Source organism: Ammospiza caudacuta, chromosome 10, assembly GCF_027887145.1.
Source record: "Ammospiza caudacuta isolate bAmmCau1 chromosome 10, bAmmCau1.pri, whole genome shotgun sequence".
Classification (NCBI taxonomy): Eukaryota; Metazoa; Chordata; class Aves; order Passeriformes; family Passerellidae; genus Ammospiza; species Ammospiza caudacuta.
Window position 1 is genome coordinate 20,090,070 of NC_080602.1, and position 143,605 is coordinate 20,233,674.

The following is a 143,605-nucleotide window of genomic DNA, read 5'->3' on the forward strand; positions in this document are numbered from 1 at the left end:
CCTAATCCATTTGTTTCTCTCAGACTCCTTTACATTTGCCTCTTGCCTTGATGAAAGGGGATGCACTGAGTGCATCACAGCAGTGATAAGAAAAGCAGCTTCAGCCCCCTTATCAAAACACACAGGGAATGAAGGATGGTCCTGCTCAGACAGATGTTCCTCCTCAAGCTCATCTAAACTTCTCATATCCCAGGTATTGCTTTGCATTTTCTGGGCATTATCTCCTAAAGGACGAATCAATGATCCCAACAGCCCAGGGTGGAAGCCAGCACTGCAAGGATGGGCTGGACCACGCTGGGCAATCCCTGCAGCTCTCCCACCACAGCACAAACACAAACTGGGCACCAAAGGTGTTGGGGAAGATGAAACAGGAAAGCCTTATAAATATGAATGTCTGGCAAAAGATTGTGAGAATATGGAAACTATAAGTGAGATTGAAATGAAAGCAAGCTTTGAGATACCTCAGTTTCTGAACAACGGGAAAACAATGGTGTGGCTGGCTAAAGGTAATCCCCTTTTGATGGAACAACACCCTCTGCTTGCAGACAGCTCCAAGGGTCAGAGCAGACCCTAAAGCTTGGCAGAAGGCGCCCAAAGAGGAGTTTTTAGGGTTTAAAATGTAACAAGTATGGTAATGTAGTGATTCTTATAGGCCATATGGAAATGCTATAGGATTTGTATCTTGTACTAGATTGGTTAGTGAGAATCAGAATATTCAGCACGGAAGAAGATTTATTGTATTGTAACAGGAAGCTCACTCTCTGATCCTCTTTACCATGATCTTGCCTTCTCTCTCTTTACCCCTCTCTCCCTCTTTGGGGCCTGCTCTGAGCTGTGGCTGGCAGCTCCCAGCAGGGCCCTGCACCCAGGCCCTGTGCAATAAACCCCAAATCCCAGCAGGGCCCTGCACCCAGGCCCTGTGCAATAAACCCCAAATTCCACAACCTGTCTGCAGAGATCTCTGGTCTCTGTCCATCCCTATCACTCCTGTCCCCATCACTCCTACCCAAAGGAATGTCCCTGCAGCTCTCACAGCAGCCCCAGAGCTCCCTTCCCCAGGGATCAGTGCCAGGGAGGGGAGGCACGATCCCTGGCCTGGGGTCTGAGGGAGCACTGGATTTTCTTTCTCCTCCTGCTCCCCTGTGGGTCACAAAGCAACTGATACAGAGACAACATCACCACATCCTCCTGCATTGCCTGCCCTTGGTAATGGCACTTGAATCCTATCACCTCCCACTCTTGTGTCAATCCAGAGAACCATAGAGAGCATCACTGATCCTATCCCTCTTTTTCACCTCTGAATGACCACTTCCAGCCTCTGAGAAAGATTCCCAGATGTTCTTACCTCAGCAAAGTTTAATCAAGGATTTCTCACAATAGTTGAGCTTTGCGAGGCTGAAACACTTTTTACTCCAGATCCCAGCTGTCCTTCAGTTCACTCAATAGTTCTGAACAGTGACTTGTTCCCAAGCACAGCCCTCTATTTTTTAATCTTTTGTTAATGAGCAATTCCACAAGCTCCAAATGATTATTTGATTTAGGATGCCCTCAAATTATAAGCAGCCCACAGTTATTTTAAGTGTATGCTGCATCTTTTTCTCAATGAAGATTAATGTTATACTGGCCCTGGGGCTATGTAGGAAGGAAACATTTGTGCAACAGCAACTTTTAAAACTTTCCCCAGATTGATTTATGTGTTTATTTGTTTTCAACTTTTGGGCTCTTGCAAATGATGTCTTTAGTCTTCTGATGGAATACTGGCATCCAGTGATTTACAGCTGGCTAAAAGCAAGAGTGTGGAGAGAAGATTATTTGTCTCTTGATCCTCACTGAGGGCTAAATTGAATAAAGGAGTTTGTATAAACTAAGCTAAGCATAAAGATTTAAAGTCATTATGTAGAGCAAGAAATAAAATAGTCCAACAACCAAAACAAAATGCCAAACAGTGAGCTAAAACAAAGATTAAACCTGCCTTCAGCTACACAGGAAAAATCATGCTCATAGGAAGGCAGAGTTCCTGAAATGAAGTATTGATTTTCTGCTGAAAGAATTGTAAGTATAAAAGGACAATTAATTTTTGGACTAAGCTAACAGTCACATTATTGCTCTCTGGGTGAAGCAAGAAGCTCATCTGTCTGTATCTATCCACAGCATTTGACTCCTGTGCTCAGAGGCAGTGAGCTTTTAATCAAAACTAGATTGTTAAGAATATTAGAGTATGATCAAGTGTCCAGGCTATTCCTGTAGAGGTTTGAGCTTCAAATTGAAGGTGACTTTGTTTGACAAACACACACCATACCCCTCTGGAGCAGCATCTCACCTTCCCTCCTGGCCACTCACCTCCAGTCCCTGCCTGAGCACCCCTGTCCTGCTGAGTCCCCTCTCAAAGGTTTGGGGCTCATCTTTTGCCTTGTTCTCCTCAGCCTTCCCATCCTACACCTTGGAACTCCTGTCCACAACCATGTGCAAAAAGCCAGGTGTGTCACCCAGCAAGCATTGCTGGCTGAAACTATTTTGTGTGCCAAAAAAAGGACATTATCCCAAACCAGACAGTCCAAAAAAAAAGGCAAATAATTAACAGCCTTTAAGTCTTGCTGTATCAGTTCAGATAAATCAGGCAGTTTTCTTTAAAGAAACCATACAAGCCCTAAATAAATATGCAGACTCCCGAGCAGGATCAATTCAAACCTGGCTGATCTTTCACTATGATTTAAAAATAAGATTTTCTGCTTGTTTAAGAAGAAATATTGATATGACCTCAGGCTTGAGCATGGCTTTTCCTCTCACAAACGTTCTTGCAGGGAATGTGTGACAGTGAATCCACGCTGGGCACGAGTGGCTCTGGAGCTGCTCCCAAGCTCTGACCGAGTGTGTCCCGCCCCATCCCGTGAGGAGCAATTGTCAATTATTCTTTTTTTTGCAGAGCACCCCGGTGAGAGCAGCTTCTGCTTCCAGGTCTGGCTGGAGGTGAAGCCGAGCAGAGCCCGGACGCCGCTCAAGCGCCACCGACCGAGGAAACTTTTGAAATATGACTGCAGGGAGGATTTCATCTGCACAATGCTGCTCTGCTGGGATGTGACAGGCTTCCTACCCGGGTCTGGAAGGTATGGATCTGCTTCATACATGAAATCTCATGAAATTCGCTTCATACATGAAATCATTTCTCTTCCCTCCCTTTGCCTCTGCTGTTTTGGGAAAGGAGTATAGAAAGAAAAAAACCAAAAACCCCCCAGAGAAACAACAAACCAGAACCAGACAGGGTTTTGTAATAAATCCTTAGGGTTGAGATGAGTTGAAACATGATTAACCAGCTCTCTGCAATGTATGTGGTTCATTATTAGTTTATATTTAAAGTGACAGTGCCATGAATGTCAGCTCAGGAAAAAAAAAAAACAAAACCAAAAACATGTATTTTAAAGTATCTTGCATAGGTAGGGCTGATTGCAAAACTCAAGCACACTGATGAGCACAAATGTTACAGAGAGCCTGTAACAGAGCTGGAACACTAAGGAGGGCGCCAGCACCCTGCATTAGGTCATAAAAATTAAATATAATCTCTCTTCTATGGGAATCCCTCATGAAAAGAGCACTGGGAAACAAAACAACCAGCAAAGACCAAATGCTCAGGATGGAGTCCTCAGTGAGGTAAAGGGTTCCTGATCCCTGACCCAGCTCCAGGGACTGTCAGAACAGAGACAGAAAAAGCCTGGGAGCAGGGCACCAAACCTTGAGGATGCCAACCGCTCTGAAGGGACACAGCTGCTGCCTGCTGGTGGGCACAGAGCCACTCTTGGTGCTGAATTCCTCACCCAGCACAGCTCCATCCCTGGCTGAGCCTGCCTGGGGCACACACCAGCTCCCAGGTGTGTCACAGGGGAGAGACTGCACTGAAACACCCAGGGGTTTGCAGGAAGACAGATTCAGGATGGCTAAATTGCCAAATTGGAACCAGGGATTGTTTCTTGGTTTAGACCTAATCACATTTTCAACAAATCTGAAGAATATTAAAAAACCACAATTCTACAGCTTATTGCTGTCAAGCTGGGGAAAAAATGTAATTTTCTACAATTCAGCTATTCAGAGAAAATTTGATCAATCAAGTGTGAAACTTTATAATTGTTTCTGCTGGTATTTTCCCCCCAACACACACACAATACTGTCAACATTAACCCTGCTAGCAAACAAGAGCCAAACATCCAGCCAAGCAGTCTGCAGCTGGAGAGAGAGCTGATTTCAACAGCACTGATGGATTTCACACACCAGACCAAGGAAAACCAACTGCAAAACCCCTCTGCTCACCTGCACAGCACATCCCAGGGCTGGGATGGAGGGCAGGGGGTGCAGGCAGAGCATCCAGCATGGAATTAATTTGTTTCCTCCTGGGATTCACTTCCACAGCCTCTCCAGAGCTGGATGTGCTGCTGGGCACCAGGGGAGTGAGGGAGAGCAGTGCAGGCCCTGGCCAAGGAAATGGGAATTAAACAGGAAAAGTTGTGCAGCTGTTACAGTGATGGAGGAGCACAAGGAGATGGCAGACAGCAGGACACAGCAAGTCCATGGAATATTTGGGAGCTGGACTTCCCCAAGAGGAAACAGTCCTGGTGAACACATTATTTTGAATTTGGGGATTATTTTGCATTTTTTGCAAAATTGGTGAACACATCTACTTTGGCATTTGTGGACTGTCTCTTGCCTGATGTAGAACAGCAGTGAGTTCCAGCCACAATAAATTAATCTGTCCCAGGCACAGCCCCATTCCAGCACCAAGGGCTCCTGCCCTGCCAGGCCTGCAGGAGTGCAGGAACAGCATGAACAGCACCAAAGCCTGCTGGCACCAACCTCCCACAGCTCACATGAGCCCTTTGATGAGCCAGAGCTGCAAAGGAGTCTCCACTCTGACACAGGCAGGTGAGCAGCCAAAGCCAGCCCCAAGCAACACACTGGTCGTCAGTGACTGCATGCACAACAGTGCTCAGCATCAAAACATTACTGAGTTTGTGGGGGAACCAAAAGGAGAGACCAAAACCATGATTTATACACCTCAAGAATTCAGCTTTCTTGGAAAAAAATATTTCTAGTCCTACTGAAAACGTCTACTTTTGTCAAAACAGATCAATATAAACCTGAAATCATTAGGTTCAAGCTGTCACTGTAATTTACTGTGCAAGCCAGAGCTCAGGTGCCACAGCCTTTCACTCTGCTCTCTGGGTAAAACCTGCTAAAGCCTGGCTATCCTTCCCAAAATGTGCTTTTCCCTTCCAGCAGAAAAGAAACATCCTCCAGGCACAGTCCTGAAGCAGAGGGATGCAGCACTTAAACCAGACTTATATGAGATTGAGCGATGCCATTTCGAAGAGAAAAATCTCCAAGGGAATAGATCTCTACTTGAAACCTCTGATCATTTTCTGACAAAATTATTCATCTTTCCAAAGGGAAAATGAAGTTTTCCCCCCAAGATCAGTACTGATGGAAATTACCAGGTAGTTCTGCTATTCTGCAGGAGGTCACTTAGGGTGAAATGATCCCACATGGTACAACAGCCAGAATGTCAGGAGGGGAAAAAAAAAAAATTAAAACTCACTCCCATCCTTGTTGGACCTTCACAAGAGCACTGCAGGGAAAGACTGGGATACATTTGCAGTTTTGATAGCATATTTTTTTTCTTTTGTATTCATAAAGTATTCACACTTAATACTCAGCTTTGCTGACAAACCTTTTTTTCATCAAATGAAGTTATAAACTGCAATGTAAGATCTCTTGGCTGGGGAAATAGAGTGGTAGCAGAGTCTCTGGGGAATATTAGACCCCTGACCAGGCAAGGTGAGCATTACAAGCCTGACCTCACTCCTCAGAGATTTCTTCATGAGCTCCTAAGGATGTGACTGGTAAATACATGAGATCATGAGATGTTTGCTTGGTTTCATTCACTTTGTGTCATCAGCTTCGTTTCATTTCCCTGGCTGTCACAGTAATTTCTGTGCTTTCAGGAAATTAAAAAAAAACTGACATCCTTGTGCTTAAAATAGACTCAAGAGCCCAGCTGATTTGTACTTGCCTTGTGGGATCTAGGAGGTTGTGAGGCTGGAAAACCACCTGAAAAGGAGCTAATTATGAGACAGGGAAGAAACTGTGAGCTTGTAAAATAAAAGGTCTTCAGTTGACCCTGAGGAAGATTGGCAGGGCTCAGGAGATCATGAGTGCCTGGGACACCCAGGGCAGCTGCAGGAGCAGAACTGCAGCCAGATGTGAGGCACCACTGCAGCAGCCCTGCCAGCAGCAGCAGCTCACTGCAAGCACAACCAGGCAAACCTGGCTGTGGAATAAAGCTGGGATTTCCTCGCTGTGTTAATGTAGTAACAGAAAGCAGCTGGGCTGTTTGATACCCCAAATCCTCTCAATATCTTCTTGTTCCCATCTCTCCTCTCCAGTAAAGCAGGGGCTGCTCTTAGGTTGATTATTGTATTTGATGTGAATGACTTTGTTGTTTTGTTTGCTGTAAGAGGCATTCCACATTCCTGATCCTCTACACTGTAATCCCCAGCACTTGTCCCTCCCACCTTGGCCAAACATGGATGTCAGGAGAAGTTTCCCCATCCCTGGGCAGTGACTCAGTTCTGTGTAAGGTCAGCTCCTCTCCTTCAGCACAACTGTGCAAAGCAGTCTGTGTTATCAGCTGGTGAGCTGTCCAGAATCAAACTTTCAGAGGGATTCCATCCCTGCTGAAGTAATTTTGGTTTTGGATCAGGAGAGGAGGCCAGAGAGACCTTCAGCTATGCAGACATCTGCAGTGAATAAGATAATTCTTGTTCTAATCACATAATCACCTGTATCTCTCTGGTTGATAAAACATCCACTTAAAAATTATATTGCTCTTAAAAAAAATCTTCTACTGCCTGGAGAACCTTGAGTAGCAGAGATTAAAAGATTATGGAAAATAAGTATGCATAATTTTCACTTTGCTTTGTGCCAGTGAGAGACAGAGAATGTTTGGACAGAGAGGAAAATTGGAATAGAAACAGTCTGCTCTGCCATTTGTCTGATCTTTCACACTAGCAGAGGAATGGAAATATTTTTATGATTAGGAAATGCTGAGACAAGAACAGTGCCTGTGCCTCTTTTAGGAGATGACATTTCAAGCAAATAGTGCTCATTCACTGTTGCCTCTCTTTTTTTTGCTAACATCTCTTTTTAGTGTCTAATATTTCAGCAAGAAGTATTTGTGGGCCAAATTAAGGTGGAGATGAGGTTTCTTCTTCTTTCAGCTCTCATTCAGCTGAGCTACAACATTTCCACTGGGTTTAATTCCCTGCAAGAATTTAGTAGACCTGTAACAAGTACCTGTGTCTGGTACTGTCAGAACCCAGGACATTGCTCTGACTGCCCTCGAGGACTCAGGACCCTGGCAGGGGGCTCAGAGACCTTGGCATGAAGTCAAAGACACCCATGCCTTTGATTTTGACCCATAGAAACAATTACCAGCTTTGTGTGAGGAGTTACAAGCCACAAGAGTTTGAATAGAATGATGGTGAATTTATCACAGGGTGAAAAAGTAGAATTTTGGGGTTTTAGAATGGGGGTTCAAGAGCAAGATGGAGGAATCTGGGCATGTCCTGTCCTTCTCTTTCTTCTTCTCAGCCTGCATTTTCTGCTGTGATGGCGGCACTTTTGGATTGGTTTAGAGTAGAGACGAACTGTCTAACGTAGGTGATAGGTACTGGAAAATTGTCAATAAAGTACACGTAGCTTTTAGTATAAAAAGATAACACTGCCCTGAGGGCGGTCAGTGTGCCACGAACCAACGTGCTGGAGAGATCTCAGCAGGTCAGAGAAAGAATTATAGATAAAAAATAATAAATGTTACTAATTAATATTATAGATAAAAAATAATAAACAAGCTTGAGAACCAAAGCCAAGGAATTCTGTCTTCTTCAGTCTTGGGGCTAGGAAAAAGAGACTTTCCAACACCTCGGCATCACCTCGACACCAGATACCCCACCATGGTACAGCCCCTGATTTTCCCCAGCAGTCCCTCGTGCCTGACACCCTGTTTGTTTTGCAGGAGCTCGATGATGTTAGGAGCAAACTCCAGCTGGGCTGAGGAGCGGCCCCAGCCATGGAGGTGCCCACCCCAGAGCCCGTGTACGTCGACGTGGACAAGGGGCTGACGCTGGCCTGCTTCGTGTTCCTCTGCCTCTTCCTGATTGTCATGATCATCCGCTGTGCCAAGGTCATCATGGACCCCTACAGCGCCATCCCCACGTCCACGTGGGAGGAGCAGCACCTCGATGACTGACGGGGCTCCCGGGCAGAGCCAGGGGTGCTCTGCTCCTTGTGCCACCCACGGCCATCCCCAGATGTGCAGGGCAAAGGCAATGTCTCCAAGAGCACATCGTGTGAAGTTATTTCTGCTCAGCGGGTCAAGGTATCAGCAAGCCATTCTGGCAGCGGAGTTTACTACTATGCAGCAATTCTTATTTTACAGTTGTCTCTTATTTTACATTTTAACTCAAGTAGCACAAGATTCTCCAGATTTTCCCAATATAACTCTTGGTCTAGCACAGTTTGTCCCACCCTCAATATCACCCACAAACCCAGGGTAATGCCATAAAAAAAGCAACAAGAGTATTCTGTCTTTCCTGGAAACTGATTGTTTCAAATATTGATCGCTTCCTCAGTCACTATGGGTGCATTTTAGGAAAGGCCCAGGTTTCATACACCAGAGCATCACTAAGTAGAAGTGCTGCAGTACCTCTGGCTAAAGAGAATTATACAAGCAGGTTTATTCTTGCCTCTGATCCTGCACTTGCACTCCCCATCCCTCTGCAGCCATAATTCCAGTGACCAGGATACTGAGGCACTCAGATTTGGGGGTCCTGGGCTGCTGTAGACCCCTCAGCACCACCTTGCTCTGCCCTAGTCATGCAAAAACAGCCATTTCCTCTGTCACGGGCCCTTGGATTAGTCAGGCCACTGATTTTGAGCTTGGTAGGCACCAAAAATCCCTGGAGCAGAGCCTGGACACTGCTGGTGTGAACTACATAAAATCTGCTGTGGTTTTCAAAGAGTGATTCCACATGCAATTTCGCCCTTCTTTTGCGCCAGGTGTACTTCAGTGGGATGAGACAGGACTAGAATGACAAGGACAATGAGCAGAGAGACTTTTCCCCCAGCTTTGTCATTCAGACTCCTCAGCATAACATTTACAGGCACACACAATAATAAGCATTCTACCTCGGAGAAATTCAGCTTCTTCAAAGGAAGATTTTTTTTCCCCACAAATTTGTAAGGTACATTTCCTTCTCTCAACTCATTACAACAGTCATTATGCAAGAAAGCAGGACATGAGAGCTCTAAAAATTTATTTTCTAACTTTGAAGAGTGGGACTGCAGCATTCCAAAGTTCTCAATTCCTCAAATTCTAAGGTTTGATCATGCCTGTCTTTCCTTTCATGACTACATGTTCAACTTATGGGATTGAAGGGAAACAATTCAGAGCAGGTGCTGCCAGCACCATGAGCAAAAAAGGCTTGAAAGCACAAAACTTCAAGAAAGGCATTTCTCCATTTCCCCTCCTCACCCCCAGGTTTGTGCCGTGAGACCCCTCACAGTGGGTGGGAAAGGTGGAAGCAAAGGCTGTGGCAAGAAAATTGGGACACAGACTTTGTAAGGCACTGTTCTAGCTCTGACAGATTTGTTTGATAATCACACAAGTCAACTTTTATGTGCCTCAGTCTACTCATCAGTGAAATGGGTGTAACAACTTCATCTTGTCACACCTCATTTTGTCTGTCTAACAATACCAGAAAGCACCTGGAGAGGCTCAGATAGAGACACAGAAATTAGGTTCTTACTCGCAGCTCCTCCTGCTAAAACCAACAGGGAAGGTCTGGGTCTTGTTACCCAGGCAGAGCACTTGTCCAGACCCCCATTTGCTCTCTCATTACAGAATTTTGGGCCAAGCCAAATGGCACCTGGCTTTTTTACATAGCCCACTGGTTTCTGAGGATGTAAGGTGCTCAACACTGCAAATCCAGAGATCCCAAAACAGCAGGCTATCAGGCATATGGAGACCTCTGCATGGATCTTTTGAACCACACAATTTCTGCTGATCTCCGTTGTAGGAGATCCCTTTCCTGAGGCAGGGAATGCAAAGATTATCTTTCCTCCTGGTGTCCTCTACAAGAGGCCTCCACTGCTTCCATCACCCACTGCAGATTACTCCTCAGGCTGCTATTTAGCCTCAGCTTCTGCTCGCCAGGTAATCACCAGTAACTGAGCACTTTTTCAGGCTTAAATATTAAATGTTCATCATTCTTGGAGCAAACCCACTGTTCTCTCTTATTGGTGGGCAAGTCTATCTGTGCCACAGGAATGGATGTCCCAGCCCAAAGAACAACTTCTGTTCCCTGGGCTAAAGTTTGGAACCTGTTTTTTGTCATTAAATCTTGTATCCCTCTAGTGGGGCTGTTCACAAAATAAGCAAAATAACAAAATTAGATCCAGGCTAGAGACACTTTCAGTGTGCAGATCACCTGGCTGAGCTCACAGCTGGTGCAGAGCAAGGACAGAGCTTGTCCTCACACCTCTCAGTGCCAATACTCCCCTTGGTGTTGATCTGCATGCAGGACTCTTTGGCACTGGCACACGTCACTGACGAGCCCCAGTTCAGCTAAGGACTTATTCAGGTGCTCAAGTTTAATCCTCTGAGCAGACTGCCCACCTACAGAGCCCAGGGTCAGTGCTGTGGCATGTTCCTGGCAGGGCAGGGACAGGAGCACACAGCCCTTGGAGCAGCAAAGCCTGCCTGAGAATGGAGGGTTACAAATGCTGGGGAAGCAAATTGACAAATTTGCTTTGCAGGGATGGTTGCCACTGTTTTCTCTCTCTGTCCAGCTGAACAAACCATTCTATGGATCTTCCTGAAAATCCTCATGAAAAGACCCCTCTAGGTAGCTTTGTTTTCTAATAAAAAGGCACTTGTCCTCCTGGCATAGCCTGTCCAGTCCATCCTTCTGTTGACAGAAAATGTCTTTATAAAAATCTGGATATTCACATACATGACCGCACAAAAGTCAACGAGATTGTTTTTATAGAGAAAATGTAAATCTATTGATCTCCTCACTCTTGTGACCAGTGACATGACTTGAGCCTGAGTTCAAGGAGCCTTTGGACAACACTGAGGCACATGGTGACATTTCTAGGATGTCCTGTGCCAGGCCAGGAGTTGGACTCCATGATCCTGATGGATCCCAATTCAGCATATTCTAGGATTCATTCTAATTTCTGCCTTTCCCCACCAGTTACAATCACACAGCCTCACTCCTCTTTAACCAAAAGCAATACTGAACATCATGCCTAAGCCAGACATTTCCAGCTCCTTCCCCTGGAGCCAGGGCTCTCCCAGCCCAGGTGAGTCCATGCAGCTCTGGCTGGAGCCAGGGAAGGGCTCTGCCAGCAGGAGCTGCACCACTGGGCTTGGCAGGAATTCCAGCTGCATGCAACAAGTGCCTCTGCTAGTTTTGGCTCTTTTTTTAATCATCGTGCCATACTACCAGCAACTGCACTCAGAGGATGCAAGTCAAACTTGTTGCAAGTGTATTTATCTAACATAATAAACAGCTTCGACATGGAAACCTCCTTGCTGTCTCTGTTGTGGTTTTCTTACAGTTGCCAGGACATCTTTAGAAATACTCACAACACAACATGATGTACAAGAAGGGCACACATTCCTGACAGCCCTCCTTGGACAGTGAGAGCAGAGATCAACTCCCTGCACCACTACAGATTCTTGGAGCTGAGGGCAGAGCTGATGGAGCCCCAGGTGTCCCTTTGGCTCTGCAGAAGCTCAGCCATTCCAGCCTTTCCAGAGGGGCTATTCCAGGTTACTCCCTTGGCCAGGAAGAGCACTCAGCTCCAGCTCAGTGGGGGACTCCAGCATCTGTATTTCAGCAATTCATTATCAGTAACAAATTGCATACCAAAGGAAATAGGGCCTGAGACTGGAATCCCTCCTGCCAGCAGCTGAAAATGAGGAGCATGGAGCATCTGTGGGGGTCTCTTTGAAGGAGCTCCAGAGCATGGGATATGCAGGGTAAAAATCACCCAGGGAACTCCTCCTCTCAAAAAAGATGAAGAGATGAATTGCTAATTCTTTCATCTTGCAAAAAAGAGCTCTGTTGCCTGAAAGCTGGGTGCTTTATAGATCTGCCTGTCCCTGCAGCAAGTCCTCTGGCAGCAGGATCTCTGTGCCTGGAACCCAGTTTGCTACAAAGACTGAGCCCCACTGATAAATCATTACTGCTCTCCTGGTCAGAAGCAGGGACTGGAGCCTTTACTCTGTTTTCTGTACAGCTGCCCTGGCTAAGGTAAGAGCAGACCTGAACTGAGGCCAGCAGCAGCTGAATTTGAGCAGACACCCTGGAAATGTTTTTCTGGAAGGAGCAGGGACTGATGGCAAGGCAGAGACCCACATGATGCTGCTGCAGCCTGGTGTCCTCAGCCTGCTCTGGGTCATTTCAGTCTCAGCAGGCAGCTTCAGACTGCCTCAGCTCAGAAGCCAGCACGGGACTCAGATGGGAAATGCTGTGCTCAGACTCCAGCCATCTCCTTCACATTTTAAAATTTTTTTAAATACTATTTTCATTAAAAATGGTCAATACCTTGCTAGCCAGGAGGAAAACTCTGCTCACACACACATCTTTAAAGCAATAAGCAATTTGAAAATGCTGGTTGCATTTGTTCTCAGGTCATCATATATAATTAAATTCACAACAGTGTTAAGAAACACTGAATTAGAGAATTCTTAGTTACAAAGCTGCACATTTTGTGGTGGAACCTAGCCAGGCAGCCCACACAGGGAAATCAGAAATCAAAAATGTATTAAAATTACATTAAGTGTGCCAAAGCCATAAGGAGTGCGAAGTTTTTCAAAACTTATTTTATATTTAAGATTGATTGGATTTCTCCTGCAGCTGCTGCCTTGCCTCTGCAGATCAAAGGAAGGATCTGGTAGGGGTGAGCAGGCAGCAGAGCTGGGCACACTCCAGCCCCTGCAGCAGATCCCAGAGCCCCCAAAATGGGATCCCAGGGCACGATAGCTCCAGGGCACCCTGTGCTCTGCAGGGCACTGGAGATGCTGCAGGTGCTGAGCCCTGAGCACCCCTGGATCCTGCACAGGGAGGAGTGGGACAGAAACCCTCCCAGGCAGCCCCTCAGGGTTGAAAACCAAGGTGTTGATCCCCAGGCTGAGACAAGGACGCCCAGCTGCCACCAGGCACCTCTGCTCCTGCAGCATTTCCCTTGGACATTCACTAAGTGTGCTAACAGCAGCCCTGTGACCGTGTTTGCAGGGGTCTGACGATGAGGGAAGAGATGAGGATCTGACTCCATGTTTCAGAAGGCTGGATTTATTATTTTATTATATATATTACATTAAAACTATACTAAAAGAATAGAAGAAAGGATTTCATCAGAAGGCTGGCTAAGAATAGAAAAAGAAGGAACGAATAACAAAGGTTTGTGGCTCAGCTCTCTGTCTGAGCCAGCTGACTGTGATTGGCCATTAATTGCAAACATCCAACAGGGGCCAATCACAGATGCACCTGTTGCATTCCACAGCACCAGATAATCAATGTTTACATTTTGTTCTTGAGGCCTTTCAGCTTCTTAGGAGGAAAAAATCCTAAGGAAAGGACTTTTCCATAAAAGATGCCTGTAACACCAGCCCTGCCTCAGCTGCTTATGGAGCAAAGAGTATTGTAAAACCAGAAAGCACGGGCAAAAACCAGAAAGCACAGGCAAAAACCAGAAAGCACAGTTCTATGGTTAAAACTCCATGGAAAACCAAGCACTTGTGCAACACTGAAAGAGTTGAGGTGAAAAAGTTCTTGGGAATGAGGTAGATGAGAAGGAGGAACAGCTCACAGCAGATTTGTATGGAGCAGCGTGGTGCCAGCACCTCAGCATGTCCCTCACGTATTTCCAAAGCCTTCAATCAATTTTAAAATCCCAGAAATGATCTCCTTCTTTCTCACTAAGCAGCAGCTGTGTGGGCATTCTGAGCAGAAGCAGCAATCAAACCTGAGCAATGTTCTCCTGCCTCAGTGCCTTACACCAAAAGCTGCGTGAGTATCACCCACCAGCCCTGTTCCTCTTCACAAAGTCACCACCTTGACCCTGAACAGCTACTGAGAGAGTGTTTTACTTTGAGTTATCACTGCCTGGGTAATGGAAGAATTATGAATATTGCTGACCCAAAGGCTTACATCAAAACTTTTTTTTCCCCCAAGATATCGCATCCGTTTCTAATTAGAATCTCTGCAGAAAACTACTTCAGGTGAAGAGTGCCTGCATTTCACAGCAAAAAACCATTGGTTCCTTTAAATTCTGAAATACATTTTAAGGGTTCATTCCATGCTTTTTTTTTTTGGTGACACTTAATTATACCAACAGCACGACTATAAATTACTCCCAGCTTTTTCATTACACACCAACCAGACGACGCTTTGATCTGTAAGAAAATGCATCTCCAAGTACTAAACAGTGGCTGCCTTTAGTTTTGCTACCAGCAAAATAACAAAAGCAGGTGGAACAGTCTCAGGCAGCATGATTTATTGCCTCTGTGCCCACCCTGTGATAAATCAGCACAGCCCAGCAGCAGCTCCTGCACCCCTCCAAGAGTTCCCATCCATCCAACAGCCAGGCACTACTCACCCCTGGATCTCTGCTCCAGCATGGATTGCTCCTGGAACTGCTGACCTCTGCTCAGGCAGGAGAAGGATGCTCCAGGCTAGCTCAAGAGCCGTGCTTTCCATTTAGACTCACATTTCCATTTCCTTTGGTCATGAGCGAGGCTCTGTCTCCCCACACAACGTTGGATGATCCTGAATGAGGCCTCTCAGGTGGCTGACACAGCAGAAAGGTTTTGCTTTTTCCTCCAGGCTTCTGAAGATCCAAGAAAGATTTTCTTGCTCCGCACACAGGTTACAAACCCACAAACCTGGTGCTGTGATAGGGCAGTGAAAAAGGAGCTCTGAGTCTGTTTGTGGGTTTTTCCCACTTATGTTTGAAGCCAGATTATAAGCAAACTAAGAAAAATACATCTAAATCAAATGAAAATTAGTAACTTCTAGAAGCAGAGGCAGCCATGCTCAACCCTAACTGAAACAGAATCTTCCAGAAGTGCATGGGGAGCTCTTTATAGAGGCAACCAACCCAAGTGAAACTGGCACTTCAAAAATAAACTTTTTCCAAGCAGTCAGCCTGTTAGGCTGAAACACTTTCTCATTCCTGATCCTTTCACCAGTGCTCAACTTCCCCCAAAGCAAGAGGAAAGCTCCATGACCTCCATTTTTAATGACCAGGGTGCAAACTGACCCCAGCTGTTCCAGGGGAGGTGGAGCAAGCAGGAGGTGCCCATATCACCTGTGTGTGTCCCAAAATTTGGGTCAGAGGCTGCTTTCCCCCAGGCAGTGGGTGCTGCTGGCCCCAGGCCAAAGCAGATTGCAGCACAGTGTGTCCGTCACTGTCCCTGAGCCAGGGCACCCTGGCAGGGATGGGAACCAGCAGTGCTGTGGCTCCAGGCTCACTGCATTGGCCATGGACCCCCCTTCTCCACAGTGCCCACCCAAAAAGAGCCCCGTCACAGACATCTTTTATGGAAAATCCTTTCCTTAGGATTTTTCCTCCTGAGAAGCTGAAAGGCCTCAGGAACAAAATGTAAACAATGGTTATCTGCTGCTGTGGAATGCAACAGGTGCATCTGTGATTAACCCGTGTTGGTTGTTTGTAATTAATGGCCAATCACAGTCAGCTGGCTCGGACTCTGTCTGAGACACAAGCCTTTGTTATCATTCCTTCTTTCTCTATTCTTTCATTCTAATGAAATCCTTTCTTCTATTCTTTTAGCATAGTTTTAATGTAATATATATCATAAAATAATAAATCAAACCTTCTGAAACATGGAGTCAGATCCTCGTCTCTTCCCATCCTTGGACCCCTGTGAACATGGTCACAGAGCCCACTGCCTTCTTCTGGGAGGGTAGAAAGTGGTCTTGGGCACACAGAAGAGTTTTTCTCCTTTTCTGTCATACCCTGGCATTTTGGCCCCCATCCAAGCAGGCAGCAGATGACTCTGAGCTCTGTCCCGGGATTTTGGACTTTGTCCAGCTCACCTCTGAAACCTGCTGTGCCCGAGGTCCTTTCCAGAAATTACCACCTTCTGGGAATCTGGAACTTCTCCAGGTGTCCCCAGACAGGAGGAGCTCAGCTCAGTCACCTTGGGGCCACAGGGGCCCTTCTCCTCCCACCCATCCCCAGCGTGGTGCTTGGGCCAGGGATGCACAGAGGGGCCACAAAGCCACCTCCTCCCTCAGGGCTGGGGCATGAGCCAGCTTGGAAGGATCTGTGGGTGGCTGCCTCCATCCTGGTTGGGTTTGGGGGCTCAGCACCACTGACCTGCCTGAGCAGAAGGGAACAACCCCAATTCCCACTGGCTGGCAGGAATTGCAGCATCCAGTCGGCTCTTGGGAAGAGGAGTTCATTGGGTGTGTGCCGGACTCACCTTTACCTTGCTCAAAGTTCAGGAAGATCGCAATGGATTTATATTTCCCTAAGTATTCCTGCACCCAGAAAGCCTGGACACCACAGTTCTTGGCTGTGCAGTGTCTTGCATCAAGGTCACAGCTGCTGGCCAATGACACATTGCCCCAGTATCAGCTCTCTCTCAGACATTTCCCTTCCAGGACATCAGATATGCCAGGGTGCACCATGGATGTGGCTTCTGCAAATAAATTTCTCTCCAGGATAAATGCTTTGTGTGTCCTCCTGCTGCTGTCAGGAGCAAAGCCAGAGGAACAGGATGGGTTGTTTCTAAATCCAAGAGGGAAGGTGTCAACTCACAATTGTCCTTTGAGGTCAAAAGATAGCACAAAGCAACTATAAATTGATGATCCAGTCAGAGTACATTAAATAAATATCTGCCTATTACTTCAGCTCCAAGAGCCTGAAGGCAAAATAGCTTTTCCTTGATAAACAACAAAGAGCCAGTGTTTTCCAAATCAGGAAATTTGGGGATAAACCTCCAAGTATCACTCTTTAAAGAACTATTATTGTGGCACACTGAAAGAGAGCCCATTACAGTGCCCATGCCCCATTAGCAGTGATTTATATACACTGCCACATTTTTTTCTTTAATTTTCATTTCAAATTCATTTTCCTCTTCTGCATGGCCATAAGGTTCACATTCCTTGTCAGCCCCAGGTGCTCCCCAGGATGACATCAATGTCCTCGCAGCCCACATCAGCAAAAATACCTGGCAGAGCTTTCCAGCAGCAATGGGACAGCCTGGAAAAGCAGCAGCATGGGCTCATCCTGCTGTCACCACATGGAGCCAGCAGCCTCATCAGGTTCTTCACTTTGAGGACCAAGCAAATATTTAACAAGTTCCCCTTGCACTACACCACAGTTCATTATCCGGTCTCCTGAGCTCCTCCAGTCAGTAATATCCTCTAATTGATGTGATTTGGCACTGGGCCATGGAGTTAAATTGATTTGTAGGCCAGCAGGAGACAGCAGATGCCCTTTACACTTGAGGAAAGTGGCATGTGCTGTGTTTACTGGCTGCTGCAGGGGAATGCTGTGGCTCCAGACGCTTTCAGGGTGCAGGAAGGGGCTTGGCCTGCTCGGTGTCCTTGTCACAGCCCCGTTGAGTGGCAGGGTGTCACTGCCACCAGGGAGTGCCTGGGGATCACCCCAGTGATGGAATTCCTCCTCCCTCCTCACCAAGAGATGCTGGTGCACAGGGTGAGAGAGAAACAGGGAATTCCCTTCTCTAAACAGGGCAGGAGGAGCAAGGGTGATCTCCTGACCATGACCTTTTGAGGGGTGCCCCAACACAGTCCCCCATCTCTGGGCTGGAATCAGTCACTTTCTGGGGCAGAAAACTGGCTCTGGTTGTGTAAGGGCAGGAGGAGCAGGGGCATCCTGCCTGTTGCCTTCAGTAGTGTTGATTGTCACATTTCCAAACTGCTTTGGAAATTATTGCCAATTATTTTGCCAATTATTTTAGAGCACTGGCATGTAACTCTTGCTCAGGAAGGTCTACAAGTTTTAACAACTGTATGCAGCTCGGCTCCAGGGTTGCACCTCCAGCATATTAACACTGTGCAAAAAGGAAGCCAGCATGGAGTCTCAGCTCTTATCATCAGCCTAGCTCTCTGAATATTTAAGCTTACTTGAAAGCCTCTTTTTATAATTATGAAAAAAACATTAATATGGTAGAAGAGTTAAGAATCTTATTTTCCATGTCAATCACCTTATTCATATTCTGAGAATTTTAGGCCAGCATTGAAATCCTTTTCTTATCACACCAGAAAGCCACATTCACCTTTAAGATATTTATTGATAATTAAAAAGAGTAAGATTACAATCACTCATATAAAAATAATAAATCTAAATAAAGCAGGATGACTGGTGGAGGTGGGAGGATTCCTCCTTGGATGCCACATCACTCCAGGCCTCATGGATTGGACAGGGCTGGAAGGATTTTTCCTGAGCACTGGCCAAATCCCACACGGAAGCCGTTGCCCTGGCAGTACCCTGGGGACAGAAACAACACACAGCTCGTTCTGTGAGGACAGCAGGGTTTAGCCAGGAATAAAAGTGAATAAAGGCATAAAGGGACTAAAACCAAGTGAAAACATCTCAGATATGCAATGAAGGGCAGGAAAAAAAGACCACCTGGAAGAGTTCAAGTGGCTCAGGAATATGAGAGAAAAGAAGCACAAACTGTTAAACACAGCAATATGCAAGTTCAGTGAATTGATCAGAGAACAAACAAGATGTGCCAGCAATATTTCTGTTTTCAAACCTAACCTGCAGCACCATCAATCTACCTGGCAAACTGATTCACTGCCTGGCCCAGCCCTGCAATTAATCAAATAAATCTGGATTCTCTTTCTGCAGCATCAGGGCTGCTCTTGGGATGTTGGGATGCTGGCAGCCAGAAAGGCAGTCATTAAACCCCTCAAACAGCAGCTCCTGCCCTTGCAGAAGCTGTTTCACTGGCTAAAGTGGTTTAGTTCCATGAGAAATCCAGCATCTGACTCCAAGTTCTCATTAATCCTGTGTTACATAAGAGGGGTGCTGCAGAGCTCAGGGGCTGTGACAGCATCTCTGACCGCGGGACAGCTCTGGGTGTCCCTGCTCCTGTGAGATGGAGGGGGTGGCATTGGGACAGGGATGCTGCAGCTCCTCCTGCTGCTCCACCAACAGCAGCCACCACAAAGCTGCAGGCAGGGCAGGGGACACAGCCTGAGCCCTCTGAGAAGTCTGTTCTGCAGCCTTCTGCTACAGCAGCTGATCAAAGGAAGGACAAGTGCCCTATGCTGCATTTTAAGGACTGATTTCATAGCTAGAGATGGATTTTCCTGATGGAATACATCACCTGCATGTGATAAAAAGCAGCTGCCTTCAAGAAGCCAAGGAGGAGCTCAGCAGAACAGCCCCTAATTCCCACCCTTAGCACAGATCAGGGGAAAACTCCCCTGAGGAAGAGGAAGGGTGGGCTCAGGCTGCAGAGCAGCCAAAGTGACTGCAGCACAAAGAGAGACCCTGCCAGCCCTAAGCCACAGTGCAGCCCTCACAGCCAGGCTGAAATGAAGTTTTCCAAGGCCAGTGGTGTCTCTAAGAGCTTGTGTAAACCACAGACACCACCCTGGTACCTGCCAGGTAATCCTCATCCTCAAGCAGCTGTGGAAAAAGGCACTGTAAGGCTCAGCCCAGCTTCCATGTGCCTCATTAGGCTTCATTGCCAGCTTTCCTTTGAGCAGCAGCTGATGATTTCAGCCCAGTTTGGTTATCCCTGCTGTCAGGCACAGTTTAGAGCAGCACCAAGGAGCAGCACACTGAACAGAGCCAGCCCTGGTCTGCCAGCATGCCTGGCCTGAGCTCTGAGGGTGCCAAGGAGCTGCTGAGGGGTTTTGGCTGCCCAGCACCGCCAGGAGCCTTCCCCTGCCGTGCTGAGCCACTTCTTGGGAGAAATACATTTCTCTCATTTTGTGTGTTAAGTCTCTGAAATAGGTCCCGGGTGGGGAGTAAGAATACAGAGTTGAAAGAGAAAACCAGAAATGATGTGTTGAGCACTTTGCAGCACCTTGGGAGGGGATGGAATAGCACCAGCCCTGCCCCAGGGGTGCCCTAAGGCCCTGGACCTGCCATACATCAATAAATGAATAAATAAACAGGAGCAGCTCCCACACAGCCCCAGCTCCTTGCACTGCCCTGGTGCCACAGCCACAAACGGTGCCAGTGTGAACCAGCCCAGCAGAACAACTGCCCTGGCACTGGCCCCTGCCTTCCCCAGCCTACAGCAATGCCATCATGCCACCTTTAAACATTAAAGACATTCAGGATTCAAAGCACTTAATGAATTAACACAGCTTGTTAATTGGGCAGGCAGAGCATGGCTCCTGGGCTGGTCACATTTGTCCCCAGGCTGGCTCCCCATCCCAAACTGTGAGGGGCTCCTTGCCAAAAGGGATAGGGGGTGTGCAAATCCACAGGGATGTGCATCAGCCCTCACTGAACCCTTATTTAGGGCTTCTGGCACAGCTGCTGAGGGAGACTGAGGACTGGAGGGCAGTGTGGCACTCGGGATTGCTGCAGGAGGGTCCCTGCATCTGTGGGAGCCTGCAGAGAGCAGCCTCAGGTGGCTCCACATTGCAGCACGGACACTCGCTGGGCTGGAGGGTGTCAGGGGCACTGGGGACTGCTCAGGTTCATCACCTATGGCTCTCTCTAGAATATTTCAGTCTCCAGCTGTCTCAGCATCTTCCTCTGTCAAACTGGCAGCAGCTCACAGAAACAGGATTTTCAAGGCTACTGGATGGGCTGCTAGGCAGGAGGCACTGGAATTGCCAGGGGACTGGAATATATACATTCCAGTATATATTTTACATTTATTTATATATATAATATATATAGTATATATATATAGTATATCTATAGTATATATTTTACAGTATATATTACAGTATATATATATAGTATATATATAGTATATATTTTACAGTATATATTACAGTATATTATCCAGTATATATTTTACATTTACATATTATCTATTTTTTCTTAATCACCGAAAATTCTTCACTTTTCCTAGGGTTTTTTTTTTTTTTTTTTTTTTTTTCAGAGAAAACCAGTTTATAATTTTAAACTGTTTTGTCAAAAAAAACCCTAGGAGTCCAGGTTGGGTTGAGCCCAGGCTCACAGGCACTCATTAACATCACAGCACGAGGCAGCTGCCCAGGAGTTTGTCACTCACATTTTCCTGCCCTCAGTCACTCCTGTGAAGCCTTTCCCCATTGCCTGAGCCATGTGCAGACATCTCTGGTCACATCAGCAGGACGGAGCTGCTCAGAGCCAGGGCTGGCACTGGCTGGGGCTCAGCTGTGACACTCAACATCCCACAGGACATTCCCCAAAATCCCAGCAGGTCACACAGCAAAGACACTGCAGGCTTGAAACAAAAGTTTCTTGCCAAATATTTGCACCCCAAAGATGAGAGGAAAGGAAAAAATAGATTTGTTTTGCACTAGGCTTTGGGTTAAAATGAAGTAGGAGTGAGATTTAGATCACAAAACACTGTGGTAGATTTTAATTCATAAAATCCTTAGATTATCAAGATGAACACTAAAACCATGTCTCAGCATGAAACTGCTCTCAAGCAGAGCCCTCTTCAGAGGAGAGCTGGTCAGCTGCTCTAGAAGGTTCCATGCTGTTTCACTCATACTTGATTTGCAACACACTTCTCTGAATAGGCCTAGGTTACAAATGAAATATTATTTGAAAAATAACTTTTTTTAGCATTTTCCAAGCTCTGCTCCACATGCAAAGTTGTACTGTGGTGGAAACAATTCAACAATTCAACGATCAACTGCTCCTAGTCCTGGAGTATTTTTACCCATAAAGGCAAACCTACCTCCATCATCTCCTTGGTGCTCACACAGTGGCATAGCAAGAGCACTGGGGACTTAGCAAAGCAAATAATCCATTCTAGAGAGCATTTATGGCAGGGCAATATCCATCCACAGCTTTGGCCTCCTCACAGGCAGGATGGAAACAGCTGTGCTTGCACGGCAGGCGTGCTCAGAACAGCCCAGCTCCGCACCAGGGGCTGTCCTGCTGGCTCAGCCCATGGCCATGTGTCCTTGCTGCAGGGCCAGAGCAGCTCTCCAGCCCTTACCTGTCAGAATGACTTCATCTCCATCCTGCAGGAACTTCCGACACTGCCCACTGCCGAGAGGGATTTCTTTTGTGCCATTCCAGGACAGCTCCAGCATGGAGCCAAAGCTCTCTGGCTCCTGCAGCAAGAGTTCAGAAACAAATAAACTTTTTAGTGTCTTTCCTGCTGTTCAGCTTCTTGCTGCTGGGAGCAGACACACAATGTTACCTCTCCAGAACAGAGTTTTGCTGTTGATTTAATTCATTGATACATCGGGTCCTTTTCCTGACTTTGCATTTTAATTTCTTGCTGGCTATTAGCAAGAATTATTAGTGATGCTTACAGCTGTTATCTGGTGTATTTAACATAGGGTTCAACCTGTAAAAGCATTTTGAGTCTGCCACAGCAAGAATGGAAAGAAGTGGAGGAGATTTCTACAAATCCAGTGCTTTTCTGTAATCACTTTCAGATTTTTAATTACATTTTGTTCTTCAGAAGAGCAAAGCTGGTGTTTGTGAGTTCTTAATGTCTTTTGCAGTACAATAATCTGAAGACTCAAAAAGCACCTCAGAAATGCTCAAAAGTGAAGTACAGGCATCCCAGCTTGCAAACAACTTACCTGAGGCTGTGTTTGAGTCAGCATGTACAGGATTTGTGTTTGGTGGTTCAGAAAGTGAGGGTTGCCACAAATGGCAGCTCAAGGGGAGTGAAAGCTTGTGAAGCTGGCTCCAGCTTCATTGGAGAAACTAAAAGTTATACCCAGGCATCTTTTACATTCTTTTCAGAAATAAAAAGCTGCATTTCATAGAGGGCAAATGGATTGTGAGGATGCTTCCACACAGAAGTTATTTTGCATCTGTTGTAAAATAGTTCTTAGAGAAACAAGTACAGGAGAGATCAAAACCCCAAAACTCAACAACATAAAAAACCAGCAAAGCAAAACCCTACCCAAACCAAACCCCTTCTCAGTGTGAATCTGGGGCTACCAAAGCAGCACCCCAGAGTGCCTGGGAGAGCTGCAGATGGTTTTGTGGTGCTCAGGTCAGGAAGGGCCCAGCCCATAGCCCTGCTCTGTTGGCTCTGGGTTGCTGACCAGTGACTGGCACGGTTTCAACACTTACAGGTCCACTGATGGTGCCAGAGGCCAGCAGGTCTCCAGGCCTGAGGTTGCAGCCATTGATGGAATGATGAGCCAGCTGCTGCTTCATGGTCCAGTACATGTGCTGGGGGAAGGAGGAACAGGGGCTGAAGCAAGGAGGCAACAAAGGACAAACTTCTCTGGTGGCCATTAGGCTGTGCAGAGTGTGGCCTGGCCTGCGGCATTCATAAACCCCACACTTTAACATGCAATTTAGTCCCTTAAAATTTTGTCACAGACATCTTTTATGAAAAATCTTTTCTTTAGGATTTTTTCTCCTGAGAAGCCGAAAGGTCTCAGGAACAAAATGTAAACAATGGTTATCTGCTGCTGTGAAATGCAACAGGTGCATCTGTGATTGGTCTCATGCAGTTGTTTCTAACTAATGGCCAATCACAGTCAGCTGGCTCGGACTCTCCGTCCCAGACAGCAACTTTTGTTATCATTCTTTCTTTTTCCATTCTTAGCCAGCCTTCTGATGAAATCCTTTCTTCTATTCTTTTAGTATAGTTTTAATATAATATATATAATAAAATAATAAATCAAGCCTTCTGAAACATGGAGTCAGATCCTCATCTCTTCCTTCTTCCTCAGACTCCTGTGAACACGGTCACAAAATTTTTCTTATTTCAGCTGGATTTCATTTTTCCTCTTCTTCCCCTCAAAGACCAGTACTGCTGACCCAAGCTCCATGATTACACCCAGTGTTTTAGCAGCCTTGTAGAAAAATCTGCTTATTACTGATTTGCTGACTACTGATTTACTGATTAAGGTAATTACTATGCAAAGAGCCAAATGTGAATATGAAATGGATTGAGAACTGCTGCAGCTGGCACATAAATCTCCTGGTTTCATTCAGGGGGTGGAGGCAGAGCCACAGAGGGGATGGGGCAGATCCAGGCTCAGGCTGGCAGCAGTGAGTGGCATCCAAATCAGAGCTGTGGCTGCAGAGCTGCATTGCAAGAGACAATTCCCTGCCAAATGCACAGAGCTAAGGATGCTCTGAGCACCCCAAAGTGAGCAGCAGGGAGAGCTGTCCCCTTCACCAAGCATTCAGGTGTTCCCACCTGACAGGGGGGAACCATCACCATCTTCATTTCATCTTTCAAAAATAAATTTTTTTAAGTTTTTTGGAAAATTTTGGGCTGGTCAGGGAGGTGGTGGATTCACCATCCTTGGAAGTGTTCAAAAGGTTTGTGAGGGACATGGTTTACTTGTGGGCTTGGCAGTCCTGTGTTAATATCCGGACTCAATGATCTTGGAGGTCTTTTCCAACCTTAGTGGTTCTATGATCCTGTTCTATGAGTCTAATGCAAAAAGCAGGGTTTGAAATTGCCTGGGCTGGAGCTGATGGCATCAGCAAGATTGCAAATAAACAAAAGATGCTGGAGCCTTACCTTGAAATTGGATCTGCATATAGTAGCTGGCGTGCTCATTCCTTCTCCTGCAGAAAATAAAGGATAAAAAGGAGAGAAGCAATTTGTTTGTGTTGGATGAATGATGTCGGAGTCTTTTTATTTTACAGATGGATGGAGACTTCTTTTATCACTGTAATCCCTAGTGAGAAAGCAGTAATAACATTTTCTATTGCTATGAAGACCGGGATTTCATAGAAAACAAGTGCGTGGGTTGCACTGGAGCAGCATCAAGCTGCCCATTTCCCACTTTCTGCTCTCCTGTGGGAGAAACACCTGGACCTTGTGGTCAGCAGGGCCCTAAGGTGGGGGCTGAGCTGGGTTAACATCTGGATCCCCCCAAAATCTGCTCATTCCATGCCCTGGTGAGCCCTGGCTGCGCAGGGAGAGCCCTCAGGGACCCTGCTCGAGGGGAGCACTCCCTGCTTGGCACAGTGCTGCACAGCCAGCAGGGAGCAGAGCAGCTCTGCCCCTTTCCCTGGGCAAAGCAGGAGAAGAAGGAGCACACAAAATTTAATTGGCAATTGCAGCTTTGCAACCCACTCAGCTTTGCCATACCTTTAATGGCAACAAAGAGCTTGATGTCAAAAGTGTAGGGCTCTTTATCCTGAAGGTAGGGCAGCGGCTTGGGATCCTAAAGGAACATAAAACACATCATAAACCAAAAGGAATTTAACAATCCACAAGACATTCCAGTGAGTGTTGGTGTATCCAGCCTGTGCTGCACAACCCATTCACTTCACCATTCTTGCTGCTCAGATTATCACTTTTCTTTGGTCTCATGCACACACTTTTAAAGATCTTTCTGAACAGGCATGATATGCACGTAATCCAATTCCTTTTTCTGCACAAGGCTTGCAAAAGCCAAGCCCATTATTGCAGTGTGGATGTTAATCCAGCACAAACAGAGTGGCAGCACACCTCTGCTCTGTGTCTGCACAAAGATGGTGAGGTCTCTGCAAGACTCTGTTATCTATTCCAGTTTTAACCACCTGCACAATGCAGACAACTGGAAATGCTTGAACAAAGTGCTCTGGCTTGACTCCAGCCTCTCTCCAACACTTACTGCTACCAAAGACCCAGAAGAAGCTCTGATTAGTTTATTTTCCAGGCGTTTTAAAGATGATTTTTCTGCCCCCCTCAAGCAGGATGACAGCACAACACGTGCCAGGGCCGGTGACATCAATGAGCACTTGAACCCAGGGGGCCCTGGTTGCCCTCATCTGCTCAGAAGCAGAATCCCAGCTGTGAATTCCATGGAGAGAATCCTTGGCATGGAGGCAGCTCAGTGATTCCTGCTGATGCCACCTTCCAGCTCTGCTGACATTTTCCCAGCACTGCTTTTCCTTTATTTCAACCTTTTCTCTTGCTGACCTGCACGGGGTTTGGCAGCACAAATGGCATGAGAGCTTCCATGGTGACAACCCAGGGAGAGATGGTTGTGCCAAGGCTTTTGCTCAGGAAGGGACCCAGAGGAACATATTCCCACTTCTGGATGTCACGGGCTGGGAAGAGAACATTCAGGTAAATATATCCCAGCAATTGCACATCCATCAGACCAATGAAAGAGTAACATGAATTGAAATTGCCATCCCCAGCCCTTTTCTAGCTGTTATGCCTAAATCCCTAATTTTAATCCATCCATTTTCAACCCAATTTTCTTACATCAGCTAGATTAGGATGATAATTCAGCAATAAGTAAAACAAACCAGATCATCTCCATATGACCAGTATTTTTACCCCCGCTTTAATTTTTTATAATTTATAATATTTATAATTTATTATATATAATGTATTATATATAAATTATAAAAATAGATTTATAATAATCATTTTATACCCAGCTAATGGTCTTTGCCAGCCATAGGGAGAATTTCAACACTTAAATCTTTCGGAGACTGGGGGATTTGTGATGCCCAAATCCTTTTCCTGACACTGAAATCAATCACCATCCTTGGTATCGCCATTCTTATGACTCCTCCATCCCTGCCCAGAAGGAACTAGACTGAAATTAGCCCTTTCATAAGTAAATAAATCTTCATTAGGCAGCAATTTCTGGTTCTACTAATTGATCAAAGATGGATTGATACAGGGAACACTTCATTTTCATCCCTTTCAGCGGCACCAGTGTTTTCAGTGCTCAGTTCTGCTAGAATATGAATTTTTGAAGAATATGAATTCCTATTTTGAATATGGAATTTGTGCCTCTCTGGGGTTTCCCGTGGAGCTGCGCTCACCGCTCCAGTCGTTCATCAGCACCATCCCAAAGATGTGCTCCTGGGCCCTGCTGATGGGAATGGGCTCCCCAAACTTGTTTCCAGGACCTACAAAGAATGCCTGAAATCAAAAATAAATAAAAAAATTAAAAAGCAACGTGTTGATTGTGTTTTTGGAGCCAAAAATCTTTACTGCACGGAGAGTTGCGGTCAGCAGCAACAGAGGCTGGACAGGGTGAGTTTTGCACCATTTCCCACACACATTTGGACAAAACCCATGGCCTGCTCCCCTTTTCTTCCCCTCCATGAAGCTGGCAGGCTTGAATTACTTAAAAGCTCTGTGTTGCTAAGAGACAGGAATTAAACAAGGGCACGATGTTGTCAAAACGCAGGAGGAAAAAATGGTCCCTCCTAATTGGAGGCCGGATGCAGAACAGGTTTGCCCACTGAAGGGCTGATTGCTGCAGACAGGGAACAGGAAGGAGTTTAGAGTCATCCAGGGGGATGCTGAACGTGGCTGGAGCCTGATGAGACAGTGGGGAAAAACAGGTGGAGAAATGTGCCCATCAAGTAAAGCAGGCCATGAACTGGGTGCCTGCACTCATTCCCTTAGGAGTCCACAGCCTGCACGTGCAGAGGATTTTATAGGAAATCTCAGCTGTCTCTTTCTGTCTACAATGAGGAAGTTTTCCCTTCGGTTCTTGCAGCAGCCAGCAGCAGAGCTCAGGCTGGAAGGCAGAGCCATGGCAGCACCATGGGAACCCCACTTTGGGGGACTGCATCTCCCCTGACAGCATTAAAGAGTTTCACCACATTTTTATAGCCATTTCCATCAATATTACACTCCTTCCAGTACTTTTTTAAAAGGGATTGGGAATAAAACATACAAAAATTATATCAGCTATTAAAATGATATAAATCTTAATAGAATCCCATGGAACCCTCCCTGCTGGACCACACTAAGCCACAGCATGATGTGCCTTCCTACCACATTTTTTTACAACACCCACAGCACAGGTTTTAACTTTCCAGACAGGAAAATCAGGAGTTTGAATCCCACTGCCAAGAACTCAGGGTTTCCTCTGCTCCAGCACAAGGTGCAGACGGCCTGGACTTCAAACCCCCAGTGTCCACTGATGGATCCTGGCTGCAGAGGTAACTGCTGACCAGGAAACGCGCTGTGGTGGCTGTGGAAAAGAATTCTGCTGCCTGACTGCACCACTGGTGCTCAGCTTTGGCCAGGTGAGCTTTTTCCAGCCTGAGAGCCGTATGAGCAAACCTCCCAGTGAGATAAGGCACCCTGCTCCTCACCCAAAGCACAGGTTTGTGCCACAGAAATCCTTACTGCCTGCAGCACTGACAGCTCAGAGAGGAACACAGGAGTGGGCCTCATGGGGCATTCAGTTTAGAAGAAGCTAAACACACCCTTTCTTCTCTGTTTCTACTTTAATATATTTGAAGTCATAAGGAGAAAAAAGCCTCTCACCATTTCTAACTCGATATCCAGACGTTTACAAGCACCAAACACTGGAGGTTTATCTGTGGGTAGAAGCAAGAATATATCACAAGAGGGAGGAAGCTAGGGAAATAGAAATAATGGCCAAAAAGAAACAGCAGCTGGTGCTGCTTGGCATGGAACACAAAATGGACTTAAACCAGGGTTTTCTCTTGCCCTGACCCCAGGCTGGGCTTTAGGCAAGGCATCCCAGACCCTTCCACTCCACTACTCTATGATGTGGAGCTAAATTACAGAATAAAAGAAATAAGAATCCAGAATAAAATCCCCCAGAACTCACCATTGTCAGGTTTTGTTTGTCCCACAGGTCGCCTGATGGGTGTCCCAGACACCACAACAGAGGATGCCCGGCCGTGGTAACCCACAGGTAAATGCAGCCTTGAGAAAGAGCACAGGCCTGGGTTAGCTGGGTGCCAGAGCAGCTTTTGGGGTGGAAGCACCACAGGAGTGTGAGGTGCAAGGAGAAGGAGCTCTGCATGCATGTGCACAGACCTCAGCACATTACTCTGATATAAAGATGGAAGCAAAATATAATATAATAACAAAGCCTTGCTGCAGTCTTAATGCACTGCTGTGCCACTGCTCCAATTAATTTCTTGGATCTTAAATTCTGCTCTTTTGTCACTCAGCAAAACCTATTTTTTTTTATAAATTATATAATTATAATTATATAATTATATAATTATAAAAAATTATACCTAATTTTTTTAGGTATATCTGTCTTTGAACTGGGGGGCTGCACAGTAACTGGTGTGGCCCCTGCAATGAAGGGCAGTGCAGATTCAGCTGAGGCTGGGGATGTGTGGAATTTGGTTCTGATATTGAACTCTGGACATTACTGATTCTCATCTGCTAAGAACAGAAACCAGTGTGGCCCTGAAAACCTACTCAGACCTTTGAAACATCATGTGTATGTAAGGATAAACCTGCAAAATAATGCTGCACTAGGGAGCAATCCAAGGCACTCACCAGTTTGGCATCAGAGCGTTCTCCTTCCCCCTGAACATGATCCCAACGTTTGTGGCATGCTGGCGTGAGGAATAGAAGTCAGTGTAATCTCCTGCATGGGGAAAGAAGCCATAAAACAGGGATCAGTGGCAGCCAAGTCCCTCATCTGTGGGGGCTAAAGCACTGCTGGTGATGGAAGGAGCAGAGAAGGAGACGGGGGAGCGCTCGGGTGTCACAGACATCTTTTATGAAAAATCTTTTTTAAAGACTTTTCCTCCTGAGAAGCTGAAAGGCCTCAGGAACAAAATGTAAACAATGATTATCTGCTGCTGTGGAATGCAACAGGTGCATCTGTGATTAACCCATGTTAGTTGTTTGTAATTAATGGCCAATCACAGTCAGCTGGCTTGGACAGAGAGTCCGAGCCACAAACCTTTGTTATCATTCCTTCTTCTTCTATTCTTAGCCAGCCTTCTGATGAAATCCTTTCTTCTATTCTTTTAGTATAGTTTTAATGTAATAAATATCATAAAATAATAAATCAAGCCTTCTGAAACATGGAGTCAGATCCTCGTCTCTTCCCTCATCCTCGGACCTCTGTGAACACGGTCACACTCAGGGATGTCAGTGATAGCATAAAGGGGGGATTAACAGTTCACCTATACATTATGCAGACAAAAATGGCTTTTATAATTTTTTTTTAAGTCTCCTGCAGAGAAGAGAAGGGGAAAGGCAGGACACAAAGCAGCAGCCCCCTTTCCATAGTGAAGCAATTCCCGCTGCTTTCCCCGCAGCCGGCAGCAGCAGCGCAGAGACCCGGGCGATACTCAGGACATCTGCTGCCCTCTGCTGCCATCCCTGCAAACATCTCCCACTCCTGAGCCACGGGAAAACACAGCAATGAGGGGAAAACACTGTCTGGGAGGGTGTATTTGCATGATCTTGGTCAGGGAGCTCAATAATTATCCAGCAGCTCCAGGAGCATCCAGCAGTGAGTTCTCCCCTGCAGTTCAGCCTCCCAGAGGGGGACCCAGCCAGCCAGGAGAGGCAGGGACCACACATGGGACAGAGCTGCACCTAGGGGCTGTGGAATCCTAAATATGCCTCATTTCTGTGGGATCCAGCTCGGTCACACCAGGACAGTCCATTCCCAGTAGCCGCGGGAGCCAGGAGCCAGCAACTGTCTGACAGGGCATGTTCAACATGAAACTATTTTCAGGAACTCCTCATGGTTCCTCTGGGACAGGCTAGACTTTGTCCCAAGCCAGGCCTGTGCCCCCAGGAAGGCAAAAGCCAGCTCAGAACTGAGTTGGATAGAAAATGGGCAAGTTCACATCCCTGTTCCTGTGCAGGTCATGCCCTCAGGTGACTTTGGTCAGGTTGGTTTGGGTCCAAACACAAACTCCTGCTAAAAGCAGAAAATGTTCATGTATCTATATGAATATAGGGATCCCAAAGCAGTCTTCATGGGAGTGGAGGCAAGATCTGGGATGCAGAGTGGAAACTCATACTAGTTCACGAGGCTGTGCTGGAATATTTGCCTTGGAAACTTCACAACATCTGAAATATTTTCTGATGGCAAAAGGGGGAAATTGTTGGAAACTGAACAAGTGTTTCTTTCCTGGCTCTAGTCACAAAGGCCAGTGGTGATGCCAAGCTGATGACAGGAGTTATGTACCAGCAGACACCCCTGATTTAGTGGAAACTGCATCCAGGAGCGCTCTGGCTGCTGTTGAGCTTCCCCAGGCTTTTATTCTTGTGCCACAGACAGCACCTAGCTTTCATTATGTGCAATAATCTCCTTGTGGCTGCTGCAGAGCCCATTCCCTGTCACAGCTGTGATGTGTCTGTCTGGGGCAGCTGGAAATGAAGCAGCTGCTCCTGTGGGAGCACAGGGCAGTGCCCTGGCTGCCCCCACACTCACCAATGTGCGCAGGCAGGTGCATCGTCGCAGCAGCTTGAGGCACAAATGCCCTGAAATGAAAAATGATGCCTTCAGATCTCAGAAAACTTGCAGCTCCCACCCCTAAGAAGCATGGAAGAGGCTGACTTGATCCCCCAGCTTCTTCCTTAATTTAGTTTGCAAAAAAACCCCTAAAAAATAAACCTGACAGAAAAGCTGGTGGCTGCACAGGCTGCTGTTCCTGGGATGGCTGCAGCAAGGGAGCAGCTGCCAGGGGCTGAGTGGGGAGGGGGCAGCCCTGGATTCCCAAGGGGCACAGAGAAATCCCAGAGCCCTGCCCAGGATAGCAGTGCCTCTGCTGGGTAGGAAGGATGAGCTCATGGCTCCTGGGGGCTCTGATTCCAACTGCTGGCCCTGCTCATGTGGCAAGCAGCAGCTCAACGCCTAAAATCCTAAATCCTGCCTGATTCTGGCAGGACAGGGAGGAACAGCTCCTGCTCACTGCCAGGGCAGGTATTGTGGTGCCTAAAGCATCGCTCCAGACAAAGGAGAGGTGTGGGGTTGATGGACACCCACATTTTCCATCAGCACAGAACAGAGCAGAGTCTCCTGTCCCTACACCACTGCACAGCCCCAAAGCTGAAGCCAATTTGTGACCACATGCTCAGTTTTAGGAAAGTCGAGTAGCAAAGTCACTGAGGACAAACTGGGGATGTCCCTTTCCTGCTCCAGGTGTGACAGGCAGGGAGGGAGAGGTGGAGACCCTTGAACCGTGTCTCCATGGTGCAGTGGGGTGGCCAGAGCACCAGCCCAGCCCCACAGAGAGGCAGCAGCAGCTCTGGACACACCCAGGGCAGAGGCTGGCTGTTCCCAGGAGGAGGGTGACACCCTGGCTCTGCGGGCAGTCACGGGATTAATCAGAGATTAATCTTTGGGTAATTAAGAGAAGGAAGCACTGGATGTGCTCAAACCCCAGTTCATTCCCACGCAGGTGGCCACGTCAGAGTGTTGGTTTTGGTGTGCTGTCACTCAGGTGACACAGGGCACAGCTGCCACCTCCCCCTGCCACTCTGTGCTCCCTCACCTCCTCCTCAGCTCCGTGTTGTCCCTCAGGGTGGGCTCTGCAGCTGACAGCAGCTTCTGCAGCAGCGCCCTGGCCTCGCTCCATGCCGGCCGGCCCAGCCCCATGAAGGCATTCAGGGTGGGCTGGCAGTGACACACAGGGGCAGGGACAGAGAAAAAAAATCACATTTTGCTTATCCTTCACTGCAGGAAGATGTCCCACACTCCCATCCCAGTGTTGGATGCCCGTGCCCAGGGTTATGTGGCTGCGGCTGCCCAGAGCATCCATCCCCTGCCCATGGCTGCCCACATCTCCATCACACCCCCAAGCCCTCTGCAGCAGGACCTGCTGCATGCTGGCATCACCCATCCTTACACACCACTGCAGGCCCTGCTGGCTTTGGTATCTCAGCCAGCTCTAGACAGAGGTTGTTCATATTTATCCTTTACACAATCTCCCTGTGTAATATCCCACCCATGGAGTGTTGAGGGCACAAGCAGGAGCGAATTAACATTTAGGCTTTGTGTCAGACACCTGCATTGCCAAAGGATGATGACTCTTTTCTAGAAAATGACCTTTGGACCCCCCCATGCCCCTGCTGTCCTTGCTGTCACACCTGTGATGGTTTTTGCTCTACCAGAACCTGCCTGACAACATATTTCCAGTTCATGTTCTTTATCTTCTCACCACAAGTTGCTAAAGTGCCTTATGGAATATTTGTTAAATGCTTGTGGAAATTAGAACAGACTCTGATAAATACCTGGTCAAAGACATGCTGGTGTTTGGCAAGAGCTGGTCCATTGAAAAGGTGTTTGATGATGCTGAGATCCAAAATCTGGTCCCCAATGGCCACCCCAAGCCTGTGCCGAGGCTGCAAAGCAGCAAGAGGAGAGGGGAAAAGAAGAAAAGTTTATGCTTGTAGGCAAAAATGCTCCAAAGAGGGCATAGGGGGAGACAGTGACCACAGAGATTCCAGGACAAAGGTCTGGAACCACAGCAATGAACCATCAAGAGCCACCTGAGTCTGGCTGCTGGAAAAGGTAAAGCCCTATGGGCAGAGCATCACTGCAGACTCCCTGCAGACCCTGAGGGTGGAAAAGAGCCTCATCCCCATCTTTTTGGGGAAAGAATAGCACAACAAGCAGAGGTTTTTCTCCCTGTCCTCTTTCCCCTAGAAGGAGGCTGGCTTGCTCATTAACAGCCCTCATTAACAACAAGCATTGCAGAATAAGCCCATACATCTATAGTATGCTGCGAAGAGAGAAAACACTCCTGCTCCTCCTGCCAGTGGGGAACAGAGGCATAGAGAGGCCATGGGCAGGGTGAATTCCATTCCTGTGGGCATGCCATTGGAGAAACAGCCATTTCTGCAGCCCAGCTCCTCCCCAGAGGACAGAGGGTGCTCTGGTGAGGGTACTCTGGGGACACACCATGCCCAGGCACATGGTTTCTGTGCCTCGCTGGACGAGGCTGCCCTGCACCATCCATCCTCACAGCACACCGAGCCCAGGCTGGATCCCTGCTGGATCCTGGCTGCAGGAACAGCATCCCACACATGGGAAATGGCACAGATGCAGCCCAGGAGACAAAGCTCCTGTTCATGGCCCGGGCCGTGCGGAGCCAGCGGCGACAGACCCAGGGCAGCTGCACGGGGCAGAAACACACCACAGCCTCCATCATTGTGTCTCTGGGCAAAAAGAGGCTAGCTATTACAGCCACTCTGAAAAGCAGCTCACCAAAATAACCATCTTCAAAGATGCATGCTATTAAACCTATTTTTCAACCTTTAATTTCCAAACAAGATTCCTAATGTGGTAGTAGGCACTTATTCAGCAAACATTCCTGCAGAAAAAAACTAAAGGTCATGTCAGGTTAATTTGTAACTGGGATAGGCAGGAACGACACCAATTGCTTTAGCCTGAAATCATTAAAACATTCAGCTACCATCAGAACATTGTTCTCCTAAATAATTTCTGTAAGTCTTGCCTGTCATTTCACAGGGTTTGAGTGAAGATGTCTTTTTCAGAGAACAGTTACTGAGGAAGGCAGAAAAATAATCCAAACTTGCTAGATAACAGCATGCACATCTTGGAATAGATTAAACACACCATCTCATTTTATTTTCAGAAAATGCCACATCAGAGAACACAATCTTCAGGTTGGTTTGTTTTTTTTTTTTTTAACCTACATGGATAACTAGCAGAAACCAGAAGATGATGATGAAGTTTCCATAGGCAATGACAAATAAATTCTCCACTTTTTCCTTCTGATAAGCAGCTCTTGGCTTGTTTCCCTTTCTCCAGGAGCTCCATCCTGTCAGGCACTCAGAGGTGTGAGGTCCACCCTAGCTGGGCTCAGTTCTCATGAAAATTGGGAATTGAGAGCTACCTCTTTAGTAGAAAGGTTGAGTCACGTCTTCTTGTGTGATCATTATAAAATAGAACGCCTGGAGCTGGCTCAGCTGGCAGGCTTTGGGCCCAGCTTTAAACATGACACATTTGCACACACTTAATGCAGCATTGCATAAACTTACACCCAATAGAACACAATGGGTCAGCTGCAAAAACAGGTAAAAGACATATTTGGTGCCCTGGTTTAATGCTTTGGCAGCCACCAACAAAACTCCTCAAGAGCAGTAGTTAATGGGGTTTCTTAAGGGTCACGGTGTGAAGAGAATGAAAGACCAAGTTAAAAATTAAAAAATTGAGTGTGAAATGTACTGTGCCTCTACATAGGGAGTGGAAGGGTCAAACACAGACTAAATGATGTCACAGAAATGATCAAAACCACACAAGAACTACTGTACATATTAGCCAAAGTATTTCTCATCAGTATTACCACTTCTGATTTCTTTTGTGCAGTTTCAAAGAAGCTGTAATCAAAATAACCACACTAAGGAAACAGACAATGTGTCAACTACAGCTCTGCCATCAGGTCAGGAAGCCCATGAGCGTCTCAGGCTGGGAAATCTCCCTTTATCCCACATTGCTGGGAAATTCTGCTCTCTCATAGCCCTGGAACAATTACAACATCTCAAGAACAAAGTTTGCTGTTACTCACCTCCTCCTTTGTGGAGAAAACCCCATAGGGGAGGTTTTGGAGAGGAAAATCTGAGTCCTTGTCTACCTGGATGAAAGACATGCTGAGCCCTGAGCAGCCCCTGCTTACACACAGCTCCCGCCTCCCAGGTGCTTCACACCTTCCTCGGAGGAAGATCCTCTCCAGGTGCTGTAACCCAGAGCAGAGGAGCATCAAATCCCACCCTCTGTCCTCAGGCACAAACCAATCCCTGCTCCGTGGCCATCCCACCCCCTGCCCGGGCCCTGGCAGTGGTTAATCAGTGCCAGGGGTTGGCCTGAGTCAGCAGCTGGGAGCTGTTCCCAGCCAGGCAGTGACCCTGGTGAAAGGGGGTCCTCTCCTCACAGGTACCTCCCCTATTTAGATGTGGCACTGGATTTAGGGGTGGACTTGATGTTCTTGGAGGTTTCTTCCAGCTTTAACACCTTCATGATTTTACAAACTCTCACATGAAAGTGAGGCCTTCCTGTAACAGGTAACTCACTGGGGGTGAAAGATCCAGCAGCTCTGAACTGCCCTGGTTTCACTTTGGAGGGGTCATTTATGTGCCAGGGCCCTGGTGAAATGATCATGTCCACACTGATTCTCCCACCACAAGCTCAGCAGCCCTTGGGAAGTTGCACAATTCACACCTGAAACTGCACCTTCTGTGGATTTCAGTTTTGCAATGCTGCTGCACCTCGTCAAGTTCTTCCATTTTCTACAGATAGTTCCACCACCTCAAAACCAGAGACATGTGCAGCCAACCAAAAAGAACAGGGAGGCTGGTGCCTCTGCTCTCAGTCCCAGCATTCTCCCACCTGCAGCACAAAATTCACTCATTGTCAGCAGAAGCCAATGAAGGAACATGCTTGAAATTAGAACTAAATAGTAAAGGCCACATCTTTCCAATAAAAACAGGAAGACACTTGTGATAGCCAAGCCAAAGAATTGGTTTGCTGCTCAACCTTTTTTTTTTCCTTTTTTGGCAGAGTCATTAGAAGAAATGCAGCAAATGGTACAGCCAGAGATTCAGTGCAAGATGATAGAACAGCATCATCTGTGACAACTGCTCACTCACTGAGACACAAGCTCACAAGGTGCTGTTTGAAAAGGGGTCTTATTTAAACATCACAATACCTAGCTTGTGGAAGACTTCCTGTAAAATTTCCCCTGACTGGGAAATGTTTTAAACACAGTGAAGAGGTTTTGTGGACAGATTATAGGATCTGGGCCATAGAACCTGCTTATTCCAAAACTGAAACAAAACCACATTGAAAACCTGTTCCAGTACAGAGATTAACGTGAGGAGACACCCAAGCATTTTGTAGTGCTGTGAATGTGCTGGTGTTAATTAAAATGTTAATCTGCTAACCTCAAGCTGATGACACAAAATACAGATTGAAGTGCAGATCAACCACCGGGATAATACAGGGCCATGCCAAAGCAAACAAACATGACACAATTCTCAGGTGTCAGGGAAAGGTGGACACCCAGCCTAAATGTAAGCTTATAAACAGATAGGAAGTATGTGAATACTCTTCTTGTACTTTTCCTTCTTTCAGGCACCAGAACACACAAACATACCAGGTTTTCCCCCACCTTGTGAAATCTATGGCATGTTAACTCTGCCTGGCCCAGAAACATCACTGTCATGTGAAAGGAAGATTGGTCAGGAGGGCACATAGGAGAGAGAAAAAGAAAAGAGACCAGAATAGGAAAGAGGGAGGACTCAGAGTGAGAAGGATTAGAGAACAGGGAAGTAGCAGCAGAGAGGAAAGCAAACAGAAACACCCACCAAAGATGACACTGCTGCTCTTCCATGCCCTGTGCTGTGTAAGAGGAAGTTTAGCAAATGCTTTGAGGAAATACAGGCTCTCTGACCCATGATAAGGCAGACCATTACTGAAACTTGCCAGTAAGTTATTTATTCCTTCCTTCCTTCACTATAAACTTCATGTGCCTCATAGATTGTGGTTAGGCCATTTCTGCAAGCACGAGCTACTTCATTTATTATTCAGTTTTGCAGATTACTTTCTGTTACCATTAGAGAAAGCTCCTTCTGCTGCACAGTTTATATCCTAAATGTAATGCTTTATCTATTAATTGCCAGCCATAGCTTTTTAAGAGCGTTCTGAATTTTAAAATCAACAGACAAGGTCTGCAATCTGCAGTGTCTCTGGTAGTTACAGGTGAAGAGATTAAAAAAACACATCAGAATTTAGCTGGTGTTGGGATACATGTGGGAAGCTGTGAATAAATACTCTTTAAGTAAAGGAACCATCAATGGAAGGTCCCCATTAAAATAAAGCAAGAGAAATCCAACTTACATATGCCAGTGATGGCCACAGGGGCTCAGATTTTTTTAAATTTTATTTAATCAAAGTTAAGACATGGATAAACATAAATACAGCACAGGTACTTCAGATCATTCTTCATATTTGTGTACAGACAAACTGATGGATGTAATCCCAATGAAAACTGCAGTCAATGAAGTGCATACAGCCTTCCCCCCACACACACAAAAACAAACCCAAATTAAAAAAAAAAGAAAACAACAAAAAACCCCACACAATCTCAGCACACACTCTCATTACAAATGATTCATACATAAATAGGTAGAGGGTGCAAACAAGCTAATATGCGAACATGTATAACCTCTCGTTAATGGGAAAAAAAAACAGAAGCAGCCATAATGATTAAAATACATTCAGTTACTGATAACTAGTTGTGCCATACAAGGCATTATCAATAAAAAAAAAAAAAAAAGGAAATTGTGCTGCAGAGAAAAGCTATATACAACAAGAAAATAAACTGCAAAGTTAACGCATGCATGTTTTATCCTGGAAAAGCACAGCCCTCCAATATTTTCTCCATGTTTGTTATAAAAGCCCTCTGCACTCAACTAAAATTAAAATGATCTTAAAGGATAATACTTGTAAAGTTTACTTAAGTCTTCAGCCACAGAAAACTGCAATGAAAATAATGTTCAGAGTCATTTTCAAAACAAAAAAAAACAAAAACAAAAAAATCTATTCATCTGATGACATGCATGATTAAAAGGTCTAGGCAAGATACACTGCTCTACGTTCCTGATGACTAAGGAAAAAAGCTCAAGTCAATTCAATCTGCAGATGGTCAGAAGATTTTTGTATTCCAGCAGAAGCAGCAGTTCAGATCTTCTGGATCTTTTCCCCAACAACTACAGGATTCTCTTTTCTGATTTTCTCAGCAGCATCAGCTTTGTAATTGTAAGAGCAACTGTGTACATCTGAGTAACGGTGCATTCCACAGTAAACGTTCCCACACCGGCATTCGAACCCTGTGGACACAAACAGCAGCTTAGACATTTCAACATTCCTGATGACACTGGTTTGCTTTAAATCCTGAATGTGTTCACTCACTAGCAGTAAATCTCAGTCACCAGTGTCAATCAATCAGCCAAAGAGCCTCTGCTGCAGAAAGCATAAGAATCACAAGTAATACATTTTTAAGTGATAATAGCAAGATTTGACTTGACCATTCCTTCTTTTTGCATGCCACTCTAGCACAGAACATTCATAGAGAGCTCCTGCTCTTTTGCCATGTTTATGAATCTTCACCCTCCAGAACTCAGGCCCTTTCACTGGACCAATGCAAAGCTGGCTAGTGAATGGCAGCAAACTATCATCCAATTCCTTAGCTAAGCAGACTTCCAAAAGGAAGTATTTGGAATTACCAACTTCACTTTAAGACAGGAGGCTGAAAAACAAAATGATACATGAATGACTGATCTAGTGAGAGTCAGCTGAAAGCACCTTTGACTGTTATTTCAAATCAATATCAAATGACCATGCCCCATTTTCCCTTTAAGATAACATTTCAAAGGGCCACAGCCTAAACAAGCCTAAGGAAAGTGAAATCAGTGTTTCTTACCAGTCAGTCCAACCTTCTTCCTGCACATGAAACAACGATTCTTTTTCTGTTTTGGTTTGTCAAGCGACTTGTCCTGTTCTTCAGGTGTAGGCTCTGCATTCTCTGACACTGAAGCTGACATAAAAAAAGTTAATAAGAACAGTGGAGAAAAAAGTCTATCTCTCCCCTTTTATGTCCTACAATAATCTAAAGCCCATGCTGTACATTTGGCCATTTTGCTGCAGTTTCCGTGTCTGAAGTGCACTGGTGTCTCCACAGCAATTGGAACTCCCCCCTTCTAGACCTTTGATATAATTTAAGACAAGAATTCACCAAATGCTTGAAAATACCACAAAAAAAAACAACCAAAACAACAAATATAGGTTTAACAGCAAGATTCAGCACTGTCAGATCCAGGAAGAAAATCCAACAGCCAAGTGTTTCCTCACAGTGTTACTTGCCCAGCTCCCAAAATCTGCTTGCAAGAAGCACTCTATGTAACAGGACCAGTTGAGCCAAACACTCTCTTTCAAATCCTGAATCAACATTATTTTTGCAGAAGACTGCAACATGTAGGCCACACAAAACACAGTGTTTCAGAACAATCTCTACCACTGTGATGCTGCTGCTTTGCACACCTGGAAAAAGCCTACACAGGACATAAGTCACTGCCTGGGGTGAGAAACACCAGCTCAAGAGACCCAGACTTACCGGGTGGGACTACACTGCACTGAAGCTCAGAAAGGAGCAGGTAAAAACCTAATTTTAAAGATATTTCTCCTAAGGCATCTTTCAACCTACTTTAGTGTTCTCTAAAAGAAACAGGTTACAGGTTGTGTGGGAGAGTATGAACATGTAATAGTAGTATTTGCCTGAGTCAGGTAAAAATAGAAGTTGGCTGGTTTTCCTCAAGTATTTGCACATTCCTTACATTACACAGCAGAAATAGAAACGAAAAAACCCAACTTCATTTCAAGAAGGGCTAAGAGCCAACCTCTGCCTACCAGACATAGCTGGACCACAGCAGGACAAGTCTCCAGTGAGTAAGACACACAGAAGTTGGGAATATTTGCAGCAAAGAACAAAAGCAAGCTCCAGCTGGGAGGAGTGTGGATGGAAGCAGAGCTAGAACCAGTGTTGCAAGGAAGGGAGTACAACAGCAAGCTCAGACATTTGTCAGGGAAAAAGCTGCAGGCATCTCTGTGCAGCTGGACTTTTGTTTGTCAGAGACTGTCAGATGCAGTTCTGTGCTAGCTCTTCACCAGCTGACAGCTCTTCTGCATGACAAATCCAGTGGGGCTTTTCATGTGCTGCTATTCTGATCTTTTTTTTTCTTTTGAAAGGAAAGGGCACTCATCACTTTTGCTATGTATCAAAACATTGTACTAAGCAACATCAATGGATAGCAAGATACCTGATCACCAGCAAAGACTCTGCCTGAGGGGACAGTATATTCCACAGATTAATCTAGCAAAGATACTATTATACATGGTCTATTAATTCCTTCTCAGACACCATCTATGTTACATGCAGAGCTTCTCTTTGTCCTGAAATTTGTAACAATTCATAGTTTGCAAAGAAAAAAAAATTCAATGCCTTTAAATGGCTGTTAAAGGGCACATTTCTGAGTGGGCACAATATCAAAAGGATTGCGAGATGAGAACCAAAATCAGCAAGGACTAAAAGTGGTGAGGTAAGTACCAGAAGGGGTAAGACTTACTCAAATGAACTTTTGTACTTCTACACAAAACAGTATTGCAGTCTTTATTAATTCATTAAGACATATTCATGCCATGAGCTAACATTGTCCAGCCTGCATTTCCTGTTATAGCAAAATCAGTTACCTCAATCTAAGTTTCACTAACAGCCTCTGTAACTATTAGCTAAATTTAGGAAAAACTGGCACTCTTCCCTGCATAACAAGGCTCTCATACACCCTTACTTACATTGTCTTTGTGCGTATGGCTCTCACATTAAAAAGGTTTAAAAATATTTGAGAGCTGCTGCTCAGTGTGGAACCAAGTGGGAAGATTCTTCTGCATCACAAGTCACTTTGTATCTACTGTAGTAACCATAAATTTTAGGTCTCAGTTTGCTTTTGAATAGAAGCTAGAGATTTGAACCAAAATCCTCCATGATAACCACAAATATCCCAACCACTTTAGATGCCCAAGTGCCACTGTTCATTCCATGAGCTATCTGTGATGCCACAGCAGAACAGAGCCAGGTAAGATGCAATACTGTCCAGCTTGGAGCCACTCCCAGCTGCTGGACTTCACCTGGATTCCAGGATGCTGCTGCCTGCCTTCCTTTAACCAAATCATCCCTTCCCCCAGCCCCAGCCCTGCCTGAAGCCAAAGAACAGAAGCCCTGGCAGAAGCAGTACAAGCTGACAACTAACCAAAAAGGAGTAAGGTATGAACACAGTCATATTTCTGGAGCTGACAAGTTGGGCTGGTCACTAGAAGTTCCCTGATTTACACAACATGTTCCTAGCTGATCAAAACAAGCAGAGCCTGCATTTCCTTCTAAAGACACAAGCTTTTTCTATTGCTTTGCTCGTGCAAACCCCCCCTGAGCTTCAGTGTGCTCTGACTGAGCACAAACACAGCAGCCACATGACAAAATGCACTCCAGCCTCTGCACCCCTGCAAGCACAGCACAGCTCTGTGTGTGCAGCAAGACACCCATCCTGTTCTCTCTCTCCATGTTTTACATTCATCACCCCTGCATTACTGGGCAGATTTTTAAAAGAAAAAGGTTTCTCATTCCTACAGAAGATCATGAACAGCTACATTTACTTCTTAAGAGCATTTCACTAGGACTAGTGTAAGAAGCACCCCCACATTTCCAGAGGAGTGAAATGTGAAGTTAATCCAAAGGAGAACATCACTGCTTGTGAACATTTTAAACTGATATAATCAGCCTAAAATACACTGTTTAAATGTTAGGAAGTGGCAAATTAAGTAGGAGCACATTCACCCACAGAATTTAGTTTTAAATCTTTCTGTTGAGTGTTTCCTCTCCCCCTGGAGCATTCAACCAGTATATCATGATATCCTGTATTATCTGATACACTTGTGTCATAATCATACTCTACCTCTGAGTGCCTGGTACTATCACAGAAGTGAAAAGCATCCATCAATGCCTTTCCAGTTCTGTCTACTGAGCCCCTGATAAGGCCCACTGAAGCTGAAGCCATCAGCTCAACTGCATTCACCTTAGGTCCAAGTAACCCCAATATAAAATTCTGTAGCAACCTAATTATTTTAATCTCAAGTTTTTTAAACTTAGTTTGAACTATTTAACCTCACTAAAATCCAGATAGGCACAAAATCAGGTGACTTCATTCAGACCAGCCATGTACCTTTTAGACAGTTAATCCAATCTAACTTTGTACTTTGATTTTCCAAATAACAACCACACCACATGACATGAGTGATGGCATTTTGCAATGCTAACAGTACATGCTCCTCTCCAATTCACAAGAAGCTTGAAAACCACAAAGGCTGTTTTCATTCTCAGAAGTTTTCAACCTCAGAGGGGCTGAGTCCACCCATTAGTTGGATTTCTACTTTTACCACCATGCTCCTCAGTTGTAGGAGCTCCATAATGTTTGTGGTGGAGTCCTCCTGCCTTCCCTGGCACCCTTTAAAACCCTCCCTGAACCAGAAGCATGAACCCTAACCAGGATGGTTTTAACCATCTTCCTTTACCCCAGGGAAGTGAAGTACCTCTTTACCTGCTTGCAGGCTTGCCTGGAGGCAGCCCTGGCTAACAAATCAGAAATCCTGACTGGCTAATCCTAACAAGGATTATTATGTTGATCATCATGATGAGCAAAAGTCACAATAGCCCAGGAGGTAATTAAAGTTACTTGAAATAGAAGAAAGCTGCTAGAAAAGCTGGACTGTACTTCATGCCATTAAAGATTACCTAAAATGAAACTCATTTTCATGGTATTTAAGAACATTAAAGTTAAAAATTTTTATTAGTCCCTATCTTAGAGGATCTGGCCTTTTTCACTGCTCCACAAGCATTATCAAACACTAGCTCTAAAGGCTACACTTTTTAACATTCTAGAGTTTTCCTCTGCAATGCATAAATCCAACAAAAACAAATCTGAAATGCTCTTTGGGAATTTTATCCCTTTGTAGTTTTAGCTTGACTGCAAACAGCAAGGGCTGTGTTGCACACAGCTCAAGTCTCATTTATCTGTCTGCTTTAGAAAAGTAATAACAGTAATCTAAGAAAGCTTAATTATTCACCCAGTCCTTCATTCAATGTTGTTGCAACCTGGTAATTTTTGTTAAATGGCAAGTTAAGGGGACCTCAGCTGAACACAATACATTAACTTACAGCAGCAGCACAGAACAACTCAGCCCAGAACAGATATTCCCACAAGGCAAGACTTTATAAAAATAAATACTGACTTCCCCTACATCAACAAAAGCACTATTAGACACTCTTCACTCTGGGACTAACTAGCATACTGCTGTGAATTATTTTTTCCCTAAATGTTAGAAACTTGGGCAATGCTAAAAAACCCCTTGGATTCACACGTTTGTATTACATGCTTGTCATCAACCTAAAATTCAAATTCCAAAAAAAAAAGCAACTTCAGGATGCACAACTGTGACAGCAATTCAATGAAATCCCTCTCAGCATCCATTCTAAGCTGCTTTCCTTCCAAACTTACATTTTCAAATTAAAATGCTTTAAAACTGCAAACACTACATTTCCCATGATTTTCAGTCAAGGGACAACACAGAAGGAACTCTTAAGGAAGTAAGGCTGACCCTGCCAGAGTTATAAAGAGAGATGGTAAATTAGAGCTGCAACTACATGCTAGTGATATTCTTAGTTTAGAAAGGAGGGTACAAAGAAAAGGACAGAGGACACAGCTGAGTAACCTAAACACCTGATATATGTTGATCCTGCAGATACATCCTTAAATTCAAAGTTTCTGGTTGAGAAATCTTTTATCTTCTCATAGATAGGAGAATAAGCTTGAGAGGTGGAGAATTAGAAGCAGCACAAATTTATCCAAGCATGTAAGAAGAGAGATGCCTCTGGAAACTTGCTGGGAAAAGTCTTTTCAAAGGCCCAAGACAGCTCACAGTGCCAGGGTAAATAAAGTAAAGTTCTGCCAGTGAAAAGCCAGAAGATGCACAGTCAGAACTGAGACAAGAGCTCTCAGCTCCACAACACAAACTTCCTAACAGGTATTAGAGTGTATCTCTAGGATGTATCTTTTCAAGAGTAAACATGTTTCTCACCTCAAAGACTAGTAAAAGTGGTAAAAAATGGAATTAAAAGATTTTCTTTCAAGTTAATTAGCCAAGGAGACAGCTTTACTCAGAACAGTAGCTGACTAATGACTCTTACATTCTATCCTACAGAAAGAGACAGGTCAGGTTTAGAAAAGTATCTGAGAAGCAAAGCTTTGATACCAGAGATACAGTCAAAAAACTAATATTTAGAATGTTTAAGAGGAATTACAAGTTGTATCTGTAAAAAACCCACACTTCTATGTTTAGACTAGTCCACAGAAAAATAATCCTCCTCACTAAAACCTAAACTGTCTCAGCAGAAGGCAGAATACTTACTGACTTACCTTTAAATACCTTTTATAATGCCTATAGGTTACCAGTCTGAGCACATTTTGTATACCAGCTGGCATTTTTGCATTTCCTAAAAAATACTATTAAACCTTTCTCAGCCTTAAGCTCTGAAAGTCTTCACATAGAAAATAAGAAAAAAGGGAAAAGAAACTTTACATTGTACCAGCAAGGAGGATTTTAGGCCAATATAGTTGACCCTCTTAGCCACTGTGCTTCAAGCAAACATAGCCTGTGGTTTGGTAATTTTATATTTGATAAAGTGAATTCCAGTAGTTCAAAATCTTACACCACTACAGTTCAGAAGGGAAAGGTTCTTTTAGAGTTGTTTCCTGTTTATAAAAGATACTGATCCTGTTCTGGCAATGGCTGTGTCAAACACCCTCTACCACAAATATGTTCATAAACTTCTGATATGAGCTGTAAATGGTCACTGAGAAGTAACTGATACTCAAAACTCCACTCAGATGTAACAGCCATGGCATAGAGACAGAAAAGGATGCTGATTTATGATGTGCATTTCCAACACCAATTAAAGCACTTGTTTATTAAACATAAGCTTTCACTTGCCATTCCCCGTTTGACTTGCCATTTAAGAAATGAAACTTTATTTTATTCTGCTTTCTGATTTCACAGAATATTTGGGTTTGAGAATCAGACATGTTTTAACAGGAGTGTATTAAGAACAGCTGAAGTTTAAAAAGCATTATTCATAAGTTCTGTCACTGAAAACCAGGCACCAACCTTGCAACTCTTCTGTCTCAGGTACTGTTTTGTCCACAGCCGTACTATCCGGTTGGGATGATGCTACAGATTCTGTTAAAAGTGACTGACTGGACACAGGGCTAGAGGCAAAAGAAGAAAATTATCATTTTTATAATGCATTTTCACATTCTTTTCCTGTAAGACACATTAGGGCACCTCTTGATGAGAACATTTCACTCTGAAGTTGTTTGTGTAACCACTTAAACTGCTACAATCTGAACTCATACAAAAGGTAAATATTTTTTTTCAACTCATACTGAATGCAACAAAACAGTTCCACTGTAAAAAAGGAAAAATATTTTGGTTGGTTTGGCATACCATCATTCCACACAGAAACAACAATGCAACATTCAATATGCAAGGATCTTTATAACAGAAGTCAGCAAGATAATTGTAGAGGAGACAGTTTCAGTGTTCTGGTGATACAAACGAGAAAATTGTACCATGTCAATGTTTCCAGTAATAAAGCTGCAGCAGCTGCACACAGAGCCCCTTGGATTCTCACAGTGTAAAGTGGTGCAGGCTAAACTTCCCAACCCTTCAGCCATAGTGCTAAATCACAGCATGGCTGAACACCCTGAGCAGTTTAGAAAGAGCAATTCAACACTGGCCATGACTCCCAGCCAAGCTGCTCATCCAGCAGCTCTCCTATGAAACAAGACAGTGCTACCTCTTGCTTGGGACTTGAGCTCTATCTCATTTGCATTTTTTTTCCTCCTTTCCACTGAGGGATTCACTCTGAAGGCAAAAACCAGATTATCCAGCAGCCCATGAACCAGCACTCCATGGCACAACAGGAGCACTGGAGTTGCAATTTTAATTGTCAAGAACTGCACATAGGTCTTGAACTGCTCATCTGGCCACCTACAAAAGGGCATTGTCAATTAATTTTATCTGTCCTCAGAGTATCCTGAGGTATTTCCAGAGACTGAAATTGAATTCCTGCTTTTTTTTTAATTTTGAAAACAAAAACCCAAGCAAGTGACACTAATTTTTTTCGAGTGCAAGTCCAAGAGCAACCATCCACTCCTTTCTTCTGCAGTCAGTAATCAAGCTAGTGATCAGTGAGGTATTTCTATTCTTTCATGGTTTTATTGAAGTTGTGACAGAACAAAGGCAAGGCACTGTAATTGGTTCACATCTGTGCATTGACCTGGATGAACTTTTTTTTTTACACACTCCAGAAGAGTTGTTTCAGGGTAAGATACGTATTTTCTACCCCAACTATAAACCTCAGAATGGAAAGACTAAATATAGCATCAAGCATGGCACCTAGCTCTCAGTTCATATGCAGGATCCAAGCATGAGATAACACCTCCTATAAAAAGCTAAGGAGCAGAAAAGTCTGAGCTGAATCAATCAGCAGGAACTGATGAAATCTCCCTTGCCCTGTGTTCTACTACATTCATTTTTTTAAAAGAAAAGTTGAAGTGAGTATTACTGCAAGATTAGCTTCCACAGTATGTAACACACTAACACTTTTCACTCAAAAAATCTCCAAAGTGCTTAAGCTGCTGTTGGTTGTGTCACTCTAAACAGAAATGGAGCCACTAAATATAAACAAATATTTAGCTTTTACAAATGGAGTACACTTAGTAAGTCTGAGTGATTTATAAGAGGATATTATGTATCCTTGAATAACCCAGATGGAAATTACTTGTTTAATAAGAGATCAATTCAGTAGCACAACTTGTACCAAGACTTGTGTCTTTACCCTGTTCTAGTACTCTCCACTTCTTGCAAAGCAACTGGCTTGTTAACACATTATCATACATTTATTTATGAGAGCTCTCGTAAACAGCTCCCTGCCATTTTACAAAATCCTCAAATTTCTAGGAAGAGAAGAATTCTCCTTTGGTAAATGTACAACTACAAGTTGAGGAAGCAGAAGAGCAGTCAGACAAATCTCTGTAGAACAGAAACTAACAACTTCTATTTGAAGCTAAATTCTAAAGACAAATTTCCATTTGAATGCCAGATGAAGCACAGAGACCTGCTAGCATTCACCCTGAGATCCCATGCTTTAAAGTTAGCACTGAAATCTTACACCTTTTCCTAATCCCGGTTCCAGCATTTAATTGTGCAGGATCAGCACACTTCATTTAATCATTCTGACAGAGATTTTTCTGTAAAGCCACAGAGCAGACTGAAGCACCTTACCTTGGCTGCATAGATGGAGTCGATGTAGAATCTAAAGTGGACTGAGTTTCCTGGGCACTGCCCTCTGTGCACGGGACCGGTAAGGACTCGGTGATGCTACTGACAGAGGCTGCTGCAAGACACACCCAGGGAAAAGGGGTTATGCTGCTTCCTGGATCACAGAACTCACACACTGCATTTACTCTTCAACCCCTACAACACCAGCCAGGAGAGTAAATGAATCTCTGCCTACGCCATAAGGAAACGTAATTTTACAAAAAAGTAATTATGTTTGGCCATATTTTCATCTCGTTCCAGCCCCCCAGAACTTACATGGCAGAAAATTCTGAAGCTGGAGTTTTAAAGCAGTTACTATTAATTACTAACTAAAGCATCTATGAGCAGCTTTCTCAGCATAAACTGCTATACTCTGACTCAAGAAGCTGGTGTTTAAAAAAACCAAGATGGATCTGGGAAATATCAATATAACATCCTAATGCCAACTCCAGTGCATTTTGAACATGTAGAACCCAGATCCCCAGATTTCAATAGAAGATATTGCTTCTACTTAAAAGGTCAGTTTGAAGGAAAGGCAACAGTACACAGAGCACTGGGCCACAAAGAACTGAAAGTATGTGAAGTTAAGGAGAAACTGTTGTTGCCTTTTCCCAACCTGGAAACGAAACTCAAAATAATTTTAGTAAGAACAGATCTTTTCTTGAAGATCTTCAGGGGCAGTTATGTAAAGATGTCCACAAAAGCCCCTGAAGGCCTTCAAAAGGAAAAGGCATCACTATCAAGTGTTTACAGGTTACTCTTTAAGAATAAGGTCACAGAGATGAAATACCTGTTCTTAAAAGGCCTTTCACAAACATTCCCCAAACTCAATCCTATCTCTGTCAGTAATTCGAGCAAAAATATGTTGTAGTGTTTTTTTCTGCATTTTTATAATTTCAAATCAGAAACACTCAAATGAATACAAAAGGTATTAGTGAGAGTCTTCTGAGCAGATTAGTGGCAACACAATTACATTATGGGAATTCCATCCAAGCTCATTCCATAAGGCAAGATGCTGGAATGAAATGGTTTGCACTAATGCCCCAACAATCAGTATCTGGACATGGCCAGGAAGCTGCTGCCTGCTGGGTCAGGCTGAGCTGCTGACACACACACTGTGTGCTGGGGTTACTTACCAGGAGGGCTAATTCTACCATTACTGTTCTGCCTTTGAAGGTGTTCTTTGTAGCACACTGAGCACATGCCATTTGTGCGAGGATTCCCGTAAAATCCGCAGCCAGTGGAACACAGCATAGGCACTTGGCTACGGTTGGTTTCTTGAGCCATTCTCCCTTCTTCTATAAACCTGAAATTGATACACACAACCCAGCATTTAGAGGCCTGAGAAAACTCTTCTTTTACAGCTGACATTTGAAAATCTGGAATTTCCTATAGCTCAGCAAAAAGACCATCCAGAAAAAATGCCTTGCGGGTAACTCATTGCCCTTTCCCAAAAAGTCTATAAAGTCTACCTAATAACACAAATACAGTCATATGTAGGCTTTGCATGACCCACCCTCTCAGCCCCACCAATTTATTTTCAATATACACCCCACAAAGAAAAGTAATTTTATCAAATATTAGAAGTATTACTGCTTCTAGCAGTCAGGTGAGGAGAGCAGGGGAGGGGGACACTTATGCTGTAACCTAAACACCTGACACTGTGCATGAGAGCTGTAAAATAGAGACAAGCATGCTAACACAGGCTTACTTGCTGCATAATTATCATTAACAACAGTCACATGAATCCACATGTCACTGTTTAGTCACTGCGTCATTAGCGAAAGACGACACAACTGCTTGCCACAAACCCTGGATTGTGATTTTTCACACACTAAGAAAATCACTCTTACAGGCAAAAAGTATTAGACCATGTACACAACCTCCTACTTATAAATTCACTGTGAAAATACAGTAAAAATGAGAAGTAAGAGCTATATAAGTTGAGAGATATATGTTATATGAGTTGTCACACTATAAAACCCAAATTTAAGGATGTTAAATAAAGACTCTATCATGTTTTCACCCCTGGCTTGTATTAATCAAGTTTATAGGTATTTGTAAGACATTACAAGAAAATTACAACAAATGACAATTTCCATCAGTGTTTTGAGACTCCTAACTATTATCAAGTGGTCTAACATGGAAACAATTTTTGACAAGTCATTGCATGAGATAAAATTATTTTCCACTACCCCCCTCCATAAATATACAATCGCATTTCTTTTTTAACAATTTTGAAAGAAAAAACAGCTTCACATTAAGAATCTAGATATATCAAGGTATAAATTACTCATAGTTAATTCAAGATCAACTTAGGTCTACCATTTTCTGATTAAAAAGTAAGCTGAAGCATAGGCAATTTTAATTCTTGCAAGTCAAACCAAAGATAAGCAATATTAAAAATAAAATCAATCTTGCAAGTAACATCAGTATGCATTTCAAACAAACAAAAAAAAAATCCAGAGGGAAAGGGGTTTCAAGACACTTGAACACTTCACCAATTGCCATGTTATAAAACTAGATGAAACCATAGTAGTACCACACTAAAAAAGATTTCCTTTTACATAAGAGGTATTCAAAGCCAAACACAAACAACATTCCCATTATTTTGTTTCCAGAGAAATCTCCTCATCTCCTCTCACACCCACATCCACTCCATCTTGTTTTTATTTCCCCAAAACACATGAAATTGATACCAAGAGCAAACCTCTGGGTTGCAAAGCCAACAGCAACACAGAAACAAGTCAAGTCTTCTGCTCACAGCAATAAGGCTCTCTATGGACGAGGAAGGATTCGAGATATAAGACCAGGAAGAGGTACAGGCAGGAAGACAACCAAAATCTGATACTATCTTTTTCAGCTTCAACCTGCAATTAAGCTTATTTCAGCTGTTGACTACACTCCCCCACCCCAACAGAGAATCACTTGCTTTCAACATACAAAGCCCCCATTGACCTCACACGACAGCTAAATTTGATTTTTGCTGAAGTACTGCACTTGTAGCTGAAAGAGCACTTTCATTCCTGCTTTTCTCCAGACAGTCTTTCAGAATGAAACTGCAAGTAGTGCATGTGGAATTTAATTCTTATGCTGGGCCCAACATTTCAGAGAAGCCATTTCAGGGAAGTGCAAATGAATATGAGTTTGCTGTGCTTTGGTAACCAGAACCAATTTAAAACTGAAACCTTACGCAAGTCACTTTTGGCATAGAATGTTTAAGATTGAAAGACTAATTAAAAACACTTTCAACTGAATATTTCAAGAGCTAATAGAGATTCAATGTCACAATGTAGTATTAATCCTTTTAACTTTAGGCAGCAGCATATTAAAGAACCCTACACTAACTTCCAGATTGTACCATGATTTTCTTTCTGTTCAATATTAGCTTCAAACAGCACACAGGATCTCAGTAACTGCACCAGCCACTGCTAATATTCTCCAAGACAACATTGCTGAAGGGATCAGGTGCTAACACAAACACGGAATAACAATCTCTAACTTGGATGTAAAAAAAAAAAAGTTCTGCCTCCAATTCAATAAACAAACTGTGAAAGGTGCCCAAAGATGCCCAGACGAAAAACAAGAAAAGCTGGCCTGAGTTCCAGCTAAGCCAGTTCCCAAGTTCATTAACCAGTGGATCCTGTCACCAGTCAAAGCACAAGCCACTGGCATGAGGCTCCAAAACACTTCAATCTCCAAAGGGAAGTGCCAGGGATTCTTCTGCAGAGTTTTAATAAGGGCCACAGGAAGCGGAAGATCTTTCATTGGTTGCTAATATTTAAGAAATACAATGAATAAGAGATAGGATCAACCTGATGCAATGCTATGAAGCCAAAGGAGAACTTGCACCAAGACAACAGCTTGTTGGATATGAAGGGGACAATTGGTACAATCCCCCTCACCCACACAATTACTGCTGTGAGCTACCAAAAAAACCCACCAGGTAAAGAAAGGACCATCACCAACACAAAGTTTTCTGACAGTTCAGTGAGCTCAAGCAGTACAGATGCAAAAACAGAACAAGTAGAAAGTCCAACACAGGAGAGGCTCTGGAACTGATGTGAGGAAGGACATGTTGTCCCCAGGAGGGACAACACATGTTTTAGCAGCCTGTAAGCTCCTGGGATGGTTGAACTCATCTACTTGAACCCTAAAGCCACAGAATGCCAAACCAACCAGTATAATGAGCTCTCCCATGCTTTGCCCTCCCTTTCAGTACTCACATGTACCAAAATGAAACAAGGAAATGATCAAACTTAAAAAAAAAAAAAATCAACCACTCCACCTTCTGCCAATTAGTTTCAACACAGATTGGTTTCTGAGCTCATTTGTCACACGTGTGCTATTTGGGCAGGAGAGAGGGTCTAGCTGCAGACACGTGTGGAAACGCCTGTTTCAGCAGCAGAGCTGCTAAGAGAGCCACTAGCCAGCACCAGGCATTGAGAAGAGAAGGAAAGAGACCCAAGTACTGGCAGTTCTGCCCCTGCACTCGAGCCATGCCTGTCCTGTAGACACGGATGACAGAGCCCTGCTGCACAGGGACTCCGGGCCCCAGGCAAGCTGCCACCAGCAGAGCAGCCAGACTCTGGCCCCAGCACAGCAAACAGGGGCAGTGAGGGATCACGGAGCAGATGTGTTTGGGGGAGGGAAGGACCTCCCACCAGCCCAGTTCTTGGCTCAGCTTCAGATGACTTTTGTTTCAAAACTGTAATGGCTCACGCAGAAGACCCACAGCATCACTGACCCCAAACATCCCACAGAGCAGCAGAGGTGGGCAGTCACTGCTGAAACCACTGTCAGAGGGGCAGGCATGCTCCCACAGCTCTGGCCACTGCTGCCCCCGTCCCTGCCTGCAGCCACATCAGCTCAGCCATCTCATGCAAACAACACAAATATTTGTTCTGGTGCACTGGAGAGCTTGCTCATCTGACAGAAGATCAACTCCAGAGAAATGACATACACTGCACAGGAAGTGACATGGCTAAAAATAGGACAACCCTTTTTAGGGGCAGCAAGCCCTTGCTGAGCATCAAGCCTACTGTAAAATAAATCCCAAGTGCATACACGATCCATAATTTCAAAATTGGCCTTCCCCTAGCTTGGCTTCAGCATGACACTTGAAGCAGCTTCATAGCTGAAATGACAACAAGGTCTTGGGATCAACATGTACGTCCCTCTCGGTTTGAGGTGTCACAAAACAAACGTGGAGCTTGTCAAGCTCCTGGAAATGCCTCTGGGCTCTGCCTGATCCCCCAGAGCTGTGCCTGCACAGCATTCATAGAGTAATGCTATGAATTCTGAAGGTTATTCTGAATGCAGAATTGATTTATCTTAAAGAAAAAAAAAAAAAAAAAAACAACAAAATGACAGAGCTCTTCACAATATTTTAAGCACGTTCCCTGCTTTGCTTTACAATATAGTTGTATAACCAGTTGTACAAGCCCTAATGAGAAGGAACAGACTAGAGGGAAGTGCAAGAGATTTCAACAACTCCTCTCAACGCAACCCCAGAACATCTACTTCATTGAAGATTATGGAATAAACACCCTCTTTCTGTATTAGCTAAAAATTGCCAAACTTCAGCTGAAATTACCTGTTTCTTAAAGATATCTATTGCCACTAGAAGCATGGCAGCACACATCTCTGCAGGCTAAGCCCTCCTTTTCCTACAAATAAGGTGCTTACAGTCTACCTGTTCCTGTCACTCCTGCAGTACACAACTTCATTCATTTAAATAATGCCCTCTTACTGCTGCTGCTACACGTCCTGCTTTTCCTCCCTCACCATCACATCCTCAGAGTAAATTCCTCTCTGTACCAAGCAAAAAAATATGGAAAGGACATGCCTATAAAATGTATAAATTGGAGATGTAGAAACACCAAAGCAGAGCAAATCTTCTGGATATCAAGTTCTCTGGAAAAAGAGACATCTTCCAATATTCTGTAAAGCAAGCAACAAAATACTTGTGGACATCTCTTCCCCACAGAGCAGGCACTGTGATACTGGTCTTCCTCCCCACCCCCTTTCTTCTTTTCCCTTTAATTAAAATGTTTATATGCCACTAGTTTCAAATAACTGATACCCCAGCTTTATAGGCTTCAAATGTTAATCAGTAAGATCAGAGAGAGCAGCATTTAGCAGGATTAAACACACAAGGTTTAAGAATAATCTCTTTCACTGCTCCCCCCCAATTCTAGACAAGAAAAAAAAAAAAAAAAACTGGCACAGAAGCCAGCTTTCTCTTTATCTGTCTTCCCCAAAGAAAAAGGTCTCTTGAACACCAGTTACCCTCATACTTCAGGTTCTGGTAAGGAAAACAAGCAGATCCTCACACCCTGCAGTACAGTTTTGTGTTCTGCAAGCACTCCTAAAATCTGTGACTGGTATGGGAAGGATCCCTCCCAAAAGCAAATGCTGAGACCACCCAAACAGCATTGTGCCTCAGCAGCACAGCAGACACCGTTTGAGCCATTCTGATGCCAGCTTCAAAACTGCTGCTCAAAGAGAAAGCAGAACAGTGTGAACTACTCTTCACTGTCAAAATCAGCACACTGACAGTTTTACCTGACACTCACCTCAAATGATAAATCCAATTTTAACAAGTGATTAAAATATTCCCTCCTCTGTCATAATCACCTTTATAATGAAGTAGCTCAGCACTGACTGAAATAGCATCAACACTAATGGTCATTTTCTCTTTGTGCTAATGAAGCAAAGAAGGAGCTGCAGAAGTGGTAATGTGTGCTGCTTAAACGCACAAAGCTTCATTCCAAGCACAAATAAAACACAAAGTTGGGCACACAAAAATACATTTCACTTTTTAGCATGTACTGGCACAGACACCCAATACCACCTGTACCACCATATGAAAAGGCAGGCTGGTACAAAAGGCAATAAATAGGAAATCCATTTCTCTACAGGCTTATCAAAACAAAGGGCAAATAAAAGCCCAAGAACAAAGTTCTGTTGAATCTTGCAGCAGAAGCTCCCAAAGCACTAGCTGTGATTGAGCATACCAGTTCATATTGGAATTTGCTGCTGAGGTGTCCTGCTTCCAGCAGGACACTACTCAGGGTATAAAGCACTGGAATCACAAATTAAAAGCAAGCTACAGAACAGTCCTGGATTTTTTACTCCATTGCTGTCTCCCAAAAGGCTCCAATTTATATTCACTGAGCAGTCTTTTGTAGCTGCTTTAAGGCATTATCATGTCCCAGCAACTTGCTATGGAGCCAAGAAGAACTGGCAGATTTGAATAGGGGCCTCAGTCACTGCAGCTCAGTGGTTGCAGTCAGACATGTCATTTCATCTTACAGCTCACCCTTGCTAAAGCACTGCAGCTGGTTCACATTTGCCAGCACAGCTACATGTGTAGTTACACTCTGACCCAGTTTCATCAGAATGCTTTGAGTTAAAAAAAGTGAATATGGTTAAGGACCAGCTATGCAAGCAGATCTGTAAGGGCAGCGACCTCTTTGTTCCTGTAGCAGCAGAACACACAGCTGCTGCATTTTTCAAAACACAGGAGTTCCAACTTCCTCAGCACCAAGAGAATCCATACATTTTAAAGCTTTCCACCCATTCCACTGAGCCTCCAGTTTTTTTCCTGCTCAGTTTTAAATTGCAATGTGAAATAGAATTTATATGACTTCATAACAAAAACATAATACTCACGCTAGTGACCAAAGACTTACATAAGATGTTCTTTTAACTCACTTGACAAGTTATTTAATATCTACTATGTTCCTGTCTATTCCTGTTGAACAGCTTTTTATTTTTGTTTCATGCATAGACCTAATTTAGGCTACAATCAAGTACTTATACTAGACACTCCTAGCAGAAACTTTACAAAAAGGTGTAAAGAGTTAGTCTGTTCTTCACTTCCAATTTTTATTAGTTAGCAAGCTTAAATCCTTCCATGCAAGAACTAAAATGTAAATAAAATTGGAATTCTTAAGAAAGCGATATCTCAGATTTAATATGTCAGAAAGACTGTGAAAGAATCACTCTAGTGAAAAAAAGACACACTCATGAGAGAAAGTGGCAGATGGACAAAAGAGACAGTTCAGGTCTTAAGAAGGGACACAACATTAGCAACTTTTGTAACTAATCTGAGCCAGAATATCATAAACCCTGGAGGAACACCTGGTACAAAGCCTCCAGTGTTAAAGCCTGTATGCTGCTAAGTACAGCTGACTGCTCTTGTACTCAAGGTTACACAAGGAACAAGAGAACATTTCACTACAACCTCTCCACTCTTGCTAAGCAAGAACAAAGATGCACAGATTCTACACTGGTATCAAGGAGATCACTGATAATAAGGACTCAGCTTTCCATGCTTGTCTACATACACTATTAATAGATGTTACTTTGAAATTGTAATTACTACTTGTGACCACGCTTAACCTTTGCAAAGCATGGATTACCAGACCCAAAGATTAACTTCTGTAAAAGTGGTACCTCAGACTCTCATTCACCTCATGCAAAAGCATCTCATTGCTTGCAGTAACCACTGAAAATCTACCAACAAAAACAAGTATAAGCAAATTTTTCATACTTAATTTCCAAACTTTCTAGTATAGTCAACACACCAAAGAAAGGGCCAATTCCATGAAGGCCATTACTCCACTGAATATTAATTCTTAAAAAAAACCCCCAACAATTAACAAGCAATGTAGGAGGTACATTTTATTACCTAGTAGGAAGAATCATATTTTATCTATTTTGGATTACAAAGAGGCAGAGTACAGACAAAGGATTTGCATTGGAATTGCAGAAACCTGCCACACAGAGCTACTGGTGTGATGCTGGGTTTTTTTGCAGGAATGACCACTACTTTATGGAGCATCTGCTAACTGCTAAGACACCTAAAAAATTAAGTGCAGCACTCTGTATAAAGCCTTCAACACTTCTATTTATCATGTATTTCAAACTGAGTCTAAAGCAGCAAAATACAAATCAGGATGCCAGGGATTATCACTGTTTGTACATTTAAGCCTGTACATTGAGACTTCCTAGCTGTTCTAGACTAACACTGCAGCACCACTAGAACTAGACCCTTGCATATGACAGAATCCAAACGTCCTGAGATTCAAAGAAACATCATTTTTCTTCTGACTTAGAAAAGTTAAAAGCCTCTTATCCCCCAGTAGCACGATACATTTGTAGGCAACCCCAATTCATCCAGCAAACTCCAGTCCAGAGCAACACAGAAATGCTTTCAGAAAGAGGCACCACCAGCATGTTCTAAGTTTCTGTCTCTCCAGTGATGACTATCAGAAAATCTAAGCTGACAAAGCTGCCTTTTTGGAGAGGTCAACCTGAACGCAAGTGAAAACAACAAAACAAAACCCACATACACAACAAAACTCACTTCTTGGGTTCAAGAGAAAAAACAGCAAACAACCCTTGGAGCTAGACATGCTTGTTTACAGCAAGCTATGACAGGGGCCTTCAATAAACATAACTAGTTAAACATTAAAAGCACTGAGAGCAACACAGTAACTGTAGCTGTTCAGTACATAGTAAAGACAATTTCTGAGTGAGTTACAAAGAAAAGTGAAGAGCAAAGAGCATATTGTGTGTTTCAGGAAGTTGGTTTTGATCTGGCGTCCTTGGGGGAGGCACAGTGAAGAAGTTCAAAAGGTATATCTGAGGAACACAGAGAAGACACTGGTGAGCCATCTGGTCATGCTGTCCTACCCAAAGCACTGTGTGTCCATGCACAAGCCAGAGAAGAGTGGCTTGCTCCCCAGATATGAAGTTGTACTTACTCAGTTTAGCCTCCCCAGCTCACCCAAGATCTAAGGCAGACAGGCTGAGCAGGCCCATTTCTGGAACATGGCTGTCTCTGAGACAAGACTGACACAGAAACCTTACATGAAGTTACACTTGTGACAGAACATGCAGCTACTTTTAAAAGAGCACCCTTTTAGAGTGCTTGCTCTGGCATCTCTGCTCAAGAGGAATAAAAACTCAGAAGTTACACCCATTAGAGAAACCAAACCATGTCAGTAATTGCTCATCAGCAGTTGGTTGTGTCAGCTCACACAGCTTCCATCATGTGTGGCTGAACTGGTGCCAAGCTGTACAAGTCAGACATTGCTTGAGGAGCCCTTTTCTTTCCTCTGGAGTTTGTGCCATCTCATACCTGTATTCTGGCATTCAGGTGCTGCAGGAATATTTGAGTTGCCCTTCACAGTCCCATAAATTTAAGGTTAACTTAAAATCTGTCATATAACAGAAATGCCTTCTTTTAAAATGCTCTACAAAAGGTAAGAAAGCTATTCTGAAACAGAGCAGACAGGGTCAGACTCTGCCTTCTCTGGTATCAGATATTGAAGCTGGCCATTTCAGAAATCAGAGGTTGTATAGAATTAGAATCAGGAGATTCTAGAATTCTCTAAATTCCTTTAGAATACCAGGCCAACAGGGATGCAGGAGAGCAACTCCATAAACTATCTTTGGCGCTGTATTTTAAAACAGGTTTGACTTAACACACTGATGAGAAATAATCTGTAAGAAGGATTCAAACACTTACAAGATTACCCTCATAATTACTGAAAGAATAGATAGATTCAGTAATCGCTTCTTTTGAGCTTCAGTGAATAAGTAATCTTCTCTCAACACAGCATAAGTTTCACTTATTTTAAGCATATCAAACCCAGAAGAGATAAAAGCCGCTTTAACACGAGTTCCTGAAATAGACAGCTTCTTGTTAACAAAGCACCTGTTGCTGAAAACTGACAGTAAGCACAAAACACATTATAATTTGTTTTCATAAACAGCACTATGTAGAATTTTAATTAGCTTATAATGCCACAGTTCTACTAAGAGCTCCTGCTCTAATATCGGGGTTCCTATGCGTTAATAAATAAAACTGTCATCATTTCTGGCTAGGGCATCTTGAATTCAGCTTAACTTCCAAGAACACTGTGATTATCATGCATGATGTGTAGCTCCATTTAGAATTATGCACTATATCTAATTTAAGTGTGTAAAATTATACAATACCCTCACTGTGGTTTGATGGGGAACTCAACCTAAAGCCTGACCAAAGAAAGAGGGTATGTAAGGACAAGTTTTCGGCAGAAGAGGTGTAAGTACAGCGTTCCCTGTGGCAAAGCTGCATTCCTCATCTCTTTCAATACACTTAAATTTAGTCAAGGGACTCAAAGGTATTACTTTGTTTTAACCTCAATGCTATTCTGGAAAGAGAGGGGTGTTTGCTGCTTTTTTTATCCCTTAATTATTATTTCAATCACTGGGGAAGCCAGCTTACATGATCCCAAACAAATTACATACTAAAACTTATCACCCTGCACAAAGCATAGGAAAATACTTCACAGGTGATCAGCAGCTGCCATGTTGGACAACTGGTATTTATCCATCACTTTAATACACTGTCAAGTTTCACTGAAGATAGGAATAGACCAACTGGTCACACTCTGAAGTTTTGCATCTTCCCTTAGTTTCCTCTCAGCTTCCTTTCACACTCCCTGAAACAATGAAACGTGTAAACATCCAACTGCAACCTCTAAACATGCATTCAGGATCTATTCATATGCAACTAATGCATATGAATAGATGAAATAATGAAACAGGTAATTTGGGGCTTTAGATACCTCTGTCACAGCTTTGCTGGGACAGGAACTGATCTACCCTGAAGACTTCATTCTTCAAAATCTTGGATTGGCTCTTCTATCTGGTTTATGGTTGTAGGTCTGTGCCAGAGGAGTCAAAGTTAACACTGCACTGCAGGAGGAAGGTGAACCTACCAAGTCAGTAGCAGAACTAAAATTTAAGGCATAGCCTCTCTTAGAGCTTGAGACAAGGAAAAAGGCCCACATCACCGGGAGGTCAGAGCGTGAATTAGTGAGAGTTGCCTTGTGTCAGCTTTAACTATCTAAGTGTCAAGTTAACAGATAAGGGGCTAGGGAATTATCAGAAATTTGCCATGAGACACTCTCCTCTCTGAAGGTTTCCAGAAGTACACCACTTGCTCAGATGGAGAGGTCACTGCTTAAGAAAAGCTTAAAAAAATACTGGAAGCAACTTGATTGAGGACAACTGGCATTTCTTCCCCCACTGCCATCATGGAACAGAAAATAGTTTTTTACACTTCTTCCCTAAGCCCATACAGAACAGACTGCACATATTTCAGTTTCTCAACTGAGGAGAAAGCCAGAGCTGACAGCTCTCGAGTAAGAGTCTGCATTGCAAACACTGTGCTTTAATCACCAGGGCATCGTTTTTGCCTACAAAATACTCCAGTTACAACTCTCGGAACTGCCCTCCTGATAACCAAGTCTGCTATTCATTCTGTTTCCAGACAAGATTCCACTATGTGAGCACACATTTCTAGTACAATGTCTCCCCCACTCACTGCCCAGAACACTTAGATCAGCAAGTTAAGAACACAATCACCTAAAAATAGCATGGCTGGGTGCCACTGTCTCCCCACTTATTACTCTGCTACCTTTGTACAGAGTTTTTTTCTACAATTCTACATGGAAAAATAAAGCCACAAATGGCTTTACAGGAGGGACTTGTAATCAAAAAGGCCAAGCTGTTAAGTAGTGCCCTGGGATTTCCCCTTTTTCCTCAAGCCACATAAACAGAAATTTACATTTTTAGAAACATTTTGAACAATAACTCCTTAAGTAGATCCGATTTCTCTTTTTATCCTCTTGCCATAGAGATTGTATTCTGCCAGAGGACAGATTGACACATGGCAAAGTAACAGCACTTTCTAAAGAAAGAAAAGTTCACAATATAAAGGAAAAGTACACAAACAGAAAAATGCAGGCCAGATCACCAACTATTTCGCTTGGCATATTAAAGCCAGTGTCACTTCAGAATGGATAAAAATGGGGAGAGAAAAAAAATCTGCTCACAGGATATTGAGCTTCAACTGTCAACAACGTGTGGCTTCATATCATGATGTTCATTCCCTTCCATTCACAAGCTATGGGCAACAGGGCTATTATCAGGAAACAATGGAAAAAAGAACAAAGTATTTTCCTTTTTGTTATGGTACTGGGTCAGAAACAGGAGGGTTATCAGCAAGAACAAGGCCCTTTAGGCTGGCCTAAGGATGCAGTCGCAGGCACAGCAGGTTCAGCTACGCCGGCTCCACAACAGCAGCGCCCTCGCTACGGCTTGGAGAACAGCCCAGAGCCCTCACAGTGCCTCCCACAAATCCCTTCTGTCTCACACCCCCTTTGTGAGGGCAACAATCCCCACACAACTGTGGAAGAATATTTGTATTCCTTACATTAAAAAACCCCATTAATTTTAACCATTAACCTGCATTTCAAAAACCAACTGTGCCATTGTAAACCTTGATGGTGCTTCAGGAAACCCAGCAACACTGCACTGCAATTTTACACTGCATATGCCACCCCGTTTAAGTTCACCAGGCTGAGCTTCCAGGCCATACAAAAAAGTTTCAAAAAATTCTTCATTTCAGGCCTTGACAGTGTGAGAAATTAAGGTGTCAGAGCTGCAGCAAGGACAGAGGTATTACTCAGAGAAGACTAATGTTCCAAGCATTCTGATTGTGCAGTGTGGGATCTGAGGTTGAAGACAGAAGGATAAGTAGGTAGCAACTAATCAGGGATTTATTTATATACAGAATGACTGGGTATAAACTTAAGACCATGGGTCACAGTCACATTATGACTTTGCAGAATAACAAGCTAATTCCTGCAGAAAGAGACCAGAGGCAAGAGCCAAAAGTTTCAATGACACCAAGTAAGAGAAAAGCAAATGCAGGAAGGCAACAAAATCAACCAAGTGACCAGAGTGTGAAATGAGATTTTTTTGTTGTTATATTGGAAGAAAAAAATTAAAGCAATTACTGCACTGCTGTGCACAGAAGTTTAAAATCTCTTTTAAAAGCACTCAAAGCACCAAGTTGGACTGGACTTATTAAGAAGGCAATAAACATTCCCAGCTGCCAGACCATTCTACAAATCAAACACTCCTTTATGTCAGCACTAGTCTTAGCCCCTGCATGGTTTGTCACACACAACTGATAATTTGTTTGTTATGTAACTAATAGTAATACACTTACCTTGACCTATTGTTACTAATGCTGCCTTCCTCCTCTCCAAGGATACTTTAAACAAACTCCATGAAAATATGTTGGTACTCAACTCCACTGAGCCATTCTGAAGTCTTTGCCCTAAAAAGCATTTCAGCAAAGTCCTTCCATGTTGTCACAATTTCCTTCTCTTTCTTTGCACGTTAGTAATCAAATATTTTGGTATCATAAAACAATAATTACTTTTCTTGTCACCTTTCACCTGAAGGACAACATTTATTTGATAACTAATTCTAATTAATACCTACAAAATCACTTAAGAACTTGACACCAATATCCAACAGCATGCCATACCAGCATGATATTTGGATAGCATAAACCCAACATGAGAAGTCTGGCAAAATTCACTTAGAAAACTCTCTGGTATTAGCAACTAAAGCTACCTGATAAGCATCTTACCTGATTCTGAAGGAGCTGGCAAAGGACAGCAATCTCCAAACCTTTCAGTTTAACACTCACAACCACTTCTTTTGCCCCCACCTTGATAATGATGCAGATCCCAATTCCCACAGCACAGAAAACCTTCTGGTACATGACAACATTGCATTGCATTAAGGACTTGACTGTACCTGATTTTAGAAAAACATGTTGAATTCAGACAAAATTCATACAAGGGGTAGTAGAGAAACAATTTTGTCCTTCTTTGGAGGCTTAGATCTTTCCTGCCACCCCATCCTTGAAACCAGCATGATCAACAACTCACTGAATGTTTTCTTCTGGCAATCTAACTTAGAGATAGCATTCTGTATAAAATGCATTAATATGTCCAATTTAGGTACAGAATGCTACATTTTTGCCTGAAGAATCAGTGGTTCTCTTGCTGCAAATATATTTTAAACCTTAAGTGGAAAGTACCTGCCTTTCTCATGCAATATTTTGCTTTCATCAGCACAATTATATTCCACAGCACACACATGAAAATCATCCAGACTCCTGCATTGTCCAAACCAATGGTGAAAACTTCAGGCCTTGCTTAAAAAATCCCATGCAATGCAAAAGGTTTCAACAAGCCCAAAACACCTCACCTCCATCTCAGAAATACCTCTCTTAAGCTCCCATTCCAATTTGACTATTCAGTTGATATTTGTCTCCCTAATTCTTCACACAGATAAAGATGCATTAGCATCATGAATTACAGGACACACTGGTGCAGTGATGCCTTAAACCCTGGGCTGGCTGAACTGCTGGGGTGGCTGCCAGGCCTGCCAAGCCAGCCACACTGTTTGTAGTTCAGTTCTCCAGATACAGGATTATTCCGTTTCAGACTGACAAATACCATACCCTGAAGGTTAGAGTGCTGTGACACAAATACATCCTGGCAGGGCAGAACAGCTGAGCAGGGGTGGTCTTCAGCACAGAGGCAGTCTGAGCTCCTGCAAGACTGCTGAGGCATTAAGCTAAAGGAAGAACTGTGGGTTTAATAAAACTGCTGCTTAGAAAGGAGCTATTTTTAGGAAATACTCAAATGAGTGTGTTCATTTGTCTAAGTAATACTCAAAATACTGTCTTAAACTGAGTTAAATCCTAACCTGATCCATCTTCTGTTCCATTTAGATCAACTTATCTCTTAATGCATAATTTAATAGCCAAAAAAGTTACTTCTCAAATTGAAAAACCCCTCAGTTTCTTTCAATAATTGGAGAATGAGTAAAAAACCCCAACATGATTGAGGAGAAACAGTTTTTGCAATGTCAAAGCTTTGTTTTAACTAATCTCTGTTTAGCTCAAAAGCCCTATAAACACACTTGGAAGAAGGGATCTGTTAAAAATATACCACCCCACCCCTTCAATTAACAGCTGAGAAGCTTATGACACATCTGAGAGATCCAACAAGAACAAGGAAGAAAGACTTAATGTTCCTGATACTTGTAAAGGTAAAAAAAAAAAAAAAAAAAAAAAAAAGAAGAAGGTTTAAAAATCCCAAACATGTTTCATGCCTCTGTTGAGTGGAGTTTAAACCAAGAACAGATCCCAACTATTTTTATTCCTTTGTAGGTCATGTGCAATTAAATGCTTATTTTCACAAAACCTTATTACAGTGTAAACATCACTGGGCAGATGATCTGCCCCACCCAGAGCGAGCTGCACAGCACAGGAGGACACACAACTATCTCCTGAGGAGCCCCTGTATCTGCAGGACAGGGCTGGTCCTGGGCACCAATCTGCCCTGCAACAGCAGCCCTGTGCTGATCACACCTCCCCAGCTCAGCCCTTTCCTAGAAACTGCAAGAAAACCAGTTAGAGGCCAACCCTCCCAGCAAAAGCAAGGGCAGGTGTCCCTGTTTGGGCATCACTGACAGGCTCTAGGATGACATTATTCTTGTCCCCCTCCCTTCTGCCTTGGGCACAGGGCAATTAGCAGAAATGATCCCTAAACCACTTGGGAAACAAGGGGAGGAAGAGAAGGGGAAAAGAGCCAGTTGGGCTGGCTCCAGCCACGAGTTCAGAACAATTTGAGCCAGCCTAGCTGCGTGTGCCTGCAGTGCCACAGAAACCACTCTGCTGGGAGTGTGCAGGAGGCCACACGTGTGGCAGAGAGGGCCCAACAGGAGGGGACCCAGAGCCCACACTCCTGGGTTCAGGGTAGACAGCAGCCCCCCATAAGGCTGGGGAAATTTCACAGAGATCAGCCCATGGCAGGCACACAGCCCAAGCAGCACTCAACAGAGCACAGGGTCACCATCCCAGCTGATGCTGGGCCACCCACTCACACTGGGCAGTGCCACCAACAGGCAGGGGGACCCAGAGCCCACACTCCTGATTCAGCCCTCCACAAGGCTGGGGGATATTTCACAGAGATCAGCCCATGGCAGGCACACAGCCCAAGCAGCACTCAACAGAGCGCAGGGTCACCATCCCAGCTGATGCTGGGCCACCCACCTCACACTGGGCAGTGCCACCAACAGGCAGGGGGACTCTAGGGCACAGATGTCCTTTGTCTCAAAGAGGGGAGATAAAATTTCATCCTGTGTTTTGTACACAGCGTTACAGTGGATTTTGAGAATCTCTTATTCACATCAGAGATGTATATTCCATGCTGGCAGCAGAAGCAGACACATAAATCCCACAGCACACAACACATTCACAGTGTTTAAGATGTGCAGATGGAGCATGTGCAGGAGAAGGTTTTATGGACAAGAAATGCTGGAACAACCAATGGTTGTGCAGGGACAACACGGGTCCTGCCAGCAACGGCTTTGAATGCAGGCAAGAAACATTTGCTGTAGCCTGAATACAGAAGTTGTACAGCTGTGCCAGCAAAGTGCTATGTTTATCCTTTAGGGCAGATTTGCTTTCTACAAACAGCCTGCATTAGAACTGTATACATGTGGCAAGAGGGTTGAGCATTTCACTCCTGTGTTGAATATATCAGCAAAACTGGTCCCAGATAATACATCCTCCCTAAGTTGGGGGCCAGAGGGGACTCAGAAACATGGCTGCTCAGTCATCAAGCAACAGGAACCAAGTTCCTCATGTATTCAGCTTTATCTGGTTCTAAATGAAACCAGTTTTTGGCTAAATGTAATATTTAATAGAACAAAAATACTTTAGTTGGCTTGTTTTAGTTTTAGTAATTCTAATATACATACTCTTCAGTTTGGAGAAATTCCAGCTAACTCTAGTATTCTTCTTGCCCTCACCTCACACACCTGATCCAGACACTTAGTCTTAGGCCTAGCATCACATGGAAGTAAAGAAATTAATATCCAGGTATTAAACACTTATGTATCCTTGTCTTAAACCCAGTACAAGAAACCTACCTCAGCTGTCAGCTAAAAGACCATATATAGTCATTGCCCACTCTAAAACAGTATTTTTAAAGTTTAAACACAATTCAGGACATTTAAAAATGGCATAAACAGATAAAGACAGCAGGAGCAAATTAATAATTCAGATATATAAACCACTGGCCCACGGCAAGACACCAATGTGTCAACACACTGATATATATACACAAAAAAAGCAATCTATACCCAGCATTTTGGGAGAAAACAGAATGCCTCAATGTAAAACTGAAAGAATGAGGTATACTTTGAAAATAACACTTGTTTACATTCAGTAAAGGTCTAAGCAATTGCTTTCCACGGTCATTTGAAAGACTGTTGCTCAATTTCTCACATCCATTCTTCTATCACCATGACTAATCACACAAAACCCATCAAACTTCTTAGACTCAACAAGTATTGGGGACATGAGTATTTCTTTCCAATTCCCAGGAGCAGCTGTGTATCAACACAAGTGATTTTATAAAAACAGGAAGTATTCAGGGAAGTGAGAAAATAGATTTCCCAATCTGAAAGCTTTGTTCTGTATGTGGCCTCATCTAATACAGAAAGGGTGACAATTAAAAGAAAGTCTTCATTCCCATTAGAACCCCCCTGTTTCCTGCCTCGCCACTTCCTGCTCTCCTCCCTCTCACCCTATCCCATGCCAATTCAGACTTTTCCTGCTCCTGAAGCCCTTTCAGATGCACAAAGTGGCACTAAAAATACCATATATGATATAACTGGTGCAGAAACTGAAAATAATCTTCCCTCAAATAAAACACCTGCTACCATTAGGCAATACAGGTTTTCAAAGGGATTCAGACCAATTCCAAAGGAAAAAGAAAATCGTCTCCCCCTTTTTCCCCCCACCCTTAGCTGGAAGGGTAATAGCTGCACAACAGAGCAGTAACACTTCATTTTTCCTGCCTGTGTTTGTAATCAGACCCAGACACCCTACAAAACTGATTAAAATTGAAGAAAAAATTGCCATGTTTTACATAGTTTTTACATATCTTTGTTCTAAATGCTAAAGACCTGCGAGACGTTCTTCTCATCAAGAACAAACACACAGACAACAGCACAGCAGCCTTCAGTGATACAACAAAGGACAATTTAAGACAAATGACTTGGAGCAAATGCTATCACTGAATAATCCCACAGCAACTGTCATAATTAGTTACCTCCAATCTCATCAGAATCAGGGAAGTTAGAGTTAAAATCGAGCTCTCTTCCTGTAACATTGTGTAACTCCAAAACAGCAGCATTATCCTCGCTATTTTAGAATTAACATTTCTCCATAAGATAATGTGGAACCGCTCGATTCTTCCACGCCAGAACACCCGGTGCAAGGCGAGAGATGACAAAAGAAACTCGGTCAAGTTTGAGTCTCTCAGCACCTTATTTCCTGTCTAAAGAGCCCTTTTGTTCTGCTTCCCTGCATAAATGTTAATATCCTGCCATCATTAGAGAGCGGAACGACGAAGGAAAGCCCCACGCACATGAACTCCGCTGCCCCGGAGGGCGGAACGACGCCACACGACGCGATTAGAAGGGCAAAATTCCTACCAACACGATCTCCACAATTTTCTGTTCGCTTCACCCCAGATTAACTTCACTTGGAGCTGCACTTCGGCGCAACCTACCGTGGGCACGGGGCCCGCCCTCCCGCTCCTATTGGCCGAGCCGGCGGAGGCCCGCCCCGCCGGCCGGGCCGCGCCCGCTGATTGGCGGGACGGGCTGCCCGTCACGCAAAGAACTTTTCCTCGCTAGCAGGTTAGGCTGGGCGGGCTCGGGCACCCAGGGCGCGCGCTCTTAAAGGGACCGTGCCCCGCTGCCGCCGCGACAAACCCGAGCCGCGGGCGGGCGCACCCCGGGAACGATGCCCGGGACGGACCCCGGTCCCTGTGGGACTCCCACCCCTCCCGGCACCTCGCTCCCGAACGGGACCTCGGGGCTGGGAGAGAGGATAACACCCGAGCGGGCTGGGAACGCTTCTCCCGCGGCAATTACACAACTGCCGCCTGCTCCACTTCTGGGATAAAATTAGCTGCGGGTTTGGAGCCCATCCGCGCTTTAAGGGTGACTGGAGTTACCCCGGGAGGCCGAGCACACGATATAAATTAGTAACCCCGGCTAAAAATACATCGGGTTGCCGCTTCCAAAGACTTCCACCCATTTAAAGCATGAGTCAGCAGGAGCTCCGCAGGAAGTGACTGTCTCCATCCCACAAGGTACCACGGCTTCTGCCAGAAACTTTTTGTGCTTATTCAGGCTTCACTTGGCTGAACAAATTTGCAAAATCCTGGTCACGTTATGACAGCAGCGTTTCTCACGGCACAGCTTCCTCTCGGCACCACACCAAAACCTGACTTTTAATCTAAAAGTGGTTCTTTTTCCTTCGTGCAAACACAACTATCCACTGACAAGATGAGTAAAAACAAAACAAGGCTTAAATATTTCACAAGTGCAGATAGGACACCTGGTTCAAAACGAACCTTGCCCCATCCTAACAAGCAACACAGGGAAGAGGCAGAACACAGTCAGTGTTCCCTCCTGCACCCACAAGCATCATCATAGTTACACAAGACTTATCAGGGTAGCAAGGCTGCCTTACATAAAGTATTTTCACGTGTTTAGTGTAAAATATCTAAAAATACTAAGCCAGAGGAAGATAAAGCACTTGTCAGCATAAGCACATTGGGGTTGTTTTTGTCCTGTGCGAAGGCAGAGAGGAAAAACTTGTTTCTGGTTCTTGTCACCTTTCCCAGTGCTGGAACTGCCTGCCTTCCCTTCACCCACTGCCATTACCACAAAATAGGGAAGTTTTAACTTCCCTAATACAGATTAATGAAGTCCAAGGCAGTCCAGCACACTGCTTTACTGCAAATACTGCACAGCATCAGGAAAATATTTACAGCTAAGTGCTCCCTTGAGCTGTGATACACCAAAGAGAGCATAAAAAACACCTTCAGGAGGGACATTTACTTCTGCTAAAACGATGAAATTGCACATTTTGTGTTACCTATTTCAAAGCAACCTATCATGCCAAAAATCCAAGTGCAACTGAAAAGCAGCAATTGGTTATAAATTGATATGTATGAAACACTACAAGAACAGAATTAACAATATTCACATAACTTACACACAATACCTAAAATATAAACTGAAAGAACCAGACCTTAATCCTTGCACCTGAATCTAGTGCCCTGCTGGTAGCTGATCTGGGGTCCCCTGAGCATAACTCATACGTGCATGACACTTTTTTTTATCAACCCTTATCTAAGCAATCAAAACCAAGAACACAGTTCACACAAACAAAACAAACCAATGAAGTGTCCCTCAAGTATCTCAGAAATCAACCTTGGAAAGCTTCAATTCAGAGCACATTAACTTCAGGCCCATAGAAACAGCAGCACAAGTCACAAATGATAGCAACCAAACTGCCAAGTGCTAGAAGACAGGAGAACCCTATAGTCAACATTGTTGTTGGGGTACTTTAAAAAGAACAGGGGAAAAAAACCCAAATAAAATACACTACTCCAAAAGTCTCCAGCTCTGTTTGCTACCACAGCAGTCTCACCACCTTGTAAAGGCAATGAAAAATAATTTTTATCATCAAACATCCCACACTTGAGCTCATGTTTCTGTCACACAGGCAACTAGCAGCTCTTATCACTGCAGGGGAGATGTTCCATCCCTTTTCCTCCCCACCTCTTCCCCCCACAAGCCCTGCAGTCTGGCCAGCTCCTGAAACCAGCTCTGGTGCTAATCAGCCCCTTCCACCTGCCTTCAGACTCTGAGCTGGCAGAAGCCTCTGATGAGCAAGAGAGTGGCTTACCCAGAGCAGAAGGGGATGGCAAAGCAAACTCAGCACTGGGCTCCCAGATTTTCTTACCTCACCTCATTTAAGACCCAAACACACCCACACCATAACTGTCCTAATAAGAAAACCCCAAGAGTAATTTGCTATCCTCATAAAAGTGAAGATCCCCACATCATCTGTGGAGTATCCAAACTAGATTCATGGCTGACCCTTAGGTCACTGGACTAGAATTCACAGGTAAACATATCTGAATCTAAATATTGGGAATCCATGCATAAAAAAATTGCTATTTGAGTCATTATTCCATGCTGAAGGAAACAGTAAAACTGGATTATAAAGCCTAATTTTCAGCCTCAGTTTCTGCAAGAAGCCATCTATTTTCCCTCTAAACACACACACATTCTGGAAAAATGGAACAAGTACATTTTAAGGTTCAGGCTCAAATTATGCCTTTGCTACTATTAAAATATCTGTAGCAAAGCAGAAAAAAGGAAAACAGCAGATAGCAGCTGCAAGAAGACTAAGCAGGAAACATTTCACAGCAGTGTTAAAAAAAAAAATCAGTTTGCTGCCACCCAACTTTGCACTTGGACAGTAAAAGAGCACCTGACTCTCATTTGACTACGGTAATCATGCAGCAGCTAAAAGGCCATTTGTTCTGTAATCTCACACACACACAAGACAGCAACTTTGGGAGACTCGACAGCTCAAGAGATCAGGAACAGAGCCCTCCATCTGTAAGTCACCAGTTCAAACAGAGACAAGAATAGTAGTGATCAAAAGCCACATGTGATGGCTGTTCAGGGATTAGATGAAGAAACTGTTACTCAATCCAGGCCCCAGCAGATCAGTGTGAACCACAAGAGCTTTCTTCACTATTTTGCACCTGGTTTTCAGTCCTGAATCCATCACATCTCCTGGATTCTGTACATGTTAATAAGTAGCAAAGAAACTGATCTGCTGCATACACACACTGAACTGGCATTGGAGAAAAGGACTTTACCCTCTGGTTGTCAATGTTGTCTGCACTACAGCATGCTGAATTTTTAATTTTTTATTATTATTATAGTTCAGACTTCTAGCTTTTCTTATTACTACAGACAGCTTTCAAAGTAATATTTAACTTCCCATGCCTTTCACACCCTCAGATGCTGTAACCCTATTTATAAACAATAGTTCCCAAACTTGCTGTGTATTTCTGAAAATAGATCAATTTTAAAAGTACATTAGCATAGGAATTTCAGAACTTTGGCATTTGAGAAATGACTGAGACAATATAAATTTTTTTAATCAAATCTAAAAAACCCCATTATTTCATGAGTGCCATGTCTACATAAAGGCAGTGGGAAAAAAATCCCTATGTGAACAGACAAACATTCCTTTTCATATTATGCATTCTTCAATACATCAGTCTGCAAAGTCTGCTCCTTTCCAGCGTGACTTTAGTTTTAGTTTTGAAAGTTTGCAAAAGTACCTAGAATTTCCAAGCTGGATAAGCAAGATGAAAACAAGTTCAGAGTGTATGTTGACTGAAGGTCCCCAGAGCTTGGGTTCATTGTCCTGCTTCAAACACCACCACCAAAAACAATCTTCTACAGAAGCCCAACAATACACAGTTCATAGTTCTTAGCAGCACATTGCTTCCCGAGAATGAAACTGCTGATGAAAAGCCAAGGTCCCAAAACCTAGCAGGAAACTTATCCTTAGCTGGAACTAAGGAGGCCCTCACGTACAAAGAATTCTATTTGCTATTCCAGGACTTTGAAGAGAACAACATACCAGACTGATGAGATTTCAGTAATCTTGAACTTCAGAGATTCCTCTTGCTGCTTTCAATCCCAGACGTACTACTGCACTGCAACAATCAGATCTGGAAACAACAAAGAGGTGCATGTGGTAAACACAGAGAGCTCTGCTGAGCTGTCTGGACAGCAGCACAGACACACCAGACGGACACATCCCACTGGATTGTTTTAGCAGCTATCTCAAAGCTTAGCTGACTTCAGATATTATTAAAGTTCCAGCATGTTACACCCCAACTCTTTCTATATAGGCAAAAAGCCCTTAACAGAAATATTTGTCCCTGCCCTGTGGCCTCCTGGCCTACAAAGCTGGATACCCCTAACAGGTTTTAACTTCTCAGCAGCTGCCATATGGATTTGCTTTGGGGTGCTTGTTCGAGTTTTTGGCAGGGTGTGTGATTTGGTTGCATGTTTTCTCTTTCTTTTTTTTTAATCAGAACACAGAATTTTATCTTGTACAGCTGCACAGCCAAGGTCTCTGGTGACAGAGGGCCACATCACTTGCCTCAGCCAAAGTCCTTGAAAAAGGATCTAGACATTTTAAAAGACACTTCCTTGATATCAGGTAACTCTTGGGTGGAGCAAAAATAAGCATACTACAGTTTCCATTGAATTCAGCATGGTCCAAGTGCATTTATAGGTAATCTATAATAATCTTTGTAGGTCAAATGATGTATCTTGAATACCAGTCACAGCCCATTCAGTATTAAAAAAAAAAAAGCTGCATAGCAATTAACTGCCAAGAAAATGGAGCCAGAAGTTTGTATACTTCCAATTTTCTCAGAAATCAGACTGATTAATATAGCTGTTACAAAACGACACACTTTCACAGAAACAGGGATTACCTTTATCTGTAACCATAGCAACTTTTCAGTAGTTTTTGTGTTAATGTTACTCTCCCTCTGATAACTTGCCACTATCTCTTTCAAGCTATTTGTGTAAGGTTTTGAATGTGCCATCTGAGACCACGCAGTAACAAGAAGTTGAAATGTAAACTTACATTCTTCAATGACACTCCTGTAAGGATACTATGTCATATACAACTCTGCTAATTTTTGCCATAAATTCATGATTAGTCAAGAAGTTAAATAGTAACAGATTAAAATAAATTTAACATGATTCACAGGTTTTTAGGACAAACATTTTAAAAGGTATTCTATGAATATATACAGGAGACAGTTTTCCCACTAGTGAAGAATATCTTCTTCTCTATCTGCAAAGTAATAAACCCAAGGAATTATGCCACTAACATCTCAGTACCATAAGGAACAAAAATCCTCCCATAATGCATTTATTTTGGCCTGAAAAATACAAGGCAGATCAGAAAAGACCCAATCCCCTTTTTCTAAAAGTTTGTTGATAGTAAAGAACAGGTACCTCAGCACTACAAAAACAAATCAGACAAAATTCAAAGAGTAAAGCTGTAAAAGTTACAGGACAGACAGGGAAGAGACAAAGGCATGAATTGACATATTTACTTCCTCAATTGTTGACTTACCATCAGCCACAGTTCAGAAGAGGATTAGCCCTCTGTGCAAAAAATTATTTAAGATGACACAAGACAAACAAAAACGTTTTCTTGTAAGTAGGAGGAAGAAGAGAATAATTTCTTCTTCTTTTTTTTTTTTTTTTTTTCTTTCGCTGAAGTTCACGGGGCAGCTTACCAAGCTGTGCCCTTCTCTATTCAGTGCAGAGTTTGGCACAGTTAAGATGTGAGCACAGAACCTTAGAAGAGTGAAAGAAGCTCGGCACGCTCTTTGCTCCCTGTAACTCTTATGCAATGACACCTATTATAGGACAAGCCTGGACAAACACCCGGGAATGGACTTCAGAACACAACGGTGCGCTTGAAGTCAAGCCATGCAGGGGGTGAAGAAACCACCACGGTTTTGCCGAATGCCTCCACATTACACCAGCACATACGGTGGAAGCTTCTGTATTTCGTTGTTGCTGCTGTTGTTATTAGCAGTAAGGTAACTGCCCTTTTTATTTTCTAAGGTTACCCAATCCTAACATCCTGTGGAAACACGAGTGGATGTTCACACCCTTTATCTATCATTCCAGGCTTTTGGCAAAGCCTAGGAGCCAAGTTGGGTTAAATCTCACGGGCTTCCAGGGCGAACATCAAAACAACAACGCTAACTTTTCATGAAGCAAAACGCCAAAGTACGACAGACTTTGCAAACGTTAACCCTTGGTTCAACTGGAAGAGTGGTACAACACAAAGCGCACGGTGATTCCCTGTGAGCACCTCATCCCCACAGCAGCCAAAGCCGCCGCACCGGGCTCACCCGAGGGGCAGCGGGGCCCGCTCCGGGCTGGGGGAACCGAGGGGCGGCCAGGGCAGCCGGAACCCCGCGGGCCGTGCGGAGGGCGCGGGGCCGGGCCCGGCGGGCGCAGCGCTGGCCGAGGGCCGGCTCTGCCTCTCCCTTCCACCCAAGGACACGAGTACAAACACCTCTGCCCCGGGATGGCTCCTGCGCACGCAGCCGCCGACGGGGGTGGGGAGAGCAGGACGGAACCACCAAAAAAGGCAGAGAAAGAGCCGCGGGCCCCGCGCCCGCCGCCGCCCCGCAGCCCCTCGCCCGCTGCGTGCGGGGGTCGGGGGCACGAAGGGGGAACCCTCCCCACAGCCCCTCCGCCGCTCGCCAGGGCCGGTGGGCGGGCGGCCGCCGTCCCCCCGCCCCGTCGCGGTGCGGAGCCGCCGCCGCAGCCCCGGCCCGGCCGCCCCGGCCCCGCCGCGCTCCCTCACCTGCGCCGGGCCCGCCGTGCCCGCCGGCCCCGCTCGCTCCTCACCAAACTTTTTTTTCCCCTTTCTCCGTGTTTCGTTGCCCTCGGAGTGACGCGGGCGGGCGCTGATTGGCGGAGCCCAGGCAGGGAGGCCGCGGGGAGCGGGAGGCGGCGCCACGGCCCGCGAGTAATTATTACACGGCGACGGCGGCGACGTGAACCACGGAATGCTATTTAAAGGGACAGCGCCCGCCCGCGGCCCCCCCCGCCCGCAGGGGTGACCTGAGGCGAACGCGGCGGCGGGAGGGCGAGCGTGCTGCGGCTGCTGGGGCGGCGGCGGCCGCGCTCCTGCCCCACAAATAAATTCATTTTGCTGTAAAATACCCGTAGATGCGCCCTCTGCCCTTCAGGTCCGTGAAGGGGAAGGTGTCTCCTGGCGGGGCCCAGGGCGATGTGTGGGGTCAGTCCCTCACAGGCCCCTCGCCTTCTGTGCCCTGCGGTGCCCTTGGAGTCTCTTGTTATCTATAATGTCACCTTCTTGTTTGTGTTTTCTTCTCTCCTTGTGGGGCTCTCAGACAATCCACTGCTGCTTCTTTATATGGACACCTCACACCCGATATATATGGATATAGCTACTTTTTTTTTTTTTTTAATATATTTTCCCTGCTTGTCACAGCCCATACCATACCATGCAGGGAGGTTTTAAAGGTGAGATTTAAGGATGCTGAGTGACTTGATGGGAGCAGATGGGGAGTACAGGATTCCAGGGACATGAAACAAGCCAAAAAAAGGAGAATTTTATCTGTGGATAGGGGAGAGGAGCAGGCCAGGGCTGGAGTAGCTGCCAGGAGGTGAGTGGAGCTTGCAGAGAGTTTTGGAGGAGGGAAGGACGAGTGTGCAGTCGCGCAGCCAGAGAAGCTGAGGCTGGGTAAAAGACATTTCCATTTCATAAAATCACAGAATATACTGAGCTGAAATGGGCCCATCAGGATCATTGATTTCCTAGGGATACTCTGAAGAGATTTAAAATTTGGAGTCTTTTTTTTGAGCAGAGGAAAGCATTGCAAGGGGACACAAAGATTTCAGCAAAGATAAAATCAAAGCAGAGGCTTCTCATTGCTAAGAGCTTGCCATCCCCCACATTTAGAGCTGAGTAGGTAGATCCATAAACCTGGAAAAAGCCCTAAAAGGGAAGAAAACACCTTATTTGTTTGTTTGTTTTGAATATCAGAGCTTGGATCAACACTAGAAAATGCTGGTGCAACCAGCATGGAAGTGCTAGCATAGCTTTACAGCTATTTTGGTCGAGATTATTCAGTCTTGGCTGCTTTTGCTGATGCAATAGGTTTTCCAAATGCCAGGTTGCATGAGCAGGAGATGACCTGCATTGCATGTGGGTATCACAGCATTTATCACAACATTATTTGGAGCACTTTCATGGTCTTGGCAGTAATCATAAGGAGCTGCAGGGAGTGATGATTGCATTCCTCCCAGCCTGTCCATGATCATCTCTTTTTAATATGTTTTTTTTAAATCTTGAATTAATTCCCTCTGGTTGTTCTCGGACTGCTTTCTTTGTGTCAAATTTCATCTCATCATTGGAAATATAAATGCAGAATAGTAGGGCACAACTGTTCAGGAAAAGGCCAACTGATTGTTCTGCAGCTGGGAGTGACCGGCACAGCAGCTGGCAGAACAGCAGTGCCAATACAAGGGAAATGCAAACAGTGAACAAGACAGACACCTCCTGCCAGGACTTACTGACCAGCAACACATGGTGCAACAAATGTGAAGCTGTGGCATGAGATGTCAAGGGGGAGCAGCAGAATGTTCAAATGTGATCTTACTCAAGTTGCGGGTGACATTCATCAGTTCTCATGTGCTGAAAAGAGAAAACTCATTGGCAATAATGCTGGAGTAAATGGGGTTTTTGGGGCATTCAGAATCACTGTGTTTGGTACAGTCAAAAGCTGCCATAGCTCAGAAGAGGCAAACAAACTCTAGGAAAATAGGGAACACAAAGTTTCATGCCATTTGCATTTTAAAGAAGCCAGTAGTCAAGCTGTCTCTGAGGAAGAAAATTCCCAAACGAGATGGCCAGGTTTATTCTTGGGGTAGAATAAAGGATGCATTTAAAAATTACAAATACATGTTGTTCCACTGTGAATGAAAAGCATAATACTGAATTGTGTGCAGCTTTCTGATTTGAGGATCTAGGTACTGATAGGCTAAAAAACCTTGCTGAAGTCAAGTAGGATAAGGATTAAAAGGGAAGTGTCTAATCAGAGGAATGGCTAAGGTGTTAACCACCCAGAGAAGGGCATCCTTGGCTTTGAAATCAGCTGAAGAAGTCAAAAGTGATTCTGAGCCAGCAGCTGAAAACAGAAGCCTGTTTTCTGTGGACCACTGTAGAGAAGGAGTTGGAGGCTATTGGTCCACCTTAAGTTGATCACAACAGTTTTTATTTTTGAGTGCACAAATGTTCAGTAGGGCACAGGATTGCCTGAAGCATGGGGAGCCTGATATTCAGTGGGATGTTCTTCATGAAACAACTTCATTCTACCAGGCATGATTTTGCTTTGACAGAGAAATCCAAAAGAAACTCCAAACAATTAGGAGATCCTAGTCCAAGCTGAAAGAGCCAGGTGAAAGGTTTTTCCCAGCTGTGCCAGTGATTTGATGATGTGTGGCTAACTGGTGAGAGGTAATCAGTGAACGTTACTTCCTCTTCTGTAACGTCACAACTGGAACGGTGTTTGTTCTCCTTGACCTGCATTACTCAGCTCTGCTTTCATATATTAATGCTCCCATCACCTTCATTCCCCAGCACAACTCATTTTCATGGTTTTAAGGACTATCTATTCATGTACCTCTTTAGAAAATATGGGCACAATTTTTCTGAAGGAGGTTTCTTCTGATTTGTACTTGCTTCTCCCAAATCCGTTTAATCTATCTGCTAACACAGAGGACCTTTTCCTTTGCCTCCTCTTATGTTTGCTTCTGCTACAGTGGCTTGTTATTTCTTTTGCTAAAGCTTTAGATATCACTAGAGGAATCTTAGTAATGTATTCATTTTGAGGTAGATTTATCTTTAGAGCTGGAAAATGGGAAGTCTCTTCTTCACCTTCGTGGGCTTTGGATCTGGTGTTAAGTGCTAACATCATTTCAGTTCTAATCTTGTTGTTTGGGGCTCAGTGTGCAGCTCCTGACTCTGCTGAGATTTTCACCATAGGTTTATTGAGAGCAGAATCAGCTTCTGCTTCCTGAGAGACAGACTATAAAAATAGGAAAGAAATAAGCACACGATTCTGTTGAGCAAGTGAATCTTAAATTTTATTTTGATTCTGAGTCTCGCTGGATTTTTTTTTTTTATCCACAGGTACTTTGACCCCTGTTCTAAGCCTTATCCTAAGAAGATGAATTGGAGTTTCAGCTACCCAGGCCTACTGGAAATTGGGCCCAGCAGTTTTTTGGCAGTGGCCTTCATGAGCAGCAATGCCAGCTTTCCATTGCAATTCCCACATTCAGGGATTTGCAGAATTAGAGTCCAAATTCTGCTTTGCAAGCCCAGAATGCCACTGACTTCAAGGGGGTTGTAGGATTTTAGCCAAGAGCAGAAATTGGCCCAGGATTTTTTCAGGCTCCCTCATGCTTCTGTTTATATGATATTACCATCAAGCTCTATTAGCATGCTCCATGATGCATTTTACTTTTAAATTACATAAAGGATATTTACTGTGCTGATGCTACATAGTTTGCAAGAAAGATGCACATGTGGAAATGAAAAAACATCAATTACCATCAGGATTTCCAGCTTTCAGCATTCATTTTCCAAAACAACCCAGGGACTATTTCTCATAAAAAAAAAAAAAAAGAGCAGAAATGAAAATCCAATTTCTTGGCATTTAAGTATGGCATTCTGGAGCCTTACTCATCAAGCCTGTTGTGAAAATGGTTGGAATAAAAAAGCCTCATATTGTTCAAAACTTTAATACTCTGCTTTTGTTTTCTGTATACTGGTTTCCCAATCAGAGACATGAGTCCATCCCTAGAAATAACGAAATGTTTTTCTGCCTCTCAGAGGATGGGAGAAAAAAAATCATCTGGTGAAAAACTGAGTGATCATCAGGGATAATGGGTAAAAACGCAGGTAGAGGTTGAGAATTAATGGGTGAAACCTGTGAGATGCCAGGCATCAGACGATTCCCACCTCAGCATCTTTCAAAATGAGGCAGATAGTGTTGCCACGTGGTTCCAAACCTGGGAGCTTCCTTCTAGACAGCCTTGTTTAGAAATCTGGGCTGGGGCCTTTTAAAGCCCTAATGACTCCCCACTTAAGCTTTTAATATCCATGTTAAATAGTTCATTGAGCACTGAGGAGAACAGTGTGCCTTTGTGGGCTGATGAGTAACTTTAGGCAAAGAAGTTATGTTGCACCTCTGTGCTTTTTCTTCTCCTGCATCTGCTTTGTCTGTGTGGATAGTAAAGTCTTTCAGGGCAGGAGTGGCTCGTGTTGTGCATGTCTAGTCATCAACACAGCAGCTCCAGTCTCACTGGGAGCCTCTCTGCCCATAACACAACCCTCTGAACATGTCTGTCTGTGCTTTGTCTATGCTACAGGGTTTGAGCATTAATTACTATTAATTACTATTTAAAACCTGGACTCCTAAATTCTGTAATATTAAAGTAGCCATTCACCGTATGCATAAACCCTTCCATAAATGGGTCACTGCACAGAAAGCCTAGAAGCTATCCACTGCTCTGGTGACCTGCTGCTAAATTGTTAGGACACAGGGACCAGAGATGCTTTAACAGGGTGGCTTTGGCCCCTGAAAAGTCTCCATGTACTCAGGAAAGCTGGCCCTACCTGTTTCTGCTCTAACCCTTGAAATTTAAGGGGAGTGAAATCCCATTGTCAGGGCATCACTGCTTGGTGATCCTTTAATAGCAGCACTCTTTCAGAGACCTTTAAATCCAGCAGAATTTAATGCCTCCCTGAAGGTACTCTGAGCCAATTTTTGCTTTTGCAACTTTTTGTTGTCTCCACTGCATGTAGGAGAGCTCTTAGCTCATACCTTGTCACTGGATTCTTGGATTTAGAGGGTTGTTGTGCATGAATAAACTCAGTGCCTGGACACATCCTGGTGTCTAGAAAGTAAACAACACGCCTGAAGCACCTGTCAAGGATCTAGGTACAAATGTCCCAAATGACAAAAATGTCTGTTCAGCCATCTTCCCACCTGCTTAGGAATGCCAGGAGCACCAGACTGCTCTGGGTTTGGCACTCCTGTTTGTTCTGTTCCTGTCCATCTGACCTTGCTAGCTCAGATAGGCTATTTGTCAATGCCAGAGGAATCTGCTGCAACAACAGAGGGAGTATCTGGTGTCAGTATTCTCCAGCTCCTTGAGGGAACTACCTCATTGGGCAAGCTAAAACATCACTTTGATTGCTTAGAAGCAAACCATTTGTTCTCCAAAACTCTCCAAGCAATTACTCACTTCTTGTAAAATTATAATGCCTGAAGTCTTTTTCTAAAGCAGTCTTGGATACTTGAATGGCTGGAAATTTGCAGGTGATAAAAAGTTTTACTGCAAAGCAGATCTGATCAGTTTCCTTAAATTAGACAATTATTCTTCTCTGTCAAAATGTCATTAGATTTTGATAGATTAAAAAAAATAAAACGTTCTACTGGAGAAAGTTATGAAACAGGACATTTCTATAGTTTCATAGATCCTCGAAATGCATATGAGATTTTGTAGGCTTTCTTTAGAAAATTTGAAGCTGAGGCTTTTAATATACCTACAGCACATATTTTTGTCCCACAATATCCAAGCATTGTGTCACAATCAGCTTTGATCTCTCTCATTAACTCTGGCAGAGGACATCAAGCTGAGATGAGATTACTGCTGTCCTGGTATTCTTCCTCAGAAAAGAAGCCTTTTGGAAGATTGATAGTGGGGGCTGTCTTTGGGTAGTAGCTTTCATTTAAGGGTTGTAAAGCAATCACAGAAATTCCCAAGTCTTCCTAGCCAGAAATTGGGCCCAGCCTTCCTGCTTTTCTGCAGAGTACTTTGCTCATTGTATCACATCAGGAGGGACAGAGTCTATCCATCTTACTCCTCTGAGCTGGCAGTTTCCCAGAGAGTTGCTGGTGAGCACAGATTACAGACTGTGCTCCTTGCACTCTACCCAGGGAGAAGGAAGGTGCAGAGAGAGAGAGAGGTATCGTGTTCCTGTTGTCCTGGAACAGATGGAAATCCCTTGCGTAGTATCACATTTGAGCAGCTCCTGCACGGCTGTAGCCTATGTGAGGACCACAGGGACAGAATCAGAGCAGGAGCCTGTCCATCCTCATTCCTACCCTATCCCTGATGCATTTTATAAAAGCTGTTCTGGTCCAGCTGATATACTGTTTAATTTAATTTAAAATGAAGAAACTCTTATGCCTGATTCCCTGTGATGTCTTTTCATGTCTTGTGCGCTGCCCAGGAGATATTAAAAAGCCATACTAGCAGCTTACCTGAGTTACACACAGGAAATGCCCAGTGGACTTCCTGAGAAAAAGTACACACAGAACAAGATTAAGGATTTGGATCACTGACAGGTCTACAGTAGAAGAGCAATAAATCACACCTCTCTCCCAGCTTGCTTCTCTCTGCTTCCTCCTTACTTTTCTACTTCTCCTCTTCTAAATGAAAGCAGACATCTTACAGGCTTGCAAAATTTTCCCTCCTGTGGGAAATTGGTAATTATCAGAGTTGCCACAATAAAGTTCTGCAGAAACAGAGCAGTATACCACAGTAAAGCTCTGCAGTTTTTTGGGTTTTTCCTCTTTACTTAAAAAAACACTGCTATTTCTGAAAGTTACACCTCCTAGAATATAGTGTCCTGCATGTGAAGATAGAGTGGGTTTCTGTGCAGTTCAGCCATGAAAATGTTAGGGTGTGTAAGATATGTAAGGTCTTTGTAAATACTGCCTCATAAAATCTGCTTTATACTCTGCTTTGTTCTTTTATCTAGCATTCTCTAGAATGCGCTTGGGAATATTTATTTTCCCTAATTTCTTTTCCTTAACTGAGGCAAAATATTTACACACCCCACACCAAGCTCACAAAGAACAGTGCTTAGTACTACTGCTCTTCATTTGCTGGCATACCTAATGACACAGTTGAAAATGTCAACACTAAGTTATGTCTGCATGGCAGGCGTTGATGTGGCTGTTATGTAACACAGGTGTGCTCAACCCACCTTCAGCTGAAGCTCAGGCTGTGTTACCAGCAGCCATCACTGAGCCACATGGGCTGTAAAACCAATCACAATAATATTCATTGAGTCATAGCCTGTGCCAAACTCTGGCTTTACAATATGAATAATTGGTAATCAAGGCAGCTTGTGAAGACCTTGTGCAGCGTGTACCCACACAGCAGTGGTCACAGCCCTGTCACAGCTCTCAGATGAGCTCTGGTGGGCCTGGCCACTGAAGGATATGGTTCATCACCCCCCTCTGTCTGCATCTTCCTGTCCCTGAGATGTTTCCACCTGTCTGGAAGAACAGGAGAAGAGGATGGTGACCTAGTTTATAGTTCAGCTGGCCCAGATCACAGCTTAAAGAAGTGATGGAGATGCATTGGTGCTAAAATGCTGGGTTATGAACTGTGGTACAGACACACAACCTTTTGTGCTATTTTATGCTACAGTAGTGTATGCAGAAAATACCATGAGAAGCACTGATCATATATAAAACTACTGCTAGCTCTGCTGGAGCTGGGCTGCCAGAGCCCAAACTACCAGAAGAGAGGAGCTGGGAGAAACACAAACCATAAACCAGAAAGCTTTCTACTAGCAAAACATCCCAGTTCAAAATCAATATTAAGTCTTGAGTAAATCAGGGAAAACAGAGCAATAAGTAAAACAGGGAAAAATAATAAACATTAAAGACATATGTATTAGTTCATACCTAACAAAAAGTTACTTCTCTGGGATGTTTTTCTGACTGCTACAACAGATCCTCTGAATGATCTTGGGCAAAATGCATCATTTCTCTCTGCCATGATGTGAGATAGTACTTCCCTACCTTATACTCCATCATCTTGTGAGCTGCTGAGTGTCAAAGAGTGTAGGATTATATCAGGTCCTGAAGAAGAGCGAGGACCTGCAGAAGGCAGATAAAGATGGGATGAGTTCAGCTGTCCTTGAAGTCATCAGGAGCTGAGGCATGGCAGATGCTCAGGTGTTCTCTGGCCCAGTCTCTTGCTAAGGAAGCATTTCTCTAACCAGCGTCCAGGGAGCAGATCCAGCATAGGGGCAAGTATTTACACTCACAATACTCAGGGGACAACTTGATTAACGGCCAAAAAATGTGGTTTGATTTCTCATTGACACCACTTGTAGAAAATATTTCAGTGGAGTCAGGACTGATTCTTCCCCTGAAGAATGAGCTTCTGGTAAGGTCTTGAGGAATGTCTGAGTAAATGTCTGGAGGAAGGCAATGGTGGGTGTTAGCAGGTGACTGAGCAGTTACCCTTACAGTGTTACATATATTAAATTGAGTAAGGGACAATAGGAAACACTGCAGAGTGCCAGCATTTGGGAAGACATCACTACTTGGAATTCATCTGATGGATAAATAAATTGATTTTTTTATGACTGTGTTTTATACCCTTCAAAATGATTTCTACCTGTTATCAGTGTAATCACAATGGGGAGATGAGAACAAACCTCATTGACCATTTCTGTGCACAGATCAGAATCTTCTACCTGCAGCTCATTCCCTTCCCTATCTGTTACCTTTATTGCCTTATGCATAGCAAAGAATTAACATTTCAGCTTTGAAGCATTCTTTGTCATGCCCAGGTAATTAAAAGAATGCCACTGCACCTGATATAACTATAAAAATGTCCTTCTAAAAATGTCCACAATGTTTAATATTTTATTAATTGCTGTGTTGTTGTGTTTTGTCTGCAGTAAAACAACCTCATGGAAGTGAGACACTACCACTCAAGGCTAACAAACATTTTACCTTCAACATCTTGTGTTAGCACTGTGCCTTTTTTGTCCTTCCATTTTGAATCCTTGTTTTTAACAATCTTTCTGTTTTCAAGCAAGAAAAAACTCCAACAAACCAACATCTCTATTGCTGCAAGCAGGGAACCAGAACAAGTAGTGTTGAAGCTTTTATTCCTTTTCCATATGTGGAAAAGACTGTCTGAAAACTTTATTTCCCAGGGAAATATAGTCTACATTTTCATCCTGTAATGCCTGAATATTGCCCTGCATATAACACTATCTCCTGTTAGTGACTGAAGAGCTAGAAGACAAAAATAAAGTTTAACATATACAAAAAAACATTGATAGCTTTATTAGAGAATGTGTAGGAAGCCAAACCACACAAGCACAGACACAGCTATTAAAGGAAAATTAGAAAGTTGTCAACACAAGCTGTTCAAAAATAATTTCAGGTCCCCCAAAACCATGTGATTGGCTTGCAGAATTTCAGTCTTCAAAATACAGGTTCAGTGTGTTCTTATTTGTCTTCACTTTTTGATATGCTGGGGAATCACACGGAACCAGCTTTATTTTACAAATGTGGAGGCTGAAAACTTTTTGCTTAATAAAGATTCCTGAGTGCTACCATGACATCAGAATCCGGTGATTTCAGAAAATCATCACCAAGGACACATGGCCAGCAGTAATGTGCAACACTAGTCTATTTTTCTAGCAAAAACCCTCATGTTCCACACGTGCAGCTCCCTGTGGGCATGCTATGTTTTTCCATTCAGCAACCTCATCTCAGAGAAAAAGGGCTCTGTCTAGGATTTGCAGGCGTCTTGTTGCACAAAGGGAAGCAAAAGCAAGCTGGGACACCATGAAATTCCCATTATGTTCTGTGTATGCTCAGATTGCCCATAAATGCATGTGCTGCATGTGTGACTCATGCCCAGATCCTGGATGTGAGTATAGGAGCCCCAGGTGCAGTGTGCCAACAGTGCAGTAAGCAACATGAGTAACATCTATCATATGTATTTTGTTTTCTCACCCTTTTTTTCAAGGGAAGGCCACATGTTTTGGCAGGTACTATTAGTGCTCTCTTCGCATCCAAGAACACAAGCTCCAGGAATTGCACCGCACACAGGAAGCAGAAGGTGGTGATGTTTGTGATGGCCATGAGCCCCTGAGGGAGCTCATTATTTACCTTGGGATGTGGCCTGTCCCCTGCCCAGACAGGCTGCGTTGTCATTTTGCAGAATCCTGTTTACCTGAGGGATGAAGCTGCCAGTGAGGTGTTTAGTCTGAAGGTCTGGAGGATGGGGTGTGCCCAGTCCAGCCATTTGACCATCTTGCTGCAATGTCCAAAAATTTACAATGAGAAAAAGAAAATTAGTCTTCTCGCCTTTATTTTTTTTCCTTATTTTTCTCTTGTAAATTCAGATGGTAGTAAATTGGACTGTAAATTCAGTCCCAGTATAAGGAGCTGTGTGAAGATGGAGCTGAAATGAATATACCTAACCCAAACCAAGTCAGTGGCACATAGGCTGAAAGTGCAGAATGTGAGGACAGTCCACCCCACTGGGACTTTCATCCAAAGCCAACTCATTGACAGAATTTTAAAAAGCCTCAGCAAAAGCAATCTACACTTTCTCAAGTAGTTTGACATATCTGAACACTGAGACATTGTGCTGAAGTGAAAAGCAAAACGCTCGCTCTAGATGGAAAGGAAAAAAATCACGCATTTAGTTTCAGTGCTTACATTCAGTGTCAGCACCAGTGCTGCCAATTCTGGCCATTAGGTCTTATAATATTTCCTGTTTTTCTGAAAACAAGAATTATGTGTAGCTCATGACAAATGAATACCCTGAATTTCTAGCCTTAATGGTTGCAAATCAGGGCTTGAACACTTGAAATGGGTGTGCCTGATGACCTTAGAAAACCCAAAGGCAAATTGAAAATATGCATTTTATTGTTTTTGATCAACCTTGTGATTTTAAGTCACGCATGGCTTTTCTTGGAGGCCTGACTCACAGCTTTTAAATGTTCATGTGGGGCTGCAGTGCCCCACAAAGAATGAAATGCAGCTCCAAGAGCTGTACCCAGGTGACAGGTATGGGGCAACCAAGCAAACATGTAACATTTGTATTTCTTATCAATTTTTGTTTCATGTTGGCAGACATGAGGAGCCTGACACTCTGGTGCTTTTTGGGAAGAGAGAAAGCAGAGGAAAAGCAAGGCAAGGAGAAGAAGGATTCCTGCCTAACTCGAAAAATAGGTGAAAGTTCATATTGAGAAAAATAAATAAGCTAAATCTAACTGCTACCGCTGTTTTAATGAAGGGTTGGGAAGGCAGAGAGGGAAGGCATGTGTTTATATCTCAGAGCTGGTAATGAGGGATTCCTCTTCTCACCCTGCTTCTGCCACTGACTCATCCAGCAGGGTTAGGCCTATGCCAGTTCTCACTTCAGAGCAGATTAGACTTAACCATAGACCCAGCTGCTGTCTCATTTACTTGTGTTGAGTAACACTTTCTTCCCTGGTGACAATTGCTGTGGTGGGAGAGCTCCACAGTTCACAGGAGGTGAATGACAGAGCCCCATTGTAGTCACAGAAAAGAAGCATCTGCAGCACAGAGGGCTCTAAGGCTTGGTTAGCTCCATGCCTAAAGCATCTCTTCATTAGCTGAGCCATATGTGGATACCAGGATCTGCTCCTTTCCAGGCTTTTCTTTAGGAACAAACACTCAGGAGCTAAGGAAGATCTGCCAGCTGAGGTTTGCTCAGTTGGCAAGGCCACCCACTCTGCCAAGCAGCTGGCAAGGTGGTGAAGGATCACCTTGCCCCTCTTCCATCCTTACCTGAGTCAGCCACAGAAAGGCTGAAGATCACAATATATTCATGGAGATACTTCTAAAGATCATGGTACTTAAGGCTGAGATGCTCTGCTGCAGGACTGAGCTGAGTTTGGAGTCCAGTACAAGTCTCCTTTGTAGAATTTCTGCCTACCTTGAGTGCACACAGCATACCAACACCCAAACCTGATGCCAACCACTGACAGCACAAGGGCACAACGCAGGAAACCCTTCCAGGGAGGTCTTCTTCATGTCAAACAAATGCTTGGTTGAAAAATGAAGTTTTAAAAAGCAGCCAGTTGTATGGATCCCCAGGCATCATTTGCTCAGGAATTATTTGGTTAATAGTGATGAGTATTATCAACATTTATATAAACATATATAATTCAGAGGTGCCAATGAATGTGATATATCTGTTTCTGTCAGTGCTGGCACCCTGCCCTGCCTCATTCCCCCTTTGTAGAGTGGCTGCAGATTTGTTAATAAGCACTAGATTAGAAACTAGATCTCATAGAAACGACATTGGTTTTAATTGTATTATTATGGCTATATTGCTTAAATATCAAAGTGAAGTTTTCTATGGATTGTTCCTCAGATTTCAAATAAACCATGTGTGTTGTGAATTTAGGTCAATGCCTCATTTGTGCTCTTTTGGAGGCCTGTACATTTTTACTCTTGATTTGAAGCGTTTCACATCTCCCTTTGCTCTTTTCTCATAGCATTGTCCTGCTACAGTTCCCAACTCTTACATTATCTGCTTCACCTTTATTGTTATTAGTCAGGTACACAAAAATCAGACTGAACAGCTAAAAATTGTGCAGTATTAAATGCACACTTCAGGACTTAGAGCTGCTGTAAACCCCTCACCTTTACACTTACTGGCTCAAGAACTTCATGTTCCCCTTTTATTACACACCCATAACTTACAGCAATATAAAAGCACATCATTGTTTTCCCTGATAATTTTGCCACCCTGCTATTTTATAGGCCAGTCGGTTGGTCTGCAAATACATGCACCAGGTACTGTATCTTGATGAAGGAATTGGATTATTGCCAAATAAAACAGCCAGACTATTATTATGGCTAATACACTAGAAATATTTGCAATGGGTTTTTAAATAATCCTCTACGTTTATATTGCACTATTCATCTGAAGAGATCCAAGGTGCTGTGGAAGGCTGATAATGGGTCTTTTTGCTCATTGCTAGAACGTGACTGCTGCTAAGCTGGAGAAATAGTGACCATCCTGCACAAACAGCATTAGCAGGCAAAGCAGGTAATGAAGCAAACAATAGTATTGCCATTTGGAATTGCAAGGTAATTGCTTGATTTGGAATTTGATGAGGACATAAGAGCTGATATGCTGCTGCTTGTAAAAATATGCTCCAAGGTATTTTGTGGTCGTTTCATCACTTGTGAGTGATGATGGCACTTCCACAAGCATTAGGTTCCCTGTGACCATGCTCAGCACAGTATTTCCAACTGAGCTCAGGGGCAAGGCTGGGACTTGGAAGGTTGATTTCTAGCAGTGCATGAGCTTCTCTAAAATATTTCCTAAGCAGTCCAGTGACTTGTGAAGCCCAACTCTCTTTGGCTCAGGACCTAAACACTCAGAGCTCCACTCACTCCAGCCCTAACATGTGATATGTGTGGGACGGGGGATGACAGGCAGCCTTCAGCCAGAGATGTGTAGGTGCTTTGCTGATGTCTGACTTGTAATGCAGATAATAGCACTTTATTTAGCAGACAGCAAATCTTTCCTAAGTGTAGTAGGAGGATATGTAGCATTCTACTGGACTTTGAGAGATGAAGCATCCTCAGTGTGCTCCCACAGTCTGCTCTAATTTCTGCTTTGGGGCTGGCTCTGACACCTATACTTGAAGGATAAAATCAGAGCTGAAGATAGGGAAGCTGAGAAATTCTTCTATTATGTCACTGTAAAAAATTCACTGTGTTGCTATATGTAGTTATGAGAGGACTTAGTTATCACCTGAAATAGCAGAGTGTTCCTAACAGACTGTCCATATCATGCTGCCTGCATAACCTATTGTGATATGAACAGAACTGTACCACAAGGGAAGACAACTGATCACACCTTCACTTGAAAAATTATTGCCAAAGGCAGATGGGAAATACCAAACCAGCACACACCAAAGATGAAATCTTACATACAGGGAAGATAAAGAGAAAATTTACTGTAAAATAAGTGGTTTATGTCCAAAGTGGATATAATTCCAAATTCTTTGCAAATTAAAGGTTTCCTGGAGCTTACAGCTGAGTGCCATTTTTGAAGCCAGGAGCTTTAATCAGATAAGTGTTGCCCAACTGGACTCTTGAGACTGAGGGTAAGAAAGGTCCATCCCTCATAGTGGGATAAAAGCTGAATCCAAAGCCCATGCCATGAATCCATTACGGTGTGCACTGATGCCCCAGAATATGTTTATCCCAAAGCCCATCTTCACCCCTCACTGCCAGTGCTGGGAACTGAGGTACTCACACTGCAGGGCTGTTTTCTCTCTGGCTCCCAAGCACCAAGCACTGTAAGTCAAACAGTTTCAGATGGTGCTTGTTTTTTGTGCTTAACTGAAATCATTAGGTAAATTATGTACCAGAGTGCACAGGGATTTAGTGGTAGGATTCCCATTAATATGGTCAGACATACATGGCTAAATTCTTTGCACTAAAATTTCCCTGCACAGTATTGCCTTAATAATCTTTTTAATTTCAACAGATTGTTCTGTCTATGCAGAGATGCTACAGACAAACTGAAAGTAAACTTTCCCAGATTTTAATCATTCAAATGTCAATATTCTCTTTCTTCAGACTCCTCAAGCAAGAAGAAAACCTGTGATGACAAAAGGACGATGTGTCAAATTAAAAGCACTATAATTATTGAAACCAGTTTCTATCATTTAGTTCTCTGGAGGCTGATATCTCAGCTGCTCTCTAGAAATAAATTTCTACAAATTCCTTAGGAGTCAACACTGATGCAATCACTTATTCATAGCAAAAAAGCTGTGCTGACTCAGTATTCTTCTTCATCTAGTTATGTCAGAAGGTATCAAAATACCAAACTTTAATAAAGGGGGAGATGGAGACTGGAGACATCAGCATCAGTGTTAATGATGACAGAATGTTTTGTCACCATACCCTAGCTCAAATAAGTACAGGGATGTATAGAAACACAGGCATAAAGGCACCACCAGTGAGGGTAGTCAGCTTTAATGGTGAAATTCTTATCTATCATTTTTGTTGTTTAACCATTGAACCCCTTGTAAAACTTATCATTGGTACAGAACAAACCTTGGCTGAATATCAAACAAGTACCTGAGGGTAGAAAGAAGGTTTACAACAGCAACACTCAGCTCCAGAGCCAGTGCAGGAGCCAAGGGGGAATGCTCTGGGGGAAGAACCACACCAGTTGTTTGAGGCATGCACAACATGAATCAGAGCATTCTGGAGTGTTACATTTCTGCAAAACCATTAAAAGGAATAAAATTATAAAGCTGTGAGGGTTTACCTAGCTAGCAGAGTCTGTCTTACCTCATTTATGAGCTACATACAGAAAGTAATAACTGAAATTCTCTGTTTTGTGTTATCAAAGAGGCAGACTGGATGCTCCAATTCCAGCAGGTGTACATTTATCAGAAGGAAGGAACCTATTCCGACCTTTTTCACATCCAGCTGCAACCTCCCTGTTGCAAATAGAAAGTAGAGGCAAAGCATCACCAATTCATGACTACAACACCTACCTGGGGAAACAGCTACGTGGGCTGTAGGGCAACCAACCTAGAGCATAGGGCCTTTATATGGCTGGCAGCTAAGGAAGAAATATTGTACTTTTGCTTGTAAACTGCTTAAATTTGGTCTGGACTCAGTGAGGGCAGCTTCCAGCATCCTGGAAGTAACATTTTTACCAAGTCACTTTTCATATCAGAACACAATTCTCAGTGTGTTATTGGGCTTGTAAATGTTTGTCTCAGCATTCTTATCCTGCTAATATCACCAGGAATTAGTTGATTAAACTGCTCAAACTGATCCCTGTTCAGGAGTGTGAGCTTTCAGGCCAGACTTTGTTTCCCAGCCCTGCTCAGAAGTGTTCAGAACCCTTTAGACCCGAGACAGGAGCTGCTCGGGCTGGATCCTGCATTCTGCCTCCCTCCCTGCAGGAGGACACAGGGGCAGGTGACGCTGCAGGACAGGGCTGCAAATCCACAGAAAGGAAGAAGGGGGACAGGATAATGTGGATGTTTGAGGACGAAAACAATGTCTCAAAGAGAAACAATAGCTGGAGATCCCAAATGAACCTAAAACGCCTCCTGGTTTCACACGAGGCCATGGCTAATGGAGACAGCATTGTCTGGCAAGGAATTGCTGCAATAAACCCCCAGACATTTTCTTTGTTGGTATCCAGCTGGACACCATGAACAGAAAACCTGACTGCATCATGCAAGTGTGTTGTGTTTTTACCTTCCAGGGGAGATTAGTTTCCATTTGATTACAAGTTAATTAACAATAAATGTAGTTTATTGTTATTGCAGTTGTTTCCAATTTGCCAAACATTACATACTAGCAAAACCATTTCTTTATTTTAAAATGAGATTTTTACCCTTTTATGAAATCTATAATTCTGAACTATTTTGGAGAGCTACACAACAAATTAATTTAGTACACTAAACACTAAAGAATCTGACCATGACTGAATAGAAATCCACTCACAAAGTGACTATCCAGAAAAAATGATTAGTGAACAACAAAGGACAGAATACAAAAGAAATGCTGTTCTATAACAATTTCCAATTTCTATGAAATTAACTTCTATCTAAGTGGCTATAAAGGAAGAATGTTTTCAGGAGCAAGTACGTTGGATCAAAGATCAATGCACAAGAAAACAAATTGCCTCAGAGTGTGGTAACATTGTTTAATGGAATAATTTTACAGCTAGCAAGCCATATTGTGAAAGAAATGTGATTTGAAAAGATGAACTTGATAAAACTGTCTTTCAGGTTGCCTCACTAGCACTCAATCTTAGGTGACTGAACCAAAACACATGTCCAAAGAATTACAAGCTCTGCATCTTTGGCATCTCTAAGGCAGGCCTAGCTGCTATCTACAATGTCATCTGGGAGAAAAATGGGATTCAACACATATACACACACATAGATATAAAAGCTAAAGCCAGCCTCTCACTCGTAACATGCTACATTAGGCTGGGTACTAAACGGCACCTAGGCCTGGCCGAGATTAAGGCCCCAGCGTGTCAACTGCTGCATAAATAAACAGTTCCACTGACTTCCAACAAAGGATGGAAAACAAATATTAGGGCTCTGACTCACACACAGATGGCAAATGACTGGAGTGATGCACGTTTGAGTCAGCCCTTACCTGCCTCAGCTCCACTGAGCTCGTGGCTGCAGAATGATCATCATCAATAGCCTGAGCAGGGACCGGCCCAGCTGAGGCACCACACACAGACCCCCCTTGCCCCAACACACCTCTCTGGGGAGGCTGTAAATACAGGCAACAGGCACAGACCTGAATGCAAATCTCAAATTTCCTCTCTTTTAGAAGTGGAAAGCTGGGTCATAGAGACATCCATGGTTTTCATGGGAAGGCTGTACATACAGGCGACAGGCACAGACCTGAATGCAAATATCAAATTTCCTCTCTTTTAGAAGTGGGGAGCTGGGTCATAGAGACACCCATGGTTTTCTTGAGGACATGTAGGCATAACTAGAAAGCTACATCCTATAGCCAGAGTCAGCAAATCTTTTGAAGAAGCCCATCCAATAGATGGGGAAACCAAAACTCAGCAGGCTGAAGGGGTCTGCCACGCCACAGGAACACCAAGTTTTACACTGGATATAATGATTTTGTGGTTTGCCACCTTTTGTAGCTAATACAGGGCCCTGCTGAGTGACCCAGCAAACAACTGAGCTGTGCTCAAGTGAGACAACAGCTCTCAATCCCCTGTAGGCAGCCAGAAAAATTAACTCCCTCTGGAACTGCAGTGCCCATTTATTAGCTCAGGAATATAAAGGAGAGACAAGTAAAGTAAACTAATTAGGTTTCATGGGGGCTTTTTGGATCTGGGTTCTGAGTTACGAAATAGATTGGGAATGGCTCTTTATTGTCAAGCCTCCAAAAGGAGATTGAGGGCAAAGGAGAAACGAGGATGTTGCTGTTATTTACGTTGCTTGAGCACTGGCCATTGGAAATGCGTTTCTCATTGAGTGATTAACAGTTACCCAGCACAAAGAGCAAATAAAAACCTTGTCTAATTCGGTCCCATTCTCTCTGCTCTTACTGCATTAAATCACATGCATCTGGCTGATTTATTTACTGTTGCTTCTTAGTATCATTATTCTGCTGTGATGCCATGTTTCAAAATCAAGAATAATTAAGAAAACATAAGAGATTTTTAACTAAAGTTCTTTGCTCTTGAAAATCGATAACTTTAGATTTCATTTAGCTCCCTGTGGACAGATTCACATCCCTGCACAGATGAAGTTACCAAAATCAATACAGCTTTGCAGAGGCACAGGGGGTCAGTCTGTGCAGAGCTCCTCTGACTTCATGAAAAAAGCACTCGCTGCTGGGTCCAAGCTTCCATCTGCATTGGGGTTTAAAAAGGTTTCTCAGCTCCAGAATACACTGTGAAAGCCCTTGATTAAGTCATTATGGTGCATAATTCCCTGGCATGTCAAGAATCTAGTCCCAAATTGATACAAAGGCGAGTCTGCTGATGATGAGTGGGTATTCTGGGGTTTTATTGTGAAAACTCAGGGTTACACGCACTGAACTGCTGGTATGGAGTTTGGTTGCCCTTGCTACCGATAGCCATTAAAATGCCTCACAGATTAAATGCAATCACCCTCACCATTGCCTAATAAAGACCATCACAGGTCCTCTCCTGCTGTTATGTGAGGCCAGTGGGGTTTGTGTTGGCTCAGTGCTGCTCCCCATGCTCAGAGAGCTGGGGCAGGACACTCCTCTAGGCTTGGATGTGTGAATTCCTACCACAGAACAACCCCTGCTCCCAGCTGGGGCATTTTGGTGCTGCTTCATTGCCCATAACAGCTGGCAAAAGTTATTTGGAAGGGTCTAGAAGACTTCAGCTTTCTTAAAGACAGAGCATTAGGACACTCCTGCAGGCTTGGATGAGTGAATCCCCACCACAGAACAACCCCTGCACCCAGCTGGGGTATTTGGTGTTGCTTATTGCTCATAACAGCCAGCAAGAAGTTATTTGGAAGGGTCTAAAAGATTTCAGCTTTCTTAAAGACAGAGCATTTTAGGGCCTGAGCAGGCCCTGGGATCAGTATCACTGCTAAGATGCTTACAGGCTTAATTCCCTCGATGACCCCGGGCTCTGTACACAGCCATGGCAATGGAGATGGACAAATGTAATTCAAAGCACAGAGCACTGTAAAGATCCATCAATAAATAAAAAATGAGCTCAAAAGCAAATCTCTTTTTATTCTGCTTTGGTTAAAGAATGGCAGCAGGTTTGGATAACTAGTCAGGGTAGCATCAGCTTCCTTCACACTCACTTAACAGGACATCATTTCACTCAAAAAGATCGAGGGGACAGCATTACATGCTCAGACAGCACAGCCATGAATGTGGTATAAATACCTGGGGAGACAGATTAGTTTGCTATTTCTGCTCACAGCCTTCTCCTAGGAGCACAGAAATGCCATCTCAGCATGCTTTTTGGAGGATTAGAAAACGTAATAAACACAAGGATAAAAATATGCCATGGGAGTTACAGCTAATTTCTTGCTCTAATTTGCAGCAATTTACACATAATCATTTGAAAATACTGCAGAGTGCCAGCAGCCCAGTGTCTGCTGCAATGGTGCAAATCAGAAAAATGAGAAATGCAGTTAGGGCTGAAGAACCCTCCAGAAGGGTCATTTGGGACATTAAGTTCACAATGTCTTCCTTGCAGCTGAGTAATGAAGGAGATTTTATTCTACCACATGGAGCCCAGTTTCTTAGGCTGTAGGTGGATGGAATGACCTTCATAACAAAAGACTTTAGACTTCAGAAAAGTCCTGCCAAGCAGCAATGTAGTCTGTGTCTTTTTCTTGTACATGAAGGGTTTTTTAAAATTTTTATTAAAAAAGGAGGCTGCAAGCAGTAGGCACCAGCACCACATTTTCATGCAAATACATATTTGAAAAGGTAATAAAACTGTAGTAAAATTATTGAATTAGGGTTCAGAAATGTGTTTTAATATCAATATTTATTGTGAACTTATGAAAATTACTTGAAATCCCATTCATTTCCTAATCATAATTTCCATCCAAAGACCTGGATTGATTATAAATGATGAAAATATCTATACACAATTTGTATTTTTGTCTATTTTATAACTTCAAATGTTTCAAAACAATTTGAAAGGGGAATAAAAACAAATGTGCCCCCAGACCAGAACCCTGCATGTAAAACAAACTAAAGATGAGTTATGAACCTCCATGAAGAGGAATTTATAGTAGAAATACCAGTGTTGCTGCAGCCTTCTTTTATAGGATCATCAACAGAGGGATATGGAAAAAGGGGGATGAAGTGATTTATTAAGAGAATACATTCTCTTCTAAAGGAAAGATATTTAATCTGTGGATCACAAACACTTGACCCAGGGCAAAGATTACCAGCAGTACCTTGAGAAGATGCAGCCTTGATTTAAATAATGGAGAAGTGCAGGAGCACATGCAGGGCTGATTTAAAAGATGGAGAAGCACAGAGGCAAGCACGCTCCTGGGAGGGCTGATGTAGAGGACTGCAAAGCTCCAAGGCACCCAGGTAACTTGTAATTGGTAAAGTGAGCTTGAGTTTTAAAGTGATTTATTTTAAAAACATGAGATGCAAAAGCTTCTCTTGGAAAATCAAACAGCAAAGAATTTAAAAGCATGCCTATCTTTATACTATTAATAGCTTTAATGAATAGATGATTTTTCTTTTCTTTTTTTTTCCAAAGACACCTGAAGGAACTGGGCACATATATCTTATCCATGCTCAGTGGAAACTCTTTATTACCTAAATCTCATTCATATTTTGGAGTTGTCATCAAGTGGGACTCTGTATGCTAAGCAAGGCTCAGATATGTCACTGAAATGCTGCCTCACCCCATTTTGAGTATCACCAGTGTCTAAAATAGGTTTAGGTGTTGAATGCCTGTCTCTCCTGGCAGCATTATGTTGCTGGAAAACACAGATCTGAACTAAAGGTGCTGATCAGTCACAAATGACTCTGCACATGTTCATCTGCCCCAGGAGAATGAACCAACACTCAAGACCACCCTTGTCTTGTGACACTCTTGACTCGTGGGTGCCAGGGACATGCAAAGTTTTGGTTGTCATTTTGAGGCATGAGTTCTTGCCTTCTTATTTCATGAATACTCAAAAGCAGATTTTAATTTTTTACCCCCTGGGAGCAAGTGTTTTCAGCCATGAAGCTGATTCCTGTGTTTCTGCTGGCATCTGCAGGAACTTGCTAAGCCTCTACCAAGACTTGTTCATGCTCCATTGTCTGGGAAGCTTAGGGACCTTTACATTTCTGTGGCTCACTGCTGACAAGGATGACTCTGTGTTCAAACTCTCCTAATCCGAGATAAACATTTGGAAGGGCTTGGGAGAATGTAGAGCATGTGTTTGCACACATGCACATGATGACACATGACACATGCACAGTGGAGAAGTATGTTTGGCTGCTCCTTGAGTTATGGTGATGACAGAAGCGGGGATTCAGAAGAAAACAGCCTCTGAGTGGAGATGAGTTACCAGGGGAAGTGACGAGGCAGCAGCTGAGTCCTGAGTAACACAGCCAAAGCTGGCCATTCCCACAGTCCCCTTGGAATGCTGCAGAGGAGTCACAAGGGGAGTAGAATGACCACCTTCTCATGTTTGAGCCATGGAGAACCATGGTGCACCTCCATTTGACCCATCCCCTCAGCCTTTCCTGTGTGGTATTTTGGGAGCAGGAGAGAGCCTGTGCCAAATTGTGCAGCCCTCAGTCATTCTAGATGGCACCACAGCTCAGCAGTGAGCTGGAGAAGTTCCTTGCTTTAGTTTGTGCTGGGGACCATGCTGGCTTTCCAATTAGCCCAGAATGCCTCAGCTGGCCCAAGAGGATGCAAAACCAGCTGCATCCTCCCATCCTTTCTGGAGCTTGCCTTCAGAGCATGCCTGACACACAGAATGCAAGCTGGGTCAGAGTCTCTCTTTCAGTTGCCACAGAATTTAAGATCCAGGATCCTGATATTTTGTCTACATCCTAGAAACATTAGGAGATGGTCTTAAATGTTTTAAAGTTAACTGCTCTCAAAATTAATGGAGATTACTTTTTTATGCTTTGGACAGGAGGTTTTGGTACTTCCTGCCTGGCAGAATTAATGGAATCAGAGAATCTGAATGGTCTGGGTTGGAAAGAGCGTTAAAGATCACCAAGTCCCAACCTCCCTGATGTTAGCAAGAACACCTTCTACTAGACCAGGCTGCTCAGAGCCCCATCCAACCTGGCCTTGAACACTTCCAGGGATGGGGCAGCCACAGCTTCTCTGGACAACTTTTTCCAGCACCTCACCACCCACACAGTAAAGATTTTTTCCTAACATCTAATCTACACCTAATCTAATCTTTCCATTCAAAGCAACTCCCCTTGTCGTGTCATCCCCTGTAAACAGTGTCCCTCCACATTTCCTGCAGGCACGCCTGAGGCTCTGCAAGGCTGGAATTAGGTCAGCCTGAAACCTTCCCTTTTCCAGGCTGGACAATCCTGATTATCCCAGCCTTTCCTCACAGGAAAAATGATCCATCCATTTAATCAACTTAGAGGTCTCCTCTGGACCTGATCCAACATGTCCATGTCCTTCCTGGGCTGGGGACCCCAGAGGTGGACACAGCACTGCAGTGATGTCCTGGAGCCGAGAGAGAGAATCCCTGCAGGGATTCAGGAATCCCCAGGGTTTCAGGAAACACAACATCACTTATTAACACGGCTCACGGGCCGGCTGCATCCCGGCCCCGCGGGATTTGGGTGTTTGCTGCAGAGGGAACCCAAACCAGGGATGTGCTGCAGAGGGAACCCAAACCAGGGATGTGCTGCAGAGGGAACCCAAACCAGGGATGTGCTGCAGAGGGAACCCAAACCAGGGATGTGCTGCAGAGAGAACCCAAACCAGGGATGTGCTGCAGAGGGAACCCAAACCAGGGATGTGCTGCAGAGAGAACCCAAACCAGGGATGTGCTGCAGAGAGAACCCAAACCAGGGATGTGCTGCAGAGGGAACCCAAACCAGGGATGTGCTGCAGAGGGAACCCAAACCAGAGATGTGCTGCAGAGGGAACCCAAACCCAGGATGTGCTGCAGAGGGAACCCAAACCCAGGATGTGCTGCAGAGGGAACCCAAACCAGGGATGTGGGGCAGAGGGAACCCAAACCCAGGATGGGCGGCAGAGGGAACCCAAACCAGGGATGTGCTGCAGAGAGAACCCAAACCCAGGATGTGCTGCAGAGGGAACCCAAACCAGGGATGTGGGGCAGAGGGAACCCAAACCCAGGATGGGCGGCAGAGGGAACCCAAACCAGGGATGTGCTGCAGAGAGAACCCAAACCAGGGATGTGCGGCAGAGGGAACCCAAACCAGGGATGTGCAGCGGCGCTGCAGCGCGGCCGGCTGCGGCACTAGGTGTCAGCACTCCACTGGGCAAGGGCCCCGCAGCAGCCCGAGAGCAGCAGCATCCCTGCATCCCTGGCGGATAAAGGCCATAGAAGATGCCCGGGACTCCCACCAGGGATGGGCAGGACAGCTGCAAAGCTACAAGTGAACCGAGGTGTTCTTTCGCAATGAAATGCAATACAACGCCAAAAAAACCCAACCCCCCCCCCCCAAAAAAAAACAAACCCCAAACAACAACAACAACAACAAAAAACAAACAAACAAAAAAACAAAACCCCAACCAAAACAAAACAAAACAAAAAAACCCTAAAACAAACAAACACACAAAACAAAAAAAAACCAAACCAAAGCAAAACAAAAAAACCCCCAAACCAAAACAAAAAACAGCGAAAAAAACCAAAAAACCCAAAAAATCCCCAAACCAAACGTAGACAAAACAAAACAAAAAAACCCCAAAAAACTCAAAAACCAAAAAAAACCCCAAAAAACCAAACCAAACCTAAACAAAACAAAAAAACCCCAAAACAAACAAACAAAAACCCAAAACAAAAACCAAAAAAACACCAAAAAAAATCCCCAAACAAAACAAAAAAACCCAAACCAAACCAAATCCAAGAAACAAAAATAAACTAAAAAAATCCCAAACCAAACCAAACAAAAAAACTAAAACAAACAAACAAACAAAAACCCAAAAAGAACGCCCCCCAAAAAATCCCAGTGCAGACCTCAAAAAGAGAAGAAAAGGAGGGGAAAAAAAAAAATCTTCAATCGTTTTGTTAAGGCTTTGGACTGTTCTTCCAGACAAAAAAAAAATCACAGTTCCCACAGTCACCTGGAGCTCTGGCAGGGCAGATGCAGCACGGACAGCTCAGCAAAGCTTTTGTTATTTGGCTTGGTTTTGTCTTGAATGTGATGAGATAACATCGTCTCTCACAAGTCAGTTTTATGAGGATCTGTCAGCTCAGTCCCCATCTGTTCTGGGAAAATAAACCTTTTCAGGTTAGAGTGGGATGTGGATTCAAATCCACAGGGCACAGGTTTAAATCAAAGTATCTGAAGCCCCTTCCAGTTGCCAAGTAGTGAGGGGAGAGTTTGCATTTGAGCTTCTCTGTCAAGCTGGTTTCTGTTTCAAGCCTTTTATTAACAATTAACACTTAAAGTATATCCAGCAAGGAGGAAAACAAGGAAAAATCAGTGCAGTGTATGAGAATGCAGTCTATGCAGCACAGAGGAGACAGAGCAGGTAGGAAACACAGCAATGTTTCATTAATTCATAGGTATTCTCTTACAACTACAAAATGAAAATAAAAGTCTGCTAGAAGCAAGCAAGACATTGTAGAAAATGAGAATCAAAGCATTAGAGTGGCATGATGCAAGAAATCCCAAAGCTGATTTCTTAGGGTGTTCAGAGTTGACCATTATCAACTTGTGTGTATAGATCCACAAACTGTCACTGCTACTGAACATCCAACACTTGGAACTGCACCCTGCACTGCCCACTATTAAAAACTTGGAAGGAGAGAGACCTGGGGCATTTTCAACAGCTCCATCCTGAGCTCGGGTCACCAGTGTCACAGCTGGCTGTTGGAGATCTCTGCTCAGAGCTGCCACTCCACTCTGGGAGCTGAGCCCTCAGCTTCACCTCAGAGCCCTTTAAAAAATCAAGAGACTGTAAGTAGCAGTATTTGCACTAAAATTGCCAAGGTATGACATTGATTTCCTTCAATAATGGTGAACCAGGGAATCCTCAGAATCCTAAATGCTCCACTAATAAAGAAACAGCTGCATCTGCTTGTGCTCTGCTACTGTCAGAAGAAAACAAAACTGGTCTCCATAGGTATTGTTCACTGTCCTCATATTCAACTATTATATTCTTAGAGAATACCAAAAACTTTTCATTAATCAGTTACTAAGAAATTCAGGAGTGATCTATAATTTCGCAGACTGTGCTATATAGGCAGAGGATTCTTGTGATGTCCGCTCTAGTACCTCTCTCAGCCCTGTTTGCAGCAAGCATCTGACAGGAGGGGAGCTGGCTGGTGAGCAATGACTTCCCTCTGCACCAGAAATTCCTGTCCAGTTGGAAAGAGTTAACGACTGTTACATCCTTTTTTTTTTTTTTTTTTTTTTCCCATTTGCATTCCTCATAAAATGATAGCATTTTGCTGAAATCACTGAACATAACAAAGGCAAAGTCAGCCTGACAGCTCTGCCAAAGCAACAGCTGCAGGTACTGGATAGGAAATACCTCTGAACTTTCAAAATGAGCTTTGCTAAGAACATGAGGGTATGAAAGAGGGGAGATCCAGCTTCCCACACCCAGCTCATTCCTAGTCCTGACATCACATCCTTCCCTGGGGGTAACATCTAACGCTGGAATTTTTCAGCTCGCACTGCCCTCTGAAACACATTCTCTCCCAAAAGTGAACACAACACCAAGCCCCCTCTCTCTTTGCTTCCAAGAGAAAATGAGGGAAATAATCCTGAAGTGCTGGATGCTGTGCTGGCTCCATCTCGAGGTTTCAAGCCCTGCTATGATGGAAGATGACTGTGTCACTCTTGGCCAGACTCACCACATACAGAAATAACCTCAGCAGGAAGTGGAAACTACCCTGGTCTAGTCAATGGGTTTCTACAAAACCTGTGATGTCAGAGCAGCTGCACACGCATTTTGGGGGGCTGGCTAGGGTTAGCAGTGTGTGACACCAGAGCTGTTTCACACTCCAGACAGGCTTTCCCCAGTGCAATTCGGTGCCAGTGCTATCCTGACATCTGAGACTGCAGCTCTGCTCCTCTTCCGTAAGTCTGAGCATCAGTGAGTGCCCAGGACTGGAAACGGGCTCACAGCCACGCCTGGGACAAAGGAAAGCTGTTGGTGTGGGGTGCTGGGAGTGCCTTTTGCTTCCAAAGGAAGAAGAACAGTGAAAGAAAGGTGGGTAAGAAGTAGAGGGATAAGGAAAGATGGAGAACGAGAGGGGTCTCCAGACATTAAACTGCTTGCTGCTCTTTGAAGCCTTTGCAATGGGGTGAAATTCTCCATGGACACATCCTGGCCCTTTAGCAAGATCAGATTGCCTCAGGACAAGATGTTTGTAAGGAAAAAGCTGGCTAGATACCCCTCCCTCTTCTCCCAAAAATAACAGCCTGACAGAAAATTTGAATCTAAGAGCAGTTGTAGGGATCCTGATACTTCTTTTTTACCTGTCCTGAAAGATTCAGGTGGTATCACACATCACTGGCCCCCTATTCTCCATCCCATGTTCTGACATGCTGCCTGCATTAGCATTGTCTTTCATACCTATAACATCTTATACAGCAGATCTCCCCATGGGGGAAAGAAATCTTTGAAGCTTCCCATTCAAATCTTCAAAGAAGGACCTTGAAGAGCACTCAGAGAGAGTGTGGGAAAGTCTGGAACAGAGATAATGCTATAAAGCTGACTTTCCCCTTGTACCACACCATAATTGTACCACTTGTTGTGCTCCCACTTTTTGCACTTCTGTAAAACTCCCTGAGTGCTGAAGAAAGTTTATCCCTTCTTCCATCCTATTGGGAATACATATCAGTTTCTTCACAAAGTTGTGGCCAGAAATAACCCATAAACCTGCAATACAGATTGCAGCCTTAACCCTGGCAAGGAGATTGGACTGGGGGTGCTGTATGTCTGCATCTCCAGCAGCATGCACTTCTGGGCATGTTTTTTCAAGCCAAATGCCAAACCTTTGCTAGCACACACCATTCTTGGAATTTTGCAAGCCAAATGCCAAACCTTTGCAAGTGGTATGTAGCAAAAGTCCCTAGAAAATGCCAAGTTATGCTACTAAGAATGTGGTAAAATCTGGTCGATTTTAGTAGCGGAATCACACCATTTGGAGAAATAAATCACTCAAGACATAAAAGGAGATACTTTTTCTTTCATTTCCTCTATGACATATTCCCCGACGCAGCCATTAAGTCACTACCTTTCACAGGAAATTCTGTGGTAAAACCAGAGAGATTCCATCAAAACCGACGGAACAAAAGCGCGTGCATGTCCTGTGGCTGCTCAGTGCAGAGCCTGACTGCCAGCAGTGAGCTGCTCTCTGCACTCTGGATTGAATGGAAACTGCTGAGTTCTACTATGTTTATTACCTGGCTCAGGACTATCTACAGTATGTGCTCCAGGAATCACACCTGGGACCAGCCCAGACCAGGGTTGCTCATGTCCTGAGAACCATGGCATCCTCTCTGCAAGAACAAACCGAGGAGGCTCTCAGGCCGCTCCTGGACAGGATTGACATCACCTCTGTAGCTGTTGCCAAGAGAATTTTCAATGGAGTCATGGATGAAAAGTTTGCTGATGGAAATACTAACTGGGGGCGAATTATGACCATATTTACATTTGGAGGTGTCCTCACCAAGAAGCTTCAAGAGCATGGGGTTCAGCTGACTGCGGAGGAGAAGGAGCAGATCTCTTATTTCATCACAGAGTACATCATAAACAACAAAGCTGAATGGATTGATGCGAATGGTGGCTGGGTGAGTTTCTCATTTTCCACCAAAGTCTACATTGGGAGATTTAATTAATTATTGCTATAGACACTCTCAGAAGCATTTTATTCGGGGTTACATGTATTGATTTAATATTTGGTGTCTGGAGTGTCTCATTGAGACTTACAGTGAGAGCTTTGCTTCTGCTTTAAACAGAACAGTCATAAAAGACAACTTTATTTTTAAAAGGCACTTGCCAGTTTTGAATGACAGGATCATGCCATAATTCAGGTTGAGAATGACCTTAGAAAATCATTTGGTCCAGCCTCCCACTCAAAGCAGGTTAAACCACACATACCCTGAAATTTCCATTATTAAATCTAAAATTAAGTGGCATCCTAAGGTCAGCACAGCAATTTTGCTTGCATAGAGAAGCTGGTCCAAAAATACTTAAGTTCAAGGTAAGGTAAGAATACAAAGGTGTGATCCTCACAAATGAAGTCAGCACTTTTGCTGTGGATTTCAACAAAGCCATTATTTAATTCCCCAAATCACTTTTACTTACAACAAATGTACTGGTAAGTACAACTGGCATTAAATCTTTTCTGTTTGGACTGAGATAATCCTAGAACTTCCACCTATGAATGGTCAATGCTGATAAAAATACTTGTTACTAAGTGGACTGTTTTGCCAAGCTGCTGAAATTCCCATTCTGCCAGTGAAGGGAAGGGAAGTATTCTTTTGCTTTGCAAAATATCTTCACACCCATACTTTTTTTTTTGCAGTAGGGGGAAATCTGACAATCAATGACAGCAGTGTCAGTAATTTCCTTGGTACTTTTTCCTTTACTTATATGTAAATGTTACTTTTTCCTTCCACCCCTCTCATCCCACTTCTCTCATATTTCCTACTACTTTTTTCCCCTGATTTATTTTCTAGTGTCTTGCTTTTCCTTTTTTTTTTTTTTTTTCTTTCTGCTTGTTTTAATCCTTCTCTCTCTGTAGCAGCAAAAAAAACCAAAACGTGATAGTGACTCTTGGCCCCTTGATGCATTGGATTTATTATAAAGGCTTATCTTTCCATCTCTTTCAAATAGAGTCAATTTTATTTCAGAGAAGTATCAACTCCTGGCAACATTCTGTCATAACAGGAGGCTCATCATAGTGGAATAAGGAAGCTTAAAGGAAGATATTTCTGGGTGTATTAGTACAATAGAAACATAGCACTTGTACCTTCCTGGAGATGTGGGCTCAGCTGATAGAGTTCATGTTTATTTTCTATTTACACAGGGAGGGCATAGCCTTGACTTGGAGATGAAACAAACATTCAGCAAAGTGCAGCTATTTTGAGTGACTATTTTTAAAAAGCTATTCATCTTTTGGAGGCAGAGCTCTGAAAAGCTGTCCCTCACTGCACAGTGCTGACACAGGGAGTGGTGTGATTTCCTTACATGCTGTTTTTAAGCTGTCCCTAATTGTGTGTGGTTTTTTCCACAGGAAAATGGCTTCCTAATGAAGTTTGAAAGAAGATCACTACTGTCCTTCTCCAAAATCACAGCCCTGTTCATAGCTGTTGTTTCCTTGTTCAGAGAGTACTACTGAAGTAAAAGCATCTGCCGTTCATTGTAATCTAGATATTGCCACAAACTTCACTTCTCAGCCTTCCTCCAAGCAATATCAACAAGAGAATAATTTCCTTCCATAATTTGTTTTTAATTTATTTGTATTTATTTTGACTAACTACAATGCTTAACATGCTATCCCAATTACCAAATCTGAAGATGAGATCCTTCCAAAGGGGAATCTGCACAACATCTTGCAGCAATTCAAGTCCACCTTTCCAGGCAGGATTGCTTTGAGATAATTTTCCACATCCAGACAGCTCTTGGAATCTCTCTTGCATCTCCATGAAAGGACTTTGTTTTAGTGAAATACAATCCAATGGGTTAAGAAACAAGTTTTTATGTCATTTGTTTTGTAAATGAAATACTACTGTAATGCATTTTATTGCAATCTCTGTATGAGAAAAGGGGGGGGGGATTTTTGTGAAGAAGAAAGAAATGGGAACTCCAATATAGAAGTGGGTAGAAGTTACTGACACAGACTAAGCAATTTCTATGGGAAGAACTGTTTGTGGAAGCTAGCAACTTAAATATGTGCACTCACTTACTGTTATAGCAATGGTATGTGTTTCTGTGCTGTATTTTTTTAATAGCTCACATCTACAGTGAATGTTCTTTCATGTTTGTGTGATGTAGTCATCTGGCTGAACATTTTTTAAACTAGATGTTTAAAAATAGGCAAGTAAAAATATTTCTTACATGAGGAATTTGTGTAAATACACTAATATTTTAAGAAAATTAATACATTAAAATATGTATTTTAAAGCCTTGAGATTGGTCTCATTTTTTTCCAGAAAAATTGGAGCATGGGAAAAGATCTGTCTGAGTAAGATAATCTTAGAAGAGTTATCAAAATGCTGCTGGAAAATCCAAGTAGTTTATGGATTTGACCTGAGGTCCATGGACGTCAAGACTTTCATTTTCTGTAGTACTTTTTAGGTACTATCTGGTAGCTTGCATAAGAAACAGATATCTTGTGGCAAAATAAATGAACTGGATCAGCTCTGATGACAGTAATCAGTGGTTTGGAATACATCATAAAACTCAGCAAATTCATAGAACTTCCAGGCTTTTACAGTCTGGGGCAAATCATGTTTTTACTCAAATTCCATGTGTGCTTTCCAAGGCTAAACAGTAGTTGTTCAAGAAATCATTCTAGAAGGGTTTTCTTCAGCTGTAGTGATTTTCCATTAAGGAACTAAGGCTGGGTCTAAACACTCTTCTTCTTTTTTTAGATGTGTTGGGAGATGAACCAAACTGAGCCAGCAGCCACCTGTGGCACACACCACCACTGTTCTCTGAGACAGATCCCCTAGAAAATCCAGCTTTGTGACACTGAGAGAACGAATCAGCCTCTTCTGTAATGGGCTCTCCATCTTTGAGCTCAACATAAGACTCTTTTTTTGCAGTAAGAACAATTGTTTACTGGAAGAACCTGCCCAGGGATGTGGTAGAGTCCCTCTCCCTGGCAGTTCTCAGGGTACAACTGAATAGGGCACTAGAGAGTTTCATCTAGGCTCCCTTTCCAAGGAAAGGTTGGATCACATGAGATCCCAATGTCCCTTCCAGCCTGGGTTGTTCTGTGATTCCATGGTCTAACTTGGTGGGTTTAACCATAGAACACAAACAAATGTTAATGTTTGTTAAAACATGCATTTCTCTCTCTCTCCTTCCCCAGTGAAAACAAGAAATATTGTTTAGCATGCAGGCGGGATTTGTAATGTAATTGAAGAAAAGAAGGCAGCATTCAAAGGGCAAGGGGCAGCAAGAGGAAAATGCCCACCTCCAGAACACCTCTGGCAGCACACCTCCAGAACACCTATGTCAGAAATGACATTTTGCAACATGTAATGACACATGTTTTTATAGGCAGTCCAAGCCTTCATGGTAAGAACAGTAATTCTTACTCAGTTCCTTTTTGAGCACTGCTGCAAGCCACATACAATAGTGGCTAACACCAATCTATTAATACCACATCCACTTCCTTTTGCACTGATCTAGTAACCTATTTCATACTCAGAGAAACAATTTTTAAGTTAAATATAAAGGGTAATTGTGTATTTTCAAAATGTAGGTGATACAATAATTTTAGAACTTGTCCTCATGGTAAGGGTAGAGTTTAAACAAAAGAAGACTGGATGGATCATTAACAGTCCAGTGGCCTCCAGGTTAACTTCACTGGGAGAAAACCTCTTTTTGTCAGTGCAGAGCAAGAAAAGCAGTGATGAGATGTACCACCCCAATTCTAAGCATAGTAAAGTGTCTGAAAACAGCACGGCTATTAGCTAAGTTTTATCAAATAGTGTCCATGTAAGTGTCATGAAGTTATCCACCCATGACACTGAGCAGTGCCCAGGTCCTGGGCACTGCTGTTTAAGGGATCCTTGGATCTGCCAGGGGAGAACAGCGTGCTGCTTCTAGAGCTCAAGGTGAGGCCAAAGAGCTGCCCAGTGGGACAGCTGATGACTTCATCCCTGCACACAGCAGCTCAACTGAGATGTCATCAAAAGCCACACAGAGGAGATTTATGAAAACAGCTGTTCTTCCACAGAAACGTCTCTTTCTGCGCTTAAAATCACAGAATCAGTTAGGTTGGAAAAAACCTCTGACAAAATTGAGTCTAATCTTTGCTCACCACCTTGTCAACTGGACCACGGCACTAAGTGCCACATCCAGCCATTTCTTGAACACTTCCAGGGATGGTGACTCCACCACCTGCCCGGGCAGTTAAAGGTGTGTCGGACTCAGAGGCGTCCCTTGGGCCGGCACATCTTCCCTGTGGGCACAGCTATGGGCTGGACACCGCTGACCACCACGGGGCCATCCGTCACAGCATCCCGCAGCAGAGGGCACGGCCACCGCCGGCTGCCGCAGGAATCTGAAACTGCTTGGCACACACAGGGGCTACAGCATCCCGCCGAAATAGACTTTCCCTTCCTGCAGCGTAATTACAGAAGGGGAAATTCATTCGATCTGCGCCAGGAGAGAAAAAAAAAAAAAAAAAAAAAAAAAAAAAGAGAGAGAAAAACCCCACCACGCTGGTGTTGGCAGGGGCCCTGCCGCACTATGGGGCCGGTGCCACCCGGGCTCGGAGCGGGCGGTCCCGGGCCGCCCCCGCCGGGGCCCGCCCGGCGCACTGGCGCATGGAGCCGGCCGGGGACGGCGGCGCGATGGCGGCGGCGCTGAGGGCGGCCAAGCAGCAGCTGCGGGCGGAGCTGCGGCAGCGCCTGCGGGCGCTCAGCGCGGCCGAGAAGCAGCGCCAGTCCCGGCTGCTCGGGCGCAAGGTGGGTGCGGACATCGGGCACGGCCAGGGCCGGGCCCCGCTCGCCGGGGAGCGCGGCCGGGACTTTCCAGGCCCTGCCGGTGATCGAAACCGTGACTCAGGCGCCCTTCCGCCGGGCGGGGGTGAGCTCCGCCTCGGAGCCTGCCCCCGGCAGCGCCGGGCGGCGGGGCTGTGGCGCCGGAGTGACAGCAACTGCTGGCGGCTAACGCGGGGGTGCTGGGGACACTTCACCCTGGAGCGGTGGTCACACATCACCCTGGGTGCTGGGGACGCTTCAGCCTGGAGCGGTGGTCACATTTCTCAATGGGTGCTGGGGACACTTCAGCCTGGAGCGGTGGTCACACATCACCCTGGGTGCTGGGGACACTTCACTCTGAGTGGTGGTCACACTTCACCCTGGGTGCTGGGGACGCTTCATTCTGGAGCAGTGATCATGCATTACCCTGAGTGCTGGGGACACTTCTCCCATGAGTGGTCACACATCAGCTCTGCATGCTGGGGATACCCTGGCGCGGTGGTCACTCTTCACCCCGGGGTGCTGGTCACACTTTTCCCATGCGTGGGTCACACATCACCCCTGGATTTTGGGGACAGTGGGGGCAGACTGCCACACGCCCCAAGCAGGGCTCCTCAGGTGTTTATCTCAGATATTTCACGCCAGCCTGGCTCTGGCCATACATACAAAAACCCAGCCACTGCCTGATTTGGCCTCTTGTTTTATGTTCTGTCATCTCCCTTCTGTATCTTCCAGCGGTGTTTCTTCCACACAATTTTATTTCTAATATAATTTTCACACTCTAAAAGATATCAAGCAGGGTTTGCCTAACTGGTATCCTAGCACAGAGTGATATGGGTATGTACTTTTGAAATGTCCTGTTTGTGTTTGGATTACACAGTTTTTATATAGATGTATTTTATCATTTTAATAAACATAATAAAATTTTATTTTGCAGTCACTGCATGTAATAGAGCACAGTCCTCATTTTTTTTGCAGCACCAGCGGGTACTTCTAGATGATCTACATTTATATGGTTATTTTCCTGCCAGAGGCTCTCAAATCATTTTATAGACTTCATTTACTACTAATGTGTAGCCACTTCATGAGTGGGATGTGGCAGCACAGAAACTTTGAAGTTGTAGGAAGTTTTAACTGGAATTTATATAACCTTTTTTTTCCTTGGGAATGCTTTTTAAAAACATATCTATATGTAGTGTCCTACCCTCGTGATAATGCATTTTAGTAATCATACATCCTAGACTTAAATCTCTTGAATTTTAGCAAATACTGGTATGCATCTCCTTCAAAAATTCAGAGTCCTCAGCCAACTTTTAAGCACCTAGCCCATGGAGTACTGAATTTTTAGGAGACCTCAGCCTTTGTCTAATTGCTGCTGAGAAACACAGCAACACAGCACTCATTTCTTCTAGTGAGAGCACTCTAAAAGATACAGCCTTTGTTTTACTTAAAAGAAGGCATCAGGAAATATGACATAAATTGAAATTATCTTGCCCTTTTCTTAATGTGACACAAATTGAAAATGTTGAGCTTGCTTGGGACAGAGTGGTTCTGTGTAAGTGGCAGAAAGTAGGGTTGGCTTTCTCATGGGAGGTAGCTAATACAGCAGGCATGGAGAAATTTTGGAACTGAGAAAATACTTGGAATTATATAAAGCCAAAAATGTAGCTTTGTAGCATACATCAGTGCTTGTAGCTAATTAAAGTGAGCAGGTTATTTTATAACACCTGAGTAATATTTTTAGTGGAAAAATCTCATTTCAAAATAATCTTTAAATTCAAAATTAAATAGCTTCACAGGCTGACCTAGCCACCAGTATTTAATTAGCTTCTGGGTGATTATTCTTTTTAATGCTTATGTTCATGATTAAAGTCATGCTATTTGCATGCTCTGATTCTGAAAAAAATTGCCATCAGCTGGTGAACAAAGGACAGATAATATTTGTTAAGCGTGGAAATTTTTTCAGTCTTCTCAGAAACTGCCCCGAGTCATAGCAGGAGCATCTACACAATTCTGAGAATATCTGAAATTGTGTCTTCCTGCTCACACGTGGGTTTACATCTTCAACCTCATTTTTGTTCCTTTACAGCCTGATTAATGTGTTACTGGATACATCAGAGCAGATGGGACCTGTGTGGTGCCCAGAGCACACAGCCCTCGTCTCAAAGTCTCAGTGTCTCAGTTTCTCTCCTCACCAAACCCATGAGAGGTTTTGGCTCTGGAGGCCCTCAACATGAGCCACATCTCTTTTCTGGAGTCTGCAGTTGGACTAAACAGTCTGCTTTTTGCAGCAAAAGCTACCATGGAAATTCTGGTCTTTTGAGAGCTTAATCCTGTGGAAAAATCCATGTGTAGGGTTAGGCAGATAGAAAAGGAAATAAAATACAGTTTGGATTGAAGATGTTTCTGTGGCCAAGCAACACATAGCACCATCATTTAGTCTGGAGTGTTTATTTTGTTTTCCTCTTACAAAATTCCATCTGTCTTCTGAATATTTCACTTGGGTTTTTAACTGCTGTGATGGAAAGAAAATAAAAAAATGTAGTGAGAACCATATATTGACTCAGATGGGGCATTTGTATCTCAAAACAAGGCCAGGGCAAAGGCTAAAGCTCATAAGAGTGAGTTACCCTGCAGTTATACAAACACTGAGCAGGGCATCTGGTGATCTCTGCTCTGTAGACAGTAGAGAGTTTTCTCAATTGTCTGATATTTTAAACAGATTTTTGTCTAAGTGTGTAGAGTAAGAGTAAATCACATTTAAATGAGTAGGGGCACATTTATACTTGTTTTGTCCAGATGTAAATGACAAAATATATAAGGTGCTAGAGAATGAGAAGACAAGCTTTTAACAGCCTCCTTTCAAATTTTAATGTGGAATTCAGTCTGGAATGGGCAGAGACAAGTGAGGTATGTCTGCTAACACTTTTCCACCATATAAGCATTTTTTATTTTCCCTCCTATATTCAGCCTTTTATAAACCCAGCTCAGAGTCTCATGAAAAGCAAAAAATGGCAAGGCCATCCTTCCTTCAAGCTTTGAAAAATGTGCAGTAATAAGATCACCTGTTAGAAGCAGGTGATGTTTGAAGTCATGTATCTCATCCTGCTGGAGGGAAGACATTCAGGTTAACAAAAGAAAGAGGGGCCTGTTCTTGGAAGACTTTGTGCTCCTCACTCATCTGCTCTGGAGCTGATTTTCCTTTGAGTTATTATCACTGAGGCACTTCCCACTCTGCCTGGGCACAGATGAGAGGTGCAGTCTGTGAAAAGGATGGAAGGAAAGGAATGCTAAACCCTCTTGGCTTGCATAAGCTGGCAGTTCTGGCCTGCTGTATTCTTCTGCAGTGGTGTTTGTTGGGCATTTGAGGATGTCTGCACTGTTATGGCAAAGATCTTTAGGGGATTGGAAGATTATCTGCAAAATTGTATTTGGCTGGCCCAAACCTGTGTTGCAGTGTTTAGTTCTCTAGATGGCAAAAATTTGCCTATTTTGATCTTGGTAATGGTAGAAATGTTGGAGTAGGCAACAAAGTCAGTTTATTCTCTTTATGATGCATCAAACTTTGTATCTCTACCCTTTTCAATGAATATTTTGTGTTAAATGAAAGTAAGTTATCTTTAGAAAAACTTTTCATAAACCAGTTGTGTCAATTTCCCATGTAGGTGATTGACCATCCCAAGTACCAAGAATCCAAAAGAATTGCAATCTTCCTGAGCATGCCAGATGAAGTCCAGACAGAAGAAATCATTAAGGACATTTTTAAGCAAGGCAAGGAGTGTTTCATCCCCCGTTACAAACCTCAGAGCAATCACATGGACATGCTGAAGTTATCATCAGCTGAAGACATGTCTTCACTTGCTTTGACATCCTGGAATATTCTTCAGCCCAGTGATGATGACACTGCAAGAGAGGAAGCTCTTGCTGGTGGTGAGTATTTTATTGCTGCATCATGGGATTGCTGAGCAGGAGAAGCCTGGAGGCTGGTAGGAAATACTTTGACAGCAAGAGTGAAATTAAATGTTACACCTTGTTTTTATACATTGTAGAGAGATGCTCTTTTCTCTTGCCTGTTTTTCCCTACCCTGTGCCACCCTAATGACATGCCACCAGAGCAGGAACACAACTGCACTGATCCAGCTGAAAGAAAACTCAGCCCTCCACATAAATCGGCTTCTTGGTCTGATCCATGGACATCCTCAGCACAGTCTCAGCCAGTGTCATGTAGAGACTTGTAAAGGAAAGAGGGGTAGCTGGGGGTAGCTTAAGCTGCCACTGAAAGTCACAGTTTTAAGATATTCTCTGAGAACTTTGGTTTGTGCTGCCTGAAAGGTTGGGAACTTCTCAGGTGATGCCCATAGACTGGGAATTTTCTGAAATCTTTGATCCTGCAAATTGTGTTGCATGGATGAATCACAGTGCTGATATGGAGCCTGCCCTTGTAGAACAGCTCTCTGGACTGAGACCTTAGACTGAAAATAAAAGGACTTTCTTGGCCTGCAGTCTTTTCTACTAGTATCATTCTCTCACATTTTTATTTTGACCTTATAATGCTGTCTCAGACACTGAATTCTTCATAGGGTTGAGAAGGTACAAGTTAATTAAGATCAAACTTGTGTGTGTGTGTTTTGATCCCCAAATAACCTATATCTTAACCTAAAATTCCCCAACTCCTACTTGTAAACAAGCTTACTTTTTGTGTATTTGCATTCATTATTTGCATTCTTTTTGTAAACACTTTAATGTCTTCTCAAAACATCTGCAGAAATGTTTAATCTTATTAATGGAAAACTCATATTGAACTCATGCTTTAAACCTCAGCCTGGGAAGATTTTCTCCAGGTGGAAATTCACCATGCAGACAGCTTCCACACCTCACACACTTGCCAGCTTTTTAGTGCTTGGTAAAGGAACATAACATTTCTATGACTCTGTTTGATTGAACTTGGGCTTGTATTTGCTTTGGGATGCCAATGTACTTTTCCAGAACACTTCACCATATTTGTTTCTCTTTTATTTTCAGTCATTACCTCTTTCCTAATTCCGAATCCTTTCTGTGTCTACATTTTAGCTAGCAAGGGATTTCACTGCCTTATACAATCATCTTTTTAAAATTTAATATTTAGCACCGTTTGATGTTTTGCCAATGTTTGTCAAAAAATTGTGTTTATTGGTGGGATTTAGGGACTTTTGAAGGTAATAAAAAATATCCAGAGTTCTGTTGACTGAGCTTAGTTCAGGCACTCTGGACAAGCTTTTGTGCTACTGGCAAGCTGCTGTTAATTGAATTTAGCCAGTCTGTTGTAGACATCACAGACTAAACACACAATTTGAGGTATGATGGGAGAAAGGACTTCCAGGTATAGAGAGCACTGAGATGTACCTGGGTGCCAAACAGTGAAGATGGGGAAGGCAGGAACACACTTTGGTACCTGGCTAGTTCTGGAGCTGCTGCTTCCTTCTCTGCCCCAGGCTGTGGGCAGAGAGCAATGCCAGGAGGGCTCCTGTGCTCTACAGAGAGGTGCCAAGAGACCATCTCTAAGAACTGATGTATGTCCATGCCAGACTCGTTCTGCCTGAAACTCAATATTAGTCTGTTTGTACTGTTTGTACAGTAATTTTGGAATAAGGCCATTTGGATTGGAAGTCAAACCTTGGTCCTTTATCCTGGAACAGTTTTTGTAAATTAGAGAATTAGTTTAGTTTTCTTCCACTGAGCATCATATACACACTACCAATTGAAGCACACACTTCAACCCAATATTTCTTTTTATTCCTTTTGCTATATTTTTGTCACCTATTGTATTTTTTGAACTTTGGTACATTTGCAAGAATGCAAATTGCCTTGCTGCTCCATCCATCCTCCATTGTTGCAATGACGCATGGATGGCACATTTGTCTCAGAGATGTTATCAAATACTTTGGTGATCTGAGGCATTTACATTGTTGTAAGGAGATAACATGGTGTTACATTAGTAATGTTCCTATGGCTGGCATAAATTACTATGTAATTTCCAAGAAATAGCCTGTAGGTACATAAATAAGCCATGTAATTTCTCAGTGTATTCATTTTGCATGACAAAAAACTTAAATTCACACAGTCCATAAAACATCAGGCTTAGATACTGTTAAGAATAGCTCAAATATAAGAGTAGGTATAATTTTTGCATAGAGTTTCCCAGTCTTTGGTAGCAATCATGGGCAATGTTGAATAGACACAAGCCCTCCTTTTGGAGATGATCCTTTTTTCTGTTGGACCAGGGTTTGCCTCTTTTCGTCTTGGCAGTACTCACATCACACCGTGTTGGCATAAACAAAGATCGCTGCTTTGTGGTAGGAGAAAGTCTGTCATCTTCTCTACCATGTGTGGGTGTCCCATTGGCTTGTGAGAAGTTGCTTTTGTTAGGCTATATGGACAATAACAGAAAAAACAAAGGTGGAAGAAGTTCAGATATTTTGGAGTAGGGGTGTGTGTAGGTGCATGACTTGGTTCGTTTCCAGCTGTATCTGTTGAAAAGATTTAGACAACTTCTGGGGCAAGCCAGTGGTACATTTTCCTAATAGGTACCCATTCCCATTTTTATCCTTGCCTATCAATGGTATAAATGGGTTTTGCCCAAGGTAATACTGCTGATGAAAGTCCAGGCAGGTTGCAGTATTTGTTTACAGAAGTGTAGAAACATTGCACAACTTTGGAAGGACTTAATCAGATAAAACTGTACTCCGTGTTTTCTTTTTATCAGTACTCCCACAGAAGTTTAAAGAACATTTTGCCAGCAGCTTCATTTTCAGTGTGGTTTAGGGAGGTGGTGTGATTCACTGAGCTAGACATGGGTTTCCTCATTTGTAATGTTATTTATTATTACCTAGACTCACTGAGAACTATGAGGGAAAAGCTAAGTTATTATTTTGAAAAAGAGATTATTCTTATTGGGACAAAAAAAAAAAAAAAAAAAAAAAAAAAAAAAAAAAAGATAAAAAGAGTAGGTTGAGTGTTTCCATATGCTAAAATTATTGGAGGCTTCTTTGAAGGGAGGCATGTGGCCAGGGATCTCAGGTGGGGGGCTTGAGCAAATATGCTTAAGTGTTCATAACTGAACTACTGACTGGAAGCTGAAGGTGTGCAATAAATTATAAAAAGCTTTTCTGACATTCACCTGCATGATGGGAGAAGGGGGTTTGGCCTAAATAGTTTTCTTGGCCAAAAATTGAAATGTTATTAGCAATGATGGCTCTGAATCTGCTTACTGTAATGGATTGGGACGTGCTTTTCTAAGAAATGCAAGAAATGGGATTATGTGTACAGACTTAATTCAGCCTCTTAATCTCTGTCAGTTCTGCCCTGGTGTCACAGTACATTGTTACATGGTCCTTGTCCCTCCGGTGTGAACTCCCTCAGAGATGAACCCAGGTGAAATGGTCTGGGCTCTTTCACAGAGGCAGAAGATGAACTCTGCTTGCTGTTAATGACTGTTCTAAGGAGTGTCTGCTCAGTGGTTTGCTTTCTCCCTGCCCAGGTTAGAGCTGCAGGCCTCTTTACTGTGCATTATTCAAACTAGGATGGAGATCTGCATTTCTGTATGGGCTCTTCATCACTGCACCATTCAGTGACATAAAGGTATTAAGTGGTATTTGCTGATGGAGAAGCAGCAGCAGAGGCTCAGGATCCTGTTGCAGCCTGTTTTGCAGAGGAGCTGCCCCCAGTGAATACAGACTTGTTTTTCCAACATTAAGTTTTCTTCTTTCTTTCCTCCAAAAACAATAATTTTCCAGATTTGTCTCAGCCTTGAACTAAACCTCCTCTTTCAAGCTTTAGTTTCTCTGCCACTATAACGTCACTTTCTATCCTTCTGCTCTTTGCCTGGCTTCTCTGAAACTCCCTCCTCAAGTGTCTTTCTCTGGCCTTTCTCACTGTATTCCCCACTTCCCCCTGCTCTCAGTCCCAGCCTGTCATTTCAGGGGCAGCTGGGCCAGCATAAATAGCTTGTCCCTGCCAAAAGGGAGGAGATCATGTGTTTTGTCTTCTTTCACTCGTCTGCTTCCAGACATACAAGATTCTCCATCCCAATTTACTCATTTCCTTCCCCACTGTGCTGGCTTCTTTCTCTTTTGCCTTGGCTTAGAAAAACTTGTTTTATAGTACTTTCCCCACGAAATACTACAAAAGACATATTTTGTGATTGTTTCTTTTGGGCAGTGCCTGATTAAATAAGCTGCTGCCCTTTCTCCTCCTCTTGGTCCCCACCCATCCTCTCCTGTGCCTGCGCAGATGGCCCTGCAGCCACGTTGGGACCTCTGCTGTGAAAGCAGTCTTGGTTAGGAGCAACCCAGCACCAGCAGAAGTTTCTTCTCAGAACCACCACACAGGTTTGGACTGATGCAATTGAAGGAAGCTGATGGTGAGGGGTTGTGAAAATGGGTGCCATGCCAAAAAAGTCTCAGTGAAACTTCAGTCATCATTTCCTTCCATGTTTCAGTTCCCAGTCTTGCCCCAGACAGCAGGAATAGCAGCAGCCAGTGAAATGAAAGTTCTTGGGAGTCCTCACAGCTGAGATGGGTCTGGCAGGAGGAGCTGAGCCTGCAGCTCCACGTGCTCCATCTGTGCACTAATACCAGCTTAAGGAGTTTTCCCTCGTGTGTTTTCAGCCTATTCCTGCCTCTGGTGAGCTGCATTAACCTGCTGCTCTGGGTGAAGATTATTCCCCTACTTTCCCCCCTCCTGTTTTTGTTGGGATTTTTTGAACCCAGATGAGTGGATCCAGTTTACCCTGCCACATCAGTGCTGTGTGTGGGGAAGGAGGAATGAGGAGCCAGGATGGAGGGAACATCCCCTGTGGCACAGGTTCCTGGAGAGAGTCGTGGGGCCACCATGCAGATGTGACTCCAGTAGTGGTACAGGGAGGGGGGCACCTTCAGAGAGCCCCAGAACTCACCCTGACAGTGTCTCCTAAGCCTGTGCCAATTGCAGCTTTTCACACATTTGCAGCATTGCATAAGCCTGGCTCAAATGGCTTTGAACTGTGCTGAAGCCACATCACCACCAGTGAGGGTGCTACCAGTGAGATTTCTAGTTCCTGCTACAAGGCATGGAGCAACAGAGCTTCTCTCCTTTTTCTTTTATTTATTTATTTATTTTCCTAGCTGTGATCTTGGAAACCAGTGAGCCATTCTGCAGGAATAAAACAAACATAACCCCCCTGCTCCCATCTCAGATTGGCATAAGTACCCAAGCTGAAAAATGTCAGCATTTGACAAAATAGCATCTTATATGTAGGAATGCTGAATAATCTGCTGCTACTCAACTACAGCATAGTGCATTTTTGCTTTGAGAAATGAATGTATTAAGAACAAGGGTTGTATTTTGTAATTTAGTTTGGAGACTTCTGGCATTTTCAGCGCTGAAAATTTTGGTGGCCTACTGGTCACAGCATTTGTGTTGTAACTTCAAAATAATAAGTGCAATATTAACTAGAAAATCAATGCTTTCAATGACAGTAAAAATTTGTTGTTAATAAAAAGATCCAAATTTGAAATAAAATAAGGAAGTACTAACATATGTCTAGCAGCAACTTCTTGCAGCTTTGTTTTCATATAACCTTTTGAATGTTGGCTTTTAAGGTTAAGGTAGTTTTATCTTTCTGCCCTTTTAATTTCCAGAACACTGTGAGACTTGCTGCAGCATAAATTACAACAACCTGCTGGCAGCAGAAACAGACAGGGACAGCTTACCTGTGTGATGGCATTTAGTTTATAAGGGTTTATGCCAGGGAACATGATTCTCTTGCAAGGAAACTGCTGGCTACCTCTAGGCTACAGTTCCAAACCTGGAGTAGTTTGAAATGTTTCCTGAGTGACCATTAACCCTGTCTGAAACTTTGCCATCAGGATTTGCCCTGCAGAAGCATTTTTGTCTGCAGAAACTCTCTTTCACCTGTCTTTAAATTCCTGCTATTTATTCATGCATTCAAAGATTCTGCATTTGCTGCCAGGACTGATGGCCTTGTGATGCCATCGGTATTCTTAGTTATTCCAAATTTTAGCACAGTTCTTGAGAAGTGTGACTGAATTGATGGCAGCACAGTCTTAAGAGGAATAGGTTTGACTTAGAACTGCAAAATAAAATGGGATTTAAAAAAAATATAATGGGTTCTTCCCCCACCCCCCCAAAAACATGCACCAGAAGTGAGAGGATTTTGAAAGATGAGGCACATTAGAGTTTAGAAATAAAAAACACTTGTGAGTAAAAAATGCTGTGGCTTGAAGGAATAGGGAAGGTCTATTATCCTACTTCAGCTGTCCATGAAGGCATAATGGGACCATACAAAATGATGCTAATCATTCTGAAAAAAGATATGTGGTAAACAATGCTCAGAGGTAGCTGGGAATATTTAAACGAGCTATATGCAGATAGGAATGTATCAAGAATAAATGAAATATGGGTATGTGAAAAGCAGAGATGTTAAATGTTTCTGCTTAGGGAAAAAAATCCAAAAAAACATACCCCAAACAAGATTGTAAAGTGGTTGTAGGTACTATTAGATTTTCTTTTCCTCTGGGAGACTTGATTAAAACTTGAAGTACAAAATATGTCAAGGGATGGATTATAATTTAAAATCTTTTTACACTGGTCATAAAAAGAAAACCTGAGAGCCTGGCACAATGCAAAATTGAAAATCGAGGCTTAGCTGCTAATGTAATTTATTTTTTAATGAAATGATTTAAAGTTTGGAATGAACTTGTGTTTGGAGACAATGATCCATACTATTTTTGATATGCAAAAGAAGAACAAAATTCAGTGCAAATGAGGCATTAAAATTCTGGTCATGAATTTTGCTGTGGAGAGAGGATCCTTCTCACAGTACAGGATCTGGACATGCAATACAGCATCACATGTTTTACAAGAGTCAGGAAATCTCACAACTTGGAGCTGTGTAGCACTAACTGAAGGATGTTCCTACCTCTGCAGCTGCAGTGCCCAGATTATTGCCTTACAAACAGGTTCTGGTTTCTCTTTCCAGCAGGCATTTGGAGCATTCCTCTAAGCATCTAATTTTATTTGTATTAAGCCCTTGGCTCTGCTGCCTTCCAACAGCTGTGAGTTGTACTGGTTAGTTAGTTGTAATGTGAAATATTATGTTCGTTATTATGTTAATATTAAATTATGCTCCTGCGACATGTGAAATATTATGTTCCTTGTATTCATTTTAAATTTGCTGCTTTCAGTTCAAGGGATACTTCATTTTTCTATGATGAGAAGTAAATAAGGATATTTGAGTTACATTCTTTTTATTATTCATTGTTTAGTTGCACCTGTGCTGTGAATACTACTGTATTCTTTTCTATCACATTTTGACTGTTTTATTTTTCTTGTAGTGAAGCTTTTCTGTAGGAGTTCCACCCATTGCTCTTTCAACATTTACAATCTCTCTGATGTTATTCTGGAAAAAAAAGATGCCTGGGAGAAAATTTTATGCCCAGGTAAAGAAATACTGTGAAATGCATGTAGTGGCACTGGAGACGTTCATTCTTTCTGTACAAACCATAACACTGCTTTTCAGATCAGCTCACTGGGCACATCTCTCAGAGGTTTCCACACCAATGTTCCACAATGACACATCATTAAAAAAGGGCCTGTTCCACTAGTAAAGATCTATAAAGTAATTTTATATCATTCCATCCTGCTCGTTCCTTAGCAGGTAGAGCTAGGAAAGTGTTTTCTTGCAGATAAAACATTTCAGGTGATAGCAAGTTTTCCTCAGGGTTTTTCTGCATCCCAGCCTTCAGCTGAAAGATGTGTGACTCCATCCCAGCACTGGGGTTCCTCTCCCCTGGAGCTGCTCTCAGCCCTTCCCTTGAGTTCTGCACCAGCTTCCAGAACTCTCTGGAACAGCTCAATAATCAATACTTCATTTGCTAAGTGAAGGCAGACACTTCTACCTGAGTTTCTCCCAGTTCTTCTTTTCAGAAACAGGTATGACACAATACAGAGACTTTTTTTTCCAGGTTTTTTAAAAATGCTCTGAAATGCACAAGTTCATATGTTTTTGTGGTGTTGCTTTGTAATGCCCTTTGGTGTCCTTGTGTCCTGAATCTCCCTGGTGCAGACTAAACCACGAGCACCGTGTGGTTTAATTGAATACCACCCATGCCAGGGTGTTCTGCAGTGAACCTGAAAGGCTGAGAGCTCTGGAACACTCCAGCTCTTTGCTTCCATAAAGATCATTAAGGCTTTAAAAGACTGTTTTTCCTTGTAATCATCTTAAGTGTCACATCCACGTTTGCCTTCTTGCAGAAAACTCGTCAAAACAACTGAAAAGATTACTTCTGCTGTAATCAATTAAAGTTTGAAGAGACGTGAAAGCAATATGGGCAAGGGCCTTGAAGTCACTGCAAGTGACTCTCAAGGGTTTTGTTTCAAAGGGCTAATGTTGCTCCAGTGAGTGTGAACAGTAGCATTGTCATTTTTTTTCATACAGTTTCCTAGAGACAGGAGTCTTTGAAAGGTAGATAAGAGGTGAAATTCATTTCTGGAGTGTGGCAGGAGCCTGTACAACTCATGCAGGAGAAATGCCAATGTGCAAGTATCTCTGGCTGCAGTAATTGTCCAAACAGACATCTTTGTCTCCCTTTATTTTCATGTTTTGGAAAGGAAGACCCAGCACCAAGCTCATCTCTGTGCACACACTCTGGGGAGAGGAGAGGAAGCTTTTCCCTGCTGCCCTTTCCTTGTGCCCAGCTCTGTGCTCCCCTCATCCCCTCATCCCAGGTACCATCTCTGGTACTTGCTGCTGAGCAGATTCTGCTCATGAATCTGGCAGAAATTTGTGACATTTTTTTTCCCCTTTCTTTTTCCTAGGATTGGTGTACTGCCAGCTTAGTGGGCTATTAAATCAGGTCAGCACTTTTCCAGCTACAAAAGATTTGTTTTTCTGGCACAGTTAATCCCTGCTGGTTTTGCTGAGATTCAAAATACGCATTTATTCCTGTGGATGTGGGAAACTCCTTGGACTGGCCCAGAGCCCACTGGCCTTCAGGGAGCAGGATACTCATGGTGTAAGGATAGCTCTGGATCTTCATGTTTGGTGTCAGGCTGAACTCAGTCCCTGCTTGGGCTGGCTGTTGTGCATGAGAGATGGGAATTTTTGGGATGTAGATGAGGGCAGATTCCTGTCCAGGAGTGACATGATGCCTTTTGCCGGCAGGTGTCAGCATTCCATGCATTTACCATGGAGCATTGGTGTCATTTCGGCTGCTCTCCTATAATTAAAATCTCACCCAGCCATTGCTCTCTCACACACAGGAGAGCAAATGCTCCAGCCTAATTTCCCATAAAAATTGACGATTGAAGTGAGGGAGGGATAGGATTCCGGGGAGAACTGGATTTTTAAACTGTGCAAGCTTAAAAAGGTAAAATAAAATCTTGTGATGGAAGAAGCAGGATTTCTCAGCTGTTGTGGTGTTAACACATTTGACAGCAACTGTGAAGGCGCCATCACCTCCCAGCCAGCTGACTCTGCATGTACAGTAAACCCTGCCTGTAAGCAGCCTGATAGTCCCATCAATGGTGTCACTCCTTACAGGAGCCAGGTTTGCCAGGTTTTCCACTGACTTGGAAGTTGTTGTCCCACCTGTTTATATTTCATGAGTAATTCTGCGTATTTTATGATAGGCTATCTGCTGAGTGAGTCAAAGGGTATTGGAAATATTGGTAGTGATGCATAAAGTATTGAAAAAAACCCCAGATGAGTCACCTCTGTCTCATTTTGACTTAAAAATACCCAGACAGAAGTATGCAAAAGAGGACCAAGGGTGAAGACATGCACGTGTATCCAGTGGGAGTATTCAAATGCATGCTCAGGCAAACACCATGGAAGTGTAGCTGATAAAGAAATAAAGAAATGCCCATAAAAACACAAAGATCCTTGTGTTTTAGGATGCAGCAGTATTCCCACATAAACAGTGCAAGCATCAATGCTTTGTGAGTTTCTCTAAAGGAGCAGATTTGTAGTCAGCATTTGCTGATTTAACAAGATATGTTGATGTGCTGTAAAGTGGCTCTAATGCCATTTCTCCTCTCTTTGGAATTGCTCCTTGGTACATCTGGTTTCAGAGTATTTTGGTGGTTTAAAATCACAGGAGAATCCAGGTGCAAGCCTTGGAACCAAGCATTTTTGATTGCCCATGTTTTCCCAATCAGACTGTGCTCACATATATGAATATCAGAAACAGATTAAGTCATTTTTCACGGACTGATGACTGGGAAGTTCTAAGCTATTTTTTCCTTTACTCTGAATTTGCAAAACCAGACATTTTGTGGGTGGTATTGAGTGATCATGTTTTATTTACAGGGCTTATGCAGGCTCAATGAATAATAGTGAAAAAGAAAAATACTTTTCATATTTTCTTTTAGGTGGGGCTCTGAAAATGAGACTCGAGTCCCCATCTTACTGTAAGTTAAACCTCAGGGGAAATGAGTGTGATGGTTATAGCCTCACACAGCATTTCCACATTGTGAAACCAGCCAGAAACACAAGTCTTAGCCTTGTACAGCAGCTTCTCTGGTGAAACATGAAAGGACATTTATCTTTGGAGCAGGATAGGTTTGTTTGAGCAGGGCTGACAAACTTTAGCTGATGTTGTTCACTGCACTTAGCTTGTCAGATGTACTGGCACTAAACCTGCAAGATTTTGGTTTAATTCAAAATCAGAGATATTTACTTGAGCACAGCTCAGTAGCAGAGGAGCTGAACAAGCAGCTTTATTATGTGTTTTTGAGATTTAATAACGGGCAAGTGGCTGCCACTCAGTTGTTTTAAACCTTTATGAGTGATGGCTATCATGTAGCTTCTCAGGGAGGCAGATAAATATTTTATTATGCTGTAGTTCAGCAGGGCAAGTGTGAGCTGTGAAGACCAATGTTTCATGCTGACACAAAGCACTGACATGGATGAGCAGGCCGATAAACGCTGAGTTGCTCAGTGCTTGTTTGTAGATTCTGCTGATGGTTCTATTTTCTGCAAAATATTTTATTGAAGTAATAACAGAAGCTGTCTGTGTCATGCCAGCGGCAGGGGCACCATGATTGCAGAGGAGATAGTCTGCTTGGCACCTGTGTGGCTGTGAAAGGTGGGGTATGGGTGTGCAAAATGTTCTTTGGAACACAAAAGGAGACAGCACCTTCCTGCTGCCTGCAATTCCCATACACAGGAATGAAAATAAAGCAATTACCCCTGATGTTAGGAGCATTTCTCCCTGGAGGAGTTGAGGCTTTGAGGACTTAATGGTGTGTCCCATAGCAGGAAGCTGTGGATGGAGCCTGTGAGATTTGGATACTTTGACTTTTGATTTCTGTGCTGGGAACCTCCTCTGGCTCCTTCTGAAGCAACACCCTGAGATGAGCTCAGTTGGTCAGAGCATGGTGGCTGTGATGCCAATGCTGTGCATTCAGTCCCTTTGTGGGCTGCTCACTTAAGAGCTGGGCTCAATAATCCTTGTGGGTCCCTTCCAACTCAGACTATTCTGTGATTCTGGAACAGGTGTCTATGAATAGGTAGAAAACAGTATGTCCTGCTGAACTGATATGGTAGTGCACAATTAAAGGTGTTCTCACAGGGGAAACACCTGGAGGAAAAGCTACTGACTGCAGTTTAAAATGAGATTGTTTTTACTTTAATATGAAACTCAAGTTTTAGTCCTGTTAGGTATCTGTTTGGGACCTTAAGGAGGCTACAAAATGAGAACTCAAGGAGAGCTTCTTATGAACAACCAACACCACATATCTACAAGAGAAAATAATTCATTCCTCTCAAACTCATGTCAGTAATACAGCATATTTTCATGTAGTTCCCAAGGTGGGTGCCCAGAGAAGTCAATGGGGCAATGTCAATTTGGAGCAACTGAGGATGTGGTCCTTCATGTTGGAACTTGGGTTTCCAGGGAGATGAGAGTTCACACTGACCTTCTGACAGTGTACCATGTAAGCAAATAAGAATTATCAATTAAAAGTTTCCTTTCTTTTTAAGAGATTGTATTTGCATTTTAGCAGACTTGCTTGGGTCAAGGCAAGCAATGTTGTTTATGTCTGCAATCCTCTGAGTTACTGAATGTGCACCTCATTGGGTTTGGATGAATGCCTTTTTTTCAAATGTTTATGAGTTGTAGGATAATGCTTTTGTCTCGTTGGGTGTGTAACAGAGTTTGTCTTCTCCAGGGGTTTGTGGGGGAAAGAGCTTGTTTCCTCTGGAAGCAATCCCAGCCCTTTGGGAACCATGCACCTCAGCAGGGTCTGTAGTGAGATCTGTAGATCTGTAGTGAGCAGATCTGGCATTTCCCTTTCTGATGTTATACCAAGAGACAAGTGAGAGCAGAGATGGTGTGCTCGAAACCCAGGGCAGGTTTTTTCCAAAGGGCAGAAACCTTTTTATCTGGAAGGAAACAGTAAGTGTTGGTAACCTCAGGAGCGGCGCTGGGGCACCCAGGATGTTCTAGGAGAAACCATAAAAGGGAAGGGATTGGTTTTGCTGCAGCATAAGTGAAATACTTTTGTGGAGTTGTTTTCCCTGAGATCTGGTGATTAACTCAGACCACAGTGTTAAGGTGCTGTGTAAATACAGACAGGATGGTGATCTGTGCCCTATAGAGTATGTGTTGAAAGCACACACCTACCCAAAAGGCCTAACTATGCTAATGTTGACAGTAATTAAAGTTTCAGTGATGACTCTGTCATTAATTAGAAATTAGAAATTTCTGAGTTATTCCAATCCATTGGCTCATACTCTGCATGTCACCAAGACTAATACTTAGATATTAGGTAACTTAGATAGGTAATACTTAGATAACTCAAGTGATTGAGTTGGTTTTTTCCTCTCTGCCAGGGTAGCAGATATGGAGGCAGCAGATGGTTACTGCACTCTTCATTCTGGAAAGTAAGGTTTTCCTGAAACAGGGTTTGCTTTTTAATCCATTGTGGTCTTTGCTAGTCAGAAAAGGACCAAAGTAAATTTTCATTCCTTGTAATCAACAGCTTTCAATTACTCATGAGCTCAGCAGAGGTTTTGCACAGATCAGACATTGTTTATGGTGGCACAGCAACATGAACACTCCTTTCCTTTAAACAGAAAGCTGTTCTTGGCCTGGTTCTTCTGCTCCTGCACCTTATGAAATCATTTACATCTGAGCAAAGCACGAGAGAGGTGGTGTTTGTGAAACAAAACCAACCACTGGAAAACTCATTCTTGCCTGAGGTACCAGATTGTGAGGATCCAGCCATCCTTGTAGTGATGGAGTAAACAATGCACACACTTCTGTGCTTCAGGGGAAGCTCAAACTGCACAGCTGCTGCTGTGAGGGGCAGCAGCAGTGACATGGAGCTGATCACTGCTGACCTCTTGTAGGCTCAGACAGCATGAGCACGGTTCGTGTGAGCACATTGCTGTTCTTCACAGGCACACAGGAGCTGCTGCAGCTCAGCCTCTGCCCCATCCTCTGTCTCTGCTTTTGAGGAGAGCATCAAACGAGTCCTAGCTCCCACTTTGATGGGTCCCAGGTGCTTTGCTGTGCCCACAAAGCAAGTGGCAGCAAGGGATGAGAAGTGGGGATGACAAGGGATGAGAAGTGGGGATGACAGAGTGTTTCAGTTTCAGCTTCCATTAGGAATGTCAAGCTGTGCAGGGGGAGATGAATGACCCCTCACAGTGGGTGACAACAGGCTGGTGGAGCCCCTTCGAAGCTGGGAGGAGAGAGGCCATGCTGGCTGCTCCTTCTGAGGGCAGAACAAGTCCCCAGCAGACTTTACATGACCTGTATCTGTGCAGTTTGATGGACCCTTCTATAATTAACCATTGTCAAGAACACTTCTGAAAATGCCGGCTGGCATTTCAAATAGGAACATCAGATTAAGGAGAAGAGAAGTAATGAGGTGCAAGGAGAAAATCCTTCCCTGGGGGACAAATCAAACCTGATACCATCATGGAAGGTAATGAGAAATGCACTGCCAAACTGAGGTTCACTGCGGAGGAAACGAAAATGTGTATTCTTATTTAAAACACTCAGAGGGGATGCTGATGCTTTGGTCTGCTGGCTGTGTCAGGGCATGTGCAGCTTGCACACCTGCCTCTTGAATATAGTTTTGTCACGCATTTCATTTCTTGAGTCCTTGGGCCAGTCATTTCCCTCCTCTGTGACATAAGGTATGTCTACATCATTGTAAGGGTGTCAGTGCAAACAGAGTGTGCCTGTACAACCAGAGGACAGGTTCAGAAGCTGTCTACACTGCCAGACAACACAGGGATAAGTGGCACAGATACATCTTGTCCACACTGTACAGACCTTGGCCTCTCTTCTTTTGTCTGGAGGAGTCAGACCTGTCCCCTTCTGCCTTTACTGCACATGGCAGTGTTGTCCCCTGGAGCAGTCATGGGTGTCACCTGGTCCAGCAGTGCCAGGCACTGTGCTGACAATTAAGGTATTGACCACCTGTGATCCTGTCAATCAATTTGTTTTCTGGCTGTGCTGCATTTAGCAGTATAAATGAAGCCTGTGTGGCCGTGTCAGCATGGCTGTGTGCCCACACTGATAGATAAGTCAGGGTTATTATTTCACGCATGGTGCTACCCACTTGGAGCAGCTGTAGCCACAAGAGCTTATGCCATAGATACACTGAGTATTAGGTGACTGTCATCATAATTACTAACCTTACTGGAATACCCAGTAGCTTAAAATGTGCAAGAACCATGGATATTCTCTACATAGAAGTTGGAGCAAAATGTTGTTGCTTGAGACAGTGTTTTCAGCAATTTGCAGACCACATGCAAGTTTTCCAGGAGAAGCACAGCTCACCTGTAACAAAACTCTCTTGACTGTGGATGTGGTCGCAGGACCCTTGGGGATCCAAGAACCAGCAGTTAAATGTCTACAGACACATGGGAGATAGTGGACATGGCAAGGAGATGGGCAGATGTCAAACATGAGACTTTCCTTAACATGTTCGATGAGGCACTAAAACACCTGATGTGGTGTTGGATTTTCAAGGATGCCATTTCGCACAGTGGGATGTAAGAGCAAGGGCTGTGGGATGTTAGGACAGAGCAAGCCCAGAACTGAGTGGCAGACAGTAATCCTGCAGGGCTGGGAGAGCTGAGGAGCATGAGGACCTCATGCCACAAGGGGCACGTTCTTATCCTCAGCTGCCATCCTGTTGATGTACCCTCAGTGCTGATAACAATCTTAAGTGTCTGCAATCTTGGTCTCATCTGTGTGTCACCTCTCTTCCTGTGACAGCTCTTCCCCCACACTGCCACAGAACCACAAGAGGTTTTTTACCCCCCAAGTTACATGTCAGGGAAACATTTAGTCCTTGCAGCTCTCTGCCATCCATTCTAGATCCTGATACAGGATTTGGGACTAATGCTGCTCAAGCTGCCCTTGGGCTTCTTGCAGGGTTAGTTGTGTCATTTTTTCTACCAAAAGTCTTGAAAGACATTTTACTTAAGCCTTGTGCAGTGTGAGTTGCATGAATTTCAGAGAACATGTTGCGAATCAGAGCAAGGCAGTCAGTATTGCTGTGCTCCACAGAAGAAAAATATAAGGGTAACTACTACAGTATTTACAACATAATTCTTCATATTGAGATTTTCATAAGCTTGTTTGAGTTCTTCAACATAAAACCCTCATGATTATAGAGGAGCCAGCTTGTTAAAAGAGTCCCTGTTTCTTCAGGGAACCCAGAGGAAAACAGTGCTTTAATACATCTAAATTCACTTGAGGTGCCTGATGATATCAGTTAAACTCCACAGAAAATATATTTCTTCCCTTCACTGTTCTTGCCATTTCCCTCTTTCCCTAGTGTTTCCCCTGACTTGTCTTCTTCGTGTCTCTAACACAAATGTAGGGAGAAATGGCACCTTTTTTGCTCTGCAGATTTGCCCCCTGTGTGCATTCTTCCTGCCAGCAGCAGACTGCAAATGTTTCCTGCTTTTTGTCTTGAGAGGCACCTGGAGTGAAAACGACTGAAGCAGACTGTGAGGCAGAGTGTGTTTAGTTCTGTGCATCATGACTGATTGGAACTTACTGCTTTCTGGGCCACCTGAATACCTCCACAGGGCTCATGTGAGGCAGGTTGTGGAGAAGATAAGTAGGAGTAACTTGGAAAGGATTTGAGCTGCAGAATCTATTCCTGACCTTGCCAACAGGGAGGCTGGTTGCTAGGTTGTAGTCCACAGGCCTGACAGTTGGCAAGAGCAAACTGAGGGGATGTGATGTGCGATGTCCAAAATGATGTGCATGGTGGTACCATAAAATGGCATCTCTTTTCAGGGAGACCATGATTCTTCCTTTGGCCTCTTTTTCTCTTTGTTTGCTGTTTGCTGTTTCACTCATTTCACTGTCCTCTGAATCAAAAGTTGACTGCAGTGTGTAAAACACCCTGACTCCTTTTTAATCCCACCACTGTTATTCTGTGGTCTGTCCTTTGGCTAATTCTCTCCCCTTGCTCCCCTGATCTCCTTAGAAAAACTGTGCTTCTTGCTGGATTTGCAAGATTGATGTTCTCTAAGCATTTTGCGCTGTGTTGCCTTGCATATTTTATATCAATGTTCTAATTAAGACATCAGGTCATGATGGATGAGTGTTCATGTCAGTGACTCCTCTGAACAATGAAGAGTTGAAGGAAATCTCCAGGAGCCTGGGAAGTGTGTGCAGATGAGTTGATCTTATGTGAACTGTTAACATGCTCTTCCAGACAGAGTTTGGAGTTGATGTGTGATCTCAGGTGGGATTCCCTCTAAACTGAAAAACTCTGCCTTGCTCTGGCTTTTCCAGTACATGCTCCCACACATCTCCTTCAGTGCTGGGCATCACCCCTCAGTTGTACTGAAAGCAGCTCAGCCCAAAATGGCAGGAAGGGTTAGGTGTGGACATGGAAAAAGCAGAAAAATACCTGACCAGGTCCAAGCTCTGGTGCAGGAGCAGAGTCTGGTCACAGAAAAGCTGCTCAAGGCTAAGCACTGTTCCTGTAAGAAGGCTGAAGCAGTGGACTGAGACTGTATTTTCTATCTTTCCAGACTCGTGTCAGCTGTCTTTTAGTCTGTGCTGCCTTTCCACTCCCTGCCCTTCTCTCCCTAAGTGTCTGTCTGCTACAGCAGCAAGAAATAAAAGACTTTCTTTGCTTTGTGAAGGGACTAAATGGGATGTTCCTGGGTTCAGGAGTCAGCGCCAGGCCAGTCCAGCTCATTTGTTTGGAGGATGTCTGTGCAAGACTTGTCACACTGAACGTGCCAGCCTTGCAGAAGGGACAGGGATGTGCAGCAGCCTCTGTGCCTGGTGGTCACTGCTCGTGGCAGTTTCAGTGATGGGAATCAGCTCCTCAAACAAGTGTGCAGCCAAGTGTAAACTGGAGCTGGCTCCCTGGCAGGGTGCTGGTCCACATCCCCTGACAGAGCAGGAGCAAAGCAAGAGCTCTTGCCTCTCTATCTGGAGCTGATTGGTGGGGTCTTCTGTTGGAGTTTCCAGCCAGTCCAGGTCATTAGCAGCTTGTGCATTTTCTTTCAGCTTTTTAACTGATTTGAGTTCCAATCAAGTGCAATCTCACCAGATTCCTGTGGAAGGAGGGATATTTAGGGCAGGCAAGCAGAATGCCTGTGTGTGCTGCGGGAACAACAGAGAAAATTGCTGAAGGCTGAGAAAGAAAATCCTCTGGGACAAAAGGAGCCTGACATCATGAAGGGACAAGCCTTCAAATCTTCATCTTGGTATAGGAGGGCAAATTGCCACTTTCAGAATATATTGTACTCAAGGATTTTTGGGTTTGGAAGGTCAAGAGAAGGTTCATGTCATCTTACAGTGGTGTCAAGAAGATGTCTCCCCTCTCTCCTACACATCTTTTCATCCTTTTTTTCCTTTTCTATTTTGAGTCTGATGTTGAAGTTCATTTGATTTTCTGATTCCTCCTGTGTTTAATTTCCCTGAGTTCAATCTCTGTCTGATTTAGAGTCATAATAATTTGTATTTGGAAGTGTGGGGTTAAAATGATAAAATAAATTTGTCAAAATGCGGAGTTTTTTTCCCATCCAGCTTTTCAAGATCTAATTATTTTTCAGCTGAACTAGTACGCAATTGATAGATGAAAATGTAAATTTACAGGTTTAGTATTCAAAGTATTTTTCATCTGATCAAAGAAAGGGAAGCATTTTACAAAACACAAAGCTTGTGTTCTTGCAAATGTCTGAAGTTATGTGGTTGTAGTCAAGCCATCAGGAAATCCACAGGGCATCCACTAATGCTTATTTCATTTTTCTGCAGGAGGTCTTGACCTTATCTTCATGCCAGGCCTTGGGTTTGACAAAAAAGGCAACAGATTGGGAAGAGGGAAAGGATATTATGATACCTATCTTGAAAGATGTATGAAACATCCCCGTGGAAAGCCTTACACGATTGCTTTGGCTTTTAGAGAACAGATTTGTGAATCAGTGCCTGTGACAGAAAATGATGTTCCAATAGATGAAATCCTTTATGAAGACTGCTGAAAGTGTTTTGATACCAACCTACCTCCAGAGCAAGCAGCCAAAAAAGGGGTCATATCCATCAATCATGTTTTTTTCTAATTGTCATGTAAGGCTTTGGGACCAATAAAATACACTATTTGTGTTTGGGGAGGGGGGGAAACCTCCAAAAACAGTGTAACTGTGGTAATAGTAGTGAGGATTGTGTTGATTTGCTTCTAATTAGCAAATGTTTGATGTGAATTCTTATTCTAGAATCAATACAAACAAGAATGAGTGACTGTTTATTACAGTAAGGGCCATTTCTCCTCATAATATTTTTGAGGTACAAGCTTCTTGATACTAAGGAGTTTTATTATTCTGGTTTAAAAGTGAACTGCCTAGTAATGACAGTTCTTGATCTATTCTGGAATTAGATACTTGTAATGGTAAAAGTTCTTAGTACTTAGATATCGTGTGCATCCATGAGGAAAACAAGGAATTTATGGAGATGTCTTAGAGTAAGCTGAGAAAAAATGGTGATGGGGAAAAAAAGCCTTAATTAATTTTAGTCTATGCAGTAATTTTGACTGTTTACTTGGCTCCTTGCAGTTGTCCTAAAATAAAGGGAGTACTTGTTAATAAAGAAAGATTGATGCCCATAACTTTGGTATGTTCTTTCCTTTATCTGAATGCAAGATTGTAATGTGTTCTAAAACATGGTCAAGCAGTTCTCTATCCAGAGACAGCACTGGTTTTGGTAAAATAATATTCAAAATTACTTTAAGTTCTCTAATTTTGTACATTAGCCATTCATAATGTCTCAAAATACTGTGTGGTGCTATGGTAAAAAATGAGAGATGCTGAGAATTGCTGAGAGCAAGCTTTATGGATATAATAAATTTTTGGGTGAAAGTTTGGTTGTTCTCTGCTTCTCGAGAAATCCAGAAGAAGAAAGTGAGTTTCCTCTGCACACTGTCCTTGCAGTATAAGAGCACAGTATTTCCAATCAGGATCAATCAAACTGTCAGAATTTTGTGTTCCTTCTTCAATGCAACCTCACCTTTTCTATGCATGTTTAATTCTTCCCTCAATCAATAAATCAGTGTGTTCATTTTCACCAAACTACTCTGTATCATCATTTAAAAAATCCATAAATTCTCAAGGACCATCTCCAGAGTGGAAAAACCTTAAGGCTTCCTCAACAACAACTGGTTTTGTGAACAAAATCATGCCTGCAGTACCTGAGAACCTTTTCTTCTCAGAGTGCTTCCATTCTGCTGCTACAGGAGCTATTTAAACCCTCTGGCTTTGGGGTGAACAGGCTGAGCATCTGAGGTCCCTCTGGCCTGTCCTCCCTGGTGCTTCTCCATCCTGTGTAAACCAAGACCTCTCTGGCTGGGCTGAAGATCCCTCTGCTGCTGGCCTCCTGGGCATCCCACCCTTGTGTGCCGGAGAGCTGCACTTGGGAGCTCTTTGCAATATGGGCTGCTCAGTAAAACAGCGGTGATCAGAGCTGCCTTCCATCCTTCCTTATCACACTAAGTCACCCTGCAGATGATAAGGGTGTCTGTGGGTGCATGAAGGGTGGTGCAAGCAGGAATTGAGGTGACAGCACCAGTGCTGGTGTTGGAGTATCCCCCAGGTCCTCTCAGCTCTGAGCACTCCCTCACACGAGGGAGAGGGGGTCCTGCCATTCCAGACCTCTGGGGTATAAAAGTGATGAGAAAATCTCACCTTTTTCTTTTGCAATCTGACCTTTTTCTTTTACAATCTCTGCCGTGTCAGTATTTTAATCCCTTCTTCTTTTCTGAACCTCCATTAGCACATGGAGAGCGACAAAACGAAGCAATGGGGCAGGTTTTGTGTGTGGCAGGCCTTGTGTGTGGCAGGCCTGTTTCTGGGTTTGTCTCCAAAGCTGCTTGAGTTCACCTAGCACATTAGGCTCAGCACTGTGCCATATGGCCCTGCCTGCCACCAACATCAACAAAGCCACGCTGAAGCCAAAGCTGGTCACAGCAGAAACCTGGAACCTGCATATGATGCATGTTTTAAATGCATATATTAGGTTAGCTTAGCTCATTCTATTAGCTTTTGATCTTGCTGTCTGAACTTTGATTTATTCACTAGAATTAGGGCTGCTTGCCTTGTAGGTATTTCACTAGGGATGATAGCAGGTGAACAGCTGTGTGCAGAAAGGGCAGCATATGGGGAAATGGCTTCAGAGCCAGCACTAGCAGCTGTACAGAAACAAAGGGCTGAGAGACAAGGACTTGGTTTTGTTGTGTAAGAGTTCAGAAGAGGAGGGGGCAAAGTGAAAGACAAGATTTTGGATGCAAAATCCAGGTCCTCATCCAGCACAGCCGCAGACAGGCACCAAGTTTGTCCTTGTGGGCTCACTGGAGTTGCTGGAACTAATTGGTGTAGAAAAAGCAAGCAAGCTTTGAAGGTTTTCAGGACTTGAGGCAATGACTGTCCCCAAACTTCTTATGTCTCAGATCACTTTTCAGTCCCTCGTGCAGCCATTCTCTCCTACTTTCTGTCCATACTGCCCTTTTGGCTACAGCTGCAGTGGGAAAGGATGAGGAGACTATTTAATGTACTGTATCATTGGGAACAAGAGGAGCTGGTGCTTTGTTCCCTGCCAGCCTCTCCTGAGTCAGGAGTTGATCTTTACAGGCTCATCAGCCAGGCTGGGGGAGCTGCAGGACCCTGGCTGATGCAGATAGCTCTTAACATTTAGCTGGTGGGGATAGTAAAACGATATTTATGTATATTGTCTTGAGAATCACGGAGCTAAATAAATGTGGCAGTTTTCATTTGACATTCCCAGCCTTGCTGCTGTCACTCAGGGTTTTTCTTTTTGCCACAGAACATGAAATCACTGTCAGTTTGATGGTATATAGCAGTGTTCCTGAAGCACAAAGGTTAGGGGGGCGGGGGGCGCGTCAGGATTATTTACGTTTGCTATGCATGAAGTGGCACTCGGGGAGCGAGGCAGGCTGCCAAGACTGAGAGGAATCAGGGCTGTCTGCTCGCTCTCTTCTATCTCTCCATGCTGGATTGTCAGGGCAGGATTTATAAAAATTGCTTCAAAACAGAATCATCTTCCCTCAAACGGACGTGCCCCCGTCTGGCGCAGCAATTGCCATTATTGCCGCTCTCGTGACAAAGCGTCCATCAATCTCCACTTTGTTTATAAACAAATCTGCCTGCCCTGCATAAGGAGTAGATAGACTAAGGAAAAACACCATTACCAAAGGAATAAGTTAATTATATTTCAGGATCTCAGCGGGGAATGCTATCTCAGACTATTCAGTAAGATCTGACCAGTGGAGTTATAATTAAAAAATGTCCCCAGGGAGGAACTTGTAAATTATTTACTGTAAGGGGCTTTTCCAGGCTCTTTTAGTTTAATTACACACTCTGGAAGAGAAAGGCCTCAGAACTAAATTAACTAAGATGTTGAAATGGCTTTGTTAAAATCATGTTTACAGCTAAGCAAGTGGGTGACTGTGAGTAAGGTTCAAATATAGGACAAATCTTTCTAAACTGACATTACTCGTGGTTTAAAAATCATGTGGAAAGCACCAAAAAGTCTGTGCATAGAAAATGCAATGGTTTTGTCCAGTATTTCCACTGGCCTCAGAAGGCTTAGATCTGACAGTTCCTCATGGCCATTTCCTTTGTGGGAAGGGAACTGACTTGTATGGGCTTTTCTGTAGGGTACAGAGGGAACTGGTTGGGCTTGGTGATCTTACAGGTCTTTTCCAGCCTGAACAATTCTGTGACTTCATGATTCTAAGTCCTAGCAGAGGGAGATGAAAGATTAGAGGTGATGGAGAGGCAGAATAAGAGGATGCTGGGATGGTCTGAATTTTCCATCACTCTTTCACCATCTAGGGTATTTTAACTCAAAACAGCCTGGTTAAGCCTTAGTGGAAGGTGGGCTGAGTGTGTCCCTTGGTGCTGAGGGACAGGCAGATGTTGTGACCTTTTCAAATGTGTGGGTGTAGACAGCTGGCATGATCTCTGGTCAGATGTGGAGAATGAAAGTCAAGAAAGCTCCCCCTTCATCTCAACCACTGACTCATTGCTTGGCCAAGGAGGAGGCATTATCTAATATCTGTTTGCTAAGGCAGAAGACAGCCAGGAATGCTCTATCTGCCTGCCTGTTGATGCCAAATTCTGTGTATGCAATGGCCTTTCAGCTGCAGTTGCCCTTGAGGTTGTTTATTTCTGAAAAGCCCCACGTCTGCTGTGGCACCTTCACCACAGAGCCAGGCAGGGCTGCTGGGGCCCACATACATTTATGGGCACTTCTCTTCACACTGGGGGTCCTTTTTCTTTCAGATTTATTGCACTTCCATGTCTTGCTTAGATGGAAGCTGCCCCAGAGTAAGGAATCTCTCCACCCCCTGCATGTGCACAGTCTCCAGCAGATGCAGTGTGATTGTAGCTTGGGGGTACCATTATCACATCCTGAGCAATAAGTTCTCCACCTTCAGGCAAACTATCTGCAAATCTGGAGATGAAAGCTGCTCTAGTCGTTCATCAGGCAGATGAGATCTCTGCTTTTATTTTGTTATACTGTAAATCTGCTACTTAGTTTTCTACTCTCTCTGCAAACTACTGAATCATAAAAATGCTTGTAGCAAATGCCAGCTTGTCTGTCACCAGTATAATGCATTTTAAATGGCTTATCAGCTCCAAGAGAAGACTACAAGACTTCGGAGATGATTTGGATATATAGTTAGGGAACAAAATATATTGTCAGCTTTCAAATTGTCTTGATCAGTAGATTTTATTTTGTATTTCACTGTAGTGTATCCAGTAGTACTTTAGGAGGAAAGAGAAGATGTCCCTAAATTTCTGCAAATGTAGATTTTTGATGGGGAAAACCACAGAAGAAAAGTGGAGTAGGACAGAATGTAAACCAAAGGATTCTTCTTGAAAGGGCAGGACTATAAGGTTTGAATATTCTGAGCAGAAGTACTGCCATTTAATTATTAGGAGTGGAGAGTCCATATTAACCTTTATGGAAAAGTACTGTAGGCTATAATAAAGCTGAATATCTTTCTATAGCCTTTTGTTATCACCTTGTCAAATTTAATAAAATATTACTAACAAAGAAGTTCTATGAGGATGGCTAAAAAAAGTACTGGAAAGGATCATTTCCTGTTCAATAGTTTTGATTCACCACGTCCCCCACAGTGTATGAGTGTCCAAGTGGTGGAGCAGGTCACTGATCATTTCCTCTTGAATTATGGGGACTTCATCCTTCTCCCCTTATCCCTGATTTCCAGCTCAGGGGCTGGGTACCTGCTGAACAACTCTTCTCACTATTAGAGACAGAAGGTCTAATTAAGTACCTCAGCTTTTTCCTTATTTTCTGTCACTAAGTTTCTCCTCCCATCCAATAAAGAATGGACCCTTCGCCCTCCTTTTTTTTGTAATGTATTTATAGAAACATTTTATAGCACCTTCCATGGCAATATCCAGGTTAGGCTCTTGTTGGGCTTTGGCCCCTTTAATTTTGTCCCTCTATAACCTCACAACACCCCTGCAGTTCAGCCAGGCCAGTCTTCCCCACTGGCTCATCTCCTGGCACATGGAGATGGCCTGTTCTGCACCTTTAGGGTTTCTCTCTTGAAGGATATCCAGCCTTCCTGAACTCCTCTGCCCTTCAGGAGCTGCCTCCCAAGTCCTAAAAACAGACCCAAATCCAAGGCAGCCATTCTGCTCGCCCTCCTCCTTCCCCAAGAATTAGGAAAATATTCATAATTTTCTGATTGCTGTGCCCAAGGAAGCTTTGAACCATCACATCACGCCTTCTGTAATTCCTGGTGTGGGAAAGGCCCCTGGGAACACCACTTTTGGAACCTTTCACCAAAAGTGAAAAACATAGCGAGAAAAAGCAGCAGGTAAATGTAACAGAAGGCTGGAGCTGAGGTGGGAATCTGGGGAGGTTTAGATACCATAAAGTCATGCTGAAAAAAGGGAAAAAGAGATTACCCTTTGAGAACTGGGTTGCAGTGACTTGGAGGGAGATGAAAGGGCTCAGCTCAGACTTCAGCAGTTTTGCAGCCACCCTCCTGGGGACACCTTGCAGGAGTCAGTGACCAAACCGCCCCTGTACAGCCCTGGTACATGCTCTGCAAAGGCTAAAATGCAACCTCCACTTTACAAAGGCCAAAAAAGCAGCTCTGCAGCTTGTTATCTGGGAGACACTTCCCTGGGACATCTGCCTGCAGTGGTGGGACTTTGGCAGCCCTCCTGTGCTGGCCACCCTGCCCTGCCCCTGGCACGGGACACTCCTGCATGAACTCTGCTTTATCATCAATGAAGAGCTCTGGGAAGGCCTGGAAGTTGGCCATAAATCTGGAGGTAAGCTCTGGTGAGCAGCAGGGGCTGGCTGTACATCATTAATAAAGATGTTGAGGAGGCACAGGCTGTGCTGCTGTGGGTGTTGTTGCTCAGGGCTCCACCACAGCACAGCTGAGATTTGATACACACAGGGCTATCAGTCAAAGGCTCTTTGCTGGCTTAGAAACCATCCAGCTTGCTGTTGGTAGAAGCTGTTCTTGGTGATGAGGTTCTTGTTTTAGTTTTATTTAAAGGAAGGAAAAAAATCTGTGTCCATTTTTTGACATAACACAAATTCCTGACAGAATTCCTCAGCTTATTGAGCAGTGCTGTGAACACTTTGTTTTGAATAATTTGCACCAAAATTAAAGTGAGGTTTAAAGCTCTGTGTGACACTGGTCCTGGCTTTGTAAGCACAATCTCCAGCACCACAGGCCTCTGGCTGGGATTAGTCCCAGCACAATGCAGATTATTCAAGAGCAAGAATAAAGAGGTAAGAGGAGGGGATTATAGTGCAATAGGCTTAAATTTGGTTTTGGGTAAGGGCTGGGGAGCAGCAGCAGGACCAGCCAGGCTATTTTCTCAGCACTTGAACACTTCAAACCCAGTCTGGATGTATAATTTTCTGGCTTTGCCTCCATTTTCCCTGACAGATATACAAATTTTTGGAATAAGTGTCCTCCTTCAACGTTCATAGGACACTCTATGGTGCATGGACAGAAGCCATAAGGGGCACAGCAGCTGTCTTGCTGATTGTGGCACCCAGAAATGAAATGTTTCTCCCTGAGGACAGCAGGGAGAGGGCTGCAGCTGTCTGTGCATCATGTAGGAGGGGAAAGAGGAGCAGAAAGGGTGAATGGCCAAGGAGGAGGGAAGGGAGCAGCTCTGCACTGGGGGCTGTCACAGATTCACCTCTTGTCATTTGGGAAACTTTTTATACAGAGATGTGGGAACACAAGCATTTTTTTTTTTAAACAAAATGTAAATTGGATTTTAAAGCAAGCATTTGTCTAAAATTAGAAGCCATGGGCCATGAGATGCTGTAAAGTGTGACAGGAGAAGGGGCTAATTGAGAACAAGCTTCTACCCCTCTTGATTATTGTTGTAACACACAGATCATTAACATGATGTTCTGAACATTAAATAAGTTGTTTAAATATTAAACTATCAAGTCCTTTTCTCATCTCTAAGTCACTAGCTAAAGGAGGTGGGATGTCTGTGTAAAAAGAGAGCTTTGGGTTCTGCCCCTGTCTGATGCTGTTGCTCCATGTGAACATGGTGGCTCCTGCCCGGAGGCTGCAAAATGGCATTTTCAATCTTTTGCTTTGTTTGCCTGTGTATTTAATAGCTGATCCCACGTGTTCTTCTGCAAGATCTCATATGGGCATGAAGGCTGCTGCCTCCCGTGGTCCTTCCTCACCTTCTGTTTCCAGCACAACAGGCCCTGCCTGGAGATTCAGGGCATTTGAATCAAAGGAGGGGGGAAGGACAGAGGCCATTTGCCAAATTAGCATTTCTGTGGGTTTGGGAAGGTGCCCTAGGGCAGGTTATGTGCTTTCAAACCGCTGTCTTCAGGCACAGGAGGAGGAGGAGGAGGTGGCCACCATGAACTGCCCCCTGATGCAGGAGGAGAGTTGGAAAGATGACAAAGTCCCACACTATTTTCCCATTTTCTTAGCCCATGGAACAGCACAGACATCTCTTTGATGTTTAAAATACAGTAAAGCACTTCCCAGAGAGGAAGAATTTGCCTGAAGCTGAGCACCCTGCTTTTTGTCAAGGTACCCACAGTGCTGGTGCTCCATGAAGTGACCTCTGTTTGGTGTCACCCAAAAGATGGGAACAGAGCAGTGTGAGCACACTAAAATCCCATCATTTACCCTTATGCCCTGTTGAATTTTATTTCTCCAATAGCTGGTGTGCCATGCAAGAGGAGGTGTACAAATAAGATCCAGTGTAGGAGCTGTTTGCAAGAGAATAATGCTGTTGGGAGACAAGTGCAAGCATATTACGGTGTGCAGACAAAAAAAATAACAACAAACAAATATTCAAAAACTTCTAACTCATTTTAAATCTGGTTTTGGGATGTCTATGTGAGATAGAGATCTACTTATCCTCACTCCATTATTCTACATATTACTCTGACAGCAGGTAGTGTTTGAGGCAGCACTGAAAAACACTATTAAAGGCAATGAGCCCAGAGCACTTATTAAAGCAACTCTTTGTTCAAGGAGGAGCCTCTTAACATTTTTGGCTCTGTGGCTTCCTTCCTGTGTAACACTTTGGAGCCCAGGCAGGCAGATCTTGACTTCATGGGTTATGGCTCTGTCTGCTGAGGAGCTTGAGAAGGATCAATGCAAAATGAATCCTAGCACAGCCTATCCCCAGGAGCACAGCAAAATTAATCCACCACTAGTTTCTCTTTGTCTGGAGCTGGAAAATACAAACAGAAAGTGAAATTTGTGCTGATAATTACTTTGGCAGCTGTCACATGTGCATGGTGTAAAGGATCAGCACAGACACAGCTTCCAGTATGATGATAGCCTGTGGTAATGGCTATGATTAAGAGGAAGCTAATTAGAATATTTTACACATTCAGTCCCCACAGTACACTGCTCTTTAAGTAAATTTGCATTTGGGAAGAGAGCCTTATTTTTGATGTACATGGATAGTGTTCCCTGCAGACTTCCATGATTTACACCACAGCCATTTGTACCAGAGCATTTTCTTTGGTGGCTCACCAAACATTACAGCTTTCTTCCACACAGCAAAACAGCTCAGAAAAGATTTGTCCTAGTTCTTCTTGCAAACAAGCAGCTACAAATACATGAAGAAATACATACAACAGAGATTTTTAAGGTTACCTAAGGAATTTAGTTTAATGCTTCTTCTTCAGTGTTGCTTCAAGCACTACCTACTGTCAGAATAATATGTGAGGAATGATGGAGTGAAGATAACTACATCTGTTTCTCACACACGTGTCCCAAAACCAGATCCAGAATGAGTGAGAAGCTTTTGAGTAGTACTTTGATTTCTAAGTCATGTAAGTATTTGCAGTTTTATCCAGGATGGAGGTGCACATGCAAACAGACTGGTTTCAAGCAGCATGAGCATACTCAAATGCTTTTGTGTTGGAGGTATTAATCCACATATGGGTATTCAACTGCTATCAGAACAAACTGTGCCACTGCACTAGAATCAGATAAAAATATGCAAAGCAGGTAGCTTGAGGCTCATTTGTACTAAAATTCCTCTAGCTGTTTGAAGAGACTTTGTAATGTCAGCATACTCCCACCTGAGCATATTCTTTATTGTGAGCATTGTAAAGTGTCCTTCCTGGATGCAAAAATGGGACCTGAATACATTTACTTCAAGGATGCAAACTTTTTTTTTCTTCTTAAGTAAAAAAATGACCAGAGTCAAACTAACCTAATTTCTTTTTTTCTTTCTTTCTCTCTTTCTTTTTTTCTCTCTTTCGTTTTCTCTTTCTCTCTCTCTCTCTTTCTTGAAATTATAGAATTGTGGAGTGAGAATTCCTCTCTTATTTCTCCTGCTCATCTTTTATCCTTTCCTGTCCTTGTCATTGCTCCTCTCTCTCCCCCTCTTAGTTATCATCCCTGCTGTCCTTATCAGCATTATTAGTTTAGTTGGCATCCAATTGAAAAGCCCTCCATCCCATCACAGGTTTGTATTTTCAGATACAGGAGACAGGCTTTGGATAGAATCCCACCTTTTGGGGGCACTTGGGGGAGAAAAGGCAGATAAGAACAGCAAGTCTATAAATCTGCACATCTATAAATCTCAAAATGGGTTACTGATGACAGTGACTCTTTAATGGAAAGAGTGACAGTCCATGTAGACAAAAGGCAGTGTAATTCATGGAGGCTATTAAATTTGAGAGGCCTTTTCATTCCCATTTGTCTTTCAGTGTTATGTGTTGATCACAGGGAGATTATTCTCTGGGGAGAGATGTGCCCTCCTCACCAGAGCCTGAGCAGTGCCTGTGTTTGTCTGGCTGGCATTTGCTGTGGTGAGTAATGTATTTGCTCCTCCTGCACCAGAGAAGAAAACCCACAGTGTTGGTAGGGGATGGAGAAAACATAACTGGCTGCCCTGCTTGTGGTATTTGGAGAAAACACAACTGGCTGCCATGCTTGTGATATTTGAGGTTGCAGACACTGTGTTTTTAGGGTTAGAAGTATCCAGAGACCAAACACAGAGCAGTACAGGGCTCATGGTAGAGTTCTGCCCATCTTTTGATCAGCTGGGATGTGACTTAACCCAGGCAACCCCTTCACATCACAGCAAGGCTGTCACAGGACAGAGGCCACCTTCTGGATGGGATGTAATGGTGGGGATGTTTTCTGGGAACACGAACAAGGCCCGAGAGGTCAATCCATGATGGAAAAATCAAATGCACCCAGCAAAAGCAGCTTGTGGTTTATAAATACTGATGCATCAGAGTAAGAGCTCAGAACAGTGGGCAGGCACCAGGGGAATTCTCATCTAAAAGCAGCCACTTTGCCAAGGCAGCATTCCTTCATTTTGCTCAGGGATTCCAGAGTTACTGTGCAGAATAAAGCCCAGCTGAGTTTAGTCAAGAAACGAGTCTCGTCTTTGACTTGGGAGAGGCTGGGAGCAGGATGGTTTCACTCCAGGCCGCAGATGGATTGGCTGTAGCCCAGTCATTTCCTGCAGGTGATGGGCTGTTCCTGTACCCCTGGCAGCCTGGGATGTGCTGTCCTTGCTGTTGTTCATTCCAGGACTGGGCACTCTAGCACATTCCATTCCTCCCCGGACAGGCAGGTGCCATCCCAGCAAAACCAACTGGCTGGAGTCACCCCCTGCACCCTCAGTTGCTAAGGAAAGAAAAATCAGTGTTGCTCATGAGAGGACCACTGGTGCAGAAAGTCACTTAGCAGCAGCAGCTGCTTTATGGCAGCAGAGGTTCAGAGATGCCAGCAAGGCTGGAGCTGGATTTGTGTTAACACTGGAGTCCTGGGGACAGGCACGGGAAGAAACCTTGAGCAGAGGGCTGCTCCTTGTCTGTGTGTGGAAAATTCCCATTTGCTTCTGAAGGAAAGCACGTGTGTGAGGTTTATTTATGCACTTATTTACACAGCTAAAAAGATCAAGGACATTGCTGTCAAGCTACAGAGATCTGGATCCACACTCTCTCACCGCAGCCGGGGCGCTGACAGCAGCTTCAGTATTCTAAATTACTTATTGGCTAATTAGCCATTTTCTATTAATTATTACCTTATTACTATTAGATAATTGGCCACTGCAGCAGCCCCATCTCACCCGTGCCCCTGCAGGGATGGCAACGCTCTCACTGCCAGCTCTGGGTGCAGCCTGGGTCGGGCTTGGCCTCCCAAAGCTGCTGCCCTTCCCTGCAGGCACTGGGTGGGTTGGTGTCAGCCCAGCACTGGAGTGTGGCACCTTTGTCACAAGGGCCCGCTGGCACTTTGGCAGCCCTGCCGTTGTGTTGGGATGAGTCAGAGGAGCTGAGCTCTGCTCGGGGCTGGGAGAGGCTCAGTTTCAGTGCTGAGTCACTGTGGGCAGCCTGGGGCTGTGGTTCCCATCCTCCTGCTTCATGAAGGACTTTTGCTTATTTTTGCCCATTTAAAAGGTCACTCATCCCTAAGCATCCCTCTGTGGACGTTCCTCCAGCACATCCAGCTAAGGATGGGTTTGCTTGTTCATGGTCCTCACTGTTTAGAGGGTTTCACCATAATAACCCTCATACACATTGTGTCTGCCTCCACCACAGCTCTGACACAAAGGCAGATCCCACTTCTTCCGAATATTGTTGTTGTGATGTATTATTTATGCCATGGGAAAATATTGAAGAGACAAAGTGGGGAAAATTAGCTCATTCTTTCTAAAATCTGCAAGCAGATGAAAGACAAAGAATATAGAATTAAAAAAAAAAAAAAAAACAACAAACCCAAACCCTCAGCTAATTTTGGAGCATGTTTCATCTTCACAAGAGCCACTCATTTTCTAGATAACTCTTTGTAAACCTTTATTCCTTTTGTTGCAAGTTTGGTATAATTTTACATTATATCAAGTTCAATGGAAGAAAAAAAACAAGGCATGATGGTTTGAATTATTCCCCATCCCCCCATCCCACAAGAAAAACCCAGGTTTGAACTTCACTTTTTAATATGCAAGGACGCCCTTGCTAATCTTTCAAAATGCAGCATTTTGCTCCTTCAAAGTCTTAAAAGCTGCTTGGATTTTAACTGAACATGTAACCCTGTATTAAACTTCCAATGGCTAATGAGACAGAACTTGGTTATGAGGACTAAAATAGAGAAAATAGAAATCAGTAGCCTAGAATGAGTACTCGTCCTCTTTTAGTTTCATTAAATCAATTTTAAACAAACTTTACCATGTATCTTTTGTGAGATTTTCATTACTTTCCCATCCACTGAGGACAAGATGGAACAATCAGTCTTATTGTTCATTTGTCTAATTTTTGCTTCACAGTGGGTTATTGAGGCATTTGAATGTGATATTTCACTGCCAGCCCAAGCTGGTGTTTTAATCTGTGCTGTCCCTTCTCCTCCTCCTGTTCTCTGCCTTTCTTCCAGTTGGAAGGACAAAATGTGCAACTTCAAAAAAAAAAAAAAATTAAAAATCTTTTGCAGTGGCGTTCTAAGCTGGAACAAATCGAGGAAATGCTAAAAGTGGCTTTTATCAGCTCTGTTTTCCTCTAGACATTTACATCCCTAGCCTATATATATTTTTCCTAGCATGGGGTGATCTCCTGGGTCACTTTTCCAGCAGATCTGCTGCTCTGGATGTCCCTTGGGTTATGATATTGCACTGTCTATAAGAAGGTTGAAGCTGTGTCTGTCCAGTGGTGTTTCACTGCCTAAATCCTTCTTACTGTGGGCAGAAAATGTGGCAGCAGTTACCTGGGCTTTGTCTCACATTAATAAAATAGCAAGATCTGATTTGGTAACGTCAATGAAGTTTCTGACTTCGGCCCAACTCTGAATCTTTAATTTTGTTAATGCATTCCTGTGGAATCCCTCACAACAACGGCTCCTGTTACCCAGAAAACATTTGAAGAACAACAGCAGGGTCAATTGTACAGTTATTTGTGGGGACTCTGCTGGAAATCATGGCAATTCTGCAGTTGCTCATGTCAGCAGAGTTATGATAGTCCCTGATTGCTCTCCAATTAACCTGTGCCACTGCAGCAGCCCAGCAAGGGAGCAGGCAGGGCGCATTGTTAAGGGATGCAGGCATTTTAAAGGGGTTCCCTTATGGCCACCAGCCCCCAAAGAGCTGTTCTGTTTGAGCTGGGCTGGATCAGCACTGGCAGGGAGGATCCTGGGCTGGTTTTTGGAGCCAAGCCCTCGTTATTGATGGGGTCGTGTGTGAGGGAGGCTTCCACAGAGGGGAGAGTAATGGCATCAGGAGAGGGAAAGGCAAATTGGCTGGCTGAGAAATGACTTGTGCTCAGCCCTGCTGGGTGCAGCACTGGCAGCTCGGGGCTGGCAGGAAGGGCAAAGGCACAGCAGCACAGATGTTGGGTGAAAATAGGGGAAAAGCCTTTGCTAGTGAAAATAGAAACACTGATAGGACTTAAAAAGAACAGGGATGCAGGGTGTTCCCTCTGAGGTGGGGTTGGATGGAGGGTAATGATT

General features: G+C 43.7%; 5 protein-coding genes across 9 annotated transcripts; 3 read left to right on the plus strand and 2 right to left on the minus strand.

Annotated features, from left to right (window-relative positions):
• The first annotated feature begins 8,113 nt into the window (after positions 1-8,113).
• Positions 8,114-8,293, plus strand: CTXND1 (cortexin domain containing 1). Its single transcript, XM_058811759.1, has one exon. It carries the CDS (start codon positions 8,114-8,116, stop codon positions 8,291-8,293), a length of 180 nt encoding a protein of 59 aa, XP_058667742.1.
• Positions 8,294-18,380: 10,087 nt separating this feature from the next.
• On the minus strand, positions 18,381-35,641 carry FAH (fumarylacetoacetate hydrolase). The gene is made up of 14 exons (XM_058811582.1): positions 35,482-35,641; positions 33,182-33,292; positions 32,443-32,564; positions 31,380-31,429; positions 29,477-29,567; positions 28,788-28,885; positions 28,478-28,530; positions 27,013-27,112; positions 26,150-26,280; positions 25,334-25,409; positions 24,758-24,804; positions 23,344-23,445; positions 22,244-22,361; positions 18,381-18,597 (listed from the first exon to the last, which is right to left on the minus strand). Exons 1-14 carry the CDS (start codon positions 35,560-35,562, stop codon positions 18,518-18,520), a joined length of 1,260 nt encoding a protein of 419 aa, XP_058667565.1. The 5' UTR covers positions 35,563-35,641; the 3' UTR covers positions 18,381-18,517.
• Positions 35,642-37,834: 2,193 nt separating this feature from the next.
• ZFAND6 (zinc finger AN1-type containing 6) lies at positions 37,835-74,381 on the minus strand. Of its 4 annotated transcripts, none has more exons than XM_058811366.1 (7): positions 74,209-74,381; positions 71,434-71,524; positions 49,091-49,260; positions 47,919-48,027; positions 45,738-45,838; positions 39,394-39,507; positions 37,835-38,800 (listed from the first exon to the last, which is right to left on the minus strand). In XM_058811366.1, the coding sequence occupies exons 3-7, from the start codon at positions 49,239-49,241 to the stop codon at positions 38,652-38,654; spliced, it is 624 nt and encodes a 207-aa protein (XP_058667349.1). In that variant the 5' UTR covers positions 49,242-49,260; positions 71,434-71,524; positions 74,209-74,381; the 3' UTR covers positions 37,835-38,651. The 4 variants fall into 4 exon arrangements, with proteins under 4 accessions (XP_058667349.1, XP_058667348.1, XP_058667346.1 ...); XM_058811363.1 differs by having other exon boundaries at positions 37,838-38,800; positions 47,919-48,030; positions 74,209-74,369; XM_058811364.1 differs by lacking the exon at positions 74,209-74,381 and adding an exon at positions 72,955-73,176 and having other exon boundaries at positions 37,838-38,800; positions 47,919-48,030.
• A 27,428-nt stretch (positions 74,382-101,809) lies between these two features.
• On the plus strand, positions 101,810-104,290 carry BCL2A1 (BCL2 related protein A1). Its single transcript, XM_058811733.1, has 2 exons — positions 101,810-102,229; positions 103,678-104,290. Exons 1-2 carry the CDS (start codon positions 101,810-101,812, stop codon positions 103,780-103,782), a joined length of 525 nt encoding a protein of 174 aa, XP_058667716.1. The 3' UTR covers positions 103,783-104,290.
• A 2,655-nt stretch (positions 104,291-106,945) lies between these two features.
• MTHFS (methenyltetrahydrofolate synthetase) lies at positions 106,946-130,673 on the plus strand. 2 transcript variants are annotated; one of them, XM_058811597.1, is made up of 3 exons: positions 106,946-107,086; positions 110,767-111,031; positions 129,397-130,673. In XM_058811597.1, the coding sequence occupies exons 1-3, from the start codon at positions 106,946-106,948 to the stop codon at positions 129,618-129,620; spliced, it is 630 nt and encodes a 209-aa protein (XP_058667580.1). In that variant the 3' UTR covers positions 129,621-130,673. The 2 variants fall into 2 exon arrangements, with proteins under 2 accessions (XP_058667580.1, XP_058667582.1); XM_058811599.1 differs by lacking the exon at positions 106,946-107,086 and adding an exon at positions 109,941-110,011.
• Positions 130,674-143,605: the final 12,932 nt, after the last annotated feature.

Coding starts and splice junctions, on each gene's coding strand:
- MTHFS (XM_058811597.1), top strand. CDS start 106,946: ATGGAGCCGGCCGGGGACGGCGGCGCGATGGCGGCGGCGCTGAGGGCG. Junction 107,087..110,766: donor CCCGGCTGCTCGGGCGCAAG/GTGGGTGCGGAC, acceptor TTTCCCATGTAG/GTGATTGACCATCCCAAGTA. Junction 111,032..129,396: donor AGAGGAAGCTCTTGCTGGTG/GTGAGTATTTTA, acceptor ATTTTTCTGCAG/GAGGTCTTGACCTTATCTTC.
- ZFAND6 (XM_058811365.1), bottom strand. CDS start 49,241: ATGGCTCAAGAAACCAACCGTAGCCAAGTGCCTATGCTGTGTTCCACT. Junction 48,031..49,090: donor TGGTAGAATTAGCCCTCCTG/GTAAGTAACCCC, acceptor TGTGTCTTGCAG/CAGCCTCTGTCAGTAGCATC. Junction 38,801..39,393: donor GAAGAAGGTTGGACTGACTG/GTAAGAAACACT, acceptor TTGTGTCCACAG/GGTTCGAATGCCGGTGTGGG.
- FAH (XM_058811582.1), bottom strand. CDS start 35,562: ATGTCTTTCATCCAGGTAGACAAGGACTCAGATTTTCCTCTCCAAAAC. Junction 33,293..35,481: donor TTTTCTCCACAAAGGAGGAG/GTGAGTAACAGC, acceptor GCTGCTTTGCAG/CCTCGGCACAGGCTTGGGGT. Junction 23,446..24,757: donor TATGCAGATCCAATTTCAAG/GTAAGGCTCCAG, acceptor TCCTTCCCCCAG/CACATGTACTGGACCATGAA.
- CTXND1 (XM_058811759.1), top strand. CDS start 8,114: ATGGAGGTGCCCACCCCAGAGCCCGTGTACGTCGACGTGGACAAGGGG.
- BCL2A1 (XM_058811733.1), top strand. CDS start 101,810: ATGGAAACTGCTGAGTTCTACTATGTTTATTACCTGGCTCAGGACTAT. Junction 102,230..103,677: donor TTGATGCGAATGGTGGCTGG/GTGAGTTTCTCA, acceptor TTTTTTCCACAG/GAAAATGGCTTCCTAATGAA.